Source organism: Mesoplodon densirostris, chromosome 1, assembly GCF_025265405.1.
Source record: "Mesoplodon densirostris isolate mMesDen1 chromosome 1, mMesDen1 primary haplotype, whole genome shotgun sequence".
NCBI lineage: Eukaryota > Metazoa > Chordata > Mammalia > Artiodactyla > Ziphiidae > Mesoplodon > Mesoplodon densirostris.
In genome coordinates, this window is record NC_082661.1 from 108,962,988 (window position 1) to 109,107,166 (window position 144,179).

Genomic DNA, 144,179 nt, shown 5'->3' on the forward strand with positions numbered 1-144,179 from the left:
TAGTATAAGATTGTTCTTTTATTTTGCATCTATCTAAAAACTTTGAGCACTTTTTCATGTGCTTGTTTTTTTTTTCAATTGTGGTAAAAAAATACATAACATTAAATTTAGCATTTTAAACATCTGTAAGTCTACAGTTCTATTGCATTATGTATACTTACATTGTTGTGCAACGATCACCACCATCCATCCACAGAAACTTTTCATCCCCCCAAACTGAAATTCAGTTCCCATTAAAAGCTAACTCCCCATCCCCACCTCCTCCCAGCCCCTGACAATCACCCTTCTAGTTTTTCACTATGAATTTGACTCCTGTGAGTACCTCATATATGTGGAATCATACAGTCCTTTTGTCCTTTTGTGACTGGCTTATTTCACTTAATATAATGTCTTCAGACTCATCCATGTTGTAGCATGGGTCAGAATCTCCTTCCTTTTTAAGAGTGAATAATATTCCATTGTACATATACACCACATTTTATCTATTCCTCCATTAATGGACACTTGGGCTGCTTCCACCTTTTGCCTATTGGGATAATCCTGCTATGAACATGGGTGTGCAAATACCTCTTTGAGTCTCTGCTTTTATTTCTTTGGGGTATATACTCAGAAGTAGAATTGCCACATCATATGGTAATTCTACTTTTTAGGAATTGCTATAACATTTTTCCATAGTGGCTATACCATTTTACATTCTCACCAGCAATGCACAAGTGTTCCAGTTTCTCCATACTCTTTCCAATACTTGTTATTTTGTTTGTTTGTATTTGACAACAGCCATTGATTACATTGAGTATGATTGTATGCTTATTTTATTGGCCATTTATATATTCTTTTGTGAAGTGTCTATTCAAAATATTTTGCCCATTTTATTGCATTTTTGTCTGTTATTGAATTTTATAGGTTACTTTTATATAGGCTGGATACCAACCCTTTGTCAGATACATGTTTTGCAAATATTTTCTCTCAGTATGTGGCCTGATTATTCATTTTATTAGTGGTGTTCTTTGATGAGCAACTATTTTAAACTTGGTGAAGCCCAATTTGTCAATTCCTCAGAATGAGAGGAGAGAAAAAATAGGATTGAAGGCAACGTTGGAAGAAACAAGGGCTGGTAATTTCCCAAACCTGTTGAAAGACAGCAATCCACATGTTCAAAAGCTTGTAAATCCCAAACGAGATAAGTAAAAAGAAACCTACAATTAGGTTTGACATAGAGAAACTGCAGAATATCAAAGACAAAGAGAAAAAAAAATTTTAAGCTGAAATGTGGGGAAATGGAAATGCAGATTTCCTCAAAGAAGGACTAGACTGACTGCTGACTTTTCAACAGCGACAATAGCACTTAGAGGGCAGAGAAATGCCATCTTCAATATGCCAAAAGAAATAACTGTTATCCAGGAATTCTTTATGAGAAAAAAAGTGTCTTTCAAGAATTAGGGAGAAATAAGCACATAAGCAAACAAAAACTGAAAGATTTTGCAACCAGCACACCATCACAAAAGGAAATTCTAAAGACTGTGCTTCAGGCATAAGGGAATAATCTCCCTTGGAAAGGACCCATAGGGAAGAAGAAATGAGCAGAGAAAATTGTTAATATACAAGAAAATCTAAGCTCTATAAGACAATTACAGTATTTTGAGGAGGTTAAAACCATGACTGATGTATGATAAATAATAATATGTAGGGGTTTATAAAGATAGAATGAAAATATGTGATGAGTCAGGAGGAAAATAAATGGATGAATTAGCAGTCCTCAAGGGTCTTGTGTTGTCCAAGGAAAGTAAAAGTATTGATTAATTTTAGACTTTGAACAGGCTGGACTAATAGTACAAAATAAAATGATAGATTTAAACCCAAATATGCCAGTAATCACATTGAATATAAACAGACAAAGTGTCTCAATTAAAAGACAAAATTGTCAGGCTGGGAAAACTATTCAGCCTTATGCTGTTTACAAGAAATGTATATAAAATATAAGGGTACATCAAAATTGAAAATAAAAGAATAGAGTCAAGAGTTAAAGTCTTTCCTCTGCCACTTTTACTAATTTATAAACTAAGTTTATAAACTTAGGCAAGTCACTCAGTCTTGAGGCCTCACCATTATCATTTATGAAAGTAGAGTAATAATCCCTCTCCTAGCTACCTTATAAGATAAAATGAGCTAATGTATGTGAAAGTTCTTCATATAACATAAGACACAATATTAACATAAGAGATGCATGGACTATTAAAATGAATTGTTACTAGTGGCCTCTTAGTTACTATAGTGGGTTAAATTGTTGTCCCTGTTGTGGGCTGAATTGTGTCACCACCAACCCAAATCATAGGTTGAAGTCCTAACCCCCAGGACCTCAGAAAGTGACTGTATTTGGAGACAGGGCCTTTACAGGAGTAATTAGAACAAAGTCTTTAGGGAGGGCCTTAATCCAACATGACTGTTGTCCTATAAGGAGGAATTTGGGCACAGACATGAAGAGAGGGAAGAGGATGTGCAGACACAGGAACAAGATGGCATCTGCAAGCCAAGGAGAGAGGCCTCAAGTGATGACAACCCTGCCTTGATTTTGGAGTTCTAGCCCCCAGAACTGTGGAAAAAGATAATTCCTGTTGTTTTAAGCCACCCAGTCTGTGGTAATTTGTTACACGGACTTAATACAGGTCCCATGAAGGAAACTAGGAAAGATGGGTGAACAAGGATCCAGGGGTGCTACAGCCACCCTTGGCCCATGATGTAGAGAGACTTCTATTCCCGAGTCCATCTCCAGTGACCAGAACTCTCCACGTGGTGATAAGGTTTAGGAAACCCCAATGATTGTCACAGGAAAGGCAATCCTGATTCTACGGAAGCTCTGAGAACCACCAACATCACCTTTGCACATTTCAGTCTTTCACTCAATCACCACCCTCAGAAACTGTTCAGCATCAGTGCTACTGAACTCAGGTCCGGCTGCTCATCACTCGAAAGCTAATATTTGAGAGGTAAGTGTTGGTAGAAAGGAAAGTTTGCTTTATTCTGGAGGCTGGCAACCTGGGGAGAAGGTGGACTCATGTCCAAAGGTCAATTATCCCCTGCCAATCAAAGGGCAAGAGCTTTTAAAGCGGAGTTTCAGGGGTGAATAGGCAGAGGGAGGGGGCTACATGCAGCAACAGCACAGCCAGCTCTGACCGTCATCTTGAAATTGGTCATGTGGTGTCTGATCCGTGTCAGCTTGATTGTTTTCAGTAGAGTGAGCCTTCAGTTCCAGGGTCAGTTTTTTCCCCTTTCTTTGAGGCCAGTTCTGGGAATTGTGGCAGCTTATGTCATGGCTACAATCTGGTCATCATGTAGTTAACTTCTTCCACCTGGTGGGAGTTTCAATACCTACAAGGTAGCTCACAGGATATGGCTCAGAATATTATCTATAACCCTTGGGGAGGAACTAAAATCCTTGACGTTGTTTAATGACTAAATAATTGTTATTTTTGTTTGATTGCTTTTCTTTGCTTCTGCATTTTCTCACTTCTCTGAATAAATTTATTCGTTGGCTAAAGTTTTTCTACAGACAACAGGCAGGCAGAGGACATAGAGGGGGGCGTTTCTGTTCTATGAAGACCCCTTAGGGTCCTGCTCCATTCCATCAGGATAAGCCATTAAGAAACTGACAAGCAGGGGCAGGGTCAATCAGAAGGCTCAGGGCTCCTGCACCCAGTGAAAGGGCCACCCTTAACGAGGGGCCCCCATTCCTCATTCACGTCAGCTAACCTCCAGCTGCCTTTGCCGTCTGTGCCCCTTCTGGAAGGTGCAGCCCATGGCCTTCTGGGGGGAGTGGCTCTGGCTGTGGGTGACAAGGACGCAGGTGGACCCGGAGCCGTGGGACCCGCCATGCTGCCCACCTCACCAGTGCGCCATCACACCAGGTCTTCTCGGCTTCTCTCTGAGCTGAGGTCAGACACGGCACATCAGCTTGTGGGAGCTCCCCAAAAGGACTGTGACATAGTGACAGTGCAAAAGGGGGTGACTTCCAAGGACAGTGCGGGGCGGAGAGGAAATGTAAGCGACAGAAACGAGGCAAGAAGGAAAGGGAGGAAGGCAGGCAGGTGGGCTGGCCACATGAGTGCCCTCGGGGGCAGGGCTGGTCTGCGGCCCGAGCCCTTTCTGACTCCTGTTCTCAGGGCGGAGGCACTGCCAGGTGAGAGGCAGCAGTAGTCTGTGTCCCCAAGGCCAGGGGCGGGCAGGCCTCCTCCAGCACAGTGATGGACGTTGCCCTGTAAGGATCTATTTCTGGAACCGTCCAGCCTCGTCAGAAGACAATGCTGTGCGGGAGGGAAGCCAGCCTGATGGTGGCGAGTGCAAAGCAGCCATATACCCACAGCATCCGATATCCCAGCCAGCTCCTCCAACAGGCTTTGCGGTGATCGGAGTCAAGGCATAAGTGCCTGGTGATGGCGGGGGTCATGACAGTGAACTCCCAGGATGGGACCACATCTTAGCCTTCTCCGTACCCCTGGCACATAGTAGATGGGCAATAAAATATTTCATTAACCCCTTAGGGTTCTGCCAAATCTGGGGTGGCAGTTCAGGGGACTAAACAGCTGGGAGGTACTCTGGTATTCCATGGTCTAATTTTAACTCCCAAAGGTTTAAATGATAAAGCCTAGGCTGTACCCCAATCCCAGATCCTTTTATTTTTCCCACTCAGCCTAATCCTTCTTTTTCATCCTGACACATCCTCTCTTCCCATTTTCTTCTTTGTCCCTTCTTCCTTCAACTGGGCACTAGCAATATAGATTTGGTGTGAAAAAAAATTACGGCTATTTAATGAGCTTTTGAGACAATGAAATAACTGCAGTTAGATCCCTGATAAGACCTATCAGGTCTAAGGAAACACACCATAAGTGTTTGGTGGGGACATTTTTTTTGTTGCTTTCAATTCTCTCACAGCTCCAAAAATTGATTCTCTGAGATGGCTTTTCAGTGGGAAATTAGCCCTAACATTATTCCCTCTAGTGCCAAGTACACTGCTGTCGCACGGAGCTTCTCGCTTCTTCATACTGCAAACACACTTAGAGCTGCTGCGTGCTGTGCTCACCCAGCACAAACATGTGTATATCTCTATACACACTATATACACTCTATACACGTGTGTGTGTTTATATATACACATAAAATTATGTAATTATATAAAAATGTATATAATTATATACACATATAATTATACATTAATTATATATGCATATAATTATACATTAATTATATATACATAATATATAATATATATGTTATATATATATAATCTTTACTACAGCACACCAAAAATCTTCTTTCAGGCCTAATATAGGTAACACAATTTACCAAATACCTATAATCACAAGGAGAGCAGGAAAGATACAGAACACCAATGAAATGTGTGATGCTTGTTTCTTTTTAGAGAAGAACCAGAAAAGAAAAGGTCATCTGGAACACTTCCAGCGAAACCACACAATTCCTAATTTTTGCACATGTTTTCAGTAGAAGAACAACGTCAAAGCTGGGGCAGAAGGAAATGCTACAGATTATATTGAAAACTTTTCTCAGGCATTTGATGATTGTGACCACAGGAGAAATTGGTCATTACCTCCTTAAATATCTTACTTAAATCCTAATTAAGAGATCTGGGGTTTTGGTTAAAAAAGATTTAACATGCTGGTTAGCTGACTCATGTAATTCTGACATTTTTTCCCAGCTGTTGGCTACACGAATTATTCAGGCTGTGTGTGTGTTGTTTGCTCAAATATGCCTGTGTAAATGTACTATTATCCATAAAAGCTGGGTACCTCTGAAAGGCTAGAATTTAGCCCCCCCTTTTTTTTTGCGGTATGCGGGCCTCTCACTGTTGTGGCCTCTCCCGTTGCGGAGCACAGGCTCCGGACATGCAGGCTCAGCGGCCATGGCTCACGGGCCCAGCCGCTCCGCAGCATGTGGAATCTTCCCGGACCGAGGCACGAACCCATGTTCCCTGCATCGGCAGGTGGACTCTCAACCACTGCACCACCAGGGAAGCCCTGGCCCATTTTAAACCTTTATCCATCCTGGGTGGATGGATAAATGCATGGTTTTCAGCGGATTTGGTATCGTATACTTGTTTTATTAAAATCTTAAGTTCTACTGAATGGTGATTCTCTTCATATCTGGATTTGGCAGTATTCCTACCTTGGAGGCTTCAATGATTTCGGAAGCTTCTCAATAGGCCATAACAGGAGGGAATAAACATATGGCAAAGTGGCATATAACACAGCTATGTTGTTAATTCTACTTATAAACTTATTTCTGAATGAGTGTATTACCTTCTTTGAGTCAGAATCTATTTCATTTAGGGACCACTTTTCCCGAAAGTCTTGACTGGGAAACACTAGGCTACTTTAAAATATGTAGATGCAGTGTTCTCTCATAGAAATGCAAACTGTTACTATGTTTTGTGCCTTTCAGGCACTGCGGGAGTGCAGTGGGGTTGCTCCTTCTCTCTTGCTTACCTCCTCTTCTTCAGCACCATCGGGGCTCCCTTCCCTGCAGGCATTTCCTTGCTGGCCGGCCCCCAGGGCCCTTCCCCGCCTAGGATGCGCTGTCCTTCTTTTGGAGCGTTCACTTGGTCCTTCCTCGCCCTCCTCCCACCTCAGCGCCGCTCCTCCCCCGCCCCACCCTGGAAAGGGCGCTCCTTTATGCCACCATCACCTGGTACGAAGCAAAGGACTTCCCAGTCGGGAAGAGAAGTGGTGATCTTCCCTTACAAATGAACACAAGCCCTTTCAGTTAGATCCCAGATTCCGGAGGGAACCCGGATTCTGTAAGGCCACGCCCGCCGCGGGCGGAGCGGAAGTGCGCGCTGCGGGGCGGCCCCTGGGCCCAGCACCACGGTCAGCACCCTGCCTGCGGCGTCCCTTGGCCACCCGCGCGCGGCCCCAGCGCCGCCGCCGACCCGAACGCAGTGCAGAGCCGGACACGCCCGAAGGTCAAGCGGGGCCCCGGCGCGCCTGCCAGTCTGGGGAACGGATCTGAGCCAAAGGGGAGAGCCGTGAGCAGGGGCAGACTTAACTTACGGTCTTGAAAGGCGTGCACTCGTTCGGAGTATTGTGCAAAGTGATGGAGGAAGATGGGGTCCCTCTTCCTCCCCGACCCCGGCCGCTCCCCGCCCCCGCAAATAAACACGACAGACAACTTTACGCAGCATAACAGAACGGCTGAGTTTAATACTTCAAGTTTTCCATTTCCTTCCACAGGTCTTCGTTTTACAAATAACAAAATGAGGTAAATAAGTTAATGTATGTACACGTTATAAACAGTGTCGGTTTGCGGCGGCAGCAGTGCAGGTGGTTGGAGGGCAGTTGCCGCGCGGTGGCTCGAGGTCAGCCGCCTGCGCCGCGAGCGGATTCGTCGTCCTGGGGAGAAGTCGCGGCTGTCGGTGAGGCGTCTAGAAGCATTTGCGGTGGACGATGGAGGGGCCGGCCTCGTCGTACTCCTGCTTGGTGATCCACATCTGCTGGAAGGTGGACAGCGAGGCCAGGATGGAGCCGCCGATCCACACGGAGTACTTGCGCTCGGGCGGGGCGATGATCTGCAAGACAGTGACAGTGACAGTCCGTCAGGGACGCGGCCGCGGCCCGGAGCCCCTCGCGGGCCGGGGAAGCGGGGCGTGGGGGGGGGGCGCTGCCCACCTTGATCTTCATGGTGCTGGGGGCCAGCGCGGTGATCTCCTTCTGCATGCGGTCGGCGATGCCCGGGTACATGGTGGTGCCGCCCGACATGACGTTGTTGGCATACAGGTCCTTCCTGATGTCGATGTCGCACTTCATGATGCTGTTGTAGGTGGTCTCGTGAATGCCCGCCGACTCCATGCCTGGGGGCCACGGGGTGGAGCGTGAGCGGGCGGGCGGGGGACCCGGGGGGCGGGCGGGGGCCGAGGGGCGGGCGCTCGGGGCTCACCGATGAAAGAGGGCTGGAAGAGCGTCTCCGGGCAGCGGAAGCGCTCGTTGCCGATGGTGATGACCTGGCCGTCGGGCAGCTCGTAGCTCTTCTCCAGGGAGGAGGAGGAGGCGGCCGTGGCCATCTCGTTCTCGAAGTCCAGGGCCACGTAGCACAGCTTCTCCTTGATGTCGCGCACGATCTCGCGCTCGGCTGCGGGGGGCGGGGCGGGAGAGGAGCCCTCAGCGCGGGGCCCGGGGGCCCACGCGCCGCCCGCCTGCCCGCCCGCCCGGGGCGCCCGGGGCGCAGCGCACCTGTGGTCACGAAAGAGTAGCCGCGCTCGGTGAGGATCTTCATCAGGTAGTCGGTGAGGTCGCGGCCGGCCAGGTCCAGGCGCATGATGGCGTGCGGCAGCGCGTAGCCCTCATAGATGGGCACGTTGTGGGTGACGCCGTCGCCCGAGTCCAGCACGATGCCTGCACGGGGGCGGGGCCGGGGGTCAGCGGCGGCTCAGTGCCCGGCGCTCGGGAAGCGGGGTGGGGGTGGCTCCCCGGCACTCACCGGTGGTACGGCCGGAGGCGTAGAGGGACAACACGGCCTGGATGGCCACGTACATGGCCGGCACGTTGAAGGTCTCAAACATGATCTGGGTCATCTTCTCGCGGTTGGCCTTGGGGTTGAGGGGGGCCTCGGTGAGCAGGGTGGGGTGCTCCTCGGGGGCCACGCGGAGCTCATTGTAGAAGGTGTGGTGCCAGATCTTCTCCATGTCGTCCCAGTTGGTGATGATGCCGTGCTCAATGGGGTACTTGAGGGTCAGGATACCCCTCTTGCTCTGCGCCTCGTCGCCCACGTAGGAGTCTTTCTGCCCCATACCCACCATAACGCCCTGCGGAGCGGAGACACCACGCGCTCGTTACCGCGGCTCCGGGTGGCGCGGGGCTGGGCTGCGCGGGGACCCGGCCCGGCTCCCTCCGCGGACTGGCAGCCTGACCTGGTGGCGAGGGCGGCCCACGATGGACGGGAACACGGCCCTAGGGGCGTCGTCGCCGGCGAAGCCGGCTTTCACCAGGCCGGAGCCATTGTCGCACACGAGGGCGGTGGTCTCGTCTTCGTCACACATGGTGTCTGGTTTCTGCAAGGTCGGGAAGGCCGTGGAGACGCTCGGCGTGTCAGGCGGAAGGCCCCGCCATCCTGAGCGCCCTCCCTCCCCCGGGGCCTATGGACACACTCAGCCCCCAGCCCGGCGCCGTCCCGAAGGGGAAGCAATCAATGCCACCCGGGCCGAGCTTCGCTGCCGGGCCCTGCGCTGGGGGGAGACCACACCGAGCGTTTCTCCATCCGGGAACCCAGGGCACACTGTCCCCGAGGGTTCTCTTCCTTGGCTGCAGGCGCTGCCCTCTCCACACCTCCGGGGTCTCACCTAGGGGGTGAAGGTGCGCGAACCCTGCCCGTTGGGCGACTGTGAGGGTGAAAGGAGACGCCGTGGGAAGGGCTTGGGCGCTCCACCCGGGGACGAATGGCCGATTCCGGACCCCCACGACACACCAGACTCACAACCGAGGCGCCCTCGGGCATCGGGCCGGGGAGTAGTGGCCCTTGCTGTCCTTTGGCTCGGTTGGGACGGAACTGCCCTGGGGACGACTAGAGCAAAACCTTTCATCTACTTGGGCACAAACTAAGTGTCAGGGAGAGCAGCCCGCGGGGCTGGGCATAAATTTGGAGAAGTTTCCAAAGGACGAAGGTTTCCTGTCTCTTCTTTAAAGCGCACGTGGCTCTGGGGTCGGAGGCGCCGCACTGAGGACGCACGGCTGGGACTGATATAGTGAGTCGGCCGGGCCCTACCCGGAGTTCTCCGGACTCCTTTCGGTGGTGCCCCGTCCCCCTGTCCCCACCCCGACCCCGCCTACCTCGGCGGGTGGCTACACCTGCTGCTCTCCGGCTCGGGCGCTGCGGTGGCCGCTCATCTCCCAGCTCAGGTTTTATATAGCCCTCGGGCGCTCCCCCCGCGCCGCCCCGCAGGAATGTCGCTTCCCTTCTCGAGCCATATTTGGGTGTCGGGCACTAGAGCCCCCTCCCCCGGCCGGTTCGCGGCCTGGGTCCCCGCCCGGGTCCCCCGCGCTGACCAAAGAAGGAGCGGCCTGGCCCAAGCCCAGGTAACGCCGGGCCGGGCCGTATATGGAGCGTCTCCCCTCTGGTCGGTCCCTCCCGACCCCGCCCAGCTGCCCGGCGGAGGGCCTGGGGTGCGGCGAGGGTCACTTAGTGCGCGGCGTGCGCCAGCGCGCCTGCGCCCTGGGCTGCACCTGTCCGCCGCCGCCGCCGCCCTGCCCCGCCCCCGGCCGCTGGGCGCGCACTGGGCCTCGGGGAGGTGCGCCCCGCCTTTCACCCCTTCTTTGGGTTCTTTGTTCAGACCCCCGAACCTCAAGTGCGGCTCCAGGGAGGAGGGAGCCGTGTTCAAGTGGTGGGCCCGAGAGGACCGGGGGAGCAGTCACACCCGTGTCCCGGGCAGGGGAGGCAGGGCACCCCTCCCGCCGGCTCCCCAGCGAAACCTGGTCTCTCCCCCCACCCCGAGCTCCCCGAATCCAGAGGGCTGACCCGTCGGCCCCCACCCCCACCGGAGAGGGTCACCAGCGGCGGGCGGGCGCGCAGCTGTCGTGGCGCAGACAGCTAGCGGCGGGAGGCAAGGGCGGAGCGCCGGGGAGGAGGCGCGGGGCTCCCGCGGACAGGCCCGGGCGGCGGCTGTGGCAGCGCCGGGCGCAAAGCCAGGGCCCCTGGACCTGCCCGCCTCGGGGACGCGCGGCGCGCTCGGGGGCTTGTGAAGGCAGTGAATTTCAGGGCGTGACTGGCGCGCTCCGGGGTGCGGCGGGCCGCGCGGAGCGCCCTACCCCCCGCATCCTTGGCGGAGCTCACTGAGGGCCCCGCTCCTGGGGCCCAAAGGCAAAGGTCACAGCCCACGACCTGGAGGTGGGAACGGTGCGGTGTTCTACTAGATGAAGCCGCGCCCGTCCCTCCTCCCGGTAAAGAGGACAAGGACGTCGCGCTCTAGGATGGGCAAAACGTTTTCCTTCTGCAAAGGCTCAACAAACTCATCGTTATATTTAGAGGGTGATGCCCAGCCAAGGCCGGCCGCTTCCCAATCCACCTTGTAGAGTCACCGGTCCACCAGAGCCTGCTGAAGCGGTTCTATTTATACCGCTGATATATGCGGATATGCCTTTCTAATTTTCTAGAAGGATTTGGATCTATCTACTTATGGTAAGGTGGAGTGGGGGTCAGAGGAGGTTACCCAGTTGGCGCTTCTCACCCCCCCCCCCACCCCCCGCTCCCGGATGAGAACAGTTCTAACCTTGCTGTGGAGGGCACAGGGAGAAACAATTTTCTGTGATGAACTCAGTGACATGCTTTAAGGGGTGCATCAGGGATGCGGTGTGAGCCAGGATGGAACCACTCATTTTTCTGATGCGTTGAAGTGTTCCCAAAATAGCCACCATTCACATTTGGTGGTGGCACTCAGCAGCCGGGACAGGTGTGGGTCCTCTTGAGGAGGGATATAGAAGTGTATGAAACCCTGCTCCGCAGCCCACATCATGGCAGCCCTTCCCCAAAATGGCCAAAGTCAATGACAAAATAAGGAGTTTGGTTGGTATGGGGCCTCGGTAGTGAGTATAATGCCACTGTGGCTTCATATCGTTTCTGAAATTAGAGAATGAATGAATAATGGACAGAGCTACATTTCATTTTAGATACCGTGTGTCCTGCTGTGGCAGTGTGAAGTGGCAACACTAGAAAAAAGACAACAAAACTGGCAAATGCACTCTATGTACAGTGTAAGGGGAATAGCTTAAATTTTGGTCTTGAAGGTAGGAAGAAGTATGCTGTCATTTACTGAATACCTAAGAATTTGGTTGACATCCTAAAGGGGAAGGAGGTTGTATTTGCCAGAACTGTTGCTCAGTGCAACTCCTCTCCTGTAGCGAGCTTCTCTAAGCTCAGGGTCTATTAGATTCAGACACACATGAAAAGCTATGAATCAAGCACTCACAAGCTAGAGGAAATCTGCTGGTACAGCAAACCTTGGGGAGGTGGGCTTGGGAACGCCAGCTGGGACGCCTGCGCGGGTTGAAATAGTACCTGAGGGCTACCACAGGGCGGCCGCAGGCCCATCCTGGTCCTGCTGAGCTCTCATTGGTTCATAAATGGCCTTGAGGAGCAGGTGGAAGGCCGTCTCCATACATGTACACTCTGGGGATCACCCCAGCACCCCACGCCTGAGTAAGTGGGTCACTGCCTACACAGCCTTTTGAGAGACACCCTGAGGAAAGGTCAGCCATGCAGGGTATGCTCGACATAGAGCTCCTGCTTCTAAGTTTTCGGGGGCAGCCTTAGCTCGATCCTCTGACAGGCCCTTCTGCTAGGGCCCAGCCACTGTGCTCACACCCAATCCAGCCGCATCCCCTCAGCTCCTCACATATCTGTGGTCCCCAATCTCAAGCAGTCTAAGCCTTCTACTGTGTTTCCTACCTATTTAGACATGAATCTGTAAAGTGCTTCACATGTTTTTGTGTTGTTCCATTAATCCTGTAACTGCCTGGAGGTACATGAGGCAGGTACTATTTGCACTAGCTTTAAAAAGAAGCAAACCAAGGCTCCATGAGCCAGACAGCACGTCCTGGGAAACACAGGGGCTTGAGAGACCCACCCTTCCCTAGGAGTGCTTGGGGCTGCTTTCTATGTCCCTTTAACCTCCTCCAACACTTGGTATGTTCTGGAACATAACAGATCCTCGAGGGATCTCTTCCAGTGAAGGGCCAAAGACATCTTAAATGAAGCCATGGCTCCATGTGCAGCCATCCTCTGTCATCTCAAAAAGAACAGGGAGGGGGGCTGCCTGGCAAGGCACAGAGTCAGAAGTGTTCCAGTGAGCAGGAAGGTAAAGGAAAAAACCAACTCACTGCCCTCCCAAGCCACACATCCAAAAATGTCCAGCTGACCGTGGCAGGCAGGAAGAGAGGACTTCGATCTTCTACTGGTTTTCTCAGACTGGGACTCACTCTGCTTTGGCACCTCTAAGGGACTAATGATTCCATCCCAGGCTGCCTTTGGCCTCCTCCCCCTCTCCTACCCCTCCGCTCCCCTCGTCCCCACCCCAGCCCACCAGGCCAGCCATAATGAACTAGTTAAAAACGCCTGCACTTCGGTAAAGCACATCTGGGTGTACCCGCCCCTCTGATGGGCTATGTGGCCTGGGGCCGGTGGCTTCCAGAGACACTCAGCTGAGGATACCACCTACTCCTTAAGACTGATTTGAAGTTTGAAACTAGATAAGTGCCTGGAACACAAGAAACAATAAATGGTACAGTACCTTTCTTCTAAGTGTTTGGAGGAGGTCAGAGGGGGGAGGTGAGCAAAGGACACTAAAAATCATTAGAACGGTTCACTGACCGCTTATCAACGTCATCACTAACTGAACAGGAAGAGTCGGTGTCATTTGAAATGTATCTGGAATGAACAAAGATTTTTGTACAAAGATTTATTCCAGTATTACGGTAAGAAAAAAAAACAAAGACAAAACCCCAACCCAACCCAACCCCAAACCATTAACCCAACTGTTTTTAAGACTGTTAAGAAGAGAGAGAGACCTGTTAAATTATGATCCAGCCATATGGTAAAGTGTCAGGAAGTCATTAAAAAAAATTGTACCTTGAAGAATACTGAAGACATGCATTCTTTTTTTTTTTTTTTTTTTTGCGGTATGTGGGCCTCTCACTGCTGTGGCCTCTCCCGTTGCGGAGCACAGGCTCGGGACGTGCAGGCTCAGCGGCCATGGCTCACAGGCCCAGCCGCTCCGCGGCATGTGGGATCCTCCCAGACCGGGGCACGGACCCGTGTTCCCTGCATCGGCAGGCGGACTCGCAACCACTGCGCCACCAGGGAAGCCCGACATGCATTCTTGAAGGGGGAAAAGTTGGTTCTTAGGGGGTTAAAAAAAATCTTAGATATTACAGTGATGTGGGGCTCTAAAGGCTGTGGTACATAAAAAGATATACAATATATTTGTGGTATTAAACTTTCAGAGGGGGTGAAGGGAGCAGAGTGATTAAAGGAAATTGTCTTAAGAAGTCTCCTTAGGAGGAGTGATAATGAAAAGGAAGGTTGACAGATGAATGGATAAAGAAGATGTGGCACATATATACAATGGAATATTACTCAGCCATAAAAAGAAACAAAATTGAGTTATTTGTAGTGAGGTGGATGGACCTAGAGTCTGTCATACAGAGTGAAGTTAAGTCAGAGAGAAAAACAAATACCGTATGCTAACACATATATATGGAATCTAAGGGAAAAAAAAGGTTATAAAGAACCTAGGGGCAGGACGGGAATAAAGATGCAGACCTACTAGAGAATGGACTTGAGGACACAGGGAGGGGGAAGGGTAAGCTGGGACGAAGTGAGAGAGTGGCGTGGACATATATATACGCTATCAAACGTAAAATAGCTAGCTAGTGGGAAGCAGCTGCATAGCACAGGGAGATCAGCTTGGCGCTTTGTGACCACCTAGAGGGGTGGGATAGGGAGGGTGGGAGGCAGATGCAAGAGGGAAGAGATATGGGGACATATGTATATGTATAGCTGATTCACTTTGTTATACAGCAGAAACTAACACACCGTTGTAAAGCAATTATACTCCAATAAAGATGTTAAAAAAAAAAGGTTGAGAAATACCAGATTAAAGATACAGAGAAATGCTCAAAATACCCCACATCAAAATAAGCAGGTTACAAAATGTAACACATGCACAGTCCAAATACTGATGCATGCACAATCTAGGATATATTTCAAAATGGTAACTGAAGTTATTTCTGGCTGGTGGGATTGCAGGGGCTTATTTTCCTCCACGCACTTCTTTTTTCTTAATAGGTTTCACATTTTCTACAGTACTTTTTAAATTTTAGAATTATACAAGATTATATCTAAAACATATACTTGGTATTTAATGAGTGAATTTTATGTAGGGATATAGAAAGCTGTTTTCTTTAGAAGCGTTCCTTGAATAAAGTCTCCAGGAACAGGTAGGTGGGCTACACTAATACTTTCGTAGTTATTAGCCTCAAAATGCACACGTGCGTGGGGAGCGAGGCTGTGGTCACCTTGGCGTGGCTCTCCTTCAGGCCCAGTCACCTCGAGGAGTCTGCTTCACACCGATTCCCAACAGGCCCCTACACCTGGAGGGTGAAGCTGTGAGAAAAACACGATTCAGACCTCAAAGTAAAAAAAGCAGCACAACCCGATTTCTAAAAAGTTTTCTTCAGAAATGAAATCCCTAAAACAGAGGGCATCAGTCGCCTTCCACCTCACCAAGAATTCCAGCACTGTCTCTTGCTGTGATTCTCAAATTCTGTCTTAATCCTCAACACATCCACAAGTTCCTAAGACACAGCCACACACAAAGCCTGTTGCTCACGATCAAACCCCCAACCTTCCTGTTTGATTTAATTGGGGCCACAAGCTGTGACTTTTCAAGCAGCGTTCAAAGACAGGAGTGAAGAAAACCTTTTCCAAGTCAGTACACCTTCTCTTTCCTAGTAAACATGCTCACCTTTACAGCACCTTTACACTTTGTCATCTTCAACTACTCAGTTTATATAAAAATCAGTCATTCTTTAATGAAGACCTCGTTGTGCAATAAATTTTTTAAATTTAGAAGAAAAAATTACTCAATATCTTAGGCCTTAATTTCACTATTACTGTTAAAATAATATTTAAGAAACCCAACCGTTTTGGAGCTACGGCTACCATCTCTAACAGGGATAGAAGAGAGAGCCTTTTTCTCCCTCAAAATGAGACAACTATCCATCCTGCTGTGAGAGCGGCAGCTTCACATCCTCGTGGTCCACAGGCCGGGGTCACCGTCAGACTGGCTTTCGCCACATGGGGATAACTGGCTTTGTGGCAGCGCATGAAGGTGGCAGGGTCCTGTGTCCCTGTCACAGTATCACCTGACAGGATCCCACAGGTGAGAACCGTAGGGCCCTGTAAAACCAAAGTCTTCTAACACAAGAATTCAACCACTTCTTATGCCGTCTGACAAGTTCTTCTACCTAACTTCCCCTAGTGCCCTTCAGGATATCCCTAACTGCAACACACGCTGTCCCAACACTCGTGCTGCAGACAGAGGTGGGGCTGCCCATTTCCTTGCTTTAGTGGCTGCTGAGAGCAGCTCCTCCGTGAACCCATCCATCCACACATGCTCAGAGGCGGGGTCTGGAGCCTGCAGGGGAGAGCGCGCGAGAGCTGCACTTTGTGAAGCCGGGAACCGGACTCTCTTCACCATATTTAACTCCTGACCTTTTCAGCTGTTGGAGCAAGTTGTTTAGTGAGGATTCAACTGGACCAAAGCCTGAATATGCCAGCAACTCCGTCTTTATTTAAAGCCCAATAAAAACTGAGTGACAACACTGGTCAGGACAAACCTTTGAGAACAACTACTTTTCAGTTAAATCAGTTGCCACATTAAGAAAACCTATAAAGGTTTCTAGCATTACACACACCTTAGATTAGCTAGACAGACTGTGGTAAAGATGGAATTCGGTGTAAATCATCCTGAAAATGCATAAACCTGACTGAATCCCCATGCTGACAGGTTATAACCTATTATATGGTAACCTATAGATAGATTAGAAAGCCACATAAATATGTTTTATTCACCAAAATACTTTTATTAATACTCTTATTTATGTAGAAAAGTCTGACATTTTTCATGAATTAGGCCCACTTTGTCTTTTAGTTTCATAATAAGTTAGCAAGTTTTGACATTTATCCCACTAGATATTTTCCCCCAGACCTAACCAAAATAGATACCAAATATTCCAGACACTGTCCAGTACATAACATCCAGAGTCACAGAAATTTCAGAGACAACTTAGTGCAATCTTGCCATTTTTAGAGTTATAGAAGCTGAAGCCTAGAAGTGATCCATGCATAAATGTAGCCAGAACCAGGACCCTGGATGGAGTGAGATAAAAAGGAAGGGTAGCGGGCCTCCCTGGTGGCGCAGTGGTTGAGAGACCGCCTGCCGATGCAGGGGATACGGGTTCGTGCCCCGGCCTGGGAGGATCCCATATGCCGCGGAGCGGCTGGGCCCGTGAGCCATGGCCTCTGGGCCTGCGCATCCGGAGCCTGTGCTCCGCAACGGGAGAGGCCACAGCAGTGAGAGGCCCACATACCGCAAAAAGAAAAAAAAAAAAAAAGGAAGGGTAGCAAGTATGAAAACCACAAACTTCAGATGGAAAAGAGGAAGAAAAAATTATCATGTAACCAAAAACTAAAACCACAGTCATACAACTATTTTGTAGTAGCTTCCAAATAAAGTATAAAAATTCAGAAATACATGTTATAAAACTGTACAAACTTCTAGATGTTTAAGGTCTAAAATTTTTATAAGGACACACTCATACAAATTTTCAGGAACAATGACTATTTTTAGCAAAATCACATTTGTCCCTGGACATAGTATTCATAATTAGCTTTCAAAACAAACTCAAAGTAAGGATTGGACTTCAAACTTCCCAACTGGTCTGATTGCAGCAGGTCCTTCACCTCTGGCAGGTACTCACTGAGCTGAATGCCTATAAACACAAACACAGAACGTTTTTTTTTTTACATAACTCTCAAACGAATTGAGATGACTGATGATAAAAACACCTGTGCTTCTATTTAAAATATAACGTCACTCTGCTATTGGGAAATACTCTGTTCTAAATTCCTTCCCATCTGCCAAGCATACTCGCAGGCCTGAGAATACGACATTCTTTACTTAGCAGGGGCTGCGTGACTGTTCTTCACCCTAGTGGTCAAAACAGCCACTCTATTTAGTCTTTAATACAATCTGAAATACTTTCATTTTCTCCACAGCTTAAGCCATTCCTTCAGTGTGGAAGTTTTAAACTAATTATCACTTGAAAATAAGTATTTCAAGCCCAAGGAAACAGCTTTCTAAGCAGCTATATAGTGAGAGGTAGAAGGTATCAGTGAAAGATTGCTTATAATCCAGCTGTAAATTTTGAAAGACAGGAATCTGAATTATCAAGGAAGACAAGTTATACCATATCTTCTTAAAAGACTTTCAGACATTTATCTGTCCCCCAGATCAAAGATCCACTGTTTTGCTTGGATGAGTGGTCTTCCCACACTGTAGAAATTCTTGACTGCAGAGGTGCTTATTTGAGAACCGTTTTTTAATGTTTTTTTCCTGGGGTGATTGGTCTGCTTAATTTTTAAAAAATTATTTTCTAGAGTCAACTTTGGTAATATGTATTTTCCTTGAAGTTTATCAACTTTATTTTGTATTTCAAGTTTATTTGTTTAAAAATTTTTAAAAAAAGAGAAGAAAAGTATTTCAAACAATATTCTCCTATTCAGGAAAATACTTTAGTAGAAACACTGCCGTGAAAGCTATCTACAGTGTCGCCAAACGTATTACAGTTTCTCTCTACGACTGGAGAGGGGGAAGAACCATGTCTTCGTCAGTCCTCTATTGAGCTGGAAAGCCAATGAGCATCTGTGTAGTCACAAAACAGTATGTACGATTTTTCTCATTTGACAAATAAAGAGAACTGGAGGAAACGTTTTAAATTAATAAGGCAATATTTTATAGTTTGTTACATTATCGTAAGGTTCTCAAAATCAGATACTGTTTATTTTTAACACCATCTAAGTGCCTAGCACCATTTTTGATACTTAATTATTATATAATAAAAAATCTCATAATAAGTGTTATGAGACTAAATCTGCAATATTTATATATCAGTTATTACAATTAACACACTTTCAATAGAGACTTTTTCTCTGTAAAACAGCATTACACTTGTGAAAATATCACATTAATTTCCTAAAGATTACTTCTTAAAAAAACCATCTTATTTAACTTCTATTTTTATAATACATGCCTTCTGTTAGACATAATATTTGATGGTTTATTTTTCTTTAGAGCAGGAGTCAAAAAAACTCAAATGCCTGCAAAGCCCTGGCAGGTACTGTGAGGAAGATGGCCTAGGGGTTTTGGTAAACTTAGGACCAGCGTCCCATTCAAAGCGGGCAGTGCTCATCAGCTCCAGCTGACAGCTGCCAGGTAAATATTTCAGTCTGGTGTAGGCAAATCTTTTGATTTTTAAGACAAGTCAGAAAACAAGACTTTTGTAAGAACTCTTCTCAACTATTAAATGCCAGCGATTAATTAGGAAAAATGTTATACTCCATGCAATGACATGCATTCTTTTCTGTACGTATAATGTACTTTAATAACATGTAAAAACTGAAAAGCTCCAGGTGGGTAATTTAAATATATCTGCAGGCTGAATTCATTCCACAGGCTGAAGTAATTGTTGGGCTGCCCAAGTCTATGAAATACAATGTGAAGCTATCTTTATCTACCTTCAGAATCTGCCCTTTAAAAACATTTACTCTTGTACATGGAAGCCATATTATTAAAAAGCTTCCAAAAATAAATGTCTTTGGCTTGGTTTTATAATATATATATAATATTATAAATGTATGTTATTATATATGTATTATATATTATATCATTACATATTATAATTTATATATAATAATTTCCACTTGTTTTTGTCCTTTGGTCAAAATTTAATAATTCTTTTTGTAAAATTATAGGTTTCTATTTCTGTTTTCCATCTATGATTTATAATCTAAAAATAGCAAAAACTGAAAAGTGAACTTTAAATAGCACCAAATACTTAATTAGCCACAGTTCGGTTCAGTGGCACCTTTACAAGAGCTAACTTCATGGAAAGCATCAGATTTGGGTCCGAATGAATCTCTTCAACAGCACAGAGAAATCAACCATATCCAGTTATTTCTTCAATTCCAAATCTAGAAAAGAGAAAGCCTAGTAGATATATTTTAACTCTGTCTGAATTTCAAGTATTTTTAAGCAAAAGATATTTTCTTTTGCTATACCCCTTCATTATTTAATTTTTTATTTTTATTTTTTTGACAATGAAAAGGCTTAATTGCCTTTGTGTTATTTATTCATCTTTGAAAATAAAGCATTCAGTAAATCTACTGTCAATGTGGGGTAGTCAAGTATTCATTTTTCATAAGTAAACATCCAGGTCAATGCTGAGGTCGACAGCTCTATCCAGTGTGAACTTCTGGCATGTAAACACCGAGAGTTCACTGCTCTTTCACCTCAGCATATTGGTTGGTATGGTGAGCTCCACAGTGCTTCTGAGGCCCCTGTCATTTCGGTTAAACCAGTGATTCTCAAGCAGAGGACTGCAGAGTGGAATCTATTACAGAAGAACTGGGGCTATGAATCTGTAAAATAATTCCAGGCATTCAAAGAACAAATGTTTGTTGGGTGACTACTATGTACCAGGCACGCCGGGCATGTCTTATGTAGATTAAATAATGTGTCTTGCAGATATATGTACAGAAATTTCCGAATGTGTGTAAATGTCAGCATCATGAATAAAATCCACATCCATTTAGAAGGGCTGCTGAATTTACTTTGTTTTTTTGTCATTGTGTACTTTTTTCCAGCTGGTATTAAAGACAGTGTCTTTAAATCTGAAAAGATTGGTAAACACTAGGTTAGCCTATTTTGCACACTGCCTGGATTATCATCATATATTTTGATTTAATAATTCTACAACAAAAGAGCCACACTTGTCTTTATGTATAAAATGTGGAAATTTCTCACCTCTAGTCTTTCTCCATATATTAAGCTCCAGTTATATGAAAGTAAAAGTTAAGTACCCTCTAATTCATCTTCTCCCTTCATAATAAACATTTAACCATAAACACTTCTTTACTTACTTGCACCTCGATCAGCAAATGGAATTTTGCTCACTTGTCTTAGGTACAAAACATATACAAAACATACTCCCTCCCTGTCTCCTTTTATTCTGTTCTTTTTTGACGTGGACCATTCTTAAAGTCTTTATTGAATTTGTAACAATATTGCTTCTGTTTTATGTTTTGGTTTCTTGGCCCTGAAGCATGTGGGATATTAGCTCCCCAACCAGGGGTCGAACCCGCACCCCCTGCATTGGAAGACGAAGTCTTAATCACTGGACCGCCAGGGAAGCCCCTCATTTTGTTCTTAAAACTAATTTTATAGTATTAATGTCCAAAATGGATTGATAAAACATTTTGTAGTTTGCTCTCAGGTGTGGTATGGCCAGTTCAGTACGGGATATACCAAAAAAAGTCATATTTTAGGTTTTCAATCTTCACAAGAGTTAAGTGGCCAAGCAGACAGCAACTCCACCATGACACAGCTCCCCAACGTGCAGGGGAGGAAAGAGCCCTCCCTCTATTTTAAACAAATTTCTCTAATTCTAAGTATGATACTGTTTAATTTTAACCCCCTGGCATTTGACACCTAGGCAAATTCCCATTATTATAAGATTCTAAACCTGACGAGTGACACTAATTTCCAACATGAACAAACCACTTACCGTCTTTTAAAAGTTTCTGTAAGATTTTCACAAATATACTGTCTTTAGATACTTCAATTGGATCATCTTTACCATCTGAACTGGACCAGCTAGAAAACAAAATCACTGTGAGGAGAAAATGAAACTGTGGCCATAATCTGAAACAAATGACTTGTTTGCTATGGTGGATTTGTTTTGATGTTTGTAGGGGGTGAAGAATCTTGAGTTTTGTGATACTGTTGAAAACTATTTAAATAAAGGAGCTTTAAATGTTGGATATACCCAGAGTCTCTCTATTAGATATGAGATGCTATACTCAGGTAGCTATTCACCCAATATAACCAGCATGTATTTGATGTCAAAACCAAGTAGTGAGGTATCTTTCCCAAGAAAATTCTGTATGTAACAACCTAGTAACAACCCTAAAGTATGACCCTTCAGAGCACAAGCGATAGTTTAAAAATGTTGTATTCTGTTTCTCATAAAAGTAAAATGGCAACCAGTGTCTGGTGTAACCTAAAAAGTTTTCTTTATCTAGTTGAGATTATCTACTACTGAAATACAAATCCACAGAACCACTGCTTTGTAGTAATCAATGGCTATACCCCTCATGATACCTTGAAGTGTTTAATCAGGAAGCCAAGACAAGGTATTGCAGTCAAATGACACAATACATTTTTTATCACTGGGAAGGAGAATCCACAGGTAGAGCTAGATGCTTCGGAGGATGACCTCCAAGACCAAATTTGACAACAATTTTAACTATCTGGGAGTGATTAGAGGAAGAAATGCTTTAGTAAAAACAGTTCCACTGCAATTTCTCAAAGCCACAGGAAAAAGGAAAACTGAGTAGAGAAGGCTTTTAGTACTCAAGTCACGCTCTCTTTAAAATTCTTTCCCTGGGAAAAATCCATCTCTACAGCTGATCATTCTGTCTCTCTTTGCCACTGAATCTTAATACCACAGTTCCAGTGGAAAGAAATCCTCCTGTGCAGGGAGATTACAGTGAAAAAGACGTCACAATAACTTAGAAGAGGGTACTGATTCTCAAACTGTACTAACTTCTTATTTAAAAAAAAAAAAAATTTGTAGCCTCAAGTCTTTCTTGGCAGAACTGGCCCAACTTCTGTGAAAATAAGGAACATACACAATTCTGTGCAAACTGACAGTGTAAAATTTAAAATCAAAAGTAGAGAATTATTATACCAGTGGTCCCAAGTCCTTAAGCTATTCCTTAATTATTGAATTTAAAAAATTAGGATTGCTAATGAAACCATTAACATTTTTATAATGTAAGTTACAATACAATTAGGTTACAAAACGATTTGATGTGTATGGTATCATAATCTTCCTAAAGAGTCCTTTTCCAAAACCATGTCTTATATTCACACTATGGGAACTTACTTATCTCTCTGAAGAGCTTTGCAAAGGATTTCCAGTTTTAGATCATTTATATTTATATCTTCCTCCTTCACAGCAAAACAAAAAAATCCTCATTAAGTCCTGATTTTAAAAAATACATGCTTAAATTTGAGTTATGTCAACTCCTAATTCTGTATAAATATTATGCTTTAATTTATAATTTTAAAAAATTTCCCTTTCTTTGAGACGTTAATACTACTCAGAAGAGTAAAACTCTTAAGAACTTTGTATGAATTTGTTTCCGATTATTCTGAGACAATCTGATTTTATCAAGAAGCTTGAGAGAGTCAAGATTTTAAACAGAGTACCATAAAAGCCAACATATTATTGTCTTTATAATCTACCAAATTACTTTCAATTGCAGGGCCGACTACTCACCCTACAGAATTATCATTATAATCTTTTTTTTCTAAGAAAGCTGAGAAACAGCTTCTCTTAGGGTGAATACTATGAAGAATAAATTGACAAGCAGCATATCAGTTTGAGAAACTAACAACGACTCAATAAATGAAAGAGAAAAAATACGTCAGGACTTTGAAAAGCAACATTTTTTATTTGTGCAGGGAAAGAGACACCTGGAAATGTGTGAGAATTATCAAGAGGTGAGACCTCTTGGCCGCTTTTCTAAAGAGCTGTATGTATTCCAAGAGTTACGGGTAGCTGAACCAGAAAGTCTTTTATTTTTTTGAGAGTCTTTTAAAATTAAGACATTTTCAAGATGTACTCAGTTCTACAGAAAACCATACACAAATTGTGATCCTTGCCTGAGATCATCAAGTGATTTTACTCACCTCATCAATATATTCAAGCAAGTCCAAAGCTTTCTTGAAATCATACTCATTAGCTCTTCTGTTTTCTTCACAGATATATAGCTATGGCAAGTTAAAATAAGGTAGAGAATTATTTTAACTCTTCATATAACCAAGACTGGAGAGATTTACAGAGAAGTCATCATGTCTATAGGTATCTTTATAGCAAAGAACAGCAAAACGTTTGGAAATTATACTCCATCTACCTCACAGCAAACTGTCTTTTAAAACACACCTATGTTCATTCACAGTAACTAACTTGCATAACTTGGTATATATACTTTTAAAATGCCAGTAAATTTATATTCATAAGTTCAAGATAGTATATATTTCAGTACTCTTTCGAGCATACTCTGTAATAAACAGCTGCCCTTGCATTTTTAAAGCTGGCTATAATGCTTTTGAAATGTTGCCCTTTCAACAGTTTTAAAAATTGAGACCTATGAGAAAGCATGCAGTTGGTCTACAGTTTACTTAAGAGATAACAAAACACACCAATATGTTACCAATGGTTATCCCTGGTTGGTTAGATCACAGCTGACTATATGATCATAAATGTCCCATAATTTTATAGTCAGAAAAATGCTTGCCTTATTAACAATATCAATTTGAATTTTTCCTATCTTCTTTTTCCAAAAACTACTTATAACATAAATTTCATTTTAAAATACTGCACATAATCCTGTAACAGCAAAGACAATACTCAAACCACTTCAGAAGAAAAGCTATCTACTTGTTGTCATTGTCTTACAACACTTGAAAACAATAGTTTATTTCACTGTTTCTGAACCTTTTTTCCCCACAATGTTAACATCCCTGAAATTGGAATGTAGTATTAAAATTGATTCAGTATCAAGGTAAAGTTGGACAACTTTTTCCTTCTTACCAATACATAAAATAATGGTGAGTCTTAGAGGCAACAGCCCCTTAGATTTTTAAATTAAATGTGCTCTATCAGGAGAGGCTGCTCTGAGCTCAATGACAGGAAATCTGTTACTAATAATGACTAAAATACTGAAGTTTTTGAATGGTCTGCTTTCTTAGTAACATAATTAGGGCAATTCAAGGTGATCCTTGACACTGCTTTTGCATGTGAAATGCTTTCTTGAAAGGAAAAGAGAGAAGCAGAATTAAGGCTATTAAGTGTGCACAGCAGCAAAATTACCTTATCTGGGTTGCAGCCCCTAATCTAGCTATGTCCTCAGGAATGTGCTATGTTGCAGAGGAAAATGGTAAGGATGGCACTTAGAGGCTATGCAAATTCAGTTCCTAAAACCATTTTTTTTGAAGAGCCTGAACTATGTCTCATGGTACATATCTGTCCCGTACTAGAAAAGCACAATGGAAGTAATTTCTTCTGGTCCCTGGATAAGCGTCTTGAGGAACAGGCAGAGAGCTATGGGGGCCAGAGGCTGACCCACTGCTTTCTGCTAACTGGCACCCTGCTCCTAAGCAGCTTCTGACACCTGACTCCAGGGGAAAGTGACCAGGAAAATAAGAAATGGAAAGATGACTACTCTGAGGAACTGTACTACGTGGTCCAGGAAACACTGAGGTTGTTCTGAGACTAAGAAATGGTGCAGGGATTTGAAAAGCACATACGCCAATGAGCTGTGGTGCAGTCAGCACCGGCATTGCACTGAGACGCAGCTGCTTCTCGCCCAGGAGCTGTTCAGGCAGGGTCTCCTGGTGCAGCAGAAAGCGCTCCTGCTCAGCCATTTCTAGGAGGCAACACAGGAGGAGGGGTGAACATTCACGTTTGCTCTGTCATAAACAAATCTGAATTTAAAAAGAAAAGGAACAGCTCTAAAGGTAATCCCATCACTAATTCAGTGATCCTAGAATGTTATTAATTCTGCTTATTCTTGATTCCTAATTATGTTACAAATATTCAGGGTTTGATCCAAGTCATATGGATTACCACAGCAACCAGAAATATTAGGAGGGGAGAGAAGAGCTAAGAAAACAAACCTACTGATTGAAGCAACTGTAGAGCAGATGGATTTCAGAAGCACAAGTCCCCCAAATCTGAGGTCTCTCAGTCCATTTTAAGGTTACTCTGTAAAGTACTACTTTTTACTTTACCAGAGTTTCTAGTATAATTTCATTCACTAACAGAAGTGATCTACTTAAAAGCCACCACGAGTACATGCCAGGAAAAACACAAGCCAGAGGACTGTGCACCAGACCTATTACCCAGCAATGGTTATTTATCGCCATATGATAGGGTGACAGGGGCTTTTGATTTACATAAACTATCATTACCTGGCTTCACACACGAGAATGAGCTGGGCTGCAGGAAAAAAGGACAGAGAACTGTTTGCTAACAGCAGTTACAGCAAAATGGAGTGACTAAATCACAGATATGCTCATTCAAATACTGGCATCATTCCACATGATCCCAAGCTTGTAAAAATTAAACAAAACTGTTTTGTGCAATTTCTATACCTAAGAAAACAGACTGGGAGGATTAAAAAAGTATTATCTCTAGGGCAGTGGGATTATAGACAATTTATTTTTTTGTTGTTTTTTTCTATACTTTACTAATTTCCATAATTAAATTTGTATAACCAATAGAATGTTATCTCTTAAAAATCTACTCCCTTCAATTAGATACACTGTGATAATAGTCTGTAGGAAATTATTGAGACCTGAAAATATTCTCATTGTGCTAAGAAAGCAAAAGCTAAGAAGAAGTGATCAAAATGCAAAGTGATGACCAGAAGTTGGGGCGGAACCAGAAATAATAAAGCCTTGTGCTAAGATATTTTGATTAACATGATCTAACTCTGGTGGCCAGGTTAAAATACAGCTCCCCTTTCAGACTACCAGCCAGCCTTGCAGAACATATACACACTTCTCTAGAACAAAAGGCACTATTAGCGTTTAAAAATAAAAGAATGAGGAAGAATCTCCCAAACCACCACCTACAGCAAACCCACTGAGTAAACGTCAAGTTTCTTTGCAGTTTGTTCTTAGCATATGAGTCACTAGGGGTGTAATCAGAGTACTCTGTTCAAATCATTTGAATTTACTCTTTAGGAATTCTTATTTAAGGCACAAATTACTTTTCCATAAAAAGAGAATCCTAATTATGTAACTGAGTAATTGCCTGAGGACACTGAATAGAAAGCACTCCTCTCAAAGGAGATGGCTCCTGTTTCTAATGGACCCCATTAAATGATAACAAGAGCACATTCTAAGAATACATTGACAGTATGACTGATTTGTATGTCTTCTTGTTCAAATATTGTATTTTACCTTCAATTTTTCCTTGCAGTGTATCTTCTGAAAAGCCTGACGCTAATGCAGCCAATTTACTCAAGCCAAGAAGGGTTTTTTTCTTTGCAAAGTAACGAGTTTCCATATTTGCCAAACCTAGAAGTGTTGCATGAGCCTACAATAAACAAAATATGAAAACTATGATAAAATCCTGGATACTAATTCAAGTTGCAATAAAGATTAAGTAAAACCCAAACTTGGTTTCCCCCCACAAGCTGTATCAATGAAATATCAAGTCACTGTTAGCAAGCCTAAAAACAGATCAGTACCGTACTTTGAGAGTAATTACACATAAAATATCAGCCACCCACACTAATTACTGGGAAAAGAGACATGTATAAAACATTTGCTCTCAGAAGCAAGAAGAACTACAATTCTGCAGCTCGCAGAATGAAAACCACATTCACAGAAAGATAGACAAAATGAAAAGACAGAGGACTATGTCCCAGATGAAGCAACAAGATAAAACCCCAGAAAAACAACTAAATGAAGTGGAGATAGGCAACATTCCAGAAAAAGAATTCAGAATCATGATAGTGAAGATGATCCAGGACCTTGGAAAAAGAATGGAGGCAAGGATCGAGAAGATGAGAGAAGTGTTTAACAAAGACCTAGAAGAGTTAAAGAACAAAAACAGAGATAAATACTACAATAACTGAAATGAAAACTGCATTAGAAGGAATCAATAGCAGAGTAACTGAGGCAGCAGAACGGATAGGTGACCTGGAAGACAGAACGGTGGAAGTCATTGCCATGGAACAGACTAAAGAAAAAAGAATGAAAAGAAATGAAGACAGCCTAACAGACCTCTGGGACAACATTAAACACACCGGGCTTCCCTGGTGGTACAGTGGTTGAGAGTCCGCCTGCCAATGCAGGGGACACGGGTTCGTGCCCTGGTCCGGGAAGATTCCACATGCCGCGGAGCAGCTGGGCCCGTGAGCCATGGCCGCTGAGCCTGCGCGTCCGGAGCCTGTGCTCCGCAACGGGAGAGGCCACAACAGTGAGAGGCCCGCATACCGCAAAAAACAAACAAACAAACAAACAAAAACATTAAACACACCAACATTCGCATTATAGGGCTCCCAGAAGAAGAGAGAGAGAAAGGACCAGAGAAAATATATGAAGAGATTATAGTCAAAAACTTCCCTAACAGGGGAAAGGAAATAGCCACCCAAGTCCAAGAAGTGCAGAGAGTCCCAGGCAGGATAAATCCAAGGAGAAACACACCGAGACACAGTAATCAAACTAACAAAAACTAAAGACAAAGAAAAATTATTAAAAGCAACAATGTAAAAATGACAAATAACATACAAGGGAACTCCCATAAGGCGAACAGCTGACTACTCAGCAGAAACTCTGCAAGCCAGAAGGGAGTGGTATGATATATTTAAAGTGATGAAAGGGAAGAACCCACAACCAAGAATACTCTACCCAGCAAGGACCTCATTCAGATTCGACGGAGAAATCACAAGCTTTACGGACAAGCAAAAGGTAAGAGAATTCAGCACCACCAGACCAGCACTACGACAAATGCTAAAGGAACTTCTCTAAGCAGAAAACACAAGAGAAGAAAAGGACCTACAAAAACAAACCCAAGGGCTTCCCTGGTGGCGCTAGTGGTTGAGAGTCTGCCTGCCGATGCAGGGGACGCGGGTTCGTGCCCTGGTCTGGGGGGGATCCCACGTGCCGCAGAGCGGCTGGGCCCATGAGCCATGGCTGCTGAGCCTGCGCGTCCGGAGCCTGTGCTCCGCAACAGGGGAGGCCACAACAGTGAGAGGCCCACGTACTGCAAAAACAAAACAAACAAACAAAAAAAACCCCAAAACAATTCAGAAAATGGTAATAGGAACATACATATCGATAATTACCTTAAACGTGAATGGACTAAATGCTCCAACCAAAAGACACAGGCTTGCTGAATGGATACAAAAACAAGACCCATATATATGCTGTCTACAAAAGACCCACTTCAGACCTAGGGACACATACAGACTGAAAGTGAGGGGATGGAAAAAGATATTCCATGCAAATGGAAATCAAAAGAAAGCTGGAGTAGCTATACTCATATCAGATAAAATAGACTTTAAAATAAAGAATGTTATAAGAGACAAGGAAGGACACTACATAATGATCAAGGGATCAATCCAAGAAGAAGGTATAACAATTATAAATATACATGCACCCAACATAAGAGCACCTCAATACATAAGGCAACTGCTAACAGCTATAAAAGAGGAAATCGACAGTAACACAATAATAGTGGGGGACTTTAACACCTCACTTACGCCAATGGACAGATCATTCAAAATGAAAATAAATAAGGAAGCAGAAGCTTTAAATGACACAATAGATCAGATAGATTTAATTGATATTTACAGGACATTCCATCCAAACACAGCAGATTACACTTTCTTCTCAAGTGCACACAGAACATTCTCCAAGATAGATCACATCTTGGGTCACAAATCAAGCCTCGGTAAATTTAAGGAAATTGAAATCATATCAAACATCTTTCCCAACCACAATGCTATGAGATTAGAAATCGATTACAGGGAAAAAAACGTAAAACACACAAACACATGGAGGCTAAACAATACATTACTAAATAACCAAGAGATTACTGAAGAAATCAAAGAGGAAATCGAAAAATACCTAGAGACAAATGACAACGAAAACACAACGACCCAAAACCTATGGGATGCAGTGAAAACAGTTCTAAGAGGGAAGTTTATAGCAATACAATCTTACCTCAAGAAACAAGAAAAATCTCAAATGAACAATCTAACCTTACACCTAAAGGAACTAGAGAAAGAAGAAGAAGAAAAAAAAGTTAGTAGAAGGAAAGAAATCATAAAGATCAGAGCAGAAATAAATGAAATAGAAACAAAGAAAACAATAGCAATGATCAATAAAACTAAAAGCTGGTTCTTTGAGGAGATAAACAAAATTGATAAACCATTAGCCAGACTCATCAAGAAAAAGAGGGAGAGGACTCAAATCCATAAAATTAGAAATGAAAAAGGAGAAGTTACAACAGACACTGCAGAAATACAAAGCATCCTAAGAGATTACTACAAGCAATACTATGCCAATAAAAACGACAACCTGGAAGAAATGGACAAATGTTTAGAAAGGTATAAGCTTCCATTCTATTTCTTCCAGGAAGAAACAGAAAATAGGAACAGACCAATCACAAGTAATGAAATTGAAAGTATGATTAAAAATCTTCCAACAAACAAAAGTCCAGGACCAGGTGGCTTCACAGGAGAATTCTATCAAACATTTAGAGATGAGCTAACGCCCATCCTTCTCAAACTCTTCCCAAAAATTGCAGAGGAAGGAACACTCCCAAACCCATTCTGTAAGGCCACCATCACCCTGATACCAAAACCAGACAAAGATACTACAAAACAAGAAAATTACAGACCAATATCACTGATGAATATAGATGTAAAAATCCTCAAAAAAATACTAGCAAACAGAATCCAACAGCACATTAAAAGGATCATACACCATGACCAAGTGGCATTTATCCCAGGGATTCAAGGATTCTTCAATATATACAAATCAATCAGTGTGATACACCATATTAACAAATTGAAGAATAAAAACCATATGATCATCTCAGTAGATGCAGAAAAAGCTTTTGACAAAATTCAACATCCATTTATGATAAAAACTCTCCAGAAAGTGGGCATAGAGGGAATCTACCTCAACATAATAAAGGCCATATATGAGAAACCCACAGCAAACATCATTCTCAATGTGAAAAACTGAAAGCATTTCCTCTAAGATCAGGAACAAGACAAGGATGTCCACTCTAGCCACTGTTATTCAACATAGTTTTGAAAGTCCTAGCCACGGCAGTCAGAGAAAAAAAATAAAAGGAATACAAATTGGAAGAGAAGAAGTAAAACTGTCACTGTTTGCAGATGTCATGATACTATAAATAGAAAATCCTAAAGATGCCACCAGAAAACTACTAGAGCTCATCAATGAATTTGGTAAAGTTGCAGGATACAAAATTAACACACAGAAATCTCTTGCATTCCTATATGCTAAGTATGAAAGATCAGAAAGAGAAATTAAGGAAAGAATCCCACTGCAGCAAAAAGAATAAAACACCTAGGAATAAACCTACCTAGGGGGTAAAAGATCTATACTCAGAAAACTATAAGACACTGATGAAAGAAATCAAAGATGACACAAACAGATGGAGAGATATACATGTTCTTGGAGTGGAAGAATCAACATTGTGAAAATGACTATACTACCCAAAAGCAATCTACAGATTCAGTGCAATCCCTATCAAATTATTAATGGCATTTTTGACAGAACTAGAACTAAAAATCTTAAAATTTGTATGGAGACACAGAAGAGCCCGAATAGCTAAAGCATTCTTGAGGAAAAAAAACGGAGCTGGAGGAATCAGACTCCCTGACTTCAGACTATACTACAAAGCTATGGTAATCAAGACAATATGGTACTGGCACAAAAACAGTAATATAGATCAATGGAACAGGATAAAAAGCCCAGAGATAAACCCATGCTCCTGTGGTCAACTAATCTATGACAAAGGAGGCAAGGATATACAATGGAGAAAAGACAGTCTCTTCAGTAAGTGGTGCTGGGAAAACTGGATAGCTACATGCAAAGGAATGAAATTAGAACACTCCCTAACACCATACACAAAAATAAACTCAAAATGGATTGAAGACCTAAATGCAAGGCCAGACACTATAAAACTCTTAGAGGAAAACATTAGAAGAACACTTTTTGACATAAATCACAGCAAGATCTTTTTTGACCCACCTCCTACAGTCATGGAAATAAAAACAAAAATAAACAAATGGGACCTAGTGAAACTTAAAAGCTTTTGTACAGCAAAGGGAACTATAAACAAGACGAAAAGACAAGTGTCAGAATGGGAGAAAATATTTGCAAATGAATCAACGGACAGAGGATTAACCTCCAAAATATATAAACAGGGCCTCCCTGGTGGCGCAGTGGTTAAGAGTCCGCCTGCCGATGCAGGGGATACGGGTTCATGCCCCGGCCTGGGAGGATCCCATATGCCGCGGAGCGGCTGGGCCCGTGAGCCATGGCCGCTGGGCCTGCGCATCCGGAGCCTGTGCTCCGCAACGGGAGAGGCCACAACAGTGAGAGGCCCACATACCGCAAAAAGAAAAACAAACAAACAAACAAACAAACAAAATATATAAACAGCTCGTGCAGCTCAATATAAAAAAAAAACAACCTAATAAAAAATGGGCAGAAGACCTAAATAGACATTTCTCCAAAGAAGACATACAGATGGCCAACAGGCACATGAAAAGCTGCTCAACATCATTAACTACAGAAATGCAAATCAAAGCTACAATGAGGTATCACCTCACACCGGTTAGAATGGGCATCATAAGAAAATCTAAACAATAAATGCTGGAGAGGGTGTGGAGAAAAGGCGACCCTCTTGCACTGTTGGTGGGAATGTAAATTGATACAGCCACTATGGAGAACAGTACGGAGGTTCCTTAAAAAACTAAAAATAGAATTACTATATGACCCAGCAATCCCACTACTGGGCATATACCCAGAGGAAACCATAATTCAAAAAGACACATGCACCCCATTGTTCATTGCAGCACTATTTACAATAGCCACATCATGGAAGCAACCTAAATGTCCATCAACAGACAAATGGAAAAAAAAGATATGGTACATATATACAATGGAATATTACTCAGCCATAAAAAGGAACCAAATTAGGTCTTTTGTAGAGACGTGGATGGACCTAGATATGGTCATACAGAGTGAAGTCAGAAAAACAAATATCATATATTAATGCATATATGTGGAATCTAGAAAAATGGTACAGATGAACCGGTGTGCAAGGCAGAGACAGAGACACAGATGTAGAGAAGAAATGTATGGACACCACAGGGGGAAAGCGGTGGGTAGGGAGTGGGGGGTGGGATGAACTGGGAGATTAGGATTGACGTATATACACTAACATGGATAAAATAGATAACTAGTAAGAACCTGCTGTATAGCACAGGGAACTCCACTTTGCTGTAAAGTAGAAACTAACACAACGTTGTAGAACAACTATACCCCAATTAAAGAAAAAAAAGGGCTGTAACAGGATCCTAGCCAAAAAAACCCCAAAAAACCCCAACATTTGCTCTCATGTCAATACCCTGTCAAGGACAAACTTTAATTCATGTACTCTTTTTACTGATAATTTGAACATTTTTTTTTTTTTTTTTGCAGTATGCGGGCCTCTCACTGTTGTGGCTTCTCCCGTTGCGGAGCACAGGCTCTGGACGCGCAAGCTCAGCGGCCATGGCTCACACGCCCAGCCGCTCCGCAGCACGTGGGATCTTCCCGGACCGGGGCATGAACCCGTGTCCCCTGCATCGGCAGGCGGACTCTCAACCACTGCGCCACGAGGGAAGCCCTGAACATTTTTATTACAAGAAAATACTCATTACAAAAAAAGGCCAATAGGGCTTCCCTGGTGGCGCAGTGGTTGGGAGTCCGCCTGCCGATGCAGGGGACACGGGTTTGTGCCCGGGTCCGGGAGGATCCCATGTGCCACGGAGCGGCTGGGCCCATGAGCCATGGCCGCTGAGCCTGCGTGTCCGGAGCCTGTGCTCTGCAACGGGAGAGGCCACAACAGTGAGGCCTGCGTACCGCAAAAAAAAAAAAAAAAAAGGCCAATAACTGCTAATTATGGAAGTTTTTGTGCTTTATTTTACTGTAGTAACAGTCAAATCACAATAGTCTTCATTTTTTTTTACTGAGGTATAACAAGTAATGGTAATACCATCATAACTGAAAAATACTTCTATCAAATAATGTGAGAGAATAGGAGATACACATTTTTAAAAAATCCATAAGTAGTATTTAACTACAAAAAACGAGACTAGTTAAAACTAAACAAAAATTGCCTAAATCTGCTCCATATAACTGAATCCTTCTTACCTTTTCTAATTCTTGGCTGTTAATTTCATGTAACCAGCTGAGATGTTCATGAGCTTGCAAAAAATTGGCCAACTGTCCGTGCTGAGAAATAGGCTGAGATAATAATTTGCCTCGCTTTCCTTTCTCCAGATACCAACGGAAGAGAAAGTCTGAAAAATTCTATAAAGAACAAAGGCAAGAATTCAATAATATATAGTAATACAGTTTTTAAAAATACATTTCTGGGGCTTCCCTGGTGGTGCAGTGGTTGAGAGTCCACCTGCCGATGCAGGGGATGCGGGTTCATGCCCCGGTCTGAGAAGGTCCCACATGCTGCGAAGCGGCTGGGCCCGTGAGCCATGGCCTCTGAGCCTGCGCATCCGGAGCCTGTGCTCTGCAATGGGAGAGGCCACAGCAGTGAAAGGCCCACGTACCGCAAAAAAAAAAAAAAAAAAAAAAAAAAAAAATTCTGATAATAAAGTATTAAATTTCTCCCAAAGGTCTTAGACTCCAGAATAGAAATCCAGTTTTAAACACTCATTTCCTGCATTGTAGGGTCCTCAAATCACCTCATTTAACAAATGAGGACATTCAGATTCAGAAAGGGGATCTTGCTCAGGGTCATACAGATGTGCGCTGTCCAATAATATGGCAGTCACCGGTCACATGTAGCTGCTTAAACTTAATCTAAAATGTAAAATTCAGTTCCTCAGAGATGCCAGTCACATTTCAAGTACTTGAAGGCCATCTGTGGTCAGAGACTCCATTTGGGACAGCACATATGAGCAAGGTCTCCATTACCACAGAAAGTTCTACTGGACAGTACTGAGACACTATCCTTCCAGAATGAAAGATTCTCAGGGGCAGAACTGGGTGCCACGTGTCCATGTGGGCTGGCCCAATAAATCAGAATCTAGAGAGGCACATCCAGTTTCCCCACAGGACGTTTGCTGGATGCTGGGGTGGTGTGAGAGGCTGGGCTGGAAAGGAAGACAAAAGTGTCCTGCAGTCTCACAGTACTTAAGAGATATTTCCACTAAAGGGGGAATTCTGCAAGGAACACACCAGCCCCATAAGACATCTGAAACCAGAAATGAATGAATTTAACGGAAGCTGCAGTCAAGCCCTGACCCCCCTCTATTCTTGATGTATTGAGTGATCTGCCTCTCATCTTACCTGTCTCCCAGGGGAAAGAACAGCATTGATTTCCATCTTTACGGTTCTTTCGTACACAATGTCCAAAATACAATTTAAAAAATTGCAAGGGACTTCCCTGGTGGTCCAGTGGGTAAGACTCCATGCTCCCAATGCAGGGGGCCCGGGTTCAATCCCTGGTCGGAGAACTAGATCCCACATGCATGCCACAATAAACAGTCTGCATGCCACAACTAAAAAAAAAAAAGATCCTGCATACCGCAATGAAGATCCCATGTGCCTCAACTAAGACCCGGCACAGCCAAAATAAAAATAAATAAATATTTTTTAAAAAAATTTTAAGACATAAGAAGCAGAAAAATATGAATATGCAGGCAGCAGAAGCAGACCTAAGAATGATCATTTTGGAATCAGCACAAAAGGACTTAAAATAACAAGTAAACATATTAAAGAAAATAAAAGGAACAAAGCACAAAAGGATGGAGAATAAGAATCCTTAAAAAGAATAAAAATTATGATAGGCACAAAGTACTTACTTCAGCACTATTGTGAAATACGAGATAAGCCATGTCCAGCAATCAGGTACTGATCAAATAAGTTACATCCAGTCCATGAAATATCATAACAACATTAAAAATGTGGTTGTGTAATATTTAATGATATGGACAAATGTCTGTTATGTATTAAGTGAAATAAGCAGTTAACAAAACATGTTTGGTAGAGTAAAAAGACTAGAAGAATACAAACCAAATGTTAAAAAGGGTTCTCTCTGGGTGGTAGAATTATGAATGATTTTTAATCTTCTTTTTTGTTTATAGTGGTTTCCTGAATTTTATACAATGTTACCTTTATAGTAAGAAAAAAAATCAGTTTTTACATAAAGATCAACTGACTGAATAGACTGGCTTTAAGGAACAACTTAAATGTACCTGAATAGTGTCACAATGCGAACTTTAAAAAAAAATAGTAAGCGTAAAAAAACGAAAACAGGAAGCATGTCAAAGAAGGAAAACAAGAATCTTAGGTGTACGGAAACCTGAGCTCTCTAAAAGTAGCATCCCATGCTCCCAAGATCTTCTACTCAAACTTTAGAACTCTAGCAATATCCGTATCCCTAAGTACTTTTAATTATAACTGAAAATGTAAGAATAGAAATAAAAGTCTTAACATATTTTTCAAAGGTCAAAGAATCCGTCAGTAATATTTACATATAAAGAACTGTCTACCTATTTACAAAGAAACATAATGTACAAGTTAGAATCTGGTAATCTGCAAAAAGACTGTATCATCTTCCAAAAACCCCAAGTAAGATTTGAAATGGTAAAGCCTTCTTACAGGACCCACTGCCTACACCCCCAGGGTTCGTTACCTGATCAGCAAACTGTGTCATGTAGCGCTGCAGTCTTGTCTGGTTGTCAGTCTGCTCACACATTTGTACTAAGATATCAAAGTCACAGTATTTTTCTGCTAATGAAGCAGCCCATGGGTACTGGCCTAGTGTGACTATGGAAATGAGAACAGATGGAAAAAAATCCTGTTAGCGAAAACTTCGTATGTAATAAAAAAAATTCCTTGAAATTTTACCTTTATTCATATTATATACTAAAAATAATTAATAGAAACCTTTCCAGTTACTGGCATTTAGTTTCATAATCCATATAAACTCATTAAAGATGTAAATTCCCTTGCTTCATCACTGCCCACTTAAGATGCTATTCCCTTCCTTCATGTAGCAAGACAAGCTACTTCTCTGAATCCTGGCTGTGACCGTCTCGTGTCCTCCTCTGAAGAGCCGTACCACCTCTCCACACCCTGGAACGACCCTTGTCTGCTCTACCCTGCAGTCTAGCTGTTCCTGTGAAGGTCTGAGATGGTAAGCAGTCTCCACATGCTGTTAATTTATTCATTTTTAAATCATCTTTAACACCATCTAGGACACTTGTTACCTGGTAAGTAATGACAACAAGGCTGAATAAATGAACACAGAAAGCTGTACATAGGAAAGCTCTGCTTTAAGCTCTGAGCTACAGCCGGGTTAACGACATTACACTGCATAACACATTGCGTGAATGATCTGGCTCCTGCATCCGTTCTGCAGACTCAAGACCCACAGCCCTCACTAAATATCAGGCACTTACGAAGCGGAGATAAGAGATCTGATCTTTTCTGCAGGTATTCCATTTCCAGATTGTTATATCTTTCTTGATCACTGGATCTGTCCACAGACTTGAGCTGAGAAACATAACCATCCAGGAAGCAATCAATCAGTGCTACCAGCTGCTCTGTCAGAATGTTTCGGAGGTTGCTGTCCGCCTGAGGATAAACCATTTTCAGGACAATCCCATGCTGGCGCACTATTGCTGTTCGGATGCCAGCAGGACCACTCGTTGCTGTAAAATCACAGAAAATAATATGACAAGTAAGGATTCTATAATGGCTACGGAAGAGACCAACTGCCTAAAAATTACATCCCGTCAGCCTTGATGGATGGAAAAAGAAATCTAATAGGAGGTCAGCTGACACTTCTCTATGTCCTGCTCAAACCCATCTTCTCTATGAGGACGGCCTCAGCAAAGCCAGGTAAACATGATTCTTCTTCCTTCTAAATTCCTTTAATGCTACTCCACTTACTTCCTTGTGTTAAATCAACAAAAAATACAGTCAGTACATCCAGGGCCTGCTGCTATGAATAACTATACGTACTCAAACCTAGTAGATGCGTGAGCACCAGTTTAAAAAAATGAGTTACAGAGAGATCTACAAATTATTCCAAGGCAATAAAGTGATTTTCATAAGAACTACTCATCTTGGAGATGGCACTTATGTTATTTTTCATTTCACTCACAAACTTGCACTAGGAGAACAATATGGCTTCCGAAAATAACAGACCTAGAAATATATTTTGAACAACTGCTAATGAATCAGTATATTTGGGCTCAGTGCTTGCAATCTCACCTGTCCATGGAATATACTCAGGTTCTTTTTCTACTGGCTCTTCTCTTCTATACAAGGAGTTTCTATTTTGTCGATAATGACTTGCAGCTTGCAGCATGTCCTGGAAAATGAAATGTGTTATCACATGCAGGAAGCAAGGGATCCCAGGATCTCTAAGATAATCTGAAACATCAAGTCTATTATTACAAAAAATTACTCGGCACAGACCTGTAGGACTACTTTTTGATTCTTTCTGCGTTTGAAATTTGTTTTACTCTAGAGTTTAACTTCAGTTTTAGAAAACTATGGTAACCGAACTAGGAAGACCATTACTATAAAGTCCATGAGCTAAAATTAAATGAAACATTTTAATCAATAATATAAGTAGTATGCTTTTGTGTAATTAAAAAGCAGACAGTTACAGTAACATTAATACGTTTGCAATGATATACATGTCCTTCTCCAAATAAAAGGTTTATTCTACCAAATAGAAACTTTTAACATGTACAAGGCAAACACTCAGATGTATGTTAACTGACTGATAAAATGACTGAGGTTTTCCTAACTTTTTGGAATGAATGAATGGCTAAACCATTATGGATCACTGGTGATATAAAGTAGGAACATGGAGACCACTTTCTCCTCCATCCACAGCCTGGGCTTTGAGTTGCTGGTATCTTCAGCGTGCGTTCGTACCTTGAGAATACTGTTCACACTGATCGCTGCCTCCGCCCATTCAACTGGCTCCAAGGTCGTGTCCTTCAAGACTTGCTCCTCGCGCTCCAGTAAGCACTCCCAGATGCTATCTACCTGGGACACCTGAGGGAGGACAGAGACGGCACCTACTAGGAACAGAGACCATGCCGATGGGCCACGATTCAGCTGCCTGGAATCGACTCAGCAGGCTTTCCTCACTAAGTCACACCCTTTGCTCAGTAGTCAGAGGGACAGTCAGTGATGAAAACAAATTTAAAAGCCAAGAAAAGTTAGAATCTCCTAACTTTTAAAAGGTGGAGAGCCCAAATAACTGAGTCTGATAAATAAGCAAATTCTGGATTGGTAGCCGGTAGGTTTTTAATTTAAATATCAAGTAACTGAAATATTTGTTTATTATAGCTATGAGGGCTCAATGCCACCTTTAAATAGTACTAGGCTACAAATGATGTCACATAACAATGTGAGACCCCAAAGTAATGAATTAAACGAATGAACTAATGGATTAAAATAGTTATCCAACCAATGAACTTGCTAATTTCTTTCTTTGAAGAATTTCTTTTCTTTAGACATAATAGAAATGTTTGTAGAACACCAGTAGCTACATAGAAACTAACTAAATAACTTGTAACTGTTCTATTTTTTGTCATTAACACATGAAGGTAACTGTGCAAAAATGTTAAGCACTGAAACACTTGTTTCCAGTTTCAGCCCACAGTTAAGCTTTTCTCCCTTTATTTATCAAGTGGATATTTACTTGGCATTTAGAGTTTGCATAGCATTGGACGCTCAGAGATAAGAAGAAATGGAAATTAGATTTGCTGCCCTCAAGGAGCTTACAAACTAGTTGAAGGAACAATTCATAAACACATACACAATGGAGCCCAAACAAAATCACTCTTCTTCCTTTATTATTTCTGATGTCAGTCAAAGGCATCCTAACAGCCCTAGCAAGAAACCTCTGGCACGTTGAATTTGTAAGAATTTTTTACACTGTTAATGTGAAAAAGATAATGAAAGCATATGTGATATAAAAGGCAGGAAATAATATAAAAGCAAATGAAATACCAAGACACTTGCTAGACAGCCTTACCATGTGAGTTACATGTTCAATGGTTTCAAACATTGTTCATAAGCTGTACCAACACTGTTGAGGGCCTGTTCTGAAGCAGTTAACTCGTTTTATAGAGCTTCAGGAGGTGCGGGGGCTCCTTCCAGACTGGCAACAGGTGGAGGGTCAACCCTCAAGCAGAGTCTGTATTATTTTACCTTCTATCCAGGGCTGTGAGATCACATCTCCCCTACACAGCCCAGCAATCAGAGCCTGACTTGGGTTATCCAGCTCTTGTCTTAAAATGCATACCTGTTTGTAATGTAATTTACCACTCCCAAGTGGACGGACAGGTAAAAAGAAAAAAAAAATTGATATATATTTTTTCGCTAAACACATGCATACCCTCTTCAGCTCTCTCTTTTTATTATGGTTATGCCATGTGGGAGGACCTTTAGAACTTCACCCAAAGGAAGCTTAAGCCCAGTAAATGTAAAGAGAAATTAAGATAAATGGTGATGTAAACAGTCTTAAACATTACTATCTTCCATATGGAGCATTCTTTTGAGGAACCAATCACATTTTTAGTTGTTTTTTTTTTCCTATCATATTCCTATGGTGCTACTCATGAATTATGTATCATCCAATTGATAATTTCCAGACCCTTTTTTTTTCCAGTTACTTGGAAAAATGTACTTATACTTAATTAACTAGTATGCTTTGCACTTTGATCCAAAAGCAGAAAAAGCAATCAGGCTCTTGCTCAACTCAATTTGTCATTAATAATTAAAAAATAAAAACAAAAACTTTATCATGTAAAATTATGTATGAATAAAGACAAAAAAGGACACAAAAATGACAACAGTTTGGTTAGGTCATGAAATTTGAGGTGAATTGTCTTTCTTTTTTTTCATTCAGATTTCAGGTATACTTGATTAAAAAACAAAATAAAACAGAAAAGTGCTTTGCCTTACATTCCCTAGAAAAAAAGTCCAAATGTATAAAAATGAGGCCTTCTTCAAACTAAATACATTTATGGAGTCAACAGAACTGAACATAGTTCAGTGTCTTATTTTTGGTTGCAGTACATCAAATATTCAGAGTAGAAGAGACCCTTGGCACAGGCTGTTAGATGCTAGATGACAGCCAGACTGCACGAGGAAGGAGATAAAATTAGAGGCACCAAACAGAAAAGCTTCCCAAATGCAAAAAAACAATTCCAAATTCCACAGAGCTGGGGGAAGAGCTAGCACTGTTTCTAAACTCAGATAACGCCACAAAGGGAGAAGGAACAGCCCTAGTGAAGGACTACAAACTCCTGAAGCAACTGACTAGCACACCCAAAACAGCCTGCTGAACAGTGGCTCAGAGCCAGGGTCTGTGGTCTCAGCTGAGTCAACCGGCCCCTGGGTCTTGGCGTCAACACCTGTAAAGGGAGACGGGAAAGTCAGCCCTGCCTTTCATGAGGCTGTGAGGTGTCACTCAGGTACCAGAGCTGTGTGCTCTGACCAGTGTCCAGCTGCCACCAGCTGGCCAGCACCTTCATCTTTTCTCCCTCCCAAGTTAACAGCAGGTTTTTCTTTTCCTCTGAAAATAAATCTGACTTTAAAAGTGAGGTGTAGAGCAGGATCCCAGCAGGCAGCTGAGGACAGTTTAGTGAAGGGACTGTTTACAAAGATGTGGGCGGGAGTCAGGGGACCAAGGCGGATGGTGCAGCCCCGGGCTAGGAAGATGGGGAGCTACGATTAGGTCCAGGCCTGAAGGGGCACTGGGACAGAGCAGTCGCTGGAGGGGCGGAGAGGGCGGCCTGAGAGGAGCCTGGTCCGACAGCAGGCACAGCAAACAGGTGGAAGCAGCAAGGAAGGAAGCTGGGGACGACAGCTCCAAGCTCTGACCTGATGGTGCTGCACCTTCATCAAAACAACAGAAGCCGGGGGACAGGGGAGCCCACCATGGAGATGCCCTCCAGGGCAGAGTCAAGACGTGGTGTGGAGAAACACAAGGAAAACATCCAGACGTGATAGGGAAGACTTTGTAGTCGTCTTTACAAGCCCTAACTTACAGGGAAAGCGATAAATGAGTGATACTTTTGAGGGATAATTTACCCAGAAAACATGGAGTCCAATTTAAAACTTCAAGGACATCTTTTGTTCTCAAACCTTTCCTCACCAGGGGCCCGTTCTGTATATGGCACAGCGCTCCAGAGCCGCACTAAGGGGAGGACGCGTCTCATCTCACCTCTCTGAAGAAGACGTCTGCGGGGGTCAGGTTGCACGGGATGTCGCAGTCCCTCTTGTTTAGAGCCATCAGTATCGCTGTGTTCACGAGGTCGGAAAGCCTCGAGTGGTGGTTCTTGAGGACAATGGCGGCGGCCAGCTTCTCGGCGTGTTCACAGAGCAGCAGCCGTGTGGCCATCGGCAGCCCTCTCACTGGAAAAGTGCCGAGACGTCCAAACAAGCCGACCTTGTGACAAGACGAACACGTATTCTTAGAAAGCATTCACAGTAACATACAGGAGAACGCAGTCACATTTCCACCAGCAGCTCACTGGGTACGGAGATGCTGGCCCCATCCTCCCCCAGAAAGACCTCCGTCTATTGGTCTTCGGGGCTGTTCCTAACACATACACACACACTGACTCGCTCTCTCTCTCTCTCTTCAGCCAGGGCCATTTACACCTGTAAGAAAGTACAGAGATTCCGGTCCTCAGATTAGGGTCGACTACTGTTGTCTCTACCTACCTTATTCCTCAAATTATTGTTTATGGTTATCAAAATCATAAAATTGTTTTTTCTAGCGACATTGATCAACTCCCCTAGACTCCAGACTTTCAGAACTAGAAACTCAGCAGCCTCCATCTTCCAGAACCCTAAAGCCGTGGGGAGGGTCGGGGGGTGGTCTCTGACCCTTTGCATCAGCTGCCTCTGATTTGCTTGATGCCCATTTCTGGCTTAAGGAGGAGAGTTTTATAGTCAGAATTATTTCCTTAGGTACAAGTATCTAGTTGTACATTTTTCCTGATTATTAACATAAGTCTTTCAATGAAATAAGCTCTAAATATTAAAGGAAATATAAAGGCACAGGCAGACTGGGATTTTTAGATCTGGCTAGACATTCCCTTGCAACGGACGCTGCTGCCAACAGCTGTGTGACTCCACGAGGGTCTGAGGCCCAGGGAGACTGTACCAAGAGATGCCACAACGGCTCCAGCCCCATGGCTCCCCCCGCCTCGCCCCCGCTCCGATAACTTAGCGTCCCCGCAGTGTGGCATGTGAGGGCCACGGACTCCTCCCACCCCAGCCTTCTGCACACCCTTCTGCAACGTGACCTTGCCACCCCTTCCATCAAGAGGCACAATCAAGTTCCCAATCCCTTTTATCTGGCCTGGCCTTTGGTAGAAGTCGCTTTGGTAGAAGTGATAATATGTGACGTCTGAAGCCTACAGCTTCTAAGTTCATCCCCTTGAAGCGCCGCCTGGAGACCACAGGAGGCCAGTCCAGCCTAGAGGAGGATAAGACTAAGTCGGGGGAGAACCAAGAGGCCCCAGCGGACGGTAGCACCGACTGTCAGTCAGACGAGAGACGCCTGGGGACCTGCCAGCTCAGCCCACCCCAAATCCAGTTCAAGGAGAGGGCCCAGGGGAAATCAGCAAAGAAACGCCCTGCTAACCCACAGTTGTTTTAACCCACCACATCCTGGGGTATTTGTTATGTATTAAGAGTTAACTGATAACACTTGACAATTACATCAGGAGAAAATATGTTTTTTCCCCATTGATCTGCAGCCCACTTAAAACACTAAGAAAAGACTCAATGAACAAATAAAGTTCTCTTGCCCAGACAGTAAGAGCAGACTGGAGCCAGACTGTGCATTAAAACTGAAGCAGGGCTTCCCTGGTGGCACAGTGGTTAAGAATCTGCCTGCCAATGCAGGGGACACGGGTTCGAGCCCTGATCTGGGAAGATCCCACATGCCGCGGAGCAACTAAGCCCGTGAGCCACAACTACTGAGCCTGCGCGTCTAGAGCCTGTGCTCCGCAACAGGAGAGGCCGTGACAGTGAGAGGCCCGCGCACCACGATGAAGAGTGGCCCCCGCTTGCCACAACTAGAGAAAGCCCTTGCACAGAAACGAAGACCCAACACAGCAAAAATAAATAAATAAATAAATAAATAAAAACTGAAGCAGAATGAGGTATTAGAAACAACCAAGGTATTTCTGGAATCCTCTAGAACCACACTGTCCATCCAATAAGGTAGCCACTATCCAGCAAAGTGGTGACTTTAAGTTAATTACATTTAAATTGAGAAAACTTCAGTTCCTCAGCTGCAGCAGCAATTTCAAGTGCTCAGCAGCCGCACAGGACTGAGGCTGCCACACTGGGCGGCACAGCCACAGGGCAGTCCCATCACCACAGAAGGTTCTATTAGGCGGCACTGACTTCAGTCTCTTTAACAGGCAGGCATACTGATTCTGGGAAAAAGTATGCAAAAATGGATTTAAATTAATTCTTTTGGATTATGCCTGGGAGCCACAACTGATCAACAAGGTAAGGATGGGTGATTTTGTGTAACAACTCTGTCTAGCAGCAAAAACATTTTCTATTATTAGGCTCAATATAAATGGGAATTCCCTTACCCCTTAAAAAAAAAAGAATACTTTAAATGAGTATTTGATGCTAATGGTACCTCGAAATTACACATCCACATAGAAAAACCTGTCACTGCCTTCAGATTCTTCACTGTCTTTCTAATAATACAAAATCAACTCAGGAACACCTAAGTTTTATATAAAAGCACACAGGAAATCCGAATGAAAAGCAGGGTATCATAGGATGTAACAAGAAAAGCTGAAATAACATTTCTGCTGAAATACACTATTTTTCTTCTTTTTATCCTATTTTCAATGCAGCTTTGCTTCTTGTAGTAACAGGCCTCCACACAGCCCTGGAATTATTTACTTAAGTCAGCAAAGAAAATGGACAACACTAGTCATGTCCCACCCAATGAAACACCTCAGAATTAGTGAGAAAGGGTCTCCCACTGTCCTGGAGAGAGCCACAAAGGGCACAGTAAAGCCAGGTGTCTGGCCATCCCTGTTCACAGCAACTGGGATGCTTACTTGGTGAATGAAGTCCATAAGGAAAGAATGGGCTTTCATCTTGTCTTCGAGCTGGTGGAGAATAATCAAAGATGTATTGCTGAACCCAGGTGCTTCTGGTGAAACACAATAACAAGACAAAAACATAATACACTGGCTTGACAGAAAGTACTGCTATTAGAAGTTAAGAAAAATCTATACAAAAGGAAAGTACTAACCTTTCAACGCAATTATTAATTACATTACCCAAGAGGTTAAAAATTTAGACGAAACTCTTGGGGGTTTGATACAATTCATACCGTATTTATTCAAAACACAAATATGTTATTATTAGTTTAATCACTCATATCATTCTAAGCTTGACAGCTCAAAACAGTCAAAGAAAGAAGGTAAGCACTGATGGTTTCTTCCTAAGACTCTAATGAGAATTACTTGCCAGGCAGGAAATTAGGGAGAGAAAGGATGTTTGTGACAGTTCCATGGTCCTTGGGAACCCCCGAGTACCCCGATGCTGCGTGGAGGGTAAGAGGGACAGTCACCCAGGGCGAACAGGAGGACACATGCCCACTTCTACAGGCTGAGATCTGACCACTGCTGCTCTTAGAGAAGCACATAATTTCCATTAGCCAAATTCAGTAGTTATGCTAAAATTATCATTTAATTTGGGGCAAGTGTCAAATGCCTACCTATGCCACCAATTTCCTTTTAGAAACAAAATGCTGAGAAAGCTAAGTAGGGCTGATTAATCTGTTCAGACAGAACATGTAGGATTTGCTCTAATGTTTCCTCAGTTTCTATTCTTCTATGTAGACCTGTTCTGAGCCCTTTATGTATGTATGCATGTATGTATGTAAAACAGATGAGGTGGTTTTTTTTTTCCTTTCTTATTTTGGCCATGACGCACAGCTTGTGGGATCTCAGTTCCCCGACCAGGGACTAAACCCGGGCCATGGCAGTGAAAGCTCCGAATCCTAACCACTAAGGCCATCCAGAAGCTCCCTGTTCTGAGCCCTTTTAAAAATCTACTATAAGGAAAGTTACAACTTTTATAAAATACTGAATTAATATTAAATTGTTTCAGAAAATAAAAAATATGCACTGAGAAACGCTTGAACAAAAGAACCAGAATATTCTTCTCCATAACATTAAAATTAGGATGTTCTTACCCTCGGGGACAGACTCAGCCCACCGTGGATCAGAAGCGGGGTAGTCATCCACCAGGTCCACACTGATTTGGGTAACAGCTCTGTCTAGTTCACAATTGGAATCCAAATCAGAGTGAGAGGAAAACAGCTCATCAACTATCATTTGAGCATGACCTAAATCTTTTCTGAAATAAAATAAAAAAACAAAAGTATCAAAAGTAAAAGTATTAGGAGATATGGGGATATATGTATATGTATAGCTGATTCACTTTGTTACAAAGCAGAAACTAACAGACCATTGTAAAACAATTATACCCCAATAAAGATGTTAAAAAAAAAGTACAAGTATTAAACTCATCATGAAAAAGTTAATTGTGAAATTAAAAGTCCCATATGTTAGCCCAAAGTTTATTACTTCTAATAACATTTATTTAAAAGGGAGACAATTATGCATTCATTAATTCAACAAATATGTGTTGAACACTGATGATATGCAGGCTCTGGAGACAGAACAATAAACAAAACATCAGAACACAGTCCTAAGACTTCACAAAGTATACAGTGGCATGAGGAGTCAGATGATTAAAGAAGCAGTTACACACACACACTAGACAGGGAAAGAACAGAGGCCACATAGCACACAGAGGGAAAACCAAAACCCCCGAGGGGCAGGGAACACTTCCTGGAGGAAGAGAGGCAGGGAGGTTGGGGTGAGTGTGGGAGCGGCACACAGCGGCGGAGAGAGCACAACGCACACCTCTAAGAAGTACGCCTGCATCCCAGCAGAGAACGGAACCCCTGGGGGAGAGATCACCCAGTGAGGAGAGAGGGAAGAAGGGTCCAAGGCAGACCTCTTAGAAACAAAGGACAGAGCACAGAAGGTCACGTAAAGCATGTGACGGAGTTTGAGCTTAGAAGGAAATGTCGCGATCTGTTCTATTTTTAAAAGATCATTCTAACTACGCTATGGAGATGAGGGATCAGACAGGAGGGAGAAAAATCCAGTGAGGAAGTTACTGCAGAAACCTATCCAGGCAAGAGAGGACGGAAGTTTCCACCAGCAGCAGCTGCAGGAGTGAAGGAGACAGGCAGACAGCTTTGAGAAAGAGACACAGGAGGGAAATTCTGGCCATCGGTTGGGTCCGATGTATAAGGATGACTAAACAACTGACTGTGGCTGCTAGGACCTGCCACTGGAACAGGGGCTAGGAAAGAAAGAATAAGCTCTGGAGAAGACAAGCACAGTTTCACATGTGTTACAACTAGGTTCCTGTGGAACACACAACTGCTTCTGAACATTCTTCATTTGTATGTAATGGCCCAGAGCAAGGTAGGGCTGCGCTTCTTCAGCAAATGAAGCCAAGGAAGCAGGAAAGCTGGCACAGGGAGTAGAAAGAGAAAAATATGGAAGACAATAACAAGTGGAGACAACGTTTCAGGCAGTTTAGCTGTAAACAGGAACAAACAGAAGAGGTGTTAGCTCAAAGGGGGACAACAACTCAAAGACTGGTCTTTTTTAAAAATGGTAGATTAAATATGATTAACAGCTGATGAGAAGAGGCCAGCACAAGGTCAAAGATGTAGAAGGGGAGTAATTGAGAGAGTATAGTCTCAAGGGAAACAGGACACAATGGCACTCAGAACAGAGAGACTGGCTTTAGGAAGAAGAACACCTCTCCCTACTCCCCAGGGAGGGAAAAGGGAAGAGGAGTCGGGATGCAGGTAAGTTTGTGGGTGCTAAGTACAGGGAGTTGTCCTCTGATGGCTTCTACTATCTCTGTGGAATGGGAGCCTGAGTCAGCTGCTTGGGGGGGAAAGGGGCAGAGAAATGGGAAGGTAGCGAGGTGAGGAAAGGGTTGAAATGGTCTCTGCAGAACAGGAGACAGAGCTGACCAGAGAAACACAGAAACACTGCCACAAAGTGTTAAAGGCAAGGTTGAAGCCAGAAACCTAGTTATGCTAGAGGTCATGGGAATACAAAGTGGACCACAGCACAATCACTCAATAATGAACTATTTTAATCAAAAGACTAAGTTTCTTAAAACTCTCATGAACAAAAGATTTTATATCTATATTAAGTAAAATGAAAATCAAAATAATATAAAAATTAATTTCAAAGAAACCATGCTATAAAAATAGTAATAATATTACCTTAGCAAAAAACTGAATGGATAATAGTTTAGAGTTCTATCCACCAGCTTTGACCCCCTGAAAATAATTCTGGTTGTCACGGGTTGGGGGGAAGGATGCTACTGGCATCAAGTGGGAAGAGGCCAGAGATGCTGCTAAACACCCTACAGTGCACAGGACGGCCCCACAACAAAGACCTTCTGGCCTCAAATGTCACTAGTGAGAAGGCTGAGAAATGCTGCGTTAAAGATTCCATGATCCCATCTGTGAAGAGGCTAATTGTTTTAGACCGTTGGCTGACATCACCCCAGAAATGACTACTTGGTAACCTCAGGGTACTTTATGCTGAATGGGATAAGTGGAAGGCACAGCTGTGTTAGAAGCCCCACAACACCGGTCCTAAGGTTACTACGCTCTGAGCACTTGAGGTCAGGGGCCCCTTTTCGTACTTAATCATCTTCCCCAGTAAAACATTTAGAAATGACTATACTGGGTTGAATAGTGTTCCCCCAAATCCAAGTCCACCCAGAACCTCAGCATGTGACCTCACTTGGACATAAGGTTTTCGAAGATACAATCAGCTAAGTTTATAATGAGGTCATACTGGATTAGGGTGGGCCCTAAACCCAATGACTGGTGAAGACAGGACACGTGAAGACAGATGCACAGGGAAGAAGGCCATATGCCAATAGAGACAGCTGGAGGGATGCGTATGTGGCCAAGGAAAGCCAGGAGCTAAGGGAGAGGCTAGCGAAGACCTTCCCCAGAGCCTTCAGAGGGTACACGGCCCTGCTGCCACCGTTCTTTTGGACGTCTGGCCTCCAGAACTGTGACAGAATAAATTTCTATTGTTTTAAGCCACCCAGTTTGTGGCAATTCACTACAGCAGGCACAGGAAACTAGTACAGTGACTCCATTACCATTTAAATGTTGAGATGCTACAAGTCTGACAGAACTGTTAATTAAAGGATAAATTTATACAAGATAAAATCAGAGTATTAATCCAAACCTTGGCCGTCAGACTGAACACCATGCAACAGAACAAGATTAAAAGAATACTATTTAAAAATAGAAACAAAACACTGGTGCCCTCTTCTGGACAGGAAATTAAGCTCAGTAGATCATCAGTATGATGGCACAGAATTTTCAAACTGTAAATGCACTGCAAAGTCTCAAGTGTGTCCCTTCTGTGAGAGGGAGCCTCCATGCACCAGACGCCACTAGGAGTGGAATTAAGGGACCGTGAGCTGAGAGCGGCGAAAATGGAGGCAGTAAAGTCTGAATATTTCTTCAAAACAAAGATCTGCTAAACCCCAATTCCAGAGACATTAAGCAATCTGTCCAAAGTCTCACACAGCTAATCAGGGGCAGAGCAAGGGCTAGATCACAGTTTTCCCAAGTGTTCATTCCAATATAAATGGAAGGTACCAGATACAGAACATGCAGAACGTGTGTGAAGGACAAACTGAAATGACTGTATAGGGTCAGCAAGTGCGACAGAGTGAGTGCAGTTGTTTCCTCCACCCCGCGCACACCCTCCCGCGAGCGGCCTTCCACGGGGCCTCACCCTGGAACTCGCTGGGGCCAACGGGATATTAGCAAATGTGACCAAGGAGAAACTCGAAGAGCACTTGTGCAGCGAGGCTTCCTCTCTTCCACTTGCAGAGCCCTGAGGTTTGTGAGCAGGCCAGGGCATCCTGCTAGAGGAAGAGATGCCACATGCGGCACAGAGCTGACCAGCCAGGGTCCCCAGATGGGAGCAAGTGTAACCAGACAGCTGGCTGCTGACCACAGACCACGCGCGAGCCCAGGCAGGACCAGGAAAACTGCCACTCCAGCACAGCCCCAAACAGCCAGACCCAGAGCCAGAAGCTGTATTAAATAAGCCACTGAGTTCTATGGTGATTTCTACACAGCAGAACTCAACCAACAGGCCAAGACTAATTCCTTTACAGCAGCGATGATAACCCTTTGTATGCAACTTCACTGCCTTCACATTATACATAAAGCATGCTTGCAAGCTGCCTTCACGACCATCATTTCTAGTGGGACATTGTTTCCATCGAGTGGAGAGGCTGTGTTACACCAGGTTTCTCCCAGCCTAGCTAGAACCCTCCCACGGCTACCAAGTTCAGAACAAGAGTTTGTTAAAGTGCTAAAGCTCAGAAAAACATCTTCTCCTGGATGGCTTCACTCCTCCAACTCGTTCCCACTAGTCAACAAATAAGCAGCATATGTCAGTAACATGTGTCCTTGGACATCAAAAGGGCAGTAATTTTAAAAACTTGTCATACCTGCAGTATTGCAGAAAAGCAGCTTTTAGCAATTTGGTTTTATCTTCCTGAGCAATAGTTTCATTCTTGGTAGAGGTATCAAAAACCACACTCTGTAAAATAACAAACTATAATTTAGAGGTGAAGGTGTAAGAATATTCTTAGTTATTGGACTAAACATTGGACCCACCTATGAAAGCAACAGTATAGACACACAGCTGTTTGCCATACTCTCTATACCAACGGTTTATATATTGATACTTAAGACATTTATTGAAACAAGATAAAACACACCAAATGATCAACTAAAGTCCTATAGAAAATGTATATATAATTCAGGAATTATATTGTGAGTAAAATCATTTGCAGATTTCATCACAACACAACCTTCTTATAGGCTTACCTTTATACAACTCATCACAAAGTATATTTCTAAGCATAATGGTTGATTTCAATCTTAACATACAGCAGTATTATGAAAACCACATGATTACAAAAGAATAAAAGTAAAAAAAAAAGTTACTTTCTGTTGAACCTGTATCAAATCATTTTCATTTTGAATTACACAGTCTATATATTTTACATACTATTCAAATGGAAATTACCCCAAACAGTGTTAATTTTTAGCCTCCTGTAAAAGAATGATAAAAATCTTTTTTACAGATCAGGGTATTTCAGAATTCAAGATGACAGGAAAAAAAAAATGATGGTTTTTTCCCCCACTTTCCCCTCAAAAATCATCCCAGAAGAAAAAGAAACACAACCACCACACATCTGCGGTTCCAACTGCAACACAAAGATGGAAAAGAAGAAGGAGCAGCAAGTGACAGAGCAGGGAGGAGGCCAGGCAAACCCATGCAGTGCGGGGACAGGTCCTGAGGACAAGAAATAGGGCAGTTCCAGGCAGACAGCAGGCAAGAGGCTTCTCTAGAGACGTGACCCTCGGCAAAGCTTTACAGAAAGGCGCCTACGGAGCTGCTGGAGGGTGTGGGAAGATTAAGCCAGATATCAAAGAAAAGTAAGCAAATATGAAATTAGTCCACTCCAAGAACTGCACAAAGTTGTACACTAAAGGAAATGTAATCAGCACACTGCTTCACTCTGGACTATAAACAACATTCATATAGCCATTATAATGGAAAAAATGTATACTGGGATGATAAACGCAGAGAGAGGAATGTAGGTTACCCCAAGTCCTCATCTTCCATAACAGGAGATCTACAGACAACGAGAATTAGTGAATGAGAGACAGCAATACAGGCATATTACTTAGAAATGTGGAGGAAAACACCAAAAAAAAAACAGCTGAAGGACTTACAAGTAGTCGCTTCTGAATAAGAGGACAAAAGAGATGAGAGAGATAAAAGAACTAATGTCTTCATCACAACTCTTCTAAAAGTGTCTGACTTTTAAACATTTGTGGGAAACACCCTGATAAAAGTCGTTAAATCCTTCGCAAATCAGCTACACTTTAAATCAACTATACTTTAAAAAAAAAAAATCTTATGGAACCACATTACCTCATTGCTTGGTCCAGCAACTGAAGATGCCAGGGAATCTTCAAGGTCTTCTGCCAATGTGGACACATTTTCCCTTGAAGTAATTGACACCAAGCCACTGTTTCTAGAAAAAAGGATAGGAACGCCCCCACAGGAACCAGCTCCTAAAATACTATCTCCTAAGAGAAAGAAAAATACACGATCAGATAGACATAACCAAAAAGTACTTTCCTAAATCCACCTCCCAGCAGAAAATCCTGGTGATATCCTTTGCCGTGTTACTCCTACTCTGTAATCCAGCGTCAAAAGTCAAGGCTCCCCGCTGTCTGGAGTGGTAGGCTGTGTCCTTCACTGTGCCTTGCAAGAGTGGTGGGTACAGAGCACCAAACGAGAAAATCATCCCTTCTGCAAGACTCAGAGTACAGCTTGCCAACCCTACCCTGACTTACTGAGATAGCCAGTGAGGAAGGAAAAGGTTTAAGCTCTCTTGGAGTCTTAACAGCATCCCACTCACCCAGTCAAGGCTCTGGTGCTGGGACTAGAGAATTGAGGTTCCATCCTGCTGCCTCACATGGATTTTGCCCTTTGCCCCCTAAGATAAAGACCCTGATGACACTGTCTGCTTGGTGTTTTTCACTCTTGGCTGGCTCCCCCCCCCACCCACACCTCCCCCCCAATTCCAGCCCCCTTGCATGAGTCCAGCACCTGGGATTCTTCTTACCCAGGGGTCTGGACAAACATTTAAGAACATCAACTTAGAATAAGTCACTCTTACTGACCAAGAACAAGCAATTACTTCTGTTAGCATCAGTTCTTTTCTTCTTGGCCTCTTCTGGAAAAAACGTTACTATTTTTTTTTTTTTTTTTTTTGCGGTACGCGGGCCTCTCTCTGTTGTGGCCTCTCCCGTTGCGGAGCACAGGCTCCAGACGCACAGGCTCAGTGGCCATGGCTCATGGGCCTAGCCGCTCTGCGGCATGTGGGATCTTCCCGGACCAGGGCACGAACTCGTGTCCCCTGCATTGGCAGGTGGACTCTCAACCATTGTGCCACCAGGGAAGCCCAATGTTACTAATTTTTGCCCATAAATATATCAGTTTGGGAACTCTACCACCCTTCCAGTTTTTCAGCTACTGTAGGCGTGGTATTGAATGTCACAGGCATCATGCTTGAAGCAAAGTTTATGGAAAGAGAAAAAAAACTGCTAAGAATGACTAATGAGTTCCCTAATCCTGTTTTCTAAAACCACTACCCTACCTTGTGTATTGAAGACGATTTTCTCCCGAGGAAGAGAAAACTTCCCAGTTCCTGTGGAGCACACGTAGACAGCACTTTCAGTATACAGATAGGCAGTCTGGTTTGAAAAGTTTGGGACCATCAACTGACATATAATCAAGTCTTCAGACTGAAAATTAAATTTAAGATTATATTTAATCAGAATTGAAACAAAAATACTTGTATGATTTTATAATTCACACTTCTGTACGCTCATAAAAATGATAAAATAATTCTTTGATTATCCTTGTGAAAACCTAAACACCACCCATCAGATGATTTACAAAACATGACAGAATAAGCTTATAAACATCAGTTAGAGAGACCATTTGCTGAGTTGCAAATAATTAGCAAAGTTTGAAACCATTTCCATGGTGATAAGATTTTAACTAAACGCCTGTAACAAATGTGAGGAAGAAAATAAAAGGATTAGTTCATTATTTATTTTTGAATTGACAAATTTATTTTATAAATGACACCTGATAAATATTGTCTTTTTCTTCACTGTCCAGATATCAAGCACAAGAAAACTGAGTTAATTTGTTCATATATGAAATTAAAAATAGAAATAAGACCCAATTAAATCATAAAATTAGTGAAAGCTAAAAAGGATATTCCATTTATTAAAAGAATTTTACAAACATAACATAAACATGGAATTTTTTAATTCTCAAATTGTCTTCTTTATACCCTTTCCCACTGTCTGAAAAATTTTAACACTGAGCATAGTTTTCTTGTATAATCAGAACACATAAGGTTTATTTCTGTTTGAAATAAAAGTCCAAATTAAAAGATTTCCTTACGGCACTCAGCTACACAAATCATATTAAGAGTGAGCGTTCAACAGAATTAGATACTATATAAGATTAAATGAATGAATTTACAGCAGTTAAGGCCTTTCCTCAAAAACATCATACTTATTCAACAATGTTCAATTGCTATTAAGAAGCTTAAAATTAGAGAGCTTGCCTTTTAATCGTTCACATGAAATTTGACAAGTATATAATGAGGTTACCTACAAATATAATCCTACTTTGAGCAAAAACGGGATGTTTCTGTAGTATATAGGGCTCAAAACCAAAGCCCAGTTCATGTCAGGTTTCTTCCTTATTTTTCACTCTACAGCTCATCATCAGTGTTTTCCTTCTTCTCAGCGATACCAAAATGAAGACCCCTTCACAGAGCTACAGCAGGAGAAGCACGCTCCCCACTGTCAGGGGCTCCCACTCTCACTTCTCTTTAGCTAAGGCTGAACAAAGGACTGAGTATGAGATGGCAAACAGAATGCAATGCCTAAAAACTAGCTATTTAAAGTGTATTTCCAGGAACTCCCTGGCAGTCCAGTGGTTAGGACTCTGCACTTTCTCTGCTGAGGGCCCAAGTTCAATCTCTGGTCGGGGAACTAAAATCCCACAAGCTGCCAAAAATAATAATAACAAAAAATCAATAAAGAGATTTAAAAAAATAAAATAAATTGTACTTCCAAGCTCTGCAGATGAATTTCTCAAAGAATCTGACCCTGCAATGGTTAGGAAAAACACTCAGCAAAGTGGCTTACTGTCACTTTGTACTTTAACTTACAGATGGAAACCTTACCTGAAAAGGTGGGTTATACTGAGTGACGTCCACAGTCACTGCATCTGACATTTGGTAGCCGTTATCTTCTACTGTTACCAGCGAGTAATAGATGAGACAGGGCTTGTCCGCCAGGTGCCACGCCGCTGACAAAATCAGGAGCCCATCGCTAATCAATGAGAAAGAAAGATCTATTGCCTCTTGGGAAAACAGTTCAGCAAGTCTTGAAGAGTTAAACACGCATTTCCCATATGACCTAGCAAGCCCAGTCCTAGATATTTACCCAAGAGAAATAAAAACCTATCTTTACACAAAAACCTGTGTCCAAGTGTTTATAGTGGCTTTACTCATGATTGCCTAAAACTGGAAACAACCCAACATCCTTCAACTGCTGAATAGATAAACAAATCCTGGTAAATCTATACAGTGAACTACTACTCAGCAGTAAAAAGGAAGAAACCACTGAATGAATATCAAATGCATTATGCTAAGTGAAAGAAGCCAGACTCAAAAGGCTTTATACCCTATGATTCCATTTATACTATAAGGACAGAAAATAACATCAATGGCTGCCAGGAGCTGCAAGTGGAGAGAGGGGTTGACAAAAGAGTACCCAGGAATTTTTGGAGTGATAGAACTGTTCTGTATCTTGATTGCGGTTCTAGTTAAGTGACTACGCGTTTGTCAAAACTCACCAAATTATACATTAAAAAGGGTGCAAGGTATTTTCTATATGTAAATATAACTCAATAAATCTGACTTAAAAAAGACCAACAAATCATCAATTACAGGGATTGGCAAAGTGCAGCTCTCAGACTAAACTGAGCCCAGGTTGAGGTTTTGTAAATGAAGCTTTCCTGCCATGCAGCCATGCCACTTGTTATGTGTTGTCTATGGATGCTTTAATGCTACCACTGATAGAGTAAAAGAGCTGCAGTGAAGACCACATGGTACCCAAAGCCTGAAAATATAAAACCGTTTTGGACCCTTCACAGGAAAGGTTGCCAACCGCTGATCTAATCTGTTCTTTAAAGCTTACTTTCGTACAGAGGAAAAACATTTTGTTTTTAATTTTAATAACCAATCATAGAACTGCTGCTGTATATGTGAAAAACAAACCTTTTTCCATCTTAAAGTGTATATGGTCCTCTTAAGCCTATCAAAGTTGTTGCCCCTAACCAATTAAATGGCCTCTAATCTCAACCCTTCTAAAACATTTAGTAGCATTTTTAGCAACTCTCGTTCAAGTCTCAGAAATATTAACAGGGTGGCAAGCACCCTCTACTGACAACTAAAAATAATAAACCGAGCTAGTGGCTGGACAACATGCACTTCAAACCAAGCAGTCCTAACGCGCCTCTCATTTCCCTTCTCCACTGTTCTCTTCCTCCAGCTCCCCAGCCCTTATCACTTCTACCTGAATTCCCAAGAAGAATTCAAGGACACTGGCCCACATCTGAACATACTGGCAGTGACCTAAAGAGCTCCTGATGACACGTAAGAAGGAAGCGAGTGAGGCCACAGAGAATGCAGTCCTGAGAGCCGTCCTCCGTACCAGGTAGGGAGGGAGAGACGGCCACGCCCAGATGAGGCTCGACACTGAAGTCGCTCCAAAGACTGGACTGCCGTGGGGTAATGGGTGCCCCCTGAGGCCCAGAGACACAGCTAACAGAGGATTCTTCAAGGAGTGGTGCTTGGACCAGTTTCATTTGACATCTTTATAAAAAAAATCTTCCTGATTAGAAAAACATGAAGCTATTTTAGGTAGTAAATATGATAGGAAGATAACCAATTCTGCAAATCAGTAAAAATTTGACAGGGACTTCACTGGTAGTCCAGTGCTAAAGAATCTGCCTTCCAATGCAGGGGACATGGGTTCGATCCCTGGTCGGAGAACTAAGATCCCACACGCCGCGGGGCAACTAAGCCCACGCGCCACAACTACTGAGCTCACGCACCTCAGCTAGAGAGCCTGCATGCCACAAACTACAGAGCTCACACACTCTGGAGCCTGTGCGCCACAACTAGAGAAGAGAAAACCCGCGTGCTACAACTAGAGAGAAGCACATGTGCTGCAACAGAAGACCGCGTGCCTCAATGAAGATCCCACGTGCCGCAACCAAGACCCAGTGCAGCCAAAATAAATAAATAAATGAATAAACAAAAATTTAAAAAAAAAATTGACAAATTTTTATGCGAGTATATACAGGGCAATACATTTAGGATTTCAAAAAAATCCAGAATGAAGCTACCTGAGCTTTGCATCAGTAATAATCTGGTAAAAGAACTCATGAGGCTGTTCACTGCAAATAGCAGCTGAGGCTGCAGCTCTGGCCGAAAGGAGCAACCGACCAAGGAGGAGCAATAAGCGTCAGGGAGACACACACGCTTCTTAAGCAGAAGAGACCCACCCAGACGTGGGACCATCTGCACGGATCGCTGGAACAAGAGTATTCAAAAGAGCGGTGACCGCTTCATTTGGAGCTATGGCGGGGAGGGGGGCCCAGAAGGAGGATGAGAGCTGCATCTCACAGGCCCCACGAGAATCGAGCTGTGTCAGCATGACAGCACCGGGGGAGGCGCCCAGGGTCTGCCTCGGCACAGCCAGTCCTAAGCACGTTTCTCTGTTCTCAACCCACGTCTCCATTCTGAAAACTATACATGAGAAAACGTCAGCATCCCCGCATCCTACACCTACAGTGTGCTGTGTCCTGGCAGCAGTTCTAAATTTATGAAGGTCTGGTAAAGCTAAATGAAAACAAGATACACTGTATTTAATGAAACTGTTTTGGGAAATTAAATATATACTATTATTTTTACTTCTTTGATAGTTTACATATGCGGTTTTCAGAAACTATAAAGAAGGGTCCTGATAGTCTCAATAGCCCAAGAGAGAAAAATTAAACAGTACAACTTCAAGCCAAGAAACAAGTAGAATTTGTTCTACTAAACTAAATTACTCTAGAACACATAAAAATAGTCCTTAACTTCTGGTAAGTTGCGTTTTGAAAAATTACAAGTCGTATTTGCACTCATTATGAGCTCTGCCACAGAAGCCATATTACAAATGGTTTTTAAGTTCCATATGGCCTCTGGTATTAAAGCTAAACAATAACAAGGGATTAAGTAGCTTTATCAGACTAACCTGGGATCTTAAGCACCATTCAGAGCACCATTTCTAAGAGGAAATTCACTCCGAGTATAAACCATGACTGCGTTCTAACTTGTACCACCACGACAAAACCTCACCCCATCCTTCCTTTATTCAATACAGCGACAAACACAGGCTAAAGCTCCTTCAGCAGTAGAAAAAGGCTGGAGAAGAGCGCCTGGCATCTCCACTGAGTCGGGAAAAATGACAGCATGGAGCACCCCCAGCAGCGGGGTAGGCAGCTCTTAGAGGCTCCGGCTGTGACAGGAGAACAGACGGACCCCTACCTAGGGCAGACAGCTAATGGAACGCACAGTGGAACGCTGACAACTGCCTGCATTTCTCAAGTGAATTAGCATCAATTTAGTTAAGACATAATAGTGTAAGATTAGCGTTAGAGGCATTCGAAAACCAGAGAGCAAGACTGCTCATCATTTTATAACAAACATCAGTTTGTTTTACCAAACAACTCCTATGTTCTTCATGACAAATTAATTGCTTACCAGTTTTGCTTCAAATCCAAATACCGAATGTTGACCCCTTCTTTAATAGCTTCATAGTTGCTTTCAGATCCCTACATGAAAGTATCAGTAATGTAAGCTCCTTGAGTTTAGGAATCATTTCTTTTCACCTTTATATCCCCAGCACAGTAAGTCAAACAGTTATTGAATGAATGTATGCATTTAAAAAGTTAAGTAAATCAGTGAGTTCCAATACTTCTAAAGATTGACTACTCCATTTCAGCTTATCTGATGGCTAAAACTTTGTGTATTACACTGAAGTGTGTTCTAATAAATACAACAACTAAAGGAACTAGCAATCTCACATAAATGAAAATTATAGAGATGAATTATAGAGATGTTCCTTACCCAGATAGCATCAATAATGTTTTCCTTCAGGACTCTATTTATATCCCAACTATGTGCTTGTTTTTCTGAAGAATCATCTAATTCCCATTTACTGATGTTTGAACTTGTCAAGCTATAAAAGCTTGATCGCTCTCTATCCCAAAGGACACTTGAAAGCTATATGGAGAGGAGAAAAAAGTTTATAGATTATTAAGTTCTAATGTTAATGAACTATTTTTCTGAAATTCAAAATTAGTACATTTTATAACTATTTGATTAGCAATCCTAGCAGAATTCTTCATTTAGGACTCAAAGGAAGGAGTGGTCCTGAAACAGACCTTGAGTAAGGAGGGTTTCCACAGGCACAAATATAAAGGCAGAAGGCCCAGGAGGAGCAGAGTCAGGAGGTGGGAAGGTCACAGGATCTTCAGAGAACAAGACAGTCCTGCTAAATTGGCATGCGGATTATAACCAGGAAAGCAGCAAAAATAAGGTTCACACACAGCACAGTCCTAAATGTGAGTTTGTAAACCTAATAAGCAAGGGAGATAGTCTCAATGGCTTGTGAGCACAAGAGCTGTGTTACAGGAGAAGGAATCTGGTAGGGCTGTGTGTAGTTCCACGTGGGTATGTTACCTCGCCTTTCTTGCTTCTGAAGAACAGATGTGTTTTTTAAGTTGGGTATACAGGACTGTTGAGTGAAAACCCTAATTGTCTCCACTTCTCCTGTCACCATGACTCTAGCCACTAATGGGACTGGAGGGGCCAACAGTGAGTAAAGCAGACTGGCACCAAGAATTAGGGGAGATTAACCAAGAGTGCATATTAGGGCCTTGCAATGGAAGTAGGAAGATGGGGATGGCAGTGAGACATGAAAGAAGCCAAACCTATAGAACCTGGTAAGGAGAGAGAGAGAGAGAGACACACACACACACACACACACACACACGCACACGCACACACACGCACACGCACACACACACACACCGGGGTTTTATATACCTGGGTCTCTGAAAAAAGTGACAGTGCCATTAGAAATAGGTCAAAAGAGAAATGAGTTTCGTAAGTCAACAGGAGAGAAGAGAATATAAGCAATTTGTTTCCAGACATGTTAAGTTTTAGGTTCAAAGACCAGTTAAGGAAGCAGATAATAATAGCAACCTGAAATTAGAGGGAACAGCATAGTTTAAAAAAAAAAGGTGTGCTCTCAATTCAAACAGACGTGGGCATGAATCTGCCACTGAGTGGTTCTGTAACCTTGGGCAATTTAGCCTCACTGAGGCCAGTTCCTCATCTACAAATTGGAGATGAAGCTCTCTACGTCACAGGTCATCTAATAATTACAGGAGGTGACAAACATGGAGCACCTAGCAGAGAGCAGATGCCCCCACTCATTAGTTCCCATCAGCCCCCCTTCACTATTCCAGAGACTGAGGCAGAAGCCCAGCAGACATAGATTTGAGTCATCCACACAGATAGCTGGAGTCACGGGGGTGGAGAACACACTTTTGGTTACGTCTAGAAAGCAAAATTAATCCTTAAACATGTTTAAAATTTTATATCATAGTTTTAGTTCAAAGAATGTACTTATAAGATAATCTGTGTGACTTAAGAATATTAACGTTACAGGGTATGAACTCATTTGACCATCATAATAAAAATGCTTCACTGAAAGATCAAAGCTTTCAGCTCATGTGCACCACTGTTCATACAGAGGCAATACCAACTTCATAGGAAATGGCCAACTTATCGATTTCACTAAGAAAGAAGCTTGTAAAACAAAGTTATTTTATCAACTTACTATGAGATCACTGCTAGGAGATAAAATTCCCAAAAGAGAAGAAACCTTCCGACCAATTCCTGAAAGCACACCTTGCCCTTGAGGCAGGATATGCTGATGAATTTTTCCTACACTTTCGGGTTTCAGGCGAATCAGCTGGCCTCCCGATGAGGATAAAATAAAACTTCCTCCCTGTGAACAAACATAGCAAAATTAGTTAAGCCTTTAAGACTAAGAAAAGAAAATTAACACAAATCACTTTGATACAGAAGGAAATCATCTGTACCTTAAAACAAATCTAAAAGAACAGTGCTATTTTATTAAAATCACTTACTTATGAATCCATTCACTTAATATTAATTCTACACAAAATAACTCTGTTGCAGTTTTAACTGCATGTATTTTTTAATTCTGATTTTTAAGTTATAGGTTCACCATTATGCAGGTTCAACAAATCAAGTATCAGATTTTATTTCTTCAGTAAACTTGCAGAGTATATATTAGCAAACCATTCCTCCTGCTGTCTAAGAGTTTCTAAGCCATTTTATGAAGATCTTTCTGACAGAAATGAATAACATCGGCTACTATGCACTACTGATATTTCAGAGTCCTATGAGAAGGGCTTCCCTCCAAGTGTTCAAATCTTAGATCCTGACATTCTTTTCTTGCCTCTTTTTGATTCTTCCCACCCCCTGCCTGTATGATCTGCTCAAAACCCCCAATTTTTAGTCATTTAAATCCCACTTCCAAGCCAAATCACAGCTTTCCAATAAATATAAAAGAATATCTATCATATACCTGCACTGTTGTTAGGAAACTGTAAGTCTTATCACCTCCCAGATCTACGGATGTCTCTGTGTAGGTGTTTTCACTTGCAAGGCTTGGCCAATAGCGGATGGATCCTTCTCTGGTAGCAACCATGACAGCAACAGCCTCAAAACAAGACCATAACACTCAGCAACCACAATAAAAGAAGGAGCCCAAATCGGGAGTTTGTTGACACCGATATAAAGACACCCGGGCAGTGTACTATTGATTGACAGAAATCAGAAATCAAAATTCCTTTTTTTCACATTTAAAAATTTCACATTAAAAAATTATCCTACAGTAAAATTGACATTTTCCCCCTTTTGTTTTAGTTCTATGAATTTTTATACTCTAGTTTCTCTTCAGACCGCATAAAATCTTCTGCTTTTTACAGTTCTGTGAATTTTAAAACACGTGTGGACTCCTGTAACTCCCACCACGATAAGGATACAGTACAGTTCCATCTGCACCCAAAACTCCCTAATGCTTTCCCTTTAATGTCACACCCTTCCCTATCCTAACCCCTGGCAATCACTGTTTCCATCATTATAGTTCTGTCTTTCCAAGAATGCCAAACAAATGAAATCAAATAGAATATAACCTTTTGACACTGGTTATATTTGACACTGAATATAACCTTTATCTCACTTAGAATGACGTCTTTGAGATTCATCCAGGTTGTTGTTGCATGTATCGGTAGCTCATACCTTTCTACGGCTGAGTAGTATTCCATCCTATGGATGAATCAGTTTGAAGGACATTCAGATTGTTTCTGCCGTTGGCTATCACAAATAAAGCTGCTATGACATTAGCGTACTGTTTTTTGTGTGAACATAAGCATTACTTTCTCTAAAGTAAATAGCCAGGAATGAAATTGTTGGGTCATATGGCAAGGGTACTTTAACTTTATAAGAAGTGAAAATCAAGTGGCTGTACCACCAGCAGGTCCACCAGCAATGTATGAGGTTCCGGTTGCTCCACATCCTCGCCAGCACTTGGTAGTGTCAGTGCTTTTCATTTCAGCCACTGTAACAGGGGTGTAGTGGTATCTCACTTGTTTTATTTGCATTTTCCTAATGGCTAATGATATGAACACCTCTTCATGTGCTTATATGACATCCTTATATCCTCTTTGGTAAAGTGTTCAAGTCCTATTTTAAATTGGGTTGTCTGATTTCTTACTAAGCTTGGAGGGTTCACTTTATGTTCTACATACAAGTCCTTTGTTGGATATACGATGTATAATATTTCCTACCAGTCTGTAGTTCTCTCTTCATTTTCTTTTCAGTGCCTTTGGCAGAGCCAAGTTTTAAATTTTGATTAAGTCCAATTTATCTATTTTTTTTTTATGAATCATGTTTTTGGTAATTTCTAAGAACTCTTCACCTAATCCCAGGTCATGATGATTTTTTTCCTGTTTTCTTCCAAAAGTTTTTAGTTTTACATTTTACATTTAGATCTATGATCCATTTTGGGTTCATCCTTACATGAAGAATGAGGTTTAGGAGGAATGCTTTTTTTTCCATAAAGACTAAAGACAGCCAATGATTCCAACACCAGTTACTGAAAAGACCATCCTTGATCCACTGAATTTCTTTTGCACCTCTGTCAAAGATCAAAGGGCCACCCTTGAGTGAGTCTGTATCTCTACTCTCTATTCTGTTCCACTGCCCTGTGTGTCCATCTCTTTGCCATTATCTCTCTGTCTTGATTCCTGTAGCTTTATAGCTACGTTTCAGAACTGGGCTGGATGATTCCTCCAACTTTAGAACTCCCTTATTTTAAAAAATGTACTTCAATAAGCATTTAAGTCACCTACCTGAGTAGAATATGCTTCACCTGAGGTAGCAGAGTAAGAGAGAGCCACCAAGTTGGCACTCCAGTGGAAATCAGTAGGTGGTAGCTGAAGTTCTTTGCAAACAGATAACTATAGAACAAATCCAAACAAAAAATCTTTCATGTCAAATCCAAATTTTTGAATATGCATCTGGCTTCACTATTTCCTTTCTCTGCGTATTTTAGATTCTAATTCATTGCTGGAAATACCATTCTACAAATACTCTTTCTTCTCATATCTTTTTTTTTTTTTTTTTTTTTTTTTTTGCGGTACGCAGGCCTCTCACTGCTGTGGCCTCTCCCGTTGCCGAGCACAGGCTCCGGACGCGCAGACTCAGCGGCCACGGCTCATGGGCCCAGCCGCTCCGTGGCATGTGGGATCTTCCTGGACTGGGGCACGAACCCGCGTCCCCTGCATTGGCAGGTGGACTCTCAACCACTGCACCACCAGGGAAGCCCTTCTCATATCTTTTTGATCAGGCTTTCATCATTTTCAGTAATTTTAAAACAAAATATTTTAAGAGATATTGAATCAGGAAAACTTAGCAGCTAGACCAGACCCTTAATATAAACTACTCCAATCTCTTCCCAGACCCAAAAGTCTATTGGTTGAAAGAAGTGTGTAGGCCTCTCATGGAATTTTCCCAGTCTAATCTTGATTTGTTTAGTTGACATTTAAAATCTGCATGACCACAGAGTTAGTATTCCAAGTCACCTAGAAAACATTTCTTAGACTCAGCCAAGTATCAGCATTCCTCTGTTAACTCAGGATGCCCACCCCAGGCCCTCTCCCTCACCTATGCTCCTAAAACTACAAACACGTTTTTCTAGGCAGCAGCAGTACAGAGGCCAACAGACGTGAAGAGTTTGGGTAAGTGGGAGCCCAAGTCCCAGTGGAACAATGGCCCAGTGAACACAAGTGGTACAGGAGAGTACGCCTGATATGGAGCAGAAAGAAAAAGAGGCTGCTGAGGGTACAGGAGTGGATGTACAAATGAAAACCCCTGTGTGAGAAGTTGACAATTGAAAGTTAAATTAGCGTTATAAAAACTGGTATCATTTTTTCCTATTTTATTATGCATCATTCAGTAGATTCAGTGAAATACATTCCTATCTTCTAAGAAACTCAGTTCATCAGCTTATGTGGATGGTTTTTAGTCTTAGACTTCATTAGACAGAGTGACTAGCGTGACATTCATTAAAAATTTCCACGTCTCTAATTTTATTAAATGTAAATAAGATGGACCTTGCTTAAAATCATGATAAGGGGAGAAACTTTTTTGAAATGATATGCTCAGTATTTCATATTGCTATGAAAATGCAGATCTATAATGCTTGAGTAGATTCAGATTACGGTCCTCCAACAACTCTAAAAATTTAGGGTAAAAATTCAGAGCCAATTAGGAATCCTCTCCTCTCTCTCCTTCCAGCTCTCTAAAGAACCATTACCTTGGTAATAGGTGACAGAGCAATCTTCCAAATAATGAGTTTCTCTTTGCAGACGAGACAAGCCCATCCACCTTCATCTATGTGAACAGTCAGCTGATCGTCAACTGAAGAAAAAAAATGAGGTACGTAATTAATCTTAAAGTATGAATAAGAAAAACTTAAAATTTCCTCACACCAAAATCTTCATTGCCACCATCTTCACCTAAAAAAGTAATCACCACACACAAACGAGGTTAACTCACAACAAAAAATACTCTTGAATAATTCAAGAGTTATTAATATCCAAAACAAGAGATCCATTTAACTTTGACAACTACTTTTAGAAATATATCTAAAGGCAAAAAGTATATTTTGGGCCTAGGTTTAATATTTCTTAATTTTTGTTATAAACAGATATCTTACTTTTTATAATATTATATTTAGTAACATTCATAATTTTGATAAAGCAACACAAATAATAAAACTTCTCATTAAATATATAAAATATTTCAAGGAAAAATCACGTTCCTTCAAAAGAACAAGATTTTCAAATAAGAGCTCTTTGAAAGTATGATAAATTACTTCATTATATGGTGACCTAAAGGGTTACATTCTGTATTAAGTGACAAAACTAAATTAGTATACAGTAGTCACTCCTTATCCTTGGTTTCTGTGGTATCAGTTACCCGTGGTCAACTGCGGTCCAAAATATTAAATAGAAAATTCCAGAAATAACACTTCTTAAGTTTGTGATGAAATTTTACACCGTCCCGATGTCCTGATGGGGAGGTGAATCATTCCTTTGCCACCCGCCCATTAGCCACTTAGTAGTAGTGCAGGTTATCAGATTCACTGTTGCGGTATCGCGGTCCCTGTGTTGAAGTAACCCTATTTTACTTAAACATGGCCGAAAGCACAGAGAAGTGACACTGGCAACTTGGACATTCTCTTATTGTGCCTAATTTATAAATTACGCTTTATCACAGGTATGAACGTCCAGGAAAAAACACAGTATACACAAGGGCTGGTGCATCCCCTGGGGGTCTTGGAACATATGCCTGTGGATAAGGGGACTGCTCTATTGCTGTTGTACATGTTGGTGGTAAACCTGAGTAAATGTATTAGCGGCCCTAGAAATTTAATTAATGTGAGCTTTGCTCTTCGTTTAAAGTCAGGGTAGGGCTTCCCGGGTGGCGCAGTGGTTGAGAGTCCACCTGCTGATGCAGGGGACGCAGGTTCATGCCCCGGTCCGGGAAGATCCCACATGATGCAGAGCGGCTGGGCCCGTAAGCCATGGCCGCTGAGCCTGCGCGTCCGTAGCCTGTGCTCTGCAACAGGAGAGGCCGTGACAGTGAGAGGTCCACGTACCGCAAAAAAAAAAAAAAAAAAAAAAAGTCAGGGTAGAGGGGCAAAATAAAAGGCATCAATAATGTACAAGCTAAAATATCATATCATACGTAGGTTAAGGGTGGGCTTTTTGCTGAACTGGAGTATCTGCTCCGTATTTTCTTTTCCTGAAAGCACTACAGCAGCTCCAAATCCTCCACTGGTGAACCCTCAAGGACGCTAACAGAGCACACCAACTGACTAGCACTTGGAAGTTTCCACGTGAGGACGAGTTCCTCTCAATTTTACACACTCTTCAATTCACACATCCTGATTTCTAGAGACTCTCTCCTCTGAGGCTGTGTACTATTTGTTATTAACATGATCTGGTGGCAGGAACTAGGAGTGTGTCAAAAGGTTTAAATGCAATTTAAGCTGAAATTTTTAGACGGGAAAAGAAAATATATATTTAAAACAGGAACAATGCATGACAGAGGTTCATGGAAGTTTAGTTGCCTGAAAATAACCGGACCTGAAGCTCCCATGGACTTACTGGCAAGATGTGCTGGTTCAAGTTGATGAGAAATATTCCTTCTTGTGCAACGGAGTACTTTAAACTTTTGTGACTGTCATTCACAGTATGACATACATTTTACATCATGATGCATTCATACACAATTTTAATAAAACAAAATGAGAAGCACTCTGATATTTTGCGATCTATTTTACTTCATTTTTTTAAAAAAATGCTAGTCATGAACCACTAAACTGATTTCAGTCACTACCTGCAGTCTCAAAAACACTGTCCCAGGAAATCACAGGATGCTCTGAACTTTGCTCTTCTAGTCACCCCAACTCCTCATCCTTAGTGGTGTCTTTCTAAAGCTTGTGTTGGCCGCACCATCCACACTTCCACTCTAATTGCCTGCCAGGAGAATCTTCTAATGGTGCACCAAATTGATAACATAAATTTGCGCACACAGCCTCCAGGGTACTACACAGGATCCAGAAATGGAGGTAAGACTTGATTCTACTGCATTATTAAAACCAATAATGTGAGGCAGTAGTTTTTTGGATTTTGTTTAAAAAGCTAAACTTCATACACTCAATCAACTTTTGAAATTGGACTAAGTTTTGCATATACAGTATGTACAACCATAAACACTTATTATTTTTTTCTTTTTTTTTGAGGCACGCGGGCCTCTCACTGTTGTGGCCTCTCCCATTGCGGAGCACAGGCTCCGGACGCGCAGGCTCAGCGGCCATGGCTCACGGGCCCAGCCGCTCCGCGGCATGTGGGATCTTCCCGGACCAGGGCACGAACCCGTGTCCCCTGCATCAGCAGGCGGACTCTCAACCACTGCGCCACCAGGGAAGCCCATAAACACTTATTTTGATTGCGCTCAAATGAACTCATTCTGCTTCCCAAATTTATCATATTACTTACTTACAATGAAAAACCAAATAAGTCACCTATTTCTCTCCAATGAAGTGAAGGTATACCAGAGAAAGCACAAATTTCAATATCCATGCCAGACCTAGGCTTCATTTTGAATTGCTAACAGAGACAAATGGAAAATGATACCCACCTTCAGCCAGCGTTAAGGCTTCCATGACTTTAACAGGGAGAGAAGATCCAAATGTTTTCACATCATAGTTCACAGACTCAGTTATGGAGTGGTGTGGGAATATTCGTGTAGGTGTTCCTCTAAAGAAACGAGACCATATTATTGCACTCATAACTTAAAATTTTCCATTATTCATTATAATTTTTATGTATATATTTTCGTAATAAAGAGAAAATCTCTGATAAACAAGAAGATGAAGTATAACAGTGAAAAAACTCTGGCTCATATATACTGTGTTATTAAATTTATTTTTCATTTAAAAAAAAGACTGACAGGATTTAGGAAAACTTGGCTTCAGACTTTCATGCTCTAGTAATTAGATGCATGATCTATTCACTTAAACTCTTTATAACTCTGCCTCCTTAGCTGTGAAATAAGAAGCCTGGACTAGATCAGTGTTTTTCAAATTATGGGTCATTTTGAGGGTCTCAATCAACATTTTTAAAAAACGAAATAGATATAGAGTTTATCATACTCTGTGGTCAAAAAAGTTTTACAAACATTGGGTTAGATTATCTTTAAGCTCTCATCAGATACAGAATTATAAGAATCTACCAGATTTATACAATCAAAATCAAGAAATTAAATAGGGTCGTGAGTATCTGCTGCTACCTGGTCTTCGACAACAGATACAGCAGTAGAAATTATATTTCCTTCTCCCCTTCTTCTTAACATTCAGAAAACCAGTGTAAATTTATTAGTATAAAAGTTATCCTACCTCTTATCACAGGATTAAATGAGGAGATGCACAGAGTGATTGAGAGCATTGTTTCTGACAAAGTATTATAACAAAGGTTTTTTTCTTTCAATGATTACCGAAAGGTAAGAAGAAATTTAAAAAAAAAGTATGACTTTTATTCACTGACTTTCCTCAAAAGGAGTAGAAAACAATCACAAGATCACCATTTGAAGAGCACTTTACAAAACGCAAAAGGATACTAGGTATTCTTTAAAAATCATTTCTCCTTTAAAGTATTGCAAACTTCTATAGATAAATTTTAACTATAAGTTAAAGATCCAATATTACCGTCTTCTTGCAGGGGAAAATTCATTTTTGATAGACGAATTCAAAAGAAACCACTCAAGACACATGTTAGCTTCTTCTAAAATTCTAGTTTAATTATGAAAGGGGAGATGCAGACCACGTTTTCACGAGTGACGTGAACTGGTGTGCCACGCTTTTATTTGGTAACAAAACTACTAGTCTTATCTCACTGCTTATGGAAAGCCTTTTCCCTATTAATTTAGCTACAAAGCTAACTTCTGTAGCTAAAATCCCTTTAATTATCCACCAGCGGATATTAAGGGCAGTTAGTATGTTAAGCACATATAATGATTTTCCAGGGTTTGAGGTCCTCACTCTCCATCACTTTACATCTGCATCGTGGCATTTCATATTGACTCCTCGCAGGCTCAGGTCAGGTATCATTTCGCAGACGAAGAGATCATTAGTGACCTACACCAGATCACAGGGGTACTAAGAGTGAGGCGGGTAACCACGGATTCTAATCCAATGTGTTCTTCACCTCTACACAAAGGTAATTCCATTAAAAGTGCATGATGCGAAGACTCAACTGATGAATTAATCAAAGCGAGGCTGAAATAACACACAAGGATGCAAGGGTGACAGAGATCTCTTCTCCCAATACTCTGGCGTCCCGAGCCGTCTCCGGTTCCGGTGGCTTCTGGAGGCCTGTGAGTCGCCGAACCCAACCCGGGACGATCACTCACCGAGAGCTCAGCGAGCTACGACGGCCGGCCGGCGAGAAGAGCACCGGGGAGCTGACCGAAGACCCCAGGGCCAGACCCTTCCTGCTGGTTGCCCGGGGCGCGGAGGCCGGCCCGACTCCGCCCAGCGGGCCCCTTCGGGCCCCGGGCCCCGGGGTCCGCGGAGAGGAGACGGCCGGGAACATGACGCAAGGGAGAGGCTACAGAGAGCGGACGTTACGACCGTGGGGCTGAAGCTCGGCCAGCGCGCGAAGCTTGAACACCTGACGGGAGGGAGGGAGCGCGGTGAAGACGTAAAAGCGCAGCGCCAGGACGCGGGGCGCGCTGTGATGACGCCAAAGCGCCACGCCGAGGCGCGGGGCGTGGTCAGGAAGGCAGGAGAAACCGGGAAGGAGGGGGCGCGGTGGTGACGTACAGGGTAGCGTCGAGCCACGGGGCGTGGTCAAGGTGGCGGCCCCTAGAAGGGGAGAGGGTCTATGTGCGCGTGGCCCCGTCCTGGAGCGGCGAGAATCCGCAGTTTCCAGGGAAGTGAAGCAGGAAAAGCAGGTGCCCTTCTCCAGTCCGGCGGGTGGGGGTGGCCCTCCAGCAACTGGAACGCAAAGCCTCTGCACGCTGGTCCTTCCTGAGCCTCTGGGGAAATGAGTTCTTCCCTGGTCCAAGCTGAGAAGGGAGGAAAAGTGTTAAATCTGACACTGGTTTCATACTCAGTGTTTTAGATGTTATTCTTTAGGTTTGTCATTTCCCATTCACGTTGGTGACGCCACAAGTCCGTATCGCTAACCAGATCCTGCTCAAAAACCACAGGCTTCTGACAGCCGCCTAGTGGACGCTTTCACCTGGAAGTCCTGCAGACCCCTCACAATTTAATCGTTAAAAGCGGTTTCACGCTTTCATTAGGACCCCTATCTTATTACCACCTCTGCCCCATTTGGTAAAACTGGGCAGTTGGCCAAGGCAAAAGGAAGAGCTCTGGGCTTCCCTGGTGGCGCAGTGGTTGAGAGCCCGCCTGCCGATGCAGGGGACACGGGTTCGTGCCCCGGTCCGGGAAGATCTCACATGCCGCGGAGCGGCTGGGCCCGTGAGCCGTGGCCGCTGAGCCTGCGCGTCCGGAGCCTGTGCTCCGCAACGGGAGAAGCCACAACAGTGAGAGGCCCGCGTACCGCAAAAAAAAAAAAGGAAGAGCTCTGTCCTAGGGTCATTCTTCACACTCTCCTCCGCTGTGACACCTGGGACATTGTACTGAGCATCTGTAGTAGAAACCACATCTGCACCGCCTCTGCCCTGGTTCACGTGTTCACCTTTTCCCTCTTTTGTAGACTTTCGCCTCTTTTTTGAGTCTCCGTGCCTCTGTGTAGTCTTACAACACTGTCCTCCCACGCTGCCAGCTGATAAATGGAATATTGCCTGCCGTATCAGTAAACAGAGGATGTCAGTCATCAGCGGTTGCAGCCACAGCTGATGGTGAGCTGGTGAGCCTTGAGGAAACTCAGGATATTAAAACACAGGATGCTGGCCCCAGATAGCTGAGGTGCATATCAAAGGAATGATTTCGGTGAGCCCAGACTCTTGCATCTTCCCATACATAGAAAAGTACTAAATTCCATAAGTTGACATACCTGATTTTCTTTAACAGTAATATTTTGACATTCAGACTACCTGCCCTTTGTTGCCAAACCTCTATATATCCTGGCTACCCCCCTCACCTCCTCGGAGCAGTTCTCTCGGGGTTAGTTGAGATGCTGCCTCCTGGGCTTGAAGTCCTAAAAATTTCTGCCAAATAAAACACAACTCTCAATTTTTTTTTTTTTTTTTTTGCGGTATGCGGGCCTCTCACTGCTGTGGCCTCCCCCGTTGCGGAGCACAGGCTCCGGACGCGCAGGCTCCGGACGCGCAGGCTCAGCGGCCATGGCTCACGGGCCCAGCCGCTCCGCGGCATATGGGATCCTCCCAGACCGGGGCACGAACCCGTATCCCCTGCATCGGCAGGCGGACTCTCAACCACTTGCGCCACCAGGGAGGCCCGTGAATATATTTTTTTAATCAACACCGCTTAACAAACAGGAAAACCAGAAGCTGCTCTTGGGCTTTTAAATGCTCTGGCCGATCATTGCCCAAAGGTAATTTGCTAAGCTCCCTTGCAAGGTCCTTTGTGATTTAACTCTGGCTGGCTTTTCTGTCCTTAACCCACACCCCCCTCCATTGCCCTTGCACGTTTCTTTTGCCTGAAATGCCTTCTCTCCCCCTTTGCCCACAAGTGTCTGCCTCTTACATCAAGTCTTACTTCAGTGCTGCCTTCTCGGTGCAGCCTTCCAAAGGACTAAGCATCCCTTTATCGTTTGCCCCCTGTGCTCCTATGTAGAGGCTATTTATAATATTTTTACACTGCATGATAGTTGTTTACATAACCGTCTCTCACTTAGCTCCTTTTGAATGCCTTAACAGCTGTTCCCTTTGTGCACACCATAACAGGTACATAGACTTTCATTAAATATTTGTTGAAATAAGGGAATGGTTAAGTAAACACTGGCATATGCATATGTGGGAGACCACAATGTGGATGTCAGGTGTTGGCATTTCCCCTGGGAAGCCATTCTTTTGTGCATATTATAGCATCAGGACAGTCGTCTCAAAGGTTATATTGGCAAGCTGCTTTGCTCTTTCTTCCTCTGAGATTTATAACCCAACTTTGCACCTCATCTTTGAGTCTTATAGCTTTTATAGACCCGTGCATTCCCCTCTTGTTTCATTCTTACCAGGGGGATGAGAGTAGTCGTGGCTGAGTGGGTATTTGTGGGATAAATCTGTTCTTGGGCTTTGTGGGTATGGTTAGTGGTTTGTCCACCAGCCAGTTATAAAAGTTGCTATTTGCAGGGGCTGGAACGACTCGCCAGCACCTTTGTGCTCAGAGGAACTTCCCTGGAGTCCAGATGTATGACTAAGGAAGGATGGCGAATAGACAGTCACTCATTCATTGTGGATTTATTGAGTACCCACCACGTGCCAGGCTGTGTGCTAAGTGCTGAGGTTTATAACTGTAAACAAAGCAGCCATGGGCCCTGCCCTCATGGAGTCACAGGCCAGTGAGAAGGACGGATACTGAACAAATGGACACACATTTATTTACGCAACTACAAGTTGAGATGTGTTCTATGAAAGAAAAGAGCAGGGTGTCTGACAGAGAATGACTGGGGTACCTGATTTTGGAAGAAGATCTACAAGGCCTCTGAGAGAAAAGGCCGTCTATGCTGAGATGTGCAGTCAGCCAGGCAAAGAAGAGGAGGAAGAGTGTTTGAAGCAGTGGATCCTCAGGCAAAGGTCCTGAAGCAGCAAAGAGCTTGGTGCATTCCAGGGACTTTAGACAAACCAACCAACAACAATGAGTAAAAGTAGAGGAGACTGGAGAAATGAGGGCCCAGGAAGGGCCTTGTAAACTCTATCAAACAAGATCCCAAAGGAAATAGATAGCATCCTCAAGCTGGGTAGAGAGTTTAATAAAGGACTATTAGGGGGACTTCCCTGGTGGCGCAGTGGTTAAGAATCCGCCTGCCAATTTAGGGGACGCGGGTTCGAGCCCTGGTCCGGGAAGATCCCACATTGCTGCGGAGCAACTAAGCCCGTGCGCCACAACTACCGAGCCCTCATGCCACAACTACTGAAGCCTGAGTGCCTAGAGCCCATGCTCCACAACGAGAAGCCACCACAGTGAGTAGCCCATGCACTGCAATGAAGAATAGCCCCCGCTCGCGACAACTAGAGAAAGCCCATGCACAGCAACAAAGACTCAATGCAGCCAAAAATAAAATAAATAAATAAATTTTAAAAAAAGGACTGTTAGGGATTGTGTAAATCCCTGAGGCTCCTAACAGCAGGTGTGGGCCAAGAAAGGAAGTAGTCATCAGAACCTGAGAAATAGGGCCACCTGCCAGAGCTGTGGCCTCGGGTCAGGAGATGCAGCCAACTCATGGCAACCCAGAAGGAAGGGGACTGGGAGTGTTCGTATTGTGACCTCAGTGCAGGGAGGCCAGGGTGTGAGGGAGGAGGACACTAGGACAGTCTGTGGAGGCCGGCCTCCTGGAGGACAGAGTGGAGAAGGCACGTGGAACAGAAGACAGCATGTACGCCTTGGGGCAGCCAAGGGTTTCTTTATCCCTCCCCGGTGCTGCCATTTCCCTGTTTATCTTTCTACCTCATTTAATCTAGTGCAGCCACTTACTCTAGAAATCCAGAAGGAAGGGTAGTGTCGTGCAGTGGCTCTCCAGCCTAAGTGGGCACCAGCACCACCAGGAGAGCTGGCTAAGCTCCACGGCCGAGCCCCACCTCGGTGTCTGACTGGTTGGGCTGAGGCTTGAGAATCTGCATTTCTAACATTTGCATTCCCAGGTGTTATTGAGACAGCTGTCTTGGGTCATTTTGCTAACTACTGTGTAGTAACTGACAAGAGTGTATAGACTCTGGGATTAAATGGGACTCGTTTCAGATCTCACCTCTGCTATCTACCATGTGTCACCTTTTTGAGCCTCTGATAAACGGCTAATAGTGCCCACTTGTGAGACTTAGAGAACAGAGACACCATTACATTTGTGGATGTCAAAAAACACAGAAAATCTGAAGAAAAAATATTTATAATAAAATAGTAAACTTTAAGAAAAAATCAGTAAGAGAAAGTAAGCTACCCCCAATAGAAAAAAGTGGAAATGTATGAAGGGCATGAAGTAGCACTAAATCAAAGACTAAAAATGACAAAAAAACACATGAAAAGGTCTTAAACTTCACTAGTAATGAAAGAAATGCAAGTTAAACCACCCATCAGCATTGTTTGCCTGTTGAACTAGCAGGAATGTTTTAAAAAATGAAAATAGTTCATGTTGAAAAGGCTGTGGAGAAAGAGGCCCTACTGTATAGCCTCCTGGTGGGATTATGAATTAGTAGTCTTTTATGAGGACAATCTATCAAAAAGCCTTATAATTTGTATATGCTCTTTAAACTTGGCCATTTCACTTTTAGAAATTTGTCTGAAAAAAATCAAAGAAATCAAAACAAAGATATATAGGTAATGTTGTTTATGACAGCAAAGAATACAGCAAGTAAGATAAATGTCCAACAATAGATTTCTAGTATATTCACATTATAGAAGGCTGTATGGTTAAAAAGAATACATGTGGATGTGTGTAATGAATACTTGCAGATGTAGGAAGATATTATCAAATAAAAACAGTTTGTTGGGCTTCCCTGGTGGCGCGGTGGTTGAGAGTCCACCTGCCGATGCAGGGGACACGGGTTCATGCCCCGGTCCAGGAAGATCCCACATGCTGTGGAGCGGCTGGGCCCGTGAGCCATGGCCACTGAGTCTGCGCGTCCGGAGCCTGTGCTCCGCAACGGGAGAGGCCACAACAGTGAGAGGCCCGCGTACCGGTAAAAAAAAAAAAAAAAAAAAAAAAAGTTTGGTTAAAAATTAGTATGTCCTATATAAGCCCATTTTTGTTTCATTAAGATAAAAAGAAAAATACCCCACAAGTGCAGCATGTGTGTGTGTAAGATTCTCAGCCTAGGTGTGCCTCCCTCTGTCCAACCTTCCTAAAACTCAGCCCATTCTGTTAAGACCAAACTGACTGATGTGGGACTCGTCCCTGCAGTCAACAACAGGAAAGCAGCCAGGATTATTTCCTGCAGATGTGGTAGAACTATCAGAATTCCATTCTCAGCAGCACAGTAATTATGATCCTCTTCAAATGGAAAGGCAGGGGTACAATGAAGTACAATTTCCATCATGGAAATTATCCATGCCCAGCCGTTTCCAAGGCCCCCATCTAGTGGCAATGGAACTTCTTGAGATAACTCTAAATTTCAGCATAGTTTAAACGTCCTTCAAGCAGTGAAGAATGTGTGGTGTTTTCCCCAGTGCTGGAGGCTGCAAACTTTTTCTGTCAAGGGCCAGAGAGGAAGAATCTCCAGCTTGTTGTCTGTTGCCGTGAGTGAGTATGGCTGTGTTCCAATAAAATTCTACTTATGGACACTGAAATTTGAATTTCATATACCTTTCATGTATTATGAATTTTTTTTAACCATTTAAAACTGTAAAAACCATCCTTAGCTTTGCAGGCCATGCAAAACAGGTAGCAGGTCACAGCTTGTGGACCCCTGTGCCAGCCTCATGAAGGAGGTGCAGCCAGCACCTAGCACAGGACCTAACAAAATAGAAGATGCTCCATAAATGTTTATTGAATGAGTTGAATGGAGATTACCAGCTAAGCTCCATGATGCCTCAGATGTAAAAACGTAGAAAAACAAACACCCTCAAACGAACATTTACAATGCAGTTTCCATATACTTCTTTCATTAATATACTTAATGTTTTACAACATTTACATTTGTTTTCATTTATTTTCTAACAGCTTTGGCACTTTTATGGAACAAAATGGATTTCCCTAAGTCGAGCCCTACTTTATAAAAGTACATATACAGGGTACGGCCTATAATGGTTTAATTTGTGATTATTTCCTGGGAACCAGTCAGGTCCAAGGTCAGAGACCTTGCACAGAGAGGAGCCTGGGAGAGCAGACAACAAAACACTAAGCTCACTGATGTGACATTTTATCTTAACGTGGAGGCTTTCACGTGATTTAAACTTCTTTTTGCTTATCTTCTAGACCAGGGGTCCCCAGCCCCGGGCCACGGACCGCTACCAGTCCGTGGCCTGTTAGGAACCAGGCCGCACAGCAGGAGGTGAGCGGTGGGTGAGCGAGCGAAGCTTCATCTGTATTCACAGCCGCTCCCCATCGCTGGCATCACCACCTGAGCTCCACCTCCTGTCAGATCAGCGGCAGCATTAGATTCTCACAGGAGTGCGAACCCTACTGTGAACTGTGCATACAAGGGATCTAGGTGGCGCGCTCCTTATGAGAATCTAACGCCTGGTGATCTGAGGTGGAGCTGAGGTGGCGATGCTAGCGCTGGGGAGTGGCTGCAGATACAGATTATCCTTAGCAGAGGGGTTTGACTGCATAATAAATCAATTGCTTGCACACTCATATCAAAACCCTATCAGTGAGTGGCAAGTGACAATTAAGCTGCATCTGTAATAATAATAGAAATAAAGTGCACAATAAATGTAATGTGCTTGAATTTTAATCCATGATATAAAATGTTACCCAAGACACAATTAAACACCTTGTATAAGAAAATAAAATATAATGATCAAATTCAATTTTGTAAATATTTCTATGGCACAAAGAGATTTCCCTCAGATCCAACCTTGTGATTGTATTTGTTTGCTTTCTGAGAACTGTACCATAGTAGTAAACCATGAAGAAAACAAGTAAAACTTGTTGAAATGACTGTCACAGATGTACTGTTTACTAATTCAAAGAACAGAGTTCATTCATTCACTGAATTCATTTTATTCATTAATAAATTCTCTTACGTAGAATGAAATGTAATACTCCATGCTTATCATGAAATAGTGGTTTCTTCCAGTATAATCAGGAAACTAATCAATACTTAGGACACGAGGAAACTTCCATTTTAATCACATCAACATTGTTACTTCTTAGCTTCTGGCATTATCAATGTAGAAAAGTACTTTTTCTTGAGGCAACAGCAAATTAATGGTGCTGATATGAAATACGACAAATCCAATGGCGTCAGCATTGCTTGAGGAATTTTCAGAAATTTAGGTGAATAAAACTATAACCACAGATAAAAGAAAGATGGTTAGTTATGTCCTCTTCTCAGAAGAGTGGCAAGCTCTTAAGGTTTCTTGATCTTCTGCAGAATAGCAAGAACATATAAGCTTCCTTCAAATGTTTTAAGGTTGAACATTACAGTTACATTAATAATTTTGGAATTTAGCTTCATTGAATGAAATTTCAAAACGAAGTAACCGATAAAAGGCTGTAAAATTTGGCTAGGAATTATAAACTCTTAAAAGATAATTTTCAAGATACATGCCTCAGACAACATCAGTGTAAAATTCATTTTTACATCCTTCTTGATAATACCTGGCTTCCCAAATTCACAGAAACAAATATGTAAATAATGAAATCAGAAGTTCTCATATTCAAAGGATGGGGCCTCTTCCCTTTTCACAACTCATCAGGTTCTCATGTGCCAAAAATGTTGAAAATGCACACATCCAAACACAGTCTCAGCCGAGAGGAACACATGTCCCTGAACTTTCACACCTCTGAAGACAGAGGAGGTGGGGAACATACATGATCCCTCCTCCCATGTGACCTTAACTATTTCTGTGTGTGTGTGTGTATATATATATATATATATATATACACACATATATAGATAGATACATATATATATAGATACACATATATATGTCAGGTTTGCTTTATGAGATTATCAGGATAAAATAAAGAGTTAGATTTTCACCTTCTATTATGCTACCTGGTAAAATGATACCCAAAGTAGGTAGAGTACTACCAAGAGATTACACAGTGATTGGTAAAGTGGCCTAAAACAATTAGGCTCTTTATTTATAATTCCCTTTTAAAAGTCATCATTTGACAATAGCTTCAATTTATAACAGCAGATAAAAGAAAGTGACGTGCCAGGCTATATTAATCAAAATATTCCAAGATAAAAGTACAAAACCTGAAAATAACTTCAGTGAGCTAGACATTTAGAAAGTTACAATTATTAAAACTCTGAATAAAAAGGTCTTGAGAACAGGTCGATCTCAAAACAATATTTTACAATCTTTGGAAAAAATAGGCAGATTTCAAATAACCTGAAGTATGTTTTACAGATTTCATACAGCCTGGGTTTAAAAAAAATTTTTTTTCCTGCAGTGCTGCTCTGCTTTAAAGTGTCTCCTATGAAGTTTACCAGTAATCGCTTCTTTATGCTGCAATGAAACTCTGTTTCTTCATTAACTTCCTGTACATCCCGTCTGGTTTCAAGAGCAGCTCTTCATGTCTCCCACACTCGGTGACCTTCCCGTGGTCAAGGACAGCTACCATATTGGCGTTCTTGATGGTGGACAGGCGATGGGCGATGATGAACACCGTCCTTCCTTCCATCAGCCGATCCAGAGCTTGTTGAACGAGGTACTCGTTTTCCGCATCCAGCGCGCTACACAGGAGAGCCCACAGGGAAGCCAAGACGTCAGGGCCACGCACACTGTGCACGCGTGTATCTCCCGGTACACATACACTGGCCCCTCATTAGCAGCCAATTTTCACTATGATCAAAACTGCAACTTCTTGGGTCAACTATATTTTATATCATAAAGTTACTATAAAAAAAAGAAGCTTTGGACCCTTGATCTCCATAGAACTACTGCTATGTAAGTTAAAAGCATTTTGCACAGTTGCTGATTGGTGGTCAGGGATTCATCACAAATATCTCACTTGGAACTAGAACCCTCAACTCATGACTCGGCCTGCTCACTGCCTCCCAACTGTCATGATTAATTCAGACCCCGTGACTTTAAAGTGTAACGCATTCTCAGCTGTATCACTTGAAGTACAGAATAAAAGTTTGTGATAGAGGAAGAATTTGGTTTAATTCAATTACACATTAAGATAGCCTCACCTGGTTGCTTCATCTAGGAGAAGAATTCTGGGATTCTGAACAAGGAAAAACATTAAAAGGAAAAGAAAACATAGTTTTATTAGAAAAACACAAACTCTCAGTAATAAAACGAAATAAAGTGCTGATACATGATACAACATGGATGATCCTTGAAAACATTCTGCTGAGCGAGAGGAACCAGACCCAGAAGTCCACCTCGTGTGCGATTCCACTTAGAGGAAATGTCCACAACAGGCACCTCTGCAGGGGCAGAGTCGTTACCTGGGACTGGGGTCAATGGGGAAATAGGCAGGGTGGTGTGCGGATGCTATTTTGGAGGTGACGAAAATGTTCTAAAATTGATTACGGTGATGGATGCACAACTCTGAATACGCTAACATTGAGCTGTATGCTTTCCATGGGTGAACTGTAGAGTGTGTGAATTCTATCACAATTAAGCTGCTACAAAAGAAGAAAAACGAGCTCATAAGTGTCTGAGATAAGCTCATAAATGGAAGATTTAGAGATGATTTTAAACCATGATCACAGTGATCAATGAACCGGATATTCTTCATAGTGCAGTTTTAACCTGCTGCTGAATCAACTAACTGTATGAAGTGGGGCTCTTAAGTGAGTCAGATGGATTGTAGACTCTCAAGGTCCTGCTTGTAGTTTAGCTAGGAGTAGTACACACAGAACTGAGAGACACATAAATTCTAGCTTTGTCTAGGAATCTATCCGTAAGAAATGAAAACACGCCCACACAAAAGCTTGTACACTATTCATTCGGAGCAGTGCTATTCACAACAGCCCTAAACCAGAAACAATCCAAAAGTTCATTAACATTTGAGTGATAAACAAATTGTGGTCTGTCCATACAAAGGAATGGAAAGGAATAAAGTACTGATATAGGCTACAACATGGAGGAACCTCAAAAACTATACTACTGAAAGAGGCTAGAAGCAGAAGACTGTATCTTGTCTGATTCCATTTATCTGAAATGTCCAGAAAGGCAAATCTAGACAAACAGAAAGTAGATTAGTGGCAGGCTGGGGCTGGGAAGGCAGAAGGTTCCAAAAGGGTATCAGGGTGATAGAAATGTTCTAAAATTGGATTGTGTGATGGGTGCACAACTCAGTAAATTTACTAAAAGTCACTGAAAAGTACATTTAAAACTGGTCAATTTTATGTAAATCATGCTTCAATAAAGCTGTTTTTTTTTTAAAAAATCACCTATAAATCTGAGGAGAATAGTTATATAACAAAGGAGAAGGCCATCATTTCCTAAAAAATACAATGTCTATGACTTTCAGCTTTTCCCTCTCCTCTTAGGAGCCTTGTATTAAGTATTTCAAGTCTACTATTCAGTTTAGCAGGTGATTACAGATTATACAAGTAAGCATACTTGTATTATTTTGGTATTTTGATATAATCACTACTCCACCAGTTAGACTGCACGCTTCTTTAATTTTATTATTTTTTTGTACTGAAGTGCAGTTGATGTACCATGCTGTGCCAATCTCTGCTGCACAGCAAAGTGACTCAGTTACATGCATAGAAACGTTCTTGTCTTAAAATATTCTGTGTGCTTCTTGATGGAAGATCCATGTGTTAAACTGTTCTCCCTCTGGCTCCTAATACTCAGGAAACACTGGCTAAATTTGGACCACAGGTGCTCAGTGGAATTCCCAACTCATCTTTCACCAGAACTGTCAACCATATACCCATCGGCCCCTTCCCAAGAAAAAGGAAGAAGAAGAAAAGTTGCACGTTACAAATCACAAGGTCCCTGATTAAGAACAATGCCAACCCCCGCCGAGAGGCTTCGGGCTTACCTTAAGCAGAGCACGGGCAATTGCAATTCGCTGTTTCTGCCCACCTGACAATGACAATATATACATTTTTAAATTGAAGGCCTTAACAAAAATTCTTGGTAATAGGCTTTTCTGATGAGCCATGTGGCAATTTGAAGGTAGTTTCTCCCAGTCATAGTTGAGATAGATGCGAGAACAGAAACCTACGTTTTAAATATTACAATGTTTCCTCATCTATCTCAAGATTAATAATAACAACAATGATTATCACGGCTAACACTGAGGAATTCCTACGTCCCAGGCATTTCCTGAATGCATTACATGTATTATTTCATTTCACCTCAAAAACAAGCCTTTGAAGTAGATCCTATAGTGATTCTCTTTTACAGGTGAAAAGCTGAGGCACAAATATCCTGCGAGAGGCCTCACAGCTAGTCAGTGGCAGAGCCGAGGTCTGAACAGTGGGGTGTGCTTTTAACCACACACGCGCCGCGCCCCCAAAGAGAGCGCCTCTTGTAGCAGGAAACAAACGGGAAACTCGAGAAAGTTAGGGGTTTCAGAGCAGTACGTGAGATGGACAGGAGCGAAAGGAGCTGGGACTGGTAACGCCACCGTCCGCCCAGAACACTACTCCATACTTCCACTCTCACGCTGTTTTCTTTTTCCTGCCCCAGGGAACAACCGACACACGCGGTACTTTGTGCATGTATGAAACTGGGGGCAACAGATAGACTCTGCCATGCTAGCCAGCCCCCTTTGTAAAACTCAAATTCTACTAAACGCAAGGGGGCGGTGTGAGGGAAGGGGGAAGGGACAGACAGATGATACTTCCCTTCCTCATCCCTGTTGCACCCCACCCTCTCCTTCCCCCCAGGGACGCTCTCCTAAGTTATAACTGGTGAAGTCTCAGAGCAGGACTCAACTCACTCCTCCCAACTTAGTTCACGTTAGGAAACTCAATTCCACTTTTGGTGGCAAAAACATTCCTTTTTGGTTGATGTTACTGGCTGAACCTACTTATTATTTCATCTAAGACAAGTTAATCATTTAAACTGAAAAGGGTGGTGCTGCTAAAAGCTGTCCTCAACCAGGCAACCCCACCCTCACGATGAGGGAAGGAGGAAAAACCCTTCCTTTCCCAATTCTCTGGTTGGTGGGGGTCTGAGTGCTCGGTGTGGGTCAGCAGAGCGGCCACCAAGGGCTCTGGACAGCTCTGAAAACCTCAGTGCCAATGAGCACACGGGGGGCCTACTGCTAGACATCCACCCTTCCTCCAGGGTAGACTGAAACCTTTGGTTATTTCATTGGAGATGGAGCTTGAGCATCCTGGTCAAAGGGAAGGACACGCAGCACCTGTTCCAAGGGAGCAGGTGCTGTGCTCATGGGACAGAGCACAGGTAGCTCCCAACCCTACCCCTCCACCTCGGTAATTTCACCACCAGCAGCTTACACTGGCGTCCTGCCCAAGGACACGTCTGTTCCAGCGACACAGTAGAGGTTCTACTCCCGGAACTTCTCCAATCTATCAAAACCCCCGGAACTTCCCCAATCTATCAAAACCCCGGAACTTCCCCAATCTATCAAAAATCATTTTTTCAGCTACTGCCTATAGTTTAAACAAATCATACACAACAAACTTAAAATGTTTTTGTGTTAAACTGTCTGCAGTCTAAGTTCAAGCAAACAGTTTAGCACTGGAAAGGACCCCTGCCTCAGTCCACCCTGGCAGCCTTCACTCTGACATGGAGGCCTCCACACCCTGCTCGCACACATCCAGTGACAGAGCTCGTCGTGAAAGAAAGTACAGTTGAATATTTGTAATAAAAAAAAATCTGTGTTTCACCAAAGATTTACTCTTCTATTCATTGGTCCCACTTCTGCACTCAAAAGCAATAGAACTGTTTTCTCTTTTCCTCCTGGAAACACCGCCCCCAAAGGCGATCTGACCTGCGGGGTGAGCCGATACCACGGGCCAGATGGTGCCACAGCCCTGCAAGCCCCCATTCGTCCAGGATGGGGCAGAGCGGACTCCACCTGGTCCAGGTCTGGACCAGGGCCTGTCTGTGCACAGCCTCACGCTGAGAATGCTTTTTATGTTTTAAAGGAGTCGTTAAAAAAATAATAATAAGACTGTGACAGAGACCACATGTGATGCACAAACCTAAATCATCTACTCTCTGGTCCTTTACAGAAAAGTTTGTAAGTCCCGGGTCTACACGTAACCTACGAAGTGGGGAATAAGGAGCTCCTTCAGCTGCACGTCTGCCCTGATTCAGTCTCTGCCTCCCTGGACAAATCATCCTGCTATCCGTGGTATCTGTCTTATTTTCTACAATTTTCAAGGATATCGAGTTGCAAAACGTTATCTTTTCTGGGATGAGAGAAAGCTGCTGTGGCTGAGTACTACCCAGTGGGACACCAGTGTGAATCTGGAAACACCTCTGGGGTAGAAAGTGAAAGGAACTGGGGAGTTGTCCACATACAAAAGAGATGTGAGAAAACGAAAAAGGTTAATTTCATAAACTCTAAGGACAAGAGCCTAATTAGAAAATAGCACTGCGACAGGAAGTGTTTAGAGAGTGTTTGCTGCAAAGGGGTAACAAAAAGGTACCTGAGAGGAGAACGCCCTTTTCTCCGACCACAGTGTTGAACCCTTGAGGGAAATGTCGGATGAAAGCAGCTGCATTGGCTACACCAGCCACTTTCTCTACCTGCTCGGCCGTCACCGAGGAAGGGTCGTCAGCACCATAGGCAATGTTCTCCGCAATTGAGCAAGAAAACAAAATTGGTTCCTACACATTGGAAATAAAACGTATTTATTGCAAATTGCAACAGTCTAGTAAATACAGTGGAGCTTAGTACAATACTTGTAGCTAAGACACTAAACGGTTCCCAGAGAATATATTTTTCTGGTTCATTCTCCATAAATATACCCCGTGGGCGATTAAAAAATTCATGCATTAGTACGAGCAGGACTGCCTTTATCACCTGTAGGTCCCCCACTGCAGGACACGGGGTCCCACAGTAGCCACCTGCAAGCATCCAGCACACAGCAGGCGCTCTGTAAACCCAAGTCCCCCTCCCCAAGGAGGACCCCGAGCCCGTCTGCATTCTCCATCTGCCTGCCTTCCAAGGGCAATAGGAGAATCCATTTCTATCTATCACTTTTTTTTTAAACTTTTTAAAATTTTATTAGTTTCTGCTTTATAACAAAGTGAATCAGTTATACATATACATCTGTTCCCATATCCCTTCCCTCTTGCGTCTCCCTCCCTCCCACCCTCCCTATCCCCCCCCTCCAGTCCGTCACAAAGCACCGAGCTGATCTCCTTGTGCTATGCGGCTGCTTCCCACTAGCTATCTACCTTACGTTTGGCAGTGTATATATGTCCATGCCTCTCTCTCTCTCTCTATCACTTTTTGAAATACACACAGAGCAGACAGGAACGTGGCATTTGAACAGAGCTATTCTGTGGAACAGTCCTAAAAAGCAAATGAACTCCCAGCTTCTTTCTCCCTCCCTAATAAGGCTGTGGCACTGCCGTTACCCTTGCCCCACCGAGCCAAGCCCCCCGTCACTGCCCCCCACCCAGTGGAGTGGTGCTGAGGGAAGGCTCATTAGAGGAAGAGGCTCAGGAGTGGGGGTGCTTGGGTTTGCCTGCTGTGCACGAAGCTTGGTGATAAAAATACCAATAGCTGTGTCAAAATTCCCCTGCACTGAGTGGTCCTGTGAAAACAGCCTCATCAAAGATGCTGCATTACATCAAGGTTCTTGAAATCTGCAGCCTCTTTGCAAGGAGACCCTGGCTCTGGCCATAGCCTTTGCTTGCTTGTCTCTGAAACCCATTATGCAAAACAGTAGACTGGCTAGTAATGAAAATGAGAATTGAGGAAGAGCCAGAAGAAGCTAAAAAGTTTTATCTTTTTCTCCCCAATCTTCTAGACTATCTGCATTACAAAGTAATGCCAGTCCCCAGCTTCTGATACAGTCAATGCTTCGAGTGGTTAAAGTGTTTAAGGTTTTCAGGAAACAGCACTATTTACAAACCTAAACAACCTGCCCTGGAGATTGGTTTAATACATCTAGAAAACTTCCATTCCTTTTCTTTTGAAAGGCTCAAGACCAGGAAAAAAGCAAATGACAAAAGCAATTTTAAAAGAAAATGTAATAAAAAATGGAGCCCTCTCCTCCTACCTGACTCACTGTCCCAATCTTGGATCTCAGCCAGACTGGATTTAGCTGACGGATGTCACGGCCATCAAGACTGATCGTTCCTTGCAGAGAAGAAGGAAAAGAGTCACTGGGTGTCATGGGGCCCATGACTTATGTAAACACAGAAAGGCTCTGGTGTAAAAACTCCAGACTCAGTTTTTTAAAGATACTCAAAATCTCCAAACAGAATCTAAACCAACATATTTTAGGGAATTTCAGAGCTAAAAGGGACTTTTCTGGATTGTCCACGCCTACTACCTCCCTGCAGTGGTTAGATGACTAAGCCCACCTAGCTCATCCACCCAGCTCACCTTCCCGAGTAAGCACAGCTGGAGAGTCTGCCGTCTGCAACTAACACTCCGTTTGACACAGTGGCAGAGTAACCCTGTGACCTCAGCTGACAGAATTACCTCTACACCTTGAGGGAACGCAATCATGCTTCCCGATTACAATGACAGCGACCAACACAAGAAATCCCATTCCTTCTCAGTTAGGTGTGTGGCATTATACAAGCCAGCTGTAAACTTTCATAAACCTACAAAAACCTGAGGTCTTGACTTAAAAAGTGTAAGTGTTCTATAGGCTATACAAGGCAGGAATGTAAGTGTAGTTGCTTTTCTCCTTAATTTATTCACTGTGATGAAGAAACTAGAGACTTAGTATTTTGACTTGATTTGCATCCCCCTCACTAGGATTTTTCTAAACTCAGAATTTTACAGCAAGTAGAGGGTAAACCAATGCAGTGATTCCAGAGGCAAACAGTGTAGTAATACCATTTTAATGCACTTGGTGGTTCTGTGGGTCAGGATCTGTGAGTCAGATAATTACCTGGCACATAACCAGCTCTCACACTGTTGTAACCAAAAAGGCCATAAGACATACTCTTTAAATTCATGGTTTTATTTTATACCGACAATTGTTTTCTTGCTGAGAAATATCATTTTTTTAAAAATATTTGTTTATTTAATTTTATTTCGGTTGCGTTGGGTCTCAGTTGCAGCATGCACGTGGGATCTAGTTCCCTGACCAGGGATCGAACCTGGGCCCCCTGCACTGGGAGCGCAGAGTCTTAGCCACTGGACCACCAGGGAAGTCCCCATCATTGTTTTCTTAATCCAAAAACAGACTATCTTCTCCGAGCTCTGATACAAAGAAGGATATCAACTCTGTAACTGTGTGTGGTGATGGATGTTAACTCGACACGCTGAGGTGACCGTTTCACAGTATATACATGTATGGAATCATTATGCTCTACAACACCTAAAACTAATATGTTGTATGTCAACTGTATATTTTAAAAAGATATAAAAAAGTAAAATAATGTGTTCTCTGCTCTGAAAGCTGCTATAATCCAGTTAAAAATTAAAAAAAAAAAAAAACCTGAATGAGAAAAATCCATAAGAAAATCTCTACTACCACAAGAAAGCTTCAACGGAGCAGCGGCCCAGAAGCAAATCAGTGACGGCCACGTGCCCTGTCTGCACACCAGCCCCAGGCAGGAGGACCGGAGGGCTGCAGGGAGAGCCCGGGCTCCTGCACAAGCCCAGGGCCGGCACAGAGTGGCACTTACTCATGGTGCTGCCGTGGCCAGTGGTGCTGAGCAGCCCCGAGGCACCTTCTTGGAGCCCCTCTCCCAGTGGAGGAAGCACCACACGGGACACGAGGAGGTGGGGTTCAGGAAGTCACTCTGGACCTGAGTGGCGAACACAAGATATACAATGTGCCCGACGGGCCCTCTGTACTAGCTGCCATAGCCCGAAAAGTGAATCCTCTGTCTGGGATTTCCTTGCTGGGAACAAACCCTCTACGTTCAGAACTCGTGCACTGCACGGCCCCTGCGTAATCTGACCCTCTGGGGGCTCAGGAGAGGCCTCCCGTCCTACAACGTGCTCAGCCACTCACCAGCGCTGGGGTCGTACAACCTCAGCAGGAGAGAAATCACTGTTGATTTGCCAGAACCACTTGGGCCAACCAGCGCTGTGATGGATCCTGCTGGGATAGAAAGGCTGAAATCCTGGAATACGGGAACCTCTGGGCGAGCTGGATAGGCGAAATGCACGTTCTTGAACTCCAAAGCGCCCTGGAAGCTCTTCTCGTTTAAAATGGCCCCCTCTGCAAGGGAAGATGGAGCTCCAATCACTCAGGGCAAAGCTCAGGCTCACAGTGGAGCCCAGTGCCCGCCTGTCTGACTGCAGACGCGGCCCAGCATGGCGAGTCCTGGAGTCTGGGCTCTTCCCGGGCAAGTTGGGAGGCTTCCGACCAGCGCTTCCCTGAACCCGCTCTGCACGGGCAGTACAACCATACGCCCACCACTTGGCTGGAGTCTCACAGCCCTGAGAGGTAGAAGTCCCCATCCCAGCCTTACTGACGGGACGCCAAAGTGAAGAGGAGCCAGCCTGGCCGTGCCAACCGAGCCGTGGATGGAGCTTCCAGCCCGGGAGCCGTGCGGGCGAGCCCAGTGGCCTTCCCCCTGTATGCTGCCTCTGCGGTTCCCTTGTCTAGGGTTTACCTCACCTTCTCTAAATCAATGTTTTGAGAGGATGATGATGAACAGGCAAGCGCTGCACAACAGCCCCAGAGCTAGAGGGGGTCAGAGGTCTGCTCTGTCCTGTGTAACCTTGCTCCTGACTTGGGAGCAGGGGCTCAATCTCTCCCAGCCTGTCACAGTGGAGAATACCGGGCGTTCACTACTGACCTGGGGCCAACCGCCAGTACCTAGGGATCAGTGAGCAGCTGGCAGCGGTTGCCGCTCACAGCCCCATCCCCCGAGCCCTTGGCTGGCTGGCCCAGGCCGCACAGCTGCCCCGAGTGCCGGCTTCCGGCTTCCCGGGAAGCAGCTGACTAAGGAGACAGCTCCAGCCAATTAGCACCAGCACCCTCCACCCCACCCCCGAAGCCAGGCATCTCAGAGGCTTTTATACATGTGATCCCTCTTCCTGTCCTCCCTCCCCCTGCCCACACAAACGTCAAAAGCACCAAGGAAGACAAGTCTGGGCACTGGCCGGGCCCTTCCTATCTGCACCCCTGAGCTGCACTCACTTCCACCCTGCTGTCTGTGGCAGCAAATCGCCTGCAGGGAGGTAAACAGTGGCTGCCCACTTTGTGGTCAGTCCCCACGCCTCCAGGGACGCCCTGGGACCCCGTAACAGCGCCCAGCAGCTGTCCTGCCTCACCGCCCACCCCATTGATGGCCCTGTCCCTGCCGCGTGCAAGGGACGGCATCCCGTTCAAGTTCGTCCATCCCAAGGCGAGCAGGAAGCTGGTGTCACAGTCCGAAACCACATTTGTTTAATCCCAGCAAAGAGGAGCAAACCCATTTCAGACCCACCATTGAAAGGAAGCTCCGGTTCTCTCTCGAGGAGCTCCCAGAGGCGGCCCCCGGCACCCAGGCCCTTCATCAGCTCTGAGTAGAAGGAGCTCAGCCCTGAGGACGAGAAGCAAAGGCACACGTCTATCACGGGTACCAGCAAACAGCCCTCTGCTACTCCCGCCCCCCTGGGAACAGTGATCACAATCTGCTGTTAATATAGAATCTGATTTGAAGCAGCTACCTGGGAATCCATCAGAGTTCCCTCAGTCTCATACCCTTGTGTTCCTTCAGTTTCTCCTCCTCCAATTTCATTATTTCTAATAAGGATTTAATGTTTGGTCAGATCAGGGAATTTATAAATACATATAGGCATACTAATCAACCACTGAATTAAAATCACAATGTTACATAAAAGTCTACCTACTCAAAAACATAGCAATATAAATAAAATATAATGCTTATCCCACACTTATAAGGAATTTAAGGTACCCCAATAATCATTTAAAAGACATATCCACATAATCAAACCCTCCTTTCAGACACTCAACAAATAAACTTTTACCAGGCTAAAAACTGAAAAGAAATTTGGCAATGTTAAATACTCCAACCTCTCCTTTTTTTTTTTTTTTTTTTTGCCTTACGCGGGCCTCTCACTGTTGTAGCCTCTCCCGTTGCGGAGCACAGGCTCCTGACGCGCAGGCTCAGTGGCCATGGCTCACGGGCCTAGCCACTCTGCGGCATGTGGGATCCTCCCGGACCGGGGCACGAACTCGTGTCCCCTGCATCGGCAGGCGGCCTCTCAACCACTGCGCCACCAGGGAAGCCCCCAACCTCTTCTTAAAGCCACCTTTGAACTATGATTTAATTAATGATTTAAACTCCAAGTACACTCCATGTCAACTGCCAGAACACATACTTGTAACACTTTCCCTCAGTAAGGATGCTGAAAAAATGCAATTCAAGTATTCTAAGGTATACGGTTATTTATACAAGATACGGTGGATTAAAACCTTCAGGTTAAATTAAGAATGCATTGGTCAGAAACAGAGCCACATACATATAGTCAGTTGATCTTTGAAAATGAGCAAATGCAATTCAATGAAGAAAGGGTAGGCTTTTCAACAAATGGTGCTGGAACAACCAGACATCCATGTGCAAAAAATGATTCAGGACACAGACCTTACCCCTTTCACAAAAATTAACTCAAAGTGGTCTAAACGTAAAACGCCAAACTAGAAAACTCTGAGAAGATAACATAAGAGAAAAACATATATGACCTTGTGTTCAGCAATGACTTTTTAAGTATCAAAAGCACAATCCACGAAAGAAAAACTTAAGGAAGTTAGAGTTCATTAAAATTAAAAACTTCTGCTCTGTGAAAGACACTGTCAAGAGAATGAGAAGACGGGTCACAGTCTTGGAGAAATTATTTGAAAAAGACACATCGACAAAGGACTGGTATCCAAAATACAGTAGTTCCCCCTAATCCGTGGGGGATACGTTCCAAAACCCCCATGGATGCCTGAAACCGTGGTGCCCCATATATACTACAGCTGACCCTTGAGCAACACAGGGGTTAGGGGCGCCAACCCCCTCGCATGTGAAAATCCATGTATAACTCTGTAGTAGGCCCTCTGTAACTGCATCCATGGATTCTGTAGTACTACAGTACGTATCTATTGAAAAAAAATTCTGTATAAGTGGACCCTCACAGTTCAAACCCGTGTTGTTCAAGGGTCAACTCTATTTTTTTCCTACATACATATACTTAAGATAAAGTTTAATTTATAAAGAGAGTAACATTAATAGTAAAATAGAATTATAACAATATACTGTAACAAGTCATGTGAATGTGGTCTCTCTCAAAGTATCTTGTACAAATTAAATGCCTTTTCCATCTTAACTAAGCAGTGTGGTGTAACTTTTGCAGTCTGAGGTGCGACAGCAACACCAGCACAAATTTCTTTTTCCTTCTTCACAATTTCATGACCAGAAGACTCATTCTTACCATAGATCTCAGTAACCTCAGCATATGATTTTTTCTCTTTCTTTATGAAATCAAGAACTTTCACCCTTTCACTTAAAGGAAGCACTTCATGGCTTCTCTTTGGCATATCTGAATTGCCAGCATCACCACTCTTGCAATTTGGGGCCATTATTAAGTGAAACAAGGGTCACGTCAATACAAGCACTGCAGTACTACACAATGCATCTGGTCACCGAGACGGCTACCAAAAGACTAATGGGTGGGATGCGCTGGACAAAGGGATGGCCCATGTCCCAGGCAGGACAGCATGAGATTTCATCACGCTACTCCGAATGGTGTGCAATTTAAAATTTATGACTTATTTCTGGAATTTTCCATTTAATATTTTCAGACTGCAGTTGACCACAAGTAACTGAAACTACAGAAAGTGAAACCGAGGATAAGGGGAGACTATTGTATACAAAGAATTCTTAAAACTCAACAATAAGAAAACAAACAGCCAATTAAAAAATGGACAAACAGACATCTCACCAAAGATACACCCATGGCAAATAAATATATAAAAGGATACTCTGCATCACATCACCAGGGAAAAAAGCAAATTATGACAACGAACCTATCAGAACAGCAAAAATCCAAAATTCTAACACCACCAAATGCTGGTGAGGATGTGGAGCAACAGGAACTCTTATTCAGGGCTGGTGGGAGTGCAAAATGGTGCAGCCACTTTGGAAGAATGTTTGGTGATTTCTTACAACACTAAACATACTGTTACCATATGCAATCTAGCAATCGTGCTCCTTTGTGTTTACCCAAAGGAGATGAAAACTTATATCCACACAAAAACCTGCACACAAATGTTCACAGCAGCTTTATTCATAACTGCCAAAACTTGGAAGCAACAAAGATGTCCTTTTAATGGATAAACTGTGGTCCATCCAGACAACATTAAAAAGAAAAGAGCTACTGAGCCATGAGAAGACATGGAGGGACCTTCAATGCCTACTACTAAGTGAAGGAAGCTAAGGTAAAAGGCTCCACACTGCATGATTTCAACAATACGACATCTGGAAAAGGCAAAACTGTGGAGACAGTAAAAAAATCAGTGGTTGCCAGGGGTTGGCGGGAAGGAAGGATGAATAGGCAGAGCACAGAGGATTTTTAGGGTAGTGACACTACTCTGTAGTGGATACATGCCATTATACATTTGTCCAGACCCACAGAATGTACACCACTACGAGTGACCCCCTAAGGTAGACTCTGGACTTAGGTAACGTGTCGGTGTATATTCATCAATTATAACAAATGCACCATCTGGTGGGGGATGCTGATAAATGGGGGAGTTTGTGCATGGGAGGTGGGGGGTCTATGGGACTCTCTGTACTTTCTGCTCAACTTTGTTGTGAACCTAAAACTGCTCCTTTTTTTGGGCTGCGTTGGGTCTTTGTTGCTGCACGCAGGCTTTCTCTAGTTGCGGCGAGTGGGGGCTACTCTTGGTTGTGGTGCGCGGGCTTCTCATTGCGGTGGCTTCTCTTGTTGCAGAGCATGGGCTCTAGAGCTCAGGCTCAGTAGTTGTGGCACGTAGGCTCAGTAGTTGTGGCTCACGGGCTCTAGAGCGCAGGCTCAGGAGTTGTGGCTCACGGGCTTAGTTGCCCCGTGGCATGTGGGATCTTCCCGGACCAGGGCTCGAACCCGTGTCCCCTGCACTGGCAGGCGGGTTCTTAACCACTGTGCCACCAGGGAAGCCCCTAAAACTGCTCTTTTAAGAAGTCTATTAATTGGAAGGAAGGAAGGAAGGAAGGAAGGAAGGAAGGGAAAGTCAAGAGAAAGAGTCGGAAGTAGTTCACAACATAGTAAAGAGTTTAGACTCTGGAAAACAGAAACAAAGACAAAATGGCCCTGGATAAACAAAATGTGGTCTATCCATACAATTGAATATTACTCAACCACAAAAAGGAATGAAGTACATGCTACAATGTGGGTGAACTTTGAAAACATGCGAAGGGAAAGAAGCCAAACACACAAGGTCACAAACTGTATGATTCCATTCACGTGAAATATCCGGAATAAGTAAATACATACAGATAGGAAGCAAACTGGTTGCTAGGGGCTGGGGAGGGGGGTATAGACTGCTTGATGAGTATGGGCTTTTCTTCGAGGTAAGGAAAATATTTTGGAACTAAACAGAGGTAGTGGTTGCACAACACTGTGAATGTACTAAATGCCACTGAGCTGCACATTTAAAAATGATTATGTTTGTGTTACATGAATTTCACCTCAATAAAAATGTAAGAAAAAAAGATATTGGGTTCGATAGGAAGATGTAAGAGCTTTCTCTGGTATAAAATAAACAAGCATATTTTCCTTCAAATAGCACCTCTGACCCTCTCACAACAGAAAATAAATGTAGAATTTACTGTGGGTTTTTTTTTCAGTAAAATCTATTGTAAGCAGGAACCAACATATAAAAATTCTGATTTATTTAATAAATAAAACAGGATTTCTTGATTGCAGATTCATTACAGAATCACTCTAAACAGTGAGCTTCACAAAAACATTTAAAACCCAACTCAACCTGTAACAGGTCCCTACAGTCCAGCCCACACTTCACTCCTCTCTCCACCGCCAGATGGCAGGAACCATCAACCAGAGCTGTGCGGTGGCCTGTGGCTCAGGAGGCCGAGCCTCCCGAAATCTCAAGCACAGATAAAGCCTCAGCAGCACATCTGTGACCAGGGGAGGTAACTGACTCCCAGGGGATGGGAACTGTGTTTCCAACCAATTTCTGTGCAAGACACAGCTATGAACTTGGGACAAAAGGTAGGGCAGCAGAACACCCCAAAACAGAGGTAGTGTCTATCAGGTCAAGTACTATGGAAAAAAGGAGGTGTCAGCAGAGGGACTAAGAAAGATCAAGACAAATGTGGCAGAAAACGCAAGATTGGGGCGGGGGCAGGAGGAAAGCTGACAGCGGTCAAGCGTGGACCGTGCACAGGAAGGCCACAGAGAGGGAAGGTGGCGGCAGACAAGTCCGCTCTGAGGTCGGACAGAAGGCTGAAAGGAACCCACCCACACGGGTGTGCGAGCCTACAGCCCGACAGGCCCAAACCAAGAGACGGAGAGAAAAGAGCAACACGGTCATCGCTCTGTCCTCCTGAACTGGCCCTCTCGCTTCCCAAGTCACTCAGCACCCGGAAGTGTCTTGATCAGTTTTGTCTTCAAGACCAGCCAGAGGAACTAAAACGCTATTTTTAAAGGGGTCTCTGGAAATCTCAGTCCAGAAAATATCCTCACTTGCTGACTGCAGATACCTAAGGAAAAGCCTATACCTTTAACCAGTAGAAAACCCTGAAAACAAGAGTGTCGATTGAGGTGACCCCCATGGGATACCTGAGCTCCTTGAACCAGACTTCAATGTTTATCTAACCTTTCCATCTCTTTTCAAAGAGAAGAAGGAAAACAAAAAGCAGGAAATCATCTGCTCCCAGTTGGCTGGGGCCTCAGGAAAGCTACGGAAGAGAAAACCTCACAGACTCCATGGATCTTGCTTCCCTTCACTCAGTAGACAATGAAAGCTCATCTCTGACAGATTTCTTGACAAAAGCAAGCAACTGTGCTTCATGTACTCTATCGTTTATATTTCTGATTGTTCACTAGTTTTTTTTTTTTTTTTTTTTTTTTTTTTTTTTGCGGTACGCGGGCCTCTCACTGTTGTGGCCTCTCCCGTTGCGGAGCACAGGCTCCGGACGCACAGGCTCAGCGGCCATGGCTCACAGGCCCAGCCACTCCGCGGCATGTGGGATCTTCCCGGACCGGGGCACGAACCCGTGTCCCCTGCATCGGCAGGCAGACTCTCAACCACTGCGCCACTAGGGAAGCCCTGTTCACTAGTTTTGAACATGGCTGACTTTGTACAGAAAGAACTTTACTCCCCACCAGTGACTTGCCCATCATGGAAGCATCACCACCAGAGGACGGGGGTTCCTGTACATGCCTGTTCACACCACCCTTCCTCCCCAGCATCCATCCTATGGTGAAAGGGAACAGGCTGTCCTACATGCAGCTGGAAAGAGCTCCAGTGAGACCCGGAGCTCCACCAGCTACGGGGGGCCTGCAAAACCCTGGAAATTCCTGACCCCGGGGAGGATCCCACTTGTATCTTTGCTCTTTCTTTCAAAGTCAAGTTGGAGTAACATTCTAGGAGAGGTTTTTGCAGTTAGTTTATTGATGAGAGGTGGAGTAATGGGAAAGTTAAGTTTTCATTTCAGAAACTGTAACCCTATTTTTGATTTGTAATTCCCCAAGCCTATTTAAATTATATACCTCCAATGCTTAATCCAACCCAGAAAGCATACATGAGGAAGGAAGAGAGTTCACCCACTGTCATGTGGGCACTACCCATCAGCAGTCCTCCTTTGTACAGGACAGAAAGCACGATCAGGTTCCCAGAGAGCCCGGTCTGTCAAGGGAAGAAAACACAGAGGTCAGGTGGGAACCACAGTCGCCAAATGCAAAAAGCATTCACATGGCCTATAATTCCCTTTATGCATTTCACCATCAAGCAAGATTTTTCCAAAATACTAAATAAGTTTTCATCTGAATTTAAAACTACTTTTGAAATATCACAATATTGAAGGAAATAATCTCATTAACACAGAAACCTAAACACTAAGCCACCCGTCAGATTCCTATTTTACTCAATCTAATCAATTTGCAAAGGAGAAGAATAATAGTAAGGAGGCCTTCCCTAACTGGAGGGAATCAGCACACTAGACGGTGATGGGCCGGGCAGGCCGCACTGAGAAGCTAGAGCCCTGCATCCGCTCACCTGCCCTGACCTGAGTTAGGTGCGTGGTCATGGTTGCTGTAAGCGCTGCCTCCTTGGGCCTCCCCATCTGTTAAGTCACGGCCATTACTGAATCACCTCTAATGTTCTTTCCAGTTTGAACATATTATGAATTTGCCATCATGGTGATTTTCTAGTTCGGTGTCCTACCCAAGTGCTTGTGGTCAACGTGATCAATTTTCTTATACTTCCTTCTTGAAATACACTGAGATTACTTTGGTTAATCCTCAGTGGGTCTCAAACTGCCTGCATCAGAATGACCTGGGACTAAGACACAGATTGCCAGCCCCATCCCAAGAGTTCCCCATTCAGGACATCCAGAGTGGAGCTGAGAATCTGCGTGTCTAACCAGTTCCCAGGTGAAGCTGACATGCCTGGTCCGGACCACACTCTGAGGATCAGTGCCCAATCCCACACTGTCTTGGTCTCATCACCTTTCCTTTAATTACATTTACTTGTTTTCCTCCTCCTTCACAAAAATATTTTAAGGATGGTAATTCTTACTCTTGAGGGAGAAGTATTTTCTATGTATGGCAAGATTCACAGAATAAAAACCCCTCCCAATCCCAACGTCTACCCTTTTCACTCTTTCCAAAATGATCTACTTACTGCTCCAAAGAAACCAGCCCGAGCAAATGCCTCTTTCCTTGCTAACTGCATCACATGGTCCACTTTGCTGGTGTATTTCTCTATTTCAGTCATTTCTTTCCCAAAAGCTCGAACAGTTCTTATATTTCCAATACGTTCCTCAGCTAGCTGGGAGAAATAATACATATATTTCGAGGGAGGCAAAATTAAAATGTGGTTCTCATTTTTAAGATACTATCAACAGAAAGCTGCTCATGATATGCAACTAAGTCAAAAATAGATTTCAAAGCAGAGTATATGATAAACAATCCTGTTTTTGTAAACAAATATATATCTATACATAGACACATCATATATATAGGTAAATAGATAAATGGGAAGGTAGGTACATAGATAAAGAAATATATTTTATGTAGTGAAAAAGACAGATGAAAAGGATAGACTCCAAAATGTTAATAACATGCATTCTGAGAGCTAGAATTATGCATGTTATTTTTTCTCTTTATATTCTCAAAATTTTAGTTTCATAAATATGCATGGCTTTGTAACATGAAAATATAAGTTATTTTTAAGTTTTAAAAAAGACAATACTGGATAGCATTACAAAGCTACCTTTATTAATTAATGAAGGACAGAGTATCATCCAGAAACTATTTTCAGAATATAATTAGCTTTTTCGTCCTATAAGAAATAGTGACAGTAAGAAGTCCACACAATGTGCAGTCAAGTGGGCTCAATGCTGAGGTGTGGGTAGTAATCTAGTCTAGAAGGCAGAGTAGTACTTTGTGTTGCTAAGATCCGGGGGGCTAGTGTAAGGAAAAGGAAGTACTTTTTTGAAAAGCTTCAGCACATCCCTTAGGGTCTGCCCACCGATACCCTGGCTCTGAGTTCATTCAAGTGGAGACCACACCAGGGAGGGGCCTTTACCTGAGTGGCTTGTGCCAGGGAGTCCTGAGTGACTTTGGTCAGTTTCCGTAGGTATCGGCCATAAAGCACAGCAAGGATGGATATTGGAGGCACCACACTCAAAACAAAAGTAGCCAGATTAGGGGAGACAAAAAACTGTCAAAAACAAAAGCCAAAAGGTATTGTGTTACACAGAGTAGCAGGACATTCTCACTGCCCGCTCTGAGTGTGTGTGTGTTGAAATTAACAGGCAGGCTTAAAGGTGCGGTCTCAAAATCGTACATCCGGTTTTGGTAGAACTTTTCAAACATTTTCAGTCTTCACAAAGCCCCATGAATATTCAGCCTGCCACACAGGAGTGACGTGACAGAGAGCTGCTGAAGCAAGGGTGGGGCTCTTTTACCCTCCACTGCTGCACCACTACTGGCAGAGCGCAGGAGCAGGGCTGTGTAAATCAGGCCGCGCTGTTCCACGACAGAGAAGCGGGGCAGGATGCGAGCAGAGGAAGGAGGCCGCCTTCTGCTCCACGTTGGCCAGACCACACCAGGAGTTCTGCATTCAGGTCCAGATCAAGGGCTCTGAACAACCTGAGCAATATCTCACTGAAATGACTCAGGTGGCAGCAAGACCAAAAATACCCACATCATATGACAGAGTTGAAAGAGCACTTGGCAGGGGGTGTAACAACCAAGTTAGAGCTGTTTCCGCAGCTCAGAGGACTGGAATCTCAGTCGGATGGATCTAGACTCAACAAAAGGAGGAGTCTCCTAACAACTGGAGTTGCTCGAAGGGGAAGTAACACACTGTGGTTTTCCCGTAGCCAACCCTGCAATTAGGTGATTGTATTTTAAATGGTACTAGCATCTCTTCAACAAATTATTAATTATAAAATAGTATCATCAGTACAAGGCTCTCCTAAAATGCTAAGGAAAAGCTGCAGACTGAAATGTAAAGTAAAGGACGAAGCACGCAATCATTCACTTATTTACTCATTGGTTGCCTAATGCCTTCATGAAGCGAACACTATTCTAGGCACCTGGGACATAACTGACCCACGTGGAGCTTCCTCTAAGGGGACAGCAAAGGTGAGAGAAAGAGAGAGAAACCACAGGGTCATGTGGTCTTGGAAGAGCAAGTACACCGAGGCCCTGAGGCAGCAATGAGCTCAGCACCTTGATGTATGGGACGACCCACCCTGAGCAGACAAGCAGACGCTGGGATGGCAGTGGCCACAGGACACATGCAGGGGCAGCGAGGCACCCAGGCAGGTCTCAACACAGCACAGCCCAAGCAAGCCCTCTGCACGGGGGGCAGGAGCATCCCTCGGTGCCCGCCAGGCCCTGGGGGCGGGCTTAGAACCCTCCCTCCCTGTGCTCCGGTTCCATGCTTAGAAATAACCTTCTGAAGAATATCGCGGGGTGCTGTCATGCAAGGAGCGCTGGAGTATCAGAACACACTTCTTAATGGTGGGAGGAAGACCCCCAAACGTAAATTACCAAACTGGCAGTATGGTACAGACATCATTAGGTTCTTGGGAGCAGGCTTACCACAGTCGGGTCCAGGGAGCCCATGAGAAACAAAGCACACTTCTGTTCCTCCAGAGCTAAAGGCCAGGTCCCAGGGGATTCCCCCTTGTGAGGCCCTGCTATGAGCTGAGTGTTTGCGTCCCCCCAAAATTCATATGCTTTAAGCCTCCATGGGGCTGGACTTGGAGATGGAGCCTCTAAGGAAGGAGTTAAGGTAAAATGAGGTTATAAGGGCGGGGGCCCTGATCTGATAGGATTCGGGTCCTTAAGAGAGGAGACACCAGCGAGTCAGCTCTCTCCCCACAAGCATGGAGGAAAGGCCTTGTGAGCAGAGCACACAGCGAGAGCATGGCTGCCCACAAGCCAAGAGAAGAGGCCTCAGAATGAACCTACGTTGTCAACACCTTGATCTGGGATTCCCAGACTCCAGAACCACGGGAAATAAACTTCTGTTGTTTGAGCCCCCAGATGTGGTACTCTGCTATGCAGCTCAAGGTACTAAGGCTCCCTCCCTCTGATGAGCCACCTGCCCTACACTGGGACTCTCTTCACCTGCTACAGAAAGAGGTTCCCAGCTCTTCCTGAGCCCTAGACTATTAATATCTGGAAATGGTGCTTTAGTTCAGGAGGGCCCTTCTCCCAGAGTTTTGCTTCTCTCTTGGCTGGGCATACATAAGATTTCAAAGCTGTCTTCCATTCTGTACATCGGATCTTACAGGCTCAACATATCCTTCTGCTCTGGACTGAATGCCCTGTGGGACACAGGACAGAAAACCAAGCTTTTCCACCTGTGAGAAAAGATCAGTCACCGTCCTCATTCTAGGGGTCTAGAAGTGCACTAAGATGACAGCCTCTCACAGCTACTGAGCACGTGAAATGTGGCCAGTGTGCTGGGGAACTAAATCTTGCATTTTATTTAGTTTTAATTAAAATTTAAATTTAAAAACTGATACTCCATTTCTACTCAGTTATTGGTAAAGTTTTAAGTATGTCTGGGAATTTGGGTATGTTAATATACTTTTTCAACCACAAATTTTATGAAATCTAAATACAGATCAGGTATTCCCAATGAAAATTTAGCATCCAGATTTAGATGTTCCATAAGTATAAAATACACACTACATTTTGGGGGCTTCCCTGGTGGCGTAGTGGTTAAGAATCCGCCTGTCAATGCAGGGGACAAGGGTCCAAGCCCTGGTCTGGGAAGATCCCACATGCCGCGGAGCAGCTAAGCCCGTGTGCCACAACTACTGAGCCTGCGCTCTAGAGCCCACGAGCCACAAATGCTGAGCCCGCGAGCCACAACTACTGAAGCCCACACGCCTAGAGCCCATGCTCCACAACAAGAGAAGCCACCGCCATGAGAATCCCGTGCACCGCAACAAAGAGCAGCCCCCACTCGCCGCAACTACCCACGCTAAGCAACTAAGACCCAAAAATTAAATAAATAAATAAATTTATAAAAGAAACACACTATATTTTGAAATCTTAATATGAAAAAATAATTTGAAATATCTAACAATTTTTATATTAAACACATGTTGAATTGATTTTTGTTTATATTAAGTAAAATTATTAAGATTAATGTCATCTCACCTTTCTTTTCGTTTTTTTTTTTTTTTTTTTAATTTTTTTTGGCCACGCCACGCAGCTTGTGAGATCTTAGTTCCAGTTTTGTGACCAGGGATTGAATCCGGGCCCACAGCAGTGAAAGCACCGAGTTTTAACCACTGGACCGCCAGGTAATTCCCTCTTTTTGCTTTTTAGAACATGGCTACTAGAAAATGTAGGCACACGTGGCCTGCACTACATTCCTACTGGCCAGCCGCGCAGGTCTGAAGAGACCCCTGGTGTGAAGAAGGGAGCTGGGCTCAAGCCCCCAGCTAAGGTAGGGACACGGGCCTGGGTGGAGAGGGCTCCCCTAAGGGAGGGCAGAGCTGCCTGCGTGCAGGAGGGGACCTGCTCCTGACAGGAGGAGAGGAAACGAGGCCTCCGTCCCATCCAGACGGCAGTGGCAGCTTCCTGCCTTTGGGGATGGAACTGACACCCCTCCTCTGACCCACGCTCAGGACCCGAGGGCCCTCCCACCACCTTCACACGTTCTCGGAAAACTCAGGCAACAAGGTAATTTTTTCTAAATGCAACGGTCCGTTCTCCAGACAGGAATTCATTGCGGAGAAGCGAAGGCGCAGGTGCCACCAAGGAAGCAGCTGCTCCAGGTCCCCGCGGCCTCTGCGACAGCAATGAGAACAGCTCACCGGAGAGCACCTCACGCCTGAGAAGAGGGCGCGGGCCGACCCCCGGCCGCAGGGCGCCCCGGCAGCCGGGCCGACATACCATCATGCCAATGCCAATGGAAGCCTGGGCTCCGGCCCTGAGCCCGTCCGAGAGGTTCTCGGTCACCGACCGCCCCAGCAGGGCCGCGTCCGAGGATAGGCGGTTGATCAGCTCTCCGGTGCGCGTCTTGTCAAAGAAAGCGACCTCCTGCCTCAGAACCGAGGAAAAGAGCGAAGCTCTCAATCTATTCACGATGCGCTGACCTGCAAGGCAAAGAGCACTGGCGTCGGCTTGGGCTCAGCCGCTAACACGCAGCCACGCGGCCCGAGGTCGGCGCCTCTCCTGAGCCGCAGCCCCGGAGGCCTTTCTGCGCCGGCTCGGGTGCAGTGGGAGCCCAGGCGCGCTGCCCGGCACGCGCTGGTGACCAGCACCAACCTCCTCTCGGTGCCCACAGCCCGAGGACAGGATATAGGGGTAACCGGAATGTGACCAAGAGACTTTTGTAAAGTATAACTTACAGAGAAGTTTTACGACGTTAACTCCTCAAAAGCTAATTTTGCTTCTCCTTCTCAGTCCTTTCCTGGCTTGAACTTCAAATGGCAAGAACTGGTTAATTATCTACAGAGTATTTCATCAGCTAAATGGCCAGCAACCGACTCGGAGTCGGGTGTCCCGGGCTCTAGCGTCACTGTGGTGTCACCGCCTACTAACAAGCAGGCCTCACAGTGACACCGACCACTATCGCCCGGCCCCGCCTGCAGGGGCAGCACAGCGCGGGGCACCTCCCAGCTTCTGCGGCCGCCTCACTCAAACCTCCCGGAAGGCACACAGGCGACTGCGCTGCAATTCACAGGAGAGGTGGGTTGAGCACAGAGCACGTGATCTACAACAATCCCCAGCCCGGTGTTGGCCCTGTCCCCCGCGCGGTGGAGGAAGAGAGGACAACATGGGGACCGGAGTACAGGGAACCCATGAGATCCGCCCCCCCACCCCACGTAGCCCAGGAGGTGGGTCATGGCACCTGACGTCTGCATGAGGTAGACGCGGACGGCGTTGGCCGCGGCGCCGCACAGGAACACGCCGCCGAGCGCCAGGCAGAGGTGGGTCAGGCTGGAGCTGTAGTCCGCAGAGGGGTTTGTGTAAATGACGTCGATTATCTTCCCCAGAAAGAAGGGGGCGGACATGGTGATGACACTGGACACCGTGAGAAACCCAACTGCAGCTGGAAAACACAAGCAACTCTCCGGTTCATCGGTGCTTCGGCCAAGGGGCAGGGTGCTGAGTTCATCACGCTTCTTTCCCGAATAAACTTTTCAGAGCATGTGATGCTCTCAGATGCTGGGAGTCTCCTCCCTTTAGCTCCTGGACCCCTGACTAAAGGGAAGAACCGAGTAGGTTCTGGGGCCAGATCAGGCAGGATGACTGTAAGGGCCCTCACTGATCGTCCCCAAGTACCCAGACAAGACGGCTTTTGCTTTACCCTGGTCTGCTGCTCTCTTCTTCCCCAGGAGTAACTGACAGCTAACCACAAAAATTCGTTCTGGCCTCCCTCCCGAGATGGTATTTTTCCTACATTCGTGCTATACATTGTTATTCCCTGGCATCTAACTGTATCTTAGCTTGAAGATCAAACTATGCAGGTAAAGCTCTTGATTATGTCTAATATTTCAAAACACTTGAACCTTTGGAAAGCAGTTAATGGGCAGCCATTACACATGTGATACATTCCTTCTTAATATTATTGCTCTGGGAAATAAAGTACCAGAATATGAGCATGATAATAAAATATGTAAGAACACAACTGTTCACACTCCTTAAAAAAAAAAAGACACAGGGCACAGTATCTTTTCAGAAAAGAAAATATCAAGAAAATCCAATTAGGAACAACATGTATCAGATAACAACATTCCTAATAAGAGGAATGCAAATTTACGCTACAAAGATGTATCAGTTTTCATCTAATGATTGGCAAAGATCAAAGAGTTTGACAGCACGGTGTTGGTAAAGCTGTGAGAAAAGAAGCATTTACACTGTTAGTGGGTGTGCAAACTGGTAAGGTTGCAATGGCAGAGCGATGTGATCTTATCAATCAAAACGTAAATGCACATTCCCTTTCATCCACCAATTCTGTCTCTAAGATTCTAACTTACAGATATGCTCCCATATGTGTATGCAAAACATGTACACTCAAGGGTGTTCATTATGACATTGCTTATACCAGCAAAAGATTCAAAATATACTAAACGTTCATTAATGGAGAAAAGTTAAATCAATTATGGAGCCTTTATTTTATATATATTATGCAGTCGTTAAAGAGAACGAGGTGAGTCTATAGGAAGCGACATGAAGCCATCCACCAAGATACACTGTTAGTGAAAAAGGCCAGGACACAGATGTTAACATCCGTGGGACTTTTTTGCTTGTTGGTTTTCAAGTTCATGAATGCACAGAATATCTCCAGGAGAGTAACAAGAAACAAGTAACAGAGATTCCTTCTGAAGAGTGGCATCGAGTGACTGGGGCAGGGCACGTGCCACTGTGCACCTTCTGAGTTTGGTCCCGCTTGGGGCCCAGCTAGCGCCATCACAGGAAAATCAATGGCGAGAACCCCAAGTGGACACAATGTGGGTTGAACCCTGGGGAATGGGCACTCCCAACACCCTGCAAACAGCTTCTCTATCTGTGTCTTGCCTGATGCTCACACTTCAGTGAAAGGCTTTACTTTCACGAAACCTTAATAAAAAGAGTAGAGAGCGAACTCAGTGTAAACCAGTTGTTCAGTTGGCAAACAGAGCTCCAGGAGGAACGTGAGCCTGACTTAAGTCGGGAACATTGCACACACTCTCTCCCCTCAAGGAGGCCCGCTCTGCAGCCCTATCTGTTAACACAGACCCACACACAGCAGCCTCGCCCTCCGTTCTCCTCCGAGCGCTTCCCAACGCTTCACTTGTCTACTGTCTCTCTCCAGTAGGATAAAAGATTTCTGTCTGTTTTGTTCACTGTTATATCCCCACTGCCTACAGGGACAGGTATATAGGAAAAGCTCAATAAATATTTGTTGGATGAATGAACAAATAAACTGAACTTTGGCAAAGGAGGCATGAAAGCGTATCAGAGTTCGACAACAGCCTAAAGAGAACCGTAAGATCTGGTGGCTCAGGAAGTCCGTGTGGCAATGACTTCTTTACCGGAGCCAGAAAGCCCATGTGACTGGCTGAAAACCCCTTTATCACAACCGAACTGCATAATGTGAACCTGGCCAAGGGCCATTTCCTTCTGCTTTAAGACCTGGGGTCTTGTTTCAAAACGGCACTCAGAGGGACTGGAAGCCCGAAGGGTGTAGGAGGCAAGTGTAGCTCGGGTTCTGCAGGGCACGGCCACAGCAAACGGGCTGCTCCAGAAGGCAGTGGCCTGGCGAGCGGGGGGTTAACCCAAAAGGCCTGTTTCATCCCTCATCAGCAGCCAGCTTCTCTGGTCTGTTTCTTCCCTTTGGCAAATACTTCCGTAAGTGTTATGTATGCAGAGTGCCATCAAGGTCCATCTCTCCCTCCCGCCTCTAGTTTTCAAACTCAAAGTTACAATTCCAAAATAAGAACCTGTATATCATGGACACACACTAGTTCCTACACAGTAACGATAATGATTACAAAGGGAAAGGAATTTGGCTGAATCAAAAGTCGTTCCAGGATCTCCCCTCTCTTTCCTTTTAATTAAAAAAACAAAGAACGATTGACAGGTTGTCTTTATTGCCATTTGCCTCTTTCTTCTACAAGTTGAATGTATACAAAAGTTAATTTTTTTTTCAGCGTTGGATTAGCTGGATTCCTGTTAATTAAGGTTTTACTACATAGCACCGTCTCAGACATTCATGAATCATGTAGATTTGCGCCACAACTATCATCTCTGATTCCTCCCCAAACCTGACAAGCCAAGTATACCATAATCCTTCTAGAAACTCTTCTCCACCTTTTCTCCATGGTTAAGCATCTTGCTTGCTCCTATCCTTGCTTGACGGGACCCAAGCAACTGTTATCTGTCTCTTGACAGGTATCTTCAAGTATCTTTCCGTTACCCTCACTCTACTGCATCACAGCATTCAAAGAATGAGAGAAATCTCCTCCAAAAGAAAGGGGATGGAAAACCTGAAACGGAGGCTGTTGGGAGAAGGGCTGTGGCTGGTAGACAGCTCCTGGATGGACAGGTCTGGGGGGCGGAGGAGGCTCTCAAGCATGTCTATCACCACTGGATACGGGACAGATCTTTTAATGACTCGTCTGCTCGCTTTGCTGGGCAGATGCAGCTACCCCCATGTCACTCAAGTACTAAGGCACCAACCACCCACCACTCTCTGAAGCATTTGATATGCACTCTCTCCAACAACGCTTTTATCACCCCCATTTTTTTTTCCAGAGAAGAAACTCAAGCACAGAGAGGTGAGGGAGCTTGCCCAAGGTCACCCAGTTCATACACTGCAGAACCACATTCTGAGACAAAGCTTGTCTCCTTCATCTTCTCACATTCCAAGCCAAGAACACAGCAGGGGTCTCGCCTGGGGGTGAGAGCAGGCAGGGAGCAGAAAGGCTGCAGGATAAAGCTGGAACAGGGGCTCTGGTGCAGAGAAGTACTGAGAAATAAAGTGGAGGCATACTAGGCTCTGAGTTCTAAAGTAGAACAGGGACTCTGCAGCAAGGCAGGCCTAAAAGGGCCCGGGCTGGGGAGTGAGACAGTCAGATTTGCATTTTACATGATCCACTCTGGCAGCAGAGTGAAAAGAAAGGACCTGAGGCTCCCCTGATCCAGGTGAGAGGGGAACTGGGGTGAAACGGGGAGGGGCAGAGGGGATACGGATGGTGACAAGGACTGCAGATATTTTTAAGAACTAGATTCTACAGGACCTGAGAATTTCAGATTTGGGAAGCATGTTGGGAAGGTCAGTTCTGAAGTTGGGACTGACAGGGTCAGTGCCCTAGTTCTGCCATCTAGCTGTTTGACCTTGAGTGGGTCACTCAAACTATCTGTGCCTCAGTTTCTTCATCTGTCAAATAGCAATAAAAAGAACCCCTCCCTCACAGAAATGTTGTGAGGAGAAATTACACACACACACACACACACACACACACACACACACACACACACACGTAAAGCCTCTGGCCCAGTGCCCAGTATCTAGTAAACAGTAAGTATCTGCTATTATCTATATTACAGCTGTCACCGCAAGGCATCAGGAATGACCCATGTCCCTGCAGGTAGCTCCACTCTCTGACGGGAGGGACAGAGGAGGAAAGGAGCTTTCTGTGTCTACAGGGAACAAAGCAGTAGAGGCCCGGTGCAGGTTGGAGGCTGAGGTGAAGGAGCCTGGCACCCAGCTAAGCTGGCCTGGGCAGGAAGTGAAGGGGGCTGACAGCCAGCAGGAAGTGGAGGGTGAGAAAGCCTCACAGGCTTGTGGAGTGACCTGGAGAACAAAGGTCTGGGCAAGGCCAGAGCATCGGGGCTGCCTGTGACGCGGTGCTCCTGTCCAGCAGACACACGACGGGCACCGCCCACAGACCTTAAAATCTTCCAGCTGCTACATTTAAAAGAAACTGGTAAAATTAATTTTAATACCATATTTTATTTGATCCAATATATCCAAAATATTAATCAACATGCAATGAACATTAAAAAGTAAAGAAAGTTCACTTTTTTTTTTCCATACTAAGTCCTTTCAAAATCTGGTGTGTATTTCCGTCTTGAATCAACTCCGACTAGCACGTTTCGCAGCACAGATACAGAATGTTCATGTTTTCTCTGCAACGTGGTACTTCCGTAGGGCTTTCTGGAGCGGTCTCCACTGCGGAGGCTCAGCCTCACTGCCCCACCAATGCTGTCCTTGTCAGACCCTCTGTGCCGACTTGGGCTGCAGGAAACATGCTTCGCCCTCTCCTTGCTTACCGCACCCACTGGTTTCACCACTCTGTTCATTTTGGTCACATCACGGTCTATCTCCATAAAATGTAACTACAAATGCAGCAAAAGCTCCTGGCGGGCGTCAGGTTCTGAGAACTGTCCTCTGCTCAAACCACACAAGCCCTTATCAGCGTTTAAGTGAACACCCTGGGGGTGGAGGGCTGGACGTGCACCTGCCACATCTGGCCAGGGGCCTGCCTGCAAAGCGTGAGCAAGACAAGCTCCTCTGCACCGGGCCCGCCACACAGAGACCCTCCATCGGCATCTCACGGCCCCCTCCTAACTCCCAACTCCACGCACGGCGCAGCCCGCCTCTAACTCCCTGGGAGCCCCAGCAGCCACTTCTATCTGCCAGGCCCAGCAGGATGGCTCTGACCAGTTACCTCTTATCCCATCAGCCCACAGGGGCTCCGCAGTGAGCTCCTCCATCTTTTAAGACTCCTGTGACCAAGGTGATAAGATGAAGAATTATCAGTGAAAAAAGACTGCAGAGCAACCTTGTAGGCCACAGCTGTTGGAAGATAATCTGCAAATTCCTACATAAAGTGAGACACAGGGAGGAGGGGCCGCAGAGAGCATCGAGGACTGTGGTTCCTTTAGAAGAGAAATGGAAATGACTGTTCTCAGCAGATACCTATAAACATTTCAAATGGTGGACCCTGTTTAAAGTTTCTGACACAAATCACTTAAGATCAAAGTTTTCTGGTCACAGTTCAGGTAGCATGCTCACCAAACTAGTGAACACAGATGAAAACACTGTTATTCAAATGCACAGCTGAATTTTTGAAAAAGGATTTTTGTATTCTTTTTCCTAAAAATTAACAAATTAACATTGGAATTCCTTCTCTTCAACTCAGCTTTTTTTTGGCCTCTTGATTTAAAAGTACACACACACACACACACACACACCCTTGCTCTTTATTTCCAGTTGCAAAGAGGTGTGCCAACTTCTGAGGCTGCTCTTACAACGACAAGTTACAAATTAACGGTGACCCCCTCAACGTTCTCTCAATCTTTCAAATGCCAACATCCAGAGGGGCTGCAATATATTACATATAATAACTTCTGAGGAAACCGTACGTCCTAATAAGGCGCTTTCATCATATTAAATACAATAGGTATTTACTATCTGCTTAAAAGGTGGGAAAAAATTAACGTACCAACCCCAGACTTATTTCCTCAAATTATACATTCACAATGATTCAATGCAGCAGATCTAAATAGCTCCCCTTCTTAAAATAAAAGGAGAGGGCCTCCCTGGTGGCGCAGTGGTTGAGAGTCCGCCTGCCGATGCAGGGGATACGGGTTCGTGCCCCAGTCTGGGAGGATCCCATATGCCGCGGAGAGGCTGGGCCCGTGAGCCATGGACGCTGAGCCTGCGCATCCGGAGCCTGTGCTCCGCAACGGGAGAGGCCACAACAGTGAGAGGCCCACATACCGCAAAAAGAAAAAATAAATAAATAAATAAATAAATAAATAAATAAATAAATAAATAAATAAAAGGAGATACAGCTCTTCTCCTGTTTAAGGCTGTCTTCTCAGCATGCTAGCAGGCAGGACACGTGGGACAGGGCAGGAGGGTACAGGGATGGTGATCACAGGAGAGGCAGGGCTGGGCCACCCACTGTGGCCAGCATGTGCGGGTGCCACAGGGCCCGACACCTAAAAACCTTCTTGACATCTAAAATTTCAGAAACAAAACAAAACTGGATTTCCTTACGCTTACTTTTAGTTACATACGGGAATGATGGACACACCCCTCAGTGCTCAGGGTTTCTAAACCCAGGCCTCCCTCTGGGCCTGGTTGGACTATCACTTATTCCTTCTTTGAAGGCTCCCTGAGCCCCGCTCTGTACCACACACACAGGCTAAGGACTAGACACAGAAAGATGAGGCAGACACAGCCCCTTTCCCAAGCAGCTCACAGGCCAGTGAGAGCTCCTAGCCTCAAAATTTTCTTTTAAAAGAGGAAAAAGGAAAAAAAAACTTTATTTCCATCAAAACACACGCACAACCAACTGAGCGATGAGATAGTTCTCTTTATACCTCAGTAATACCAAGAACCCCCCTAAACTGTAACAGTCAGTGAGAGGTATAAATGTTCCCACTCTACTGCCCTCCTCCTCGGCACCAACCTGCCCTACATCACAAATAGCTCTCTAGGACTATCCTTCCTAAAGCAACGGACTTGTAACAAAAAAAGGTGGGATTCTCACCTCTTTCAAGCCTAAGAACCTCACAAGCCCTCTTTGCAAGCCCTCATGACATGTGCAGTTTTATCTCCAGTCACATATCTTTTCATAAATGTTTCTCCCCCACTAAGCTGCAAGCCCCAGCAGGAGCGGGAACCATGCTTCTTCCTGCTCATCAGTGGAACCCAAGGGCCTAGCACACAATGAGACTCAATATTTATTAAAGAAACGAAGACTTGGAGAAGTCTCAAAACCTTTGAGATCTTACAAGGCCCTTTCATTTAAACATTTCTTCATTTATGGCTAAAATGAGAAGCTATACAAAAATCTGTTTATCTGGATTTTGTTTCTAAAAATATTCTTTTTTTTTTTTTTTCGGTCCTCGGTCCTCTCACTGCTGTGGCCTCTCCCGTTGCGGAGCACAGGCTCCGGACGCGCAGATTCAGCGGCCATGGCTCACGGGCCCAGCCGCTCCGCGGCATGTGGGATCTTCCCGGACCGGGGCACGAACCCGTGTCCCCTGCATCGGCAGGCGGACTCTCAACCACTGCGCCACCGGGGAAGCCCTAAAAATATTCATTTTGACTTCTTTTTAAAAATTACTTAATTATGATTTAGTTGGGTTATGATTCACAGTTTCTCAACACTTCTGGAGTTTACAGATCACTGATCATGGCCAGTGTTGACTCTTCTAAAAAGAACTTAGTAACTTCCTGCCTACCACCCAGGAGACAAAAGCAGGGGACAAACCTGAAAAGTTTACGCTGTTTTGCTTCACAGAGTAAAAATATTGTTGGCTGCTTAATAAACTTGCCTGAAGCACGCACATATGACAACATAGGTTTATTTGGGACTAGGATTAATTTTACAAAGATACGGGAAAAAAAAAACAGGTCATTCTGAGAACGCCAGCAAAGTAAAAACGGAACAGACCCGAACACTTCAACACTGAGGTGCCGCCCCACTTGTATAATATGTATCAAGATAAGAAAACAAACATTAGCTCTGGGAGCAGATTCCCGGCGGGCCTGCCGGCTCCACACCGCTACAGCAGGCGCGCTCGGTCTGTACTCCAGGTGGGGACGCCCAGGTAGAGGCACCCCGTCCTCCTCACCGTTTCCAGTGGCCCCAGGTCCCCCTGCCGCCCCCGCAGTGCCTCTCTCGGCGGCCCGGGACCTCGCGTGTGTAAGGTCGCGGTGACCGAGGGGAGGGGACGGGGGCCCTACCTGCCAGCCTCCGGCGCTCGGGCTGCGCCAGCCTTAGGAGCTTCTGGGCCTCCGAGCGCCCGGCAGCCACGGGCCGCTGCAGCGGGTTGTGTCCGGGGGTCGCCGCGGCCGCAGGCAAGGCCGGCTCCCGCAGCCAAGCCTCGCCCCCAGCCCGCGCGAACGCCGCTGGGCCGCCGGGGAGCGCGGCGCGCGGGAGCCGCGGGACGCCGGGCCCAGCGAGTGCCCCGCACCTGGAGGGCCCGGAGGGCCGCGCCCACAGGGCCAGGAGCCGCGCCAGGCCCGCGCCGCCGGCGGGGCTGCCGGGACCCCCGCCCGGGCAGCGGCCCGCCCGGCACCGCGGGCCTCGCGCGGCTTCGCCACCCTCGAGGAGCGCTGGCCCCGCGTCCCCAAGCCGCGCCGGCACCAGGAGCGTCGGCGGCGGCCGGGTCCCGGGGGCGCGGGCGGCTAGGCCCCGCCTCAGGAGCAGCCGCAGCGGCCAGGCCGGGGGGCCACGCATGGCGCCGCGTCCGGACCTTGCGCCTCGGTCCGCAGCCTCTCCTGTGCCCGCCGCCGCCGCTAGCCGGCTTGGACCACCGCCCCGGCGCCCGCCCCATCCCGGCCCGCGCGGCCCCGCCCCAGGGCGGCGAGCCCGGCCCCGACCACCCCAGGCGCCCCGGCCCGCAGCGCCCCCCACCGGGCGGCCCAGCGACTGGCGCGCCGCCGGAGCCGCGGTGGCTGAGGCTGAAGAAAGCGCCGCGCGCCGCTGCGCCTGCTCACTGCCGCGCGGGGAGCAGTTTCGCCCTCCTCTGCCCCTCCGGAAGAACCTGGGAGCGGCGCGGGCCCTTTCTCACGCCCGCGCACGGCGGAGCGCGCAGGCGCGATCACACGGGCCCGGCGCCTGAAAGAGGCGGGCTGGTAGTGCGCTGCGGCAGTGCGCAGGCCTGGGGACTGCTGTGCGGGACGGGCTTGGCGGTGAGTGAAACTTGGGTCTCTGAGAGGGAAGGGGTCATCTCATAACGTGGACAGACGTGCAGAAGCGGACGTGGTCCGGGCGCGCCGGCCGCTCCGAGTAAGGCCAGGCAGAACGCTCAGTGTTTTAATACCCGAGCGCGGAAAGGCGGAGGGGAGGGTCTGAACCCACCGGGACGCGGAGACTTCACGGCAGGGCGTCTGTACCGCGGAGCCTGGTTCTTCTCTAAGAGTCCTGGTTCGGGAAGGTGGATAGCTTTTTGTTGACTCGTCAGTATTTTATAGTCCGGGACTCGGGTGAGGCCAGTGAGAGGCAATTGCCTCAGCTGCAGTATTTATGGATTCGAAAAAAAAAGTCAATAATCAAGATAAGTATTTTAGTTAAAAATTTTTTAAAGGCCAAAATTAATGCCAAAAAAAACCCATAATGAACAATATATCAAAATTTCAAATGCAGGATCTGCCCCCGCACTTGTACGAGCCCACCTCTCTCTCCTCACCCTGATCCCAGCCCTGGGAGCTTTATTTCCAACATCAAGCAGTTAGCAGCTTTGTTTGCCAATTTGTTTGTTTGTTTAAATTTTTTGCGTTAAAATACCGTTTATCTTGATTACTGGGGCTATTTAGGGTTCCCCTAAATTTTGGCCCTAGGAGAGTGCCTCACTTACCTCCCCCTACTTGGGGCCCTGGTAGATAAGGAATGTAGGATTTTTGAGGAGAAGTACCCATAATGGAAAGATAATGCGGGATTAAATCGCACTCTAAATGCTCCTGTGAAGACAGCAGGAAGCATGACATCCTCTAAATTCCAACCTCTGAGACCAGGGGGGCATGGAGTCCCCCCAGGTTACCTTAGGTCAGCCTCTCCCTGGTGTCTACATTCTAGAATGCAAGCTGTGATTGAAGCTGACGCTGCTGATTTATGAGTAGGTATGTCCTACTGGGAAAGATTTTGTTAGGTGACTTCTGCAAACAAGGGAGATACAGTGCCTCATACCCCACATCATGTCAGAGAATGACCTTCTCCCAGTTGGAGAGAAAGTGACAGTTGTAACTCACATCTAATCTTCCTCTTCTTTTCTGTTTCCTACTTTCCAGAAAACTGCTGCTGCTGCTTCTGCTCACTGGGGAAAGCAGGACTGGCCTTTGCTTTCTGCCTTCCCTGGAATGAAGTCCGCCAGGCCTTTTCAGCCAGCAATCTCTGGGGCCTGGAGTCAAAAGAAAAATACCTGAAGTGTAGCTGATGAAAAAACCAAAACTCTCTGTGTTGCTTGCATTTCTAACAATCAGTCAGTTGATAATCTGAAAATTATCCCTGACAAAACTGTCATGCTTAAAAAAAACAAAACAAAAACCACCCACCCAGCTATCATATGATATTCAAGGCAAGAAATTTTTTATTTACTAGCAAAGAATCTAAAGAAAGCGTCCATGGCTCTTTAAAAAAAAAAATACAATGGGGGAATGGAGCAGGGAATAATAATTGGCTGAAGGCTCATCTGGACTTATATAGTCGTCACACCAAAAAAAAAAAGTGTGGCCTGCTCTAAATATATATATTAAATATATATTGGCAATTATATATATATGTATATATATTCCCATTTTAAAATAAGGATAACTTTTCACTGCCTTTTTAGAAGTTAGGATAAAATTCCTTGGCCACTGAAAAGGGCAAGAAATGCTCTAAGGTGAGTTTGGGAAAGAAGGAAAAAAACCACTTAGATGTGAGTGGATTAGTAGTACAAAATTCCTCAGGAAAGCAAGGATTGCACATTGATTCTGAGACAACGAGCAGAAGTTCAGATGCTACCCACAGCGAGACAGAAAGGGCTCTCGGCAGAGGGGTGATTGAACCAAGTAGTAAAATCTGGCCCTTGGTGAATAGATGCTTAATAGGTTAAGCGGCCAATAGGTGTCGAATTCAAAAAGGATGTCTTTTGGCTGAAACCTGAGATCAGTTGAGACTACTTCAGGAACAGCTCCACGTGTGGGTCCTTGTCGCTCTCAAAGGACAACAAGGTGGACAACAGGAGGGGGGCCCCACTCGGAGCACAATAGCATGGGAAGCAGACAGACGTCTCCCCGGCCTGCAGTCTGATCTGTGATCTAATGGGGGATCATTTGACCCTTCTTAGTTCATTTCTTTTTCTCTGCAGCTTGCAGCTTGTCCTGTCAGGGACAGGGTGGCAGGGTGATGGCTGAAGGTGGAGCATGCAGTTCAGTGAATCACAAACGAAAGGACTAGGATCCACGTGGGGCAGAAGTGCTTTGTAAGTTCCTCTGAAATTAAGCTTTTGGTAAGCCATCCACACTGTGTGCTTACAGCAAATGCCGATATGGCTCAGGCAGGCTGAATGCAATGTATGTAGAAGGTGTGAGCCTCTTTGGCTTTTACCTTGTCTCTCTCACCTTCTCCCAGAAGATTCTAGAGAAAGGTTGTTATGGGTTAAATTGTGTCCCTCCAAAAAAGGTATGTTGAAATCCTAAACCCCAGTACTTCAGAATGGGATCTTACTTGGAAATAGAGTTATTGCAGATATAGTTCAGATGAGGTCATTTTGGAGATGGAGTAGGGTGTCCTTATAAGAAGGTGGCCATGTGAAGACAGACACACACGGGGAAAATGCCACGTGGTGACAAAGGCAGAGATGGCAGTTATACAGCTGCAAGCCAAGGAACACAAAAGATGGCCAACAAATCAGCAGAAACTGCCAATAGGCAAGGAGTGATTCTCCTACAAGTGTCAAAGGGAGCATGGCCCTCCAAAACCTTGATTTCAGAATTCTACCCTCTAGAACCATGAGACAATACATTTGTTTTAAGCCACCAGTTTGTTTTTGTTTTATTAAGGTAGCTCTAGGAAAGTAGTACAAAGGTCAGTATCTCGTCTGATACTGCAACACATGCTCACTATTTGTCCACTTACTCATGTTTGGCCAAAAAAGCAACTGAGTTATTCAGGCTACTTTATTTATTTATTTAAAAAAAATATTTATCTATTTATTTATTTGGTTGCACTGGGTCTTAGTTGTGGCACGTGGGCTCCTTAGTTGTGGCATGCAAACTCTTAGTTGCGGCATGCACGTGGGATCTAGTTCCCTAACAATGGATGGAACCCGGGCCCCCCTGCATTGGGAGAACAAGAGTCCTAACGACTGCGCCACCAGGGAAGTCCCTATTCAGGCTACTTTAAATAGTCAGTTTGCAGATCACAACTGGTACAATGCTTAACTTTATTTTACCAAAAAGTATGTTCAGCAGCTGTCCAGATTTCAGGCCACACAAAGAACCTTGCATGATCTAATGAAATGTAGCTCGGGACTGTTCCACAAAAGACAGCATAAATGAAACTAGACGGTGCACCTGATTCTATGCTCTTTATAACATTTAGGTATGGTATTTTTTCTTATGTTAAGAGGCTGAGGTTGTACCCAGATATACAGAAAAAGTACCCATACCCTATTACTTTTCTCATTCAGTTCTAGTTTCACCTCATGCTTAAAGATGCAAGGTTGACTGCAGGGTATATGATAACTATATTTTTCAATCCAAAATATAAGATCTTAACACCATCATTCTCATTCCAATTTGTAGATTTCTAACTATAAAATTAGGTGCAGACCTAATAGAAAAATGGGCAAAGAAAATGAACAGGCATTTCACCCAAAAGGAAATTCAAATGGCTCAGACATATTAAAAAAAAAAAGAAAAAAAAGGTGTTCTATCTAATTTATAATGAGACACGAAAATTAAAATGACAAGCAGATACCCTATTCCTTTAACAATTTAGTGACGATCAAAAAGTTCAACTATATTATATTGATGAGAGTGAGGTATAAAAATAGGCAAGGCTGATGTAAATTGCCACAGTAGTTCTGGAAAGCTCTTATATCTATTAAAAATTTAAATGCATATATCCTTTGATCCTGCAAACGCCCCCAGGATTTTAAAAAATAGACTTTATTTTCCTAGAGCAGTTTTATGTTCACAGCAAAATTGAGTGGAAAGTACAGAGAGTTCCCATGGACCCCTTTTTCCCACACACAGCACAGCCCCCAAACCACCACACCCCCACCAGACGGGACATTTGTTACAATGGATGAACCTACATTGATGCATCATCATCACTCAGAGTCCATAGCATACATTAGGGTTCGCTCTTGCTGCTGTACATGCTATGGATTTTAACAAGTGTATAATGACATGTATCCACCATAATAGTATCATAGAGAGTATTTTCAGTGCTCTGAAAATCCCCTGTGCTTTGCCTATTCATCCCTCCCTCCCCCCAACCCCCTACAACCACTGATCTTTCTACCGTCTCCATAGTTTTGCCTTTTCCAGAATTCCATATAATATAGTTGGAATCATACAGCATGTAGCATTTCAGATTATCTTCTTTCACTTATAATATACATTTAAGTTTCCTCCATGACTTTTCATGGCTTGATAGTTCATTTCTTTTTATTATTGACTAATATTCCATTGCCTGGATATACCACAGTTTATTAATCTGTTCACCTAGTGAAGGACATCTTGGTTGCTTCCCAATTTTGACAATTATGAATAAAGCTGCTATAAACATCTGTGGGCAGTCTTTTGTGTGTATGTAAGTTTTCAAGTCCTTTGGGTAAACACAAAGGAGCACCACTGTTGGATCATACCATTAGAGTATGTTTAGTTTTGTAAGAAACTGCCAGACTTCCTTCCAAAGTGTCTGTATATTTTGCATTCCCACCAACAATGAATGGGAGTTCCTGTTGCTCCATATCCTTGTCAGCATTTGGTGTTGTAACTGTTTTGCATTTTAGCCATTCTAGTAGGTGTGTCACTTCTAGGAATTTAGGCTATATATATACTCCCACATGTGTGGAATGATAAATATGTACCAAATATTTATTACAGTGTTGTTTATAATAGCAAGACTGTAAATTGCAGTCCAGCATTAGGGCATTGGTTAAATAAATTCAGGTACATTCATGCAATGGAAGACCATGCAATCTTCAAAAAAATGAAGCAGCTCTATATGCACCAATTTGGAACCATACCCTAGATGTACAAGGGAAACAGCAAGGTGCAGGGCTGCATGTATAATATAGTGTATTTGTGTAAAAAGTAAAAAATATAAATACACTGACAGGCACTAATATTCATATATTCATAGAATATATTTGGAAGGATACACAAGGAACAGTGGTTGCCTCTGGGGAGAAGTGAATGGGGTATAAGGGTAGGTGTCCTTCTGTAACTTTTGGGTATTTCACCATTATTCAAAAATCAGTTAATACTATTGACAAACGACTAAGAAAACAAAGATAAGAAAAAAAAGGAAGAAGAAATTTTTTAAGATAGCAAAAGATTACCTAAAAGCAAAATATGGGGGAGTTCCCTGGTGGTCTAGTGGTTAGGATTTGGTGCTTTCACTGCCGTGGCCAGGGTTCAGTCCCTGGTTGAGGAACTGAGATCCTGCAAGCCATGCGGTGTGGCCATAAATAAATAAATAAATAAATAAATAAAAATACCGATCTCCATCATTGTCTATAAAAATAGATAAAGAACCCGCAGCCACTTGAGAAAATTAACAGAGAATGGTCAATTCTGAGACATTGTGGTAGATTAGACCTTCAAGATACAGAAAAAGTTCTCAAAGCCTCCAGGCAAAAGGGTTAAATAACTTGCAAGGGCAAGAGAACTAGACAGCCTTCAGACTTCAGACTTCTCCAAAGTAACACACAAAGTAAGGCAACCATGGAGCAGCTCTGAAAAGAAAAGTATGAACTAAAGATTTTAGTCTGTATTAGTTGCTTAGGGCTATCATAACAAATTACCAAACTTGGTGGCTTAAAACAATGGACATTTATTCTCTCAGAGTTCTGGAGGCCAGAAGTCTGAAATCAGGGTGTTGGCAGAATTGGTTTCTTCTGGTGGCTCTGAGGGACAATCTGTTGTTCCATGCCTCACTCCTAGCTGCCAGTGCGTGCCAGCAACTCTCGACATTCTTGGCTTGTAGCTGCATAACTGCAATCTCTGTCTCTGTCTTCACATGGTCTTCCCCTCTGTGTCTCTGTTTAAAATCTCACCCTCTTTTCTCTAGAAGAACACCAGTCATTGCATTTCAGGTCCATCCTAAATCAAGGATACTCTCAACCCAAGATTTGCAGATAATTATATCTGCAAAAACCTAATTTCCAAATAAGTTGATGCACAAGTACCAGGGGTTAGGACTTGAATATCTCTCTCTCTTCTTTTTAATGTTAATTTATTTATTTGGCTGTACTGGGTCTTAGTTGCAGCACGTGGGATCTTTAGTTGTGGCAGGTGAACTCTTAGTTGCGGCATGCGGGATCTAGTTCCCTGGCCAGGGATCAAACCTGGGCCCCCTGCATTGGGAGGGCAGAGTCTTAGTCACTGGACCAAGGAAGCCCCTTGAACATCTCTCTTTGTGGCACACTATTCAACCCACTATATTCTCCTTCAAGTATCAACACTATAGAAAAATTGATTTGAACATGCAGAAGCTTGGGAAAAACAGAGTTTATGAGCCCCACTTGAAGAGTCTATTAGAGGATGAACTTCAACTAAGTGATGTTGGGGAAAACTTTTATAAAGCCAGTATAATATTGATACTGATTCCTGTTTAAAATAATACAGAAACAATTACAGACTGATGTCACTTATGATTATCAAGACTAAGATGCTTTATTATATGTTAGGGCTGCCTGAACAAAATATTACAGACTGGGTGGCTTAAACAGCAGAAATTTATTTTCTCACAGTCCTGGAGGCTGAAAGTCCAAGATAAGGTGACAGCAGGTTTTGTTTCTTCTGAGGCCTCTCTCCTTGGCTTGCAGATGGCCGCCTTCTCCTTGAGTCTGCACACGGCCTTTATTTTGTATGCATGCCTGTCTTGGTCCAAATGTCTTCTTCTTATAAGAAAACCAGTCACATTGGATTAAGACCCACCCTAAAGACCTCATTTTAACTTAATTACCTCTTTAAAGACCCTATCTCCAAACACAGTCACATTCTGAGGTACTGTAGCTTAGGACTTCAACATTTTAGGTAGACACAATTCAGCAGACAGATACTAAACAAAATATTAGTAAACAGAATGTACCACCACATTAAGGAAATAATGTATCATGTCCAAGTACAATTTAATCCTAAAATACAAGGTTGGTTCAATATTTGGAAATTCATTAATATAGTACAATTGACCCTTGAATAACATGCAGGTTAGGGGCACCGACCCTCTGTGCAGTTAAAAAATCCAAGAATAATTTATAGTTGGCCCTTGGTATACACAGTTTCTCCATTATCTGAAGATCCTCTGTATCCCCAGCTCTACATTTGAGGATTCAACCAATCGTGGATTGTGCAGTACTATAGTGTTTACTATTGAAAACAATTTGAGTATAAGTGGACCCACACAGTTCAAACCCATGTTGTTCAAGGGTCAACTGTATATACCATATTAACACATTTAAGTAGAAAAATAACATCATCTCCCTAGATTTTGAAAAATCATTGACAAAATTCAACTCTTATTCCTATTCATATATATATCATATATCTTAGCTCTAAACCACCATCTACTTAGAGGGGAAATACTAGAGGCATTTCTATTAAGATCAGGAACAGGAAAAGGATGCCCATTATGTACATTACTACTTCACATTGTATTGATACTAGAGATATTAACCAATGCTAATTATAAAAGGAGACAGGAGAATTGGTAAAAAAAAAAAAAGATAATGCAGATGATATGATAGTAACCCTAAATAGCCTCAGAGAATCAAAATTAAAGCTGACTCAACAAAAAGTTTCATTAAGATAGCAAAATATTGTACAATATCAGAATACAACAAATAAGAGGGACTTCTCTGGTGGCGCAGTGGTTAAGAATCTGCCTGCCAATGCAGGAAACACGGGTTCGAGCCCTGGTCCGGGAAGATCCCACATGCCATGGAATAACTAAGCCCGTGCGCCACAACTACTAAGCCTGCACTCCAGAGCCCACAAGCCACAACTACTGAGCCCTTGTGCCACAACTACTGAAGCCTGCGTGCCTAGAGCCCGTGCTCTGCAACAAGAGAAGCCACCGCAATGAGAAGCATACGCATGCAACGGAGAGTAGCCCCCGCTCGCCACAACTGGAGAAAGCCCACGCGCAGCAACGAAGACCCATCGCAGCCAAAAATAAATAAATAAAAGAAATAAATTTCTTAAAAGAAAAAGAGGCTTCAGATACACAATTGCCATGTAGACAATATAATATAGAAAATGTATTTAGGAATAAACATAAAAACAAATGTGCAAAATTTATATGGGGATACTTTGAAACACTTCTAAAAGATACAACAGTGAATTTTAAACAAATGGAAAAACGTCCAGTGTTCTTAGATAGAACATCTCAGTATCATAAACAAATTAGTTCTCTATAAGTTAATTTATGAATTTAACATGACCTCAATAAAAATACCAATAAATCTTTTCTAGGACCCAATCTATTTGATACTGAAGTTCATGTAGAAAAATAAACATACAACTGGGAAAACATGGCCAAAATATATGAAAAAGTATTGGCCTTGCCTAGTAATTAAGTGCTAATTAAAGCCATGAGATACCAGTCTCTCCCTACTAAATTAACCAGTTGCATTCACCACTATATTAAATGAACCCAGATATTTAAAACAACAAGTATTTACTGTATAGCACAGGGAACTATATTCAGTATCTTGTAATAACCTATAATGGAAAAGAATCTGAAAAACAACATTTATATATATAATGTTTTAATGTTTTAAATTTTTAATCTTTTAAAATTTTAGAATTAAAAAAAATTTTTTAATTAAAATTTCTTTTTCTTTTTTTTTAACATCTTTATTGGAGTATAATTGCTTTACAATAGTGTGTTAGTTTCTGCTTTCTAACAAAGTGAATCAGTTATACATACACATATGTCCACATATCTCTTCCCTCTTGCATCTCCCTCCCTCCCACCCTCCCTATTCCACCCCTCTAGGTGGTCACAAATCACCGAGCTGATCTCCCTGTGCTATGCAGCTCCTTCCCACTAGCTATCTGTTTTACGTTTGGTAGTGTATATATGTCCATGCCACTCTCTCACTTTGTCCCAGCTTACCCTTCCCCCTCCCCGTACGTACCCTGAAGTCCATTCTCTACGAGGTCTGCATCTTTATTCCCGTCTTGCCCCTAGGTTCTTCATGACAACTTTTTAAGATTCCATATATATGTGTTAGCATACAGTATTTGTTTTTCTCTTTCTGACTTACTTCACTCTGTATGACAGTCTCTAGGTCCATCCACCTCACTACAAATAACTCAGTTTTGTTCCTTTTTATGGCTGAGAAATATTCCATTATATATATGTGCCACATCTTCTTTATCCATTCATCTGTTGATGGATACTTCGGTTGCTTCCATGTCCTGGCTATTGTAAATAGAGCTGCAACGAACATTTTGGTACATGACTCTTTTTGAATTATGGTTTTCTCAGGGTATATGCCCAGTAGTGGGATTGCTGGGTCATATCGTAGTTTTATTTTTAGTTTTTTAAGGAACCTCCATACTGTTCTCCATAGTGGCTGTATCAATTTGCATTCCCACAAACAGTGCAAGAGGGTTCCCTTTTCTCCACACCCTCTCCAGCATTTATTGTTTCTAGATTTTTTGATGATGGCCATTCTGACTGGTGTGTGATGATATCTCATTGTAGTTTTGATTTGCATTTCTCTAATGATTAATGATGTTGAGCATTCTTTCATGTGTTTGTTGGCAGTCTGTATATCTTCTTTGGAAAAGGGTCTATTTAGGTCTTCCACCCATTTTTGGATTGGGTTGGTTGTTTTTTTTGATATCGAGCTGCATGAGCTGCTTGTAAATTTTGCAGATTAATCCTTTGTCAGTTGCTTCATTTGCAAATATTTTCTCCTATTCTGAGGGTTGTCTTTTGGTCTTGTTTATGGTTTCCTTTGCTGTGCAAAAGCTTTGAAGTTTCATTTGGTCCCATTTGTTTATTTTTGTTTTTATTTCCATTTCTCTAGGAGGTGGGTCAAAAAGGATCTTGCTGTGATTTATGTCATAGAGTGTTCTGCCTATGTTTTCCTCTAAGACTTTGATAGTGTCTGGCCTTACATTTAGGTCTTTAATCCATTTTGAGCTTGTTTTTGTGTATGGTGTTAGGGAGTGATCTAACCTCATATTTTACATGTACCTGTCCAGTTTTCCCAGCACCACTTATTGAAGAGGCTGTCCTTTCTCCACTGTACATTCCTGCCTCCCTTATCAAAGATAAAGTGACCATATGTGCGTGGGTTTATCTCTGGGCTTTCTATCCTGTTCCATTGATCTATATTTGTTTTTGTGCCAGTACCATACTGTCTTGATTACTGTAGCTTTGTAGTATAGTCTGAAGTCACGGAGCCTGATTCCTCCAGCTGCATTTTTCGTTCTCAAGATTGTTTTGGCTATTTGGGGTCTTTTGTGTTTCCATACAAACTGTGAAATTTTTTGTTCTACTTCTATGAAAAATGCCAGTGGTAGTTTGATAGGGATTGAATTGAATCTGTAGATTGCTTTGGGTAGTAGAGTCATTTTCACAATGTTGATTCTTCCAATCCAAGAACATGGTATATCTCTCCATCTATTTGTATCATCTTTAATTTCTTTCATCAGTGTCTTATAATTTTCTGCATACAGGTCTTTTGTCTCCTTAGGTAGATTTATTCCTACATATTTTATTCTTTTTGTTGCAGTGGTAAATGGGAGTGTTTTCTTGATTTCACTTTCAGATTTTTCATCATTAGTGTATAGGAATGCCAGAGATTTCTGTGCATTAATTTTGTATCCTGCTACTTTACCAAATTCATTGATTAGCTCTAGTAGTTTTCTGGTAGCATCTTTAGGATTCTCTATGTGTAGTATCATGTCATCTGCAAACAGTGACAGCTTTACTTCTTCTTTTCCGATTTGGATTCCTTTTATTTCTTTTTCTTCTCTGATTGCTGTGGCTAAAACTTCCAAAGCTATGTTGAATAAGAGTGGTGAGAGTGGGCAACCTTGTCTTGTTCCTGATCTTAGTGGAAATGGTTTCAGTTTTTCACCATTGAGGACGATGTTGGCTGTGGGTTTGTCATATATGGCCTTTATTATGTTGAGGAAAGTTCCATCTATGGCTACTGTCTGAAGGGTTTTTATCATAAATGGGTGTTGAATTTTGTCAAAAGCTTTCTCTGCATCTATTGAGATGATCATATGGTTTTTCTTCTTCAATTTGTTAATATGGTGTATCACATTGATTGATTTGCATATATTGAAGAACCCTGCATTCCTGGGATAAACCCCACTTGATCATGGTGTATGATCCTTTTAATGTGCTGTTGGATTCTGTTTGGTAGTATTTTGTTGAGGATTTTTGCATCTGTGTTCATCAGTGATATTAGCCTGTAGTTTTCTTTCTTTGTGACATCTTTGTCTGGTTTTGGCATCAGAGTGACGGTGGCCTCGTAGAATGAGTTTGGGTGTGTTCCTCCCTCTGCTATATTTTGGAAGAGTTTGAGAAGGATAGGTGTTAGCTCTTCTCTAAATGTTTGATAGAATTCACCTGTGAAGCCATCTGGTCCTGGGCTTTTGTTTGTTGGAAGATTTCTTTTTTTTAATGTAGCAATGTTGGTTTCTTTATTTTTTTTAATTCAACTATAATTGACTTACAGCACTGTTAGTTCCAGGTATACAACATAGTAATTTGATATTTCTATACATTACAAAATGATTGTTGGAAGATTTTTAATCACAGTTTCAATTTCAGTGCTTGTGATTGGTCTCTTCATATTTTCTATTTCTTCCTGGTTCAGTCTGGAAGGTCGTGCATTTCTAAGAATTTGTCCATTTCTTCCAGGTTGTCCATTTTATTAGCATATAGCTGCTTGTAGTAATCTCTTATGATCCTTTGTATTTCTGCAGTGTCAGTTGTTACTTCTCCTTTTTCATTTCTAATTCTATTGATTTGAGTCTTCTCCCTTTTTTTTTTGAGAAGTCTGGCTAATGGTTTATCAATTTTGTTTATCTTCTCAAAGAACCAGCTTTTAGTTTTACTGATCTTTGCTATCGTTTCCTTCATTTCTTTTTCATTTATTTCTGATCTGATCTTTATGATTTCTTTCCTTCTGCTAACTTTGGGGATTTTTTTTTGTTCTTCTTTCTCTAATTGCTTTAGGTGTTAGGTTAGGTTGTTTTTTTGAGACATTTCTTGTTTATTAAGGTAGGATTATATTGCTATAAACTTCCCTCTTAGAATTGCTTTTGCTGCATCCCATAGGTTTTGGGTCGTCATGTTTTCATTGTCATTTGTTTCTAGGTATTTTTTGATTTCCTGTTTGATTTCTTCAGTGAACTCGTGGTTATTAAGTAGTGTGTTCTTTAGCCTCCATGTGTTTGTATTTCTTACAGATTTTTTCCTGTAATTGATATCTAGTCTCATAGCGTTGTGGTTGGAAAAGATACTTGATATGATTTCAATTTTCTTAAATTTACCAAGGCTTGATTTGTGACCCAAGGTATGATCTATCCTGGAGAATGTTCCATGAGCACTTGAGAAGAATGTGTATTCTGTTGTTTTTGGATGGAATGTCCTATAAATATCAATTAAGTCCATCTTGTTTAATTTATCCTTTAAAGCTTGTGTTTCCTTATTTATTTTCATTTTGGATGATCTGTCCATTGGTGAAAGTTGGGTGTTAAAGTCCCCTACTATGATTGTGTTACTGTCAATTTCCCCTTTTATGGCTGATAGCATTTGCCTTATGTATTGAGGTGCTCCTATGTTGGGTGCATAAATATTTACAATTGTTATATCTTCTTCTTGGATTGATCCCTTGATCATTATGTAGTGTCCTTCTTTGTCTCTTGTAATAGTCTTTAAAGTCTATTTTGTCTGATATGAGAATTGCTACTCCAGCTTTCTTTTGATTTCCATTTGCATGGAATATCTTTTTCCATCCCCTCACTTTCAGTCTGTATGTGTCCCTAGGTGTGAAGTGGGTGTCTTGTAGACAACACATATATGGGTCTTGTTTTTGTATCCATTCAGCCAGTCTGTGTCTTTTGGTTGGAGCATTTAATCCATTTACATTTAAGGTAATTATCAATATGTATGTTCCTATTACCATTTTCTTAATTGTTTTGGGTTTATTATTGTAGGTCTTTTCCTTCTCTTGTGTTTCCTGCCTAGAGAAGTTCCTTTAGCATTTTTTGTAAAGCTGGTTTGGTGGTGCTGAATTCTCTTAGCTTTTGCTTGTCTGTGAAGCTTTTAATTTCTCCGTCAAATCTAAATGAGATCCTTGCTAGGTAGAGTAATCTTGGTTGTAGGTTTTTCTCCTTCATCACTTTAAATATGTCCTGCCAGTCCCCTCTGGCTTGCAGAGTTTCTGCTGAAAGATCAGCTGTTAACCTTATGGGGATTCCCTTATGTGTTGTTTTCCCTTGCTGCTTTTAATATTTGTTCTTTGTATTTAATTTTTGATAGTTTGATTAATATGTGTCTTGTCGTGTTTCTCCTTGGATTTATTTTGTATGGGACTCTCTGCGCTTCCTGGACTTGATTAACTATTTCCTTTCCCATATTAGGGAAATTTTCAAGTATAATCTCTTCAAATATTTTCTCAGTCCCTTTCTTTTTCTCTTCATTTTCTGAGACCCCTATAATTTGAATGTTGGTGTGTTTAATATTGTCCCAGAGGTCTCTGAGACTGGCCTCAATTCTTTTCATTCTTTTTTCTTTATTCTGCTCTGAAGTAGTTATTTCCACTATTTTATCTTCCAGGTCACTTATCCGTTCTTCTGCCTCAGTTATTCTGCTATTGATCCCTTCTAGAGAATTTTTAATTTCATTTATTGTGTTGTTCATCACTGTTTGTTAGCTCTTTAGTTCTTGTAGGTCCTTGTTAAATGTTTCTTGCATTTTCACTATTCTATTTCCAAGATTTTGGATCATCTTTACTATCATTATTCTGAATTCTTTTTCAGGTAGACTATTTCCTCTTCATTTGTTAGGCCTGGTGGATTTTTACCTTGCTCCTTCATCTGCTGTGTGTTGCTCTGTCTTTTTATTTTGCTTATCTTACTGTGTTTGGGGTCTCCTTTTCGCAGGCTGCAGGTTCGCAGTTCCCGTTGTTTTTGGTGTCTGTCCCCAGTGGCTGAGGTTGGTTCAGTGGGTTGTGTAGGCTTCCTGGTGGAGGGGACTAATGCCCGTGTTCTGGTGGATGAGGTTGCATCTTGTCTTCTTGGTGGGCAGGTCCATGTCTGGTTGTGTGTTTTGGGGTGTCTGTGACCTTATTATGACTTTAGGTAGCCTCTGTGCTAATGGATGGGGTTGTGTTCCTGTCCTGCTAGTTGTTTGGCATAGGGTGTCCAGCACTGTAGCTTGCTGGTTGTTGAGTGAAGCTGGGTGTTGGTGTTGGTGTTGAGATGGAGATCTCTGGGAGATCTTCGCTGTTTGATATCATGTGGAGCTGGTAGGTCTCTTGTGGACCAGTGTCCTGAAGTTGGCTCTCCCACCTCAGTGGCACAGCACTGACTCCTGGCTGGAGCACCAAGAGCCTGTCCTCCACACGGCTAAGAATAAAAGGGAGAAAAAAATAGAAAGAAAGAAAGAGGATAAAATAAAATAAAGATAAAATAAAATAAAGTTATTAAAATAAAAAATAATTATTAAGAAAAAAATTTTTAAAGTTAAAAAAAAAAAAAAAAAAAACGGATGGACAGACCCTAGGACAAATGGTGAAAGCAAAGCTATACAGACAAAATCTCTCACAGAAGCATACACATACACACTCACAAAAAGAGGGAAAGGGGAAAAAATAATCTATCTTGCTCCCAAAGTCCACCTCCTCAATTTGGGATGATTCGTTGTCTATTCAGGTATTCCACAGATGCAGGGTACATCAAGTTGATTGTGGAGATTTAATCCGCTGCTCCTGAGGCTGCTGGGAGAAATTTCCCTTTCTCTTCTTTGTTCTCACAGCTCCCGGGGGTTCAGCTTTGGATTTGGCCCCGCCTCTGCGTGAAGGTCGCCGGAGGGCCTCTATTCTTCGGTCAGACAGGACGGGGTTAAAGGAGCAGCTGATCCATGGTGTCTGGCTCACTCAGGCTGCGGGGAGGGAGCGGTACAGAGTGCGGGGCGAGCCTGCGGCGGCAGAGGCCGGCATGACGTTGCACCAGCCTGAGGCATGCCGTGCGTTCTCCTGGGGAAGTTGTCCCTGGATCCCAGGAGCCTGGCAGTGGCGGGCTGCACAGGCTCCCGGGAGGGGAGGTGTGGATGGTGACCTGTGCTCGCACACAGGCTTCTTGGTGGCGGCAGCAGCAGCCTTAGCGTCTCATTCCCGTCTCTGGGGTCCGCACTGATAGCCGCGGCTCGCGCCCGTCTCTGGAGCTCCTTTAAGCAGTGCTCTTAATCCCCTCTCCTCGCGCACCACTTGCCTCTTTGGCAGGTCCAGACTTTTCCCGGACTCCCTCCCGGCCAGCCGTGGCGCACTAACCCGCTTCAGGCTGTGTTCATGCCGCCAACCCCAGTCCTCTCCCTGCGCTCCGACCGCAGCCCGAGCCTCAGCTCCCAGCCCTGCCCGCCCCGGCAGCCAAGCAGACAAGCCTCTCGGGCTGGTGAGTGCCGGTCGGCACCAATCCTCTGTGCGGGAACCTCTCTGCTTTGCCCTCCGCACCCCTGTTGCTGCGCTCTCCTCCGCGGCTCCGAAGCTCCCCACCCCCGCCACCCGCAGCCCCGCCCGCGAAGGGGCTTCTAGTGTGTGGAAACCTTTCCTCTTTCACGGCTCCCTCCCACTGGTGCAGGTACCGTCCCTATCCTTTTGTCTCTGTTTTTCCTTTTTTTTTTTGCCCTACCCAGGTACGTGGGGAGTTTCTTGCCTTTTGGGAAGTCTGAGGTCTTCTGCCAGCATTCAGTAGGTGTTCTGTAAGAACTGTTCCACATGTAGATGTATTTCTGATGTATTTGTGGGGAGGAAGGTGGTCTTACTCTTCCACCATCTTGAAGCTCCTCCCCCTAAAATTTTTAAGATTAAAAATTTTTTTAATGAAAAAATTTTTTCATTAAAAAAATTTAAATTATAATTTAAAAAAATTTTAATTTTAATTAAAAATTTTTAATTATAATTTTAGAATTTTAAAAATTTTATAATTTTAAAAGAACATTTATATATATAATGTTTTATATATATAAAACTGAATCACTTTGTTGTACACTGAAAACTAGCACAATATTGTCAATCAACTATAATTCAATTTTAAAAATTAAGCAAAATATTTAAAAGTACCATACCAAGTATTGTGGAGAATGTAAGCAAACAGCACACTCATACACCTTTTGGTGGAATTCTTAATTGTACAATCTTTTGGGAGGACTATTTGGCAACATGTTAAAAAAAAACTCGACAAATACACTTCATTTTTTTTTAATACACTTCATTTTAATGTTCCACTTCTAGGAACTTAATCTAAAGAAATTGTTAGGAATTTGTAGCAAACTGAATGGTCCAGAGTTCAAGATTCATAAAACAAATTTTGGTACCTCCCTACAATGGACGACTTTGAGGCCATTAAAAATCATGCAGAACAATATTTAATGACAATATTTATGACACTGTTAAATGAAGGAAGGAGATGACATTAATAGCATCTTAGGTTTCATCCTGATTCTGCAAATGAAAACAATTGATTAAACAGCTGAACATGGCTCAATTCTCTCTGAAGGTGTAGTTACCTGTAATTCTAATATTTACTTTTGTGATTATTGGTCTTTTCCAAGTAGCCTTCAATAAAAAAGAACTCTCTTTTAATTAAAAAACAACCTCATATGTTCCTACATGTATCTATACCAAAGTTCAAATACCTAATTAAATATTTGACATGAGGATGTTTATGTTAGTTGCAATTCCTAAACAGCAGTACCTCACTTTACTCTCAGGGATGATTAGGGGATGAGAGGAGTGTGTGAATTAGGACGCTGTCTCGATTTTTAGTTTTTTGTGGATGGCCTGAAATCTTCCTTTGGTTTAATCAACAAGGGTCATCATGCCTATTTACAAACCAGGCACTTCCTTTGTTCTCCTGGCTGACAGACTGCCTTTGTGGCAATTTCCAAAGCAGATTCCTTGAGATATGGTTCCCAGGGATGTCAGTGGGCTTAATGAGATTAGGAAAAAAAGCTAGTAGTGTTTCGGCAGCTAAGTAAGTTTTGGAAACAGTTGTAAAGTTTAATTTTCAAAAAGTTACAAAGCATGACTATCTCATACAAATATAAAGTCAAAATGTGTCAAGGATTGATTAAGTCATTAATGAGAGGACCAGCAGGATGGTAAAGCCTCCAGGAGCATTTGAGGAACAAGAGTCCATTTGTTAATCAGGAAAGACTTGTTTTTTAAATGTATAATGAGATTACTGCATTACTACAAACGTGGCTAATTTCCCACAGAGCAATAAATGATACTTTTGGGGGTTAGCTCTACTCTAAGACAAATATCAGTTGCTGTGCTATCAGTTTTCTTCAAGTTAATCTCCTTTAGAATTTTAAAACATCCTAACCAATACTAAGTAGCAAGTCAGAAGAAGGTTTTTCTACCAAGCTTGTTAGAAACTTTGAGCTGGACACTGAAACAACAACTCATAATCCCTTTTTCCTCTTTCCAAAATTTGGATACATTTTCTTAATAAACTCATTAAGCCAAAACTAAACAGGTTTCCTTCCTACTGGGCGCTAATATGCATATAGCTGGTATGTGAAACAAGCAGTATTTGTAACACACAGGAAATTCAGTTTTACTTTTGTCTCCTACAGTCCATACGAAGGTTATTGAGTAGAGGTAATCTTCCCTTGTTCCTGGAAGAAAAGTCAGGCAGGCACAAGGATTTCCCGCTATTCTGAGGTAAGAGTCAGTTCTAATTCTGCACCAGATCTCCTTCCCTTCCGCAGTGCAGGCCGGGGCAGGTGGCTGGCTTCTTCGCTCGCTCCCTGTCTTTTGCCCTCAGAGCCTCTTCTTCACTCCCCGTCTTCCTGCTCCTGCATCCCGTCCAGTTTCTTGGACCCACTCCAGTGTTGGAAAAGGGTCGGGGCAGAGGGCCGTATAGCATAGGAAAGCCCCTCTTTGAACTGGCACGGTCCAGGATGCTCTCCGGGCAGGGTAGATGTTTGAAACTGACTAGTGAGTCAGTTGCCTTCTGCAGGTGATACCACAGGATCCCAGAAGAGTCCTACTGTTGGGGACCCTTGTTCCCCTGATCCAGGCCGATGCATCACTCTTCGGGATGCTCATTTGGTCCTCCTTCCTCAGCCCCTAAGAATTTAGCCTTGGCCTCCAGCGTCTTGCTATTGGGTCCCCTCGGGCTTTGCAGAGCATCTGTAGGGCACAAGATGACTACATGATAGCGCTCTCTGCATGACCCACATCTGGTCTTCAGGAAGCGTTTGTGTATCCCATCCTGACACATGGTGGGAGTGTAGGCTGATCCCAGCACAGCCACCCTCATCCTGTGCACACAGCCCACTTGAGCATCTTAGGTTGAATCAAGCACTGGTCTTCTATGTCTCCAATTTCAGGATATGCTTTCCAGGCTTGATAACTGCCACACAACATACTCACAGACTGAGAAGGTGTTAGGGGAATATGTTACCCTTGTGTTAAAGAAACATAATTCAAATGTAAGACTGTATACTATAAAAGTCCTAGAGGAAGACATAGGCACAGCACTCTTCCACATAAATCACAACAATATCTTTTTGGATCCGTCTCCTAGAGTAATGAAAATAAAAACAAAAATAAGCAAATGGGACCTAATTAAACTTAAAAGTTTTGCAGAGCAAAGGAAACCATTAAAAAAAAAAAGACAGCCCACAGAATGGGAGAAAATATTTGTACATGATGCGACTGACAAGGGATTAATTCCCAAAATATGTAAACAGCTCATACAACTCAATATCAAAAAAAACCAAACAACCCAATCAAAAAATGGGCAGAAGATCTAAATAGACATTTCTCCAAAGAAGACATACAGATGGCCAACAGGCACATGAAAAAGTGCTCAGCATTGCTAATGATTAGAGAAATGCAAATCAAAACTACAATGAGGTATCACCTCACTCCCTTCGGAGTGGCCATCATGGAAAAGTCTACAAATAATAAATGCTGGAGAGGGTGTGGAGAAAAAGGGAACCCTCCTACACTGCTGGTGGGAATGTAAATTGGTGCAGCCACTATGGAGAACAGTATGGAGGCTCCTTAAAAAACTAAAAATAGAGTTACTATATGATCCTGCATTCCCACTCCTGGGCATATATCTGGAGAAAACTGTAATTTGAAAAGATACATGCACCCCAATGTTCATAGCAGCACTATTTACAATAGCCAAGACATGGAAGCAACCTAAATGTCCATCGAGAGATGAATAGATAAGGAAGATGTGGTATATATATATATATATATATATATATATATATATATATATATATAGTATAATATTACTCAGCCATAAAAATGAATGAAATAATGTCATTTGCAGCAACATGGATGGACCTAGAGATTATCATATTAAGTGAAGTAAGTTACACAGAGAAAGACAGGTATCATATGATATCACATATGGAATCTAAAAAAAATGATGAACTTATTTACAAAACAAGTAGACTCACAGACATAGAAAAGTAATTTATGGTTACCGAAGGGGAAAGGGGGTGGAGGGAGGTTGGGATCAACATATACACACTACTGTATATAAAATAGATAATCAGCAAGGATCTACTGTACAGCACAGGGAATTCTACTCGGTATTTTGTAATAACCTAAAAGGGAAAAGAATCTGAAAAAGAATATATATATATATATATATATATATATATATATACACACACACACACACACACACATACACACACACACTGTGCTATATTCCTGAAACTAACATGACATTCTAAATCAAGTATACTTCAACAAAATAAAGAAAAAAGAAAGAATAAACATGATTCACTTTAGAGTTTGGATTCACTTTTGAGTTTGTAATGATTTAAATTGTGCTAAGATACAGAGAAATAATGGTGGTATTTACTTTAGAAATTCCTGGTAGATGTCCCATTATTTTCTGTGTGTGCATAATTAATAGATTCACACGTATTTAGGTAAAACACATGTGAAGTAACTTTTAGGAAGAGAACTCTCTTCAGCAGTTTAGATGTGAGGAAGGCTGGTGTAGAGGCTGGAAATGTGGACTTGACTTCCTGCAGTGCCTGAGACGGACCGATTGCTTACGTTCCTTTGAGACTCAATTTTCTCATCTGTAAAAATGTGTGTAATATCGCTCATAGTGAGGTTTGAATTAGGTAGCAGAGCCCTGTCAAACTGTCGGCAGTACGTTATTCTAACATGCAAAATCTGAATTTGAACAACTCTGTAAATGGCCTTCTTCAATTTCCTATTAGTCACCAACTTCATAGATTTATCAGGTGATAAAACGCAATGAAAATTTGTCACCTTTGAGCATTAAGCATTTATGGTGTAAAGATTATGGGCTCGTGGTTTTTCTGCAAGGCTGGCCCACAGAAATTTGTTCTTTCAGGGGGGTTGCCCAGGGCTCCCGGGAGGAGGGATGCAGGGGGGTGAGTTCATGGTCACAGGGAGGTCCAAGGTGCTGTTGAAGCACAATGAAGCACAAGTTTGCAGTGTGACTCTCAAATATGTACAAAAGGAACACATGTCAAAGATTTTATTCAACTTGTAATTAATGGGGAAACCAGTAAGATAACAAGTCTGGTTCAAAGGGGAATTTGAGGAACAGAGATTTATATAGTCAGTCCCGGGAACACTGAAATGAATTGGCTAATAGAGACAAAATGGGTTAATGTCCTACAGGGCAATAACCTCTGGGCTGACCTTTTCTATCTGATAGAAATCTACATATCACAGTAGGCTTCACAGTATCTAGGCTTTAAGGCAATGATAAATAAAGTCAAAGTTGGTGCATTCCACTAGATGACTGAATAATTAATTCTCTATGTAAACTGGATTGACACGTCCACCACCTTTTTACCTTTTGTGTCAGTTGGGGCCTCTGGAAGCAGACAGTGAATGCGAGTGGGCTGGTGGGGGCATGTGGGTTGAATTGGGTCCTGCCCCCAAGAAAAAAAGATATGTTGGAATCCTAACCCCTGGTAGCCGTGAACGTGACTTTATTTAGAAAGAGGATCTTTGCAAATGTGATCAAAATGTAAGCTGGGAGGCGGTCACCCTGGAGCAGGGTGGGCCTTTAGTCCGACATGACCGGTGTCCTCACGAGAAGAGAAGCAGACACAGGACAGAGTGCCACGTTCAGGACGGAGGTGGAGACGGGTGACATGGCTACGAGCCAAGGGGCACCCCAAGGGCTAGGGGCCCCCAGAAGCTGGGACCGATTCCTCCCTGGGTCCTCAGGGGGAGCGCAGCTCTACTGACACCTCGATTTCGGACTCTAGCCCCCAGAACTGTGAGACAACAAACTGCTGTTGTGTGCAGCCCCCCCGTTCGTGGTAACACGTTCTGGCAGCGATAGGAGATGCATGGGGCGGCGGAAAGCTTGCGAAAGACCCAAGGAGAGGAAGCAAAACTGAGCAGGAAAAGCTCGTAGGTCACAACGTGGGCCTGACGCATGCGTGTGGAAGGGACAGAGGAAAGCCGCAGGGCCGGGCACGGAGGGCCCTCGCCTAGGCTGGCAGTCTGGCGAAGCCTTGGTCAGCTCAACGGGAGGGCCAGGGTCAAGGCTGTCCCTTAAAGGAGTCCCACTTTGGGCAAACACGGTCCTGGCCAGTCCTTGGCTGGGGGCTGCCTGGAAGGGCGTGGCCGCGGATTGAAAGCTGGGTGGAGCCCCAGACGCTGTGGCTACGGTGTCACTGGCAGTGGGCTCTGTCTTGGAGGGAGGTTCAAGCGCACCCACCCTGGCAGCCCCGTCCGCCGCCTGCCACGGCTCCGCTCAGCCGCTCCACGGCCCCTGGGCAGTGGGACGAACTGCGGTCTGTTGCTGCTCGAGGACTCAGGGCCATGACGATGCGCGCTGGCCCCTCTGACACGGTCCGTTCAGTTCCTCCTGCCCTCCTCTGTCTGTCCTGCTAGTCCTGGTGGCTGGCTTGGTGGCGTGACCCCAGCCCTCATTTCTGAAGATCCGCTCCTCTTCTTGGGTTGGTGTTGCTGCACTTGACCGTTCTTGGTCACAATGGTCCCAAGTGGATCACTGCAGTGACCGCTGCCCTTGCTGTGGGGTGGCAGCTCTACCCCTAGTGGTGCTCAGAGCCAATTACCCCTGCCAAGGTGGGGCTTGTCCCCTTACCTCTGGGTCTCTGGACACACGGGCACAAAGCAGCCGTATCCTGAAGCTCGGTGAGCTCTTCATTGTGTCCCCTGGCTTTCCAGAGTGAAGAGCGGGAGGGATGGCCAGCAGGAAGGCCCCCAGTGGGCCCTGGAGAAGGATGGTAAGCAGGATGCTCCCACTTCTGCCCTTTGGTTCTCGGACCCTTGCATCCTCTCTACTGGAGATGCCACTGCAGAGGCCTCAGGCTCAGAGCACACGACCTGGAAGATGGCATCTCATCCTGGCGGCAGAGGGCTGTTTCCAAATGGGCCCCTCCACTGTGCTGGGGGCAGGGCCTCGAGTGCTGGGTCCCGCCGGGGCTGGGATGTGCAGGATGCTGAAGGGGGTCTCTAGGGTGGACGCTAGGTGGGTCAGACACTTCACAGCCCCCAAGTGTGGTGCTGGCTGAGGTTCTGTGGACAGGAAGGGCAATCTGGCCTGGAGTAAGAGCTTATTCCTGTAGGACAAGTTGTGCACCTTCCCAGGATGCTGTAAACTTGCCGCTAAGTGGCTGATTGGTTCTATCAGAAAATAGTGCCACTGCGGTGGCTCTGGGATGGTTTCAGTCGCTGGGAGGTTGGACGTTCAGAGACAGAGGTAGCTAGATCAGCCTTGGCAAGTAGGAGTCCACGCCGTGGGGCTAACGTCAGGGGTCCATCTCTGGCACTACGGCCACTCCATTTTTGTGGCCTTTCCAGTGCTGGGGTGGCAGATGACAAAGGCTGGCTGATGTGCATAGGCTGAGTCCGTCTGTCGATGCAGCTGACTGGCGGGCACCTCTTCTGTGGTGGATACTTTCTGCTGAGCATGGGGTGCACTCTCCAGGTCTTCCCACCCTGAGCCCACACCCTCATGTCCATCCACATAGGGGTCCTCCATCCCAGACCTCCTCATCCTTGGTCTTTCAGGTGCCCAAAATAGCCAGCCAGGTCATCCACCACTGCCCATGAATCCACATATATTTTTATCCTGGGCTGCTTTTCCTTTGACTCAGCACATGCAGTCAGGTACACTGCCCATCAGGGAGATTTCCCCATGCCATTGCCTTTCAAGGTAACTCCTGAGTGTGGCTACAATGAAGCTGCCATCCATTTTCTGGCTTGAATTCTCTCACTGAGCCAACCCCTCATAATCAAGTGTGGACACTTGCTTCCTGCTTCATCTGGTTTTACGGGACCCCCGCCACCATGTAGCTATTCATGTCAGTTGAGGTGGGGAGAGGTGTGACAAGTGCAGCCGTGGTGGGGGCAGGGGTCTGGTTACTGCTCACATGGCTCACGTGTGCCCTCTTGTCCTGCTTGGGCTCAGCCTGGATGCACCATCTTGTTATGGGTTGTCTCTGGGCTCCCCTGGTCCTATGAGTCTGACAGAACCCAGGTCATGACGGGCAGTGCTGCTGTGTGGCCACTTGGTGTCCATGGTCAGACATTCAGTCCCTTCCAGAGCCCTGTAGCATAATCAGGGGCTATTTTCCACAGAGCAGAGCTGGGCCTGCACGTGCCTCTCCCTTGAGCTGGCCGATGGCTCCTCACAGCATCACCTCCACTAGCATCAGGCCCGTTGGATCATGTGGCCCGAGCAGAACTGCTTTGCCTGTAGCCTGGGCCCAGTGAAGACTTCTTTCCTGCTCCAGGCCCCACGCGAAGGGGTGCCTTTGGGTCACCTGGTATATGGACTGGAGGTGTTGTCCTGAGGGTGGGATGCATCACCAGAATCCAAAGAGGCTTCTTTCTCTGTGGAGAGGGATGCCAGGAGTTGCAATCAGTCTTTTACATAGCATGTGTGTCCCAGCACACCCCTGACCGTCATACCCCGAGGCACCCGGCTGGGGGGGCTTGCAAGCCTCTGAATCTTTGTGAGGATTTTCTCTGTGTCTTACCAAGCCTCCGGCGTGCTTGCTTGTCCAGCTGGACCAGCTTGACGCCAGCACTGTATGTTGTACATACCTGGAAAGTTTGGCTACTTTCTCATGGGTTGGGTCAGGCACATAAATTGGTAGAAAAACATGACACACATCTCCAATATAAAAATATGTGGTCCTAAAGCAGTACAAGAATGATTAAGGAGGAATTCCCTGGTGGTCCAGTGGTTAGGATTCTGCACTTCCACTTGCCGGGGGAACCGGTTCAATACCCGGTTGGAGAACTAAGATCCTGCATGCTACAAGGCCAGAAAAAAAAAAAAGAATGATTAAGGCAAATAGTTTGCCAATCTTCTGCTTTTTGGGGGACCAAATCATCAGGTCAGATAACATGTAACGTGACAAAAATGAGTTAAGTTTTACAGTGTTGAAATTTGCCATCAAACACTGCTTTAAATCAATTGACTTTAAGAAAGAAGAAATTTGTTTTTCCTTAATAGGCTAGATCTAGGGCATTCATGTTCATAGGAATTTCTTGAACGGTTGGGTACACTTATCAAGAAAAAAAAAAAGACAACTTACTGGGCAGGCTTAGCAAACGTTGTTAGTGTTCAACCTACATGCAAACATTTCAGGTGTCTGAGTACCTACTAGTCACAAGGCTGACCTCTCTGTTAACTGAAAAATGGAGATACCAGTTGAGCAAATCTGGAAGCGCGAAATAATTCACCCTACATCACACAGTCTTGATAACTTTGTCTAGAAGTGGGTGCCACCTACAAATATTTAAAGGGCTTAGTTGATGTAGTTCTAAGTGTAATAAATTTCTTACATAATCTTCAATTTCCCAGACACACTTAGCATTACCCTCTTTGAACTTGCAGGATACCACATCAGTAGACAGAGCCCTGGGCTGCATCACCCCCGCTGATCAGCTGGAAGTCTTTTAGGTGTTTGTTTTTGTTAATAGGCCAGATCCATGGTATCACTGCTCACAGGAATTTCGTGAACTGTTGCGCACACTTACAAGAAGCAGATAGATCTTAAGCTGCTGACCCTCAAACATTTCAGTTTAGTGATGTCTGAGTAGCTGCTTGAGACAAGGCCTCTCTGGTAACTGGAAGGTGGAGGTGCCATCTGATTTATCACAGAGTCTCTGGCATCTAGCACAATGCCTGGCACAAATCATAGAGTCTATAAGTGGTAGTTGTTGTTTTTTAAATTATTTATTTATTTATTTCTGGCTGCGTTAGGTATTCGTTGCTGCGCACGGGCTTTCTCTAGTTGCGGTGAGCGGGGGCTACTCTTCGTTGTGGTGCTCGAGCTTCTCAATGCAGTGGCTTCTCTTGTTGGGGAGCATGGGCTCTAGGGCTCGTGGGCTTCAGTAGTTGCAGTAGTTGTGGCTCACAGGCTCTAGAGCATGGGCTCAGTAGTTGTGGCGCACAGGCTTAGTTGCTCTGCGGCATGTGGGATCCTCCCAGACCAGGGCTCAAACCCATGTCCCCTGCATTGGCAGGCGGATTCTTAACCACTGCGCCACCAGGGAAGTCCCGGGATCTCACTCTTATTTGAGGATTAAAAAGTTTAAAGTTAAAGAGAAGTATTTCTAATTAAGGAGACATTCATTTTCTGTCCTTTAAGAGGTAGGCTTTTGACTTCTCAGTTTTTTATAACTAGCCCTTAACAAAGATGACAGTTGTGAAGGAGGTTAATCCAAGGGCTCACTGTGGTGCCTTCCTGGGACTTGAAATATAGCTTGATGGCGCCCGGATTGCTGTGTTTTATTCTTCTTCACTCCAGTAGAAGGAGCTGTATTTTATTCTTCTTCACTTCTGGTCCCTTGTTGGACATACCTGTGGTTTCATTCTGAGAGGCCAAAGGATTTTACCAACAAACTCAATGAGCCATCAGATCAACTTGCAGGTTAAGTCAAGTTTGGACTTTATCTATAAATAGAGGGAAACTTAGAAACATTGGTAAACCCAGGAATGTTGGCTTAAACAAGAAATGCATTTAAAAAAAATTGAGAGACACTGTTAGGAAGCATAAATCCCATTTAAAAAAAAATAGCAGAAGAGGGACTTCCCAGATGGTCCAGTGGTTAAGACTCTGTGCTTCCACTGCAGGGGGCGTGGGTTCGATCTCTGGTCAGGGAACTAAGATCCCACATGCTGCGCGGTGTGGGCAAAAGACTTTAAAAAAAAAATAGCAGAAGAAACTAGAATGATTCACCACACAAAACTCGAGGCCTTGAGTTAATCTTTCCATCACAGAGGTCAGCCCTTGGTGTCCTGCAGGAAGTGGAGCTGAAATCTTCTCAAAGTCAAGGGCCTGCCTGCTGTCTCCCCGGACTGTGCAGCTGTCCTTGCCATGAGGCATCCTACCCTGCTTCAGGAAACCTTTGTGTGCGGATTACAGGGCACTTACATCATTTGGAGGCAGGATCTTCCTTCTGAATTTTTGGGGTAACAGCTTTATTGAGATTTAATTCACCCCTTTAAAGTGTACAACCCGATGGTGTTTTGTATATTCAGAGTAGCACACCACAATTTTCATCATCTCATGTTACCTTCTGAGTTGAACTTTGCTTTCTCTAGGCATGCTGGTTGGCTTTTCCATACGTTGGTAAGAGATATGCTAGATTTTTCACTCCATATTTCTGAGTACATATTATGGCATCCTTTGACTGTTAAAATTTGTGTCTTCACTGCTACTTCAGTTCCTTTTTTCCGCATTCAGAGATGAGTCAACAGGCTCAGAGAAGCCAAGTGACAGCCCCAGGGCCATAGCACAGCTCACTGGCGCTGGGGTTCAGCAGCACACTTATCTTTTCAGGCCTCAGCGTTCCTTCTGCAAAGAGACCCTGGGCCCCAGCCCTGCACCAGCTCAAACCAAGCAAGCTGATTAAATACCCTTCTCCCTACAACCCCCCTAAAGCCCAGATTTCTTTCTTACAGGTATGTGCATTTCAAAGCACCTGAATTTCGGTCTGCACTGCCACAGGGGGGTAGACTGTACATCCTGCCACTTCTCCTGGAAACCAGAGGAAAGCAGTGTGACGGGGCTATGGGAGGCTCAAGTCCAGGCTGAAGGCGCCGCCGTCACTGGGACCGTACCCAGACAAGACCGCCAGCATTACGGCAACTCTCAAGTTTTTTTTTTTGTTTGTTTTTTTCCTTTGTGTTTTGAAAAACAATCTCAAGTTCAGAGAGGCTAAGCTGCTTGCTCCGGTCAGTGTATCTGTCGTCAGAGCTGAGTGATGTAAACAAAACCTAATGCAGAAATAACCCCAGTGATCCAACATATGTGGGTTCAGAAGCTCATTCTTTTATTTACAACGCCCCTCCCTCTCCCCTTCCTTTCCTTGTCCCGCCTGTGCGCCCCGACCCAGCCCTCCCACCTTCTCCTCTCCTGCCCGCCCCTCCCTACCCTGGGCTCCTCTTGCCAGCCTTTGGGGAGTCCAGGGCAGCATCCTCCCATCTGCCTGTGATGGCCTGGCTTGTGGGTCATGAACTTTTCTTTTCTTTTTTTTTTTTTTTGGCTACACTGCACAGCAGGTGGGATTTTAGTTCCCCGACCAGGGATCCAACCTGTGTCACCTGCAGTGGAAGCTCGGGGTCCCAATCACTGGACCGCCAGGGATATCCCTCGTGGGCCATGAACTTAATGTGTGGGTTGTGACCAGTATTAAACGTTGTATCTCACAGTACATCACACGTGGAAATGGTTTTCTATGTGTTGTACTCTGTGGAGTCCAAGACACATTTTTGAACATTTCTGGACTCAGGAGAGAATGGGCCTCACAACTGGATGGCACCTTACCTACCCTCGGCCAGGTGATGGTTTTGACACGTAGAGTGGGTGGTTAGTCCAGTTGCCAAGCCCACATCGCTACAGCCACTCATTTCTGTCAGCAAAATATTTAAGGACGATTTAGGAAGGAATAAGAAGCTTGGTTGTTTTCTGAAAGCTTCTGTTGACGCCAGGATAACGAAGGTGCTGACATCAAGCCTTGCAGGACAGGTGTCAATGGCCTGGAATGAAATCCTGGGGACAACAGGCTGCCTCCTCCTAAGGTGCTCCAACCACGGTGTATTTGAGGGCACAGAGGGGAAGACTTAGATACTGAGGACTGACTCAAAAGTTGGACTCTGGGTGAGGAAGTTTTAGGAACACCCATACCAATGTATTTCACTTATGTTATAAGACTATGTAAGTCTGAAAGTGCTTTAAATAAACATAAAATGAGGACTCCCCTGGTGGCACAGTGGTTAAGAATCCGCCTGCCAATGCAGGGGACATGGGTTTGAGCCCTGGTCTGGGAAGATGCCACGGAGCAGGTAAGCCCGTGCGCCACAGCTACTGAGCCTGCACTCTAGAGCCCACGAGCCACAACTACTGAGCCCGCGTGCCACAACTACTGAGCCCGCACGCCTACAGTCCGTGCTCCACAACGAGAAAAGCCTCTGCAATGAGAAGCCCGTGCACTGCAATGAAGAGTGGCCCCCGCTCGCTGCAATTAGAGAAAGCCCGTGTGCAGGAAGAAAAACCCAATGCAGCCAAAAATAAATAAATAAAGTTTTTAAAAACCTCATTTCTTAAAAAAAAAAGAAAAAAAAAACCCATGAAATAAAACAAAACTTATAAGCAATAAGGAAGTGTTGTTCATCATTTGATGACAGCTTAAAAAAATACCTCTTATAATCAACGGAGTCTTAGGTTCAATGAAACCCTGTATATATGTGCACTAGGTCACAGTCCCTCCTCAACTTTTTACTCTTTTGGAAACATTTTAAACATAATGAAATAAAACTTCCCTGCACCACATAACGGATAGTTCTCAAGTGTCCACTGGGGACACCATGACCTAAGTTGTCCCTGGCACGCTAGCAGCCCCTCCTAATCAGGACCCTGGCCCCCTTACAGTTTGGTTGTCTTTTTTTTTTTAATAACTTTATTTATGTTTGACTGCTTTGAGTCTTGGTTGCTGCGTGCACGCTTTCTCTAGTTGCAGTGAGCGGGGGCTGCTCTTTGTTGTGGTGCGTGGGCTTCTCATTGCGGTGGCTTCTCTTGTTGTGGAGCATGGGCTCTAGGCACGCGGGCTCAGTAGCTGTGGCTGGTGGGCTGTAGAGTGCAGGCTCAGTAGTTGTGGCTCACAGGCTTAGTTGCTCTGCGGCACGTGGGATTTTCCTGGACCAGGGCTCGAACCCGTGTCCCCTGCATTGGCAGGCGGATTCTTAACCACTGCGCCACCAGGGAAGCCCAGTTTAGTTGTCGTTGAACACATACTACAAAATACACAGTTAGTTTTGTGGGACTTGAACTCTGTGTAAATGGAATCATTCTGTGGAAGTAATTTGTCTTTTTTCCTCTTCACTCAACACTGTGAGATACAAACATGTTGTTGCTTATAGCTCTGCTCTGTCCATTTTTCTTGTTGTATTTTATCACCATGTGACTACTCACTAATGTATATATCCTTTCACCTCACGGGCAGTTAGTTTGTTTCCAGCTTTGGGAAATGGTGAACACTGTTGCCGTGGACTTTTTTGTGTCTCTTCCTGAGCAGTGTAAGCATGCATCCCAGACAGCCGGTAGGATGGCTGGGATGACAGAGTCTGCCTTTCTTCAGCTTCCTTCTGTAATTCCAGACTGTGTCTCAAAGACAAAAGGCACCTCCATTCCCACCTGTGTTACAAGGGTCCCAACACACCAAACTTAGCACTGACAGGCTTTTACAAAGTTCTTAGCCTGATGTGTCTATGCTGGAACCTAATGTTTTAAATTTGCATTTCCCTGAGTAATACAAGGATGAGTAATTTTGAATTTGTTCTTGGCCATTTGAGTTTCTTTTGTGAAGTGTTTCCTGTTAAGACTTTTGCTTTTCTTCCTCACTGACTATAGGCTTTTTTTCCTCACTAATAGGTCGGATTCTTCAATATAGAATTCTGCAGACTAATATGGTAGTGAGTAGCCTCATGTGGTTAAAGTCATTAAATTTAAAAAAAGCAGTTCCTCAGTTATACTATCCATATTTCAACTGCTCAATAGCTACATGTGGCTTCCAGATACTTTACTGGAAAGCAGAGAACTAGACAACATTCCTGCCCTCACAGAACATTCCACAGGACAAAACCTGAGAATATTCCCAATCTCACATAATATTCCAGAGGACAGGACAGGACTAGAGAATATTCCCCGCCTCACAGAACGTTCCATAGGACAGGACAGGACTAGAGAGCATTCTCCCCATCACAGAATGTTCCACAGGACAGAACTAGAGAACATTCCCCTCCACATAGAATGTTCCACACACAGGTCTAGAGGACATTCCCCTCCTCACAGAACGTTCACAGGACAGGACGAGAGTATATTCCCCTCCTCACAGAACGTTCCACAGGACAGAACCAGAGAACATACCCCTCCTCAGAGAACATTCCAGAACAGAATCTGAGGACACTCCCCTCCTCTCAGAACATTCCACAGGACAGAACCTTAGAACATTCCCCTCAGAACGTTCTGTAAGACAGGACAGGAATAGAGAATATTTCTCTCCTCTCAGAACATTCCACAGGACAGAACCAGAGAATATTCCCCTCTTCTCAGAACGTTCTACAGGACAGAACAGGATTAGAGGACATTCCCTTGCTCACAGAACGTTCCACAGGACAGAAGCAGACAGCATACCCCTCCTCACAGAACGTTCCACAGGAGAGAAGTAGAGAACAATCCCCTCCTCTCAGAATGTGCTACTGGAAAGAACCAGACAACATTCCCCTCCTCTCAGAACGTTCTACAGGACAGAACGTGAGAATATTCCCCTCCTCTCAGAATGTTCTACAGGAAAAGGCAGGACTAGAAAACATTCCCCCCTTCAGAGAACTTACCACAGGGCAACCAGAGAACATTCCACAGGACAGAACCAGAGAACATTCCCCTGCTCACAAAACGTTCAACAGGACAGAATCTGAGAACATTCCCCTCCACACAGAACATACACGGGACAGAACCTAAGAACATACCCCTCCTCTCAGAACGTTCCACAGGAGAGGACTAGAAGACATTCAACTCCTTACAGTCCATTCCACATGACAGGATTAGAGTATATTCCCTACTCACAGATGTTCCACAGGACAGGACAGGACTAGAGAACATTCGTCTCCCACAGAACTTTCCATAGTAAAGGACAGGACTAGAGAACATTCCCCGCCTCATACAACGTTCCACACAGAGCACTAGAGGATATTCCCCTCCTCTAAGAATGTTCTACAGAACAGGAAAGGACTAGAGAAGAGTCCCCTCTTCACAGAACGTTGCACAGGACAGGACAGCAATAGGGAACATTCCCCTTTTCATGGAATCTTCCACATTCAGGTCTAGAGAACATTGCCCTCCTCCCAGCACGTTCTACAGGACAGGAAAGGACTAGTGAACATTCACCTCCTCACAGAACATTCTACAGGAGAGAACCAGACAACATTCCCCTCCTCAAAGAACGTTCCACACGACGCAACCTGAGAACATTCCCCAGGCTCTCAGAATGTTCTGCAGGACAGGACAGGACTAGAGAACATTCCCCTCCTCACAGAACGTTCCACAGGACAAAACCCGAGAGCATTCCCGTTCTCACAGAACGTTCTACAGGACAGGGCAAGACAGAACTAGAGAACGTTCTCCTCCTCACAGGACGTTCCATGGGACAGAACCTGAGGACATTCCCCTCCTCACAGAATGCTCCACAGGATAGAAACTGAGAACATTCCCTTCCTCAGAGAACGTTCTACAGGACAGGACAGGACAGGAATATAGAACATCCAACCCACACAACGTTCCACAGGAGGGAACCTGAGAACATTCCTCTCCTCACAGAACGTTCTACAGGAAAGGACAGGACAGGACTAGAGAACATTACCTTCGTCACAGAACGTTCCACAGTACATAACCTGAGAATATTCCCCTCCTCTCACAATGTGCTATAGGACAAGACAGGGCTAGAGAACATTCCCCTCCTCACCAACGTTCCGTACGACAGAACCTGAGAATATTCCCCTGCTCTCACAACATTCTACAGGACAGGACAGAAGCAGAGAACATCCCCCTCCTCACAGAACGTTCCACACGACAGGAATCTGAGAACATTCCCCTCCTCTCAGAATGTTCTATAGGACAGGACAGGATTAGTGAACATTCACCTCCTCACAGAACTTTCCTAGGAGAGAACCAGACAACATTCCCGTCCTCACAGAACGTTCCACACGACAGAACCTGAGAACATTCCCCACTCTCAGAACGTTCTACAGGACATGACAGGACTAGAGACCATTCCCCTCCTCATACAATGTTCCACACACAGCATGAGAGGACATTCCCCTCCTCATAGAACATTACACAGGGCAGGACAGGTATAGAGAACATTACCATCCTCATAGAATGTTCCACACAAAGGACTAGAGAACATTCCCCTCCTCACAGGATGTTACAGTGTAGAGACCCAGTGATTATGACCCTCCTCATGGAACATTCCACATGAAAGGATTCGAGAACATATCCCTCCTCACAGAACGTTCCACAGGACAGAACCTGAGAATATTCCTCTGCTCTCAGAACATTCTACAGGACAGGACAGGACTAGGGACCATTCCCCTCCTCATACAATGTTCCACACACAGTACGAGAGGATATTCCCCTCCTCTCAGAACGTTCTACAGGAAAGGAAAGGACTAGAGAACATTCCCCTCGTCACAGAACATTCCATATGACAGGATAAGAGAACATTTACCTCCTCACAGAACATTCCACAGGACAGAACCTGAGAATATCCCCCTCCTAACAGAACGTTCTACAAGACAGGACAGGACGCGAGAATATTCCCCTCCTCACAGAACGTTCCACAGGACAGAACCAGAGAACAATCCCATCCTCACAAAACGTTCCCAAGGCCAGGACTAGAGGACATTCCCCTCCTTACATTCCATTCTATAGGACAGGTGTAGAGTACATTCCACGACTCACAGATGTTCCGCAGGACAGGACAGGACTAGAGAACATTCCAATAATCATACAATGTTCCACCCACACCACCAGAGTACATTCCCCTCCTCACGGAACATTCCACAGGACAGGAGAGCAATAGAGAACATTTACTTCCTCACGGAAACTTCCACACACAAGCCTAGAGGACATTCCCCTCCACACAGAGTGTTCCACGGGACAGAACCTGAGAACATACCCCTCCTCTCAGAACATTCCACAAGACACAACCTGAGAATACTCCCCTCTTCTCAGAATGTTCTACAGGACAGGACAGGACAGAGAGCATTACCCTCCTCACAGAACATTCCATGGGACAGAACCAAAGAACATTCCCCTCCTCATAGAACGTTC

General features: G+C 44.0%; 3 protein-coding genes and 1 long non-coding RNA gene across 5 annotated transcripts; 1 reads left to right on the forward strand and 3 right to left on the reverse strand.

The window, feature by feature from the left end:
• Positions 1-7,429: 7,429 nt before the first annotated feature.
• ACTA1 (actin alpha 1, skeletal muscle) lies at positions 7,430-9,846 on the reverse strand. The gene is made up of 7 exons (XM_060107493.1): positions 9,828-9,846; positions 8,912-9,052; positions 8,482-8,806; positions 8,235-8,396; positions 7,942-8,133; positions 7,674-7,855; positions 7,430-7,573 (listed from the first exon to the last, which is right to left on the reverse strand). Exons 2-7 carry the CDS (start codon positions 9,038-9,040, stop codon positions 7,430-7,432), a joined length of 1,134 nt encoding a protein of 377 aa, XP_059963476.1. The 5' UTR covers positions 9,041-9,052; positions 9,828-9,846.
• A 6,767-nt stretch (positions 9,847-16,613) lies between these two features.
• Positions 16,614-69,519, reverse strand: NUP133 (nucleoporin 133). Its single transcript, XM_060107504.1, has 26 exons — positions 69,236-69,519; positions 67,466-67,584; positions 64,572-64,675; positions 63,106-63,213; positions 61,278-61,412; positions 60,501-60,671; positions 58,721-58,876; positions 58,355-58,425; positions 54,722-54,869; positions 53,108-53,255; positions 51,874-52,031; positions 50,375-50,466; positions 45,972-46,135; positions 44,827-44,921; positions 41,946-42,170; positions 38,639-38,761; positions 37,964-38,063; positions 37,147-37,398; positions 36,378-36,511; positions 33,875-34,033; positions 26,867-27,002; positions 25,208-25,326; positions 23,588-23,668; positions 22,779-22,843; positions 21,396-21,484; positions 16,614-17,543 (listed from the first exon to the last, which is right to left on the reverse strand). The coding sequence occupies exons 1-26, from the start codon at positions 69,415-69,417 to the stop codon at positions 17,407-17,409; spliced, it is 3,471 nt and encodes a 1,156-aa protein (XP_059963487.1). The 5' UTR covers positions 69,418-69,519; the 3' UTR covers positions 16,614-17,406.
• A 154-nt stretch (positions 69,520-69,673) lies between these two features.
• On the forward strand, positions 69,674-74,124 carry LOC132483913 (uncharacterized). The gene is made up of 3 exons (XR_009531131.1): positions 69,674-69,778; positions 70,549-70,784; positions 72,104-74,124. It is a non-coding gene; the product is annotated as an uncharacterized LOC132483913 (long non-coding RNA).
• Positions 74,125-76,794: 2,670 nt separating this feature from the next.
• ABCB10 (ATP binding cassette subfamily B member 10) lies at positions 76,795-110,174 on the reverse strand. Of its 2 annotated transcripts, XM_060107525.1 has the most exons (14): positions 109,589-110,174; positions 101,246-101,446; positions 100,285-100,487; positions 96,443-96,577; positions 95,537-95,683; positions 94,405-94,540; positions 88,113-88,208; positions 86,687-86,896; positions 84,767-84,846; positions 83,183-83,363; positions 80,593-80,636; positions 78,779-78,813; positions 78,071-78,316; positions 76,795-76,915 (listed from the first exon to the last, which is right to left on the reverse strand). In XM_060107525.1, exons 1-13 carry the CDS (start codon positions 110,082-110,084, stop codon positions 78,085-78,087), a joined length of 2,196 nt encoding a protein of 731 aa, XP_059963508.1. In that variant the 5' UTR covers positions 110,085-110,174; the 3' UTR covers positions 76,795-76,915; positions 78,071-78,084. The 2 variants fall into 2 exon arrangements, with proteins under 2 accessions (XP_059963508.1, XP_059963499.1); XM_060107516.1 differs by having other exon boundaries at positions 76,795-78,316.
• Between the last annotated feature and the right edge of the window lie 34,005 nt (positions 110,175-144,179).

Excerpts from the sequence above, each read along its gene's own strand:
- ACTA1 (XM_060107493.1), bottom strand. The coding sequence starts at position 9,040 with ATGTGTGACGAAGACGAGACCACCGCCCTCGTGTGCGACAATGGCTCC. Across the intron at positions 8,134-8,234 it reads CTACTCTTTCGTGACCACAG|CCGAGCGCGAGATCGTGCGC; the intron begins GTGCGCTGCGCC and ends CGCCCCCCGCAG. Across the intron at positions 7,856-7,941 it reads CTTCCAGCCCTCTTTCATCG|GCATGGAGTCGGCGGGCATT; the intron begins GTGAGCCCCGAG and ends CGTGGCCCCCAG.
- NUP133 (XM_060107504.1), bottom strand. The coding sequence starts at position 69,417 with ATGTTCCCGGCCGTCTCCTCTCCGCGGACCCCGGGGCCCGGGGCCCGA. Across the intron at positions 46,136-50,374 it reads GCTTTTCTGCAATACTGCAG|AAAAGATTTAGGTCATGCTC; the intron begins GTATGACAAGTT and ends ATTTTATTTCAG. Across the intron at positions 23,669-25,207 it reads CTGCACCACAGCTCATTGGC|CTATATATCTGTGAAGAAAA; the intron begins GTATGTGCTTTT and ends AACTTGCCATAG.
- ABCB10 (XM_060107525.1), bottom strand. The coding sequence starts at position 110,084 with ATGCGTGGCCCCCCGGCCTGGCCGCTGCGGCTGCTCCTGAGGCGGGGC. Across the intron at positions 94,541-95,536 it reads GGGCTGGTTTCTTTGGAGCA|ACCGGGCTCTCTGGGAACCT; the intron begins GTAAGTAGATCA and ends TTCCCTTGACAG. Across the intron at positions 78,317-78,778 it reads CTCCTAGATGAAGCAACCAG|CGCGCTGGATGCGGAAAACG; the intron begins GTGAGGCTATCT and ends TCTCCTGTGTAG.